The 142,323-nt window shown below is 39.2% G+C and overlaps 10 protein-coding genes across 20 annotated transcripts in view; 5 read left to right on the top strand and 5 right to left on the bottom strand.

Annotated features, from left to right (window-relative positions):
• Positions 1–4,682, bottom strand: part of LOC115682444 (uncharacterized) — an 8,134-nt gene extending 3,452 nt beyond the window's left edge. Inside the window, exons 1-5 of the mRNA XM_056303199.1 lie at positions 4,499–4,682; positions 1,462–3,087; positions 757–874; positions 596–681; positions 162–394 (exon numbers count right to left, since the gene is read on the bottom strand). Coding sequence (XP_056159174.1) covers positions 162–394; positions 596–681; positions 757–874; positions 1,462–3,087; positions 4,499–4,537 — 2,102 coding nt within the window. The 5' untranslated portion in view covers positions 4,538–4,682. The remainder of the gene's footprint in view (positions 1–161; positions 395–595; positions 682–756; positions 875–1,461; positions 3,088–4,498) is intronic.
• An 18,197-nt stretch (positions 4,683–22,879) lies between these two features.
• Positions 22,880–38,898, top strand: LOC115682455 (DNA polymerase delta catalytic subunit). The gene is made up of 30 exons (XM_030606685.2): positions 22,880–23,235; positions 23,343–23,453; positions 23,687–23,793; positions 23,886–24,045; positions 24,254–24,449; positions 24,560–24,695; positions 24,804–24,941; positions 25,531–25,608; positions 26,435–26,526; positions 27,146–27,212; positions 27,299–27,370; positions 28,431–28,517; positions 29,115–29,234; positions 29,324–29,422; positions 29,619–29,726; positions 29,878–29,973; positions 30,089–30,154; positions 30,418–30,474; positions 30,571–30,658; positions 30,743–30,822; positions 31,926–32,039; positions 33,455–33,569; positions 33,647–33,819; positions 33,958–34,029; positions 36,636–36,710; positions 36,789–36,878; positions 36,953–37,113; positions 37,970–38,043; positions 38,139–38,226; positions 38,305–38,898. Exons 1-30 carry the CDS (start codon positions 22,920–22,922, stop codon positions 38,390–38,392), a joined length of 3,324 nt encoding a protein of 1,107 aa, XP_030462545.2. The 5' UTR covers positions 22,880–22,919; the 3' UTR covers positions 38,393–38,898.
• Positions 38,899–39,779: 881 nt separating this feature from the next.
• On the bottom strand, positions 39,780–45,498 carry LOC115682439 (E3 ubiquitin-protein ligase RGLG3). Of its 3 annotated transcripts, none has more exons than XM_056303167.1 (13): positions 45,339–45,492; positions 45,051–45,221; positions 44,463–44,539; positions 43,855–43,939; positions 43,629–43,769; positions 43,431–43,544; positions 42,619–42,716; positions 42,434–42,513; positions 42,211–42,316; positions 41,315–41,442; positions 41,109–41,235; positions 40,964–41,020; positions 39,780–40,317 (listed from the first exon to the last, which is right to left on the bottom strand). In XM_056303167.1, the coding sequence occupies exons 3-13, from the start codon at positions 44,529–44,531 to the stop codon at positions 40,234–40,236; spliced, it is 1,089 nt and encodes a 362-aa protein (XP_056159142.1). In that variant the 5' UTR covers positions 44,532–44,539; positions 45,051–45,221; positions 45,339–45,492; the 3' UTR covers positions 39,780–40,233. The 3 variants fall into 3 exon arrangements, with proteins under 3 accessions (XP_056159142.1, XP_056159143.1, XP_030462524.1); XM_056303168.1 differs by having other exon boundaries at positions 45,051–45,231; positions 45,339–45,488; XM_030606664.2 differs by lacking the exon at positions 45,051–45,221 and having other exon boundaries at positions 45,339–45,498.
• Positions 45,499–48,493: 2,995 nt separating this feature from the next.
• Positions 48,494–49,421, bottom strand: LOC115682435 (nuclear transcription factor Y subunit B-7). Its single transcript, XM_030606658.2, has one exon. The coding sequence runs from the start codon at positions 49,286–49,288 to the stop codon at positions 48,584–48,586; it is 705 nt and encodes a 234-aa protein (XP_030462518.1). The 5' UTR covers positions 49,289–49,421; the 3' UTR covers positions 48,494–48,583.
• Positions 49,422–51,691: 2,270 nt separating this feature from the next.
• On the bottom strand, positions 51,692–56,932 carry LOC115682433 (probable methyltransferase PMT26). Of its 2 annotated transcripts, none has more exons than XM_030606656.2 (9): positions 56,525–56,932; positions 54,560–55,664; positions 54,328–54,477; positions 53,837–54,107; positions 53,522–53,632; positions 53,251–53,425; positions 52,657–52,929; positions 52,355–52,549; positions 51,692–52,206 (listed from the first exon to the last, which is right to left on the bottom strand). In XM_030606656.2, exons 2-9 carry the CDS (start codon positions 55,628–55,630, stop codon positions 51,978–51,980), a joined length of 2,475 nt encoding a protein of 824 aa, XP_030462516.1. In that variant the 5' UTR covers positions 55,631–55,664; positions 56,525–56,932; the 3' UTR covers positions 51,692–51,977. The 2 variants fall into 2 exon arrangements, with proteins under 2 accessions (XP_030462516.1, XP_030462515.1); XM_030606655.2 differs by having other exon boundaries at positions 56,504–56,931.
• An 18,846-nt stretch (positions 56,933–75,778) lies between these two features.
• Positions 75,779–81,823, top strand: LOC115665365 (protein trichome birefringence-like 14). 2 transcript variants are annotated; one of them, XM_056303241.1, is made up of 5 exons: positions 75,779–75,963; positions 76,726–76,806; positions 78,977–79,180; positions 80,097–80,292; positions 80,692–81,823. In XM_056303241.1, exons 1-5 carry the CDS (start codon positions 75,864–75,866, stop codon positions 81,518–81,520), a joined length of 1,410 nt encoding a protein of 469 aa, XP_056159216.1. In that variant the 5' UTR covers positions 75,779–75,863; the 3' UTR covers positions 81,521–81,823. The 2 variants fall into 2 exon arrangements, with proteins under 2 accessions (XP_056159216.1, XP_030443102.1); XM_030587242.2 differs by having other exon boundaries at positions 75,823–75,963; positions 76,506–76,806.
• A 1,818-nt stretch (positions 81,824–83,641) lies between these two features.
• LOC115682454 (telomerase reverse transcriptase) lies at positions 83,642–102,405 on the top strand. 6 transcript variants are annotated; one of them, XM_056303236.1, is made up of 13 exons: positions 83,642–84,041; positions 84,745–84,822; positions 85,372–85,437; positions 85,571–85,718; positions 87,713–88,051; positions 88,094–88,134; positions 89,200–89,329; positions 90,870–91,014; positions 94,370–94,517; positions 96,189–97,415; positions 100,186–100,766; positions 101,303–101,575; positions 101,851–102,405. In XM_056303236.1, exons 1-13 carry the CDS (start codon positions 83,709–83,711, stop codon positions 102,122–102,124), a joined length of 3,783 nt encoding a protein of 1,260 aa, XP_056159211.1. In that variant the 5' UTR covers positions 83,642–83,708; the 3' UTR covers positions 102,125–102,405. The 6 variants fall into 6 exon arrangements, with proteins under 6 accessions (XP_056159211.1, XP_030462544.2, XP_056159210.1 ...); XM_030606684.2 differs by having other exon boundaries at positions 87,713–88,134; XM_056303235.1 differs by having other exon boundaries at positions 87,713–88,134; positions 94,379–94,517.
• A 2,355-nt stretch (positions 102,406–104,760) lies between these two features.
• On the top strand, positions 104,761–109,542 carry LOC115682438 (uncharacterized). 2 transcript variants are annotated; one of them, XM_056303216.1, is made up of 8 exons: positions 104,761–104,917; positions 105,068–105,279; positions 106,580–106,691; positions 108,028–108,189; positions 108,262–108,308; positions 108,487–108,586; positions 108,994–109,060; positions 109,141–109,542. In XM_056303216.1, the coding sequence occupies exons 2-8, from the start codon at positions 105,088–105,090 to the stop codon at positions 109,184–109,186; spliced, it is 726 nt and encodes a 241-aa protein (XP_056159191.1). In that variant the 5' UTR covers positions 104,761–104,917; positions 105,068–105,087; the 3' UTR covers positions 109,187–109,542. The 2 variants fall into 2 exon arrangements, with proteins under 2 accessions (XP_056159191.1, XP_056159192.1); XM_056303217.1 differs by having other exon boundaries at positions 104,768–105,279; positions 106,580–106,688.
• Positions 109,543–110,910: 1,368 nt separating this feature from the next.
• LOC115682437 (ABC transporter G family member 5) lies at positions 110,911–113,218 on the bottom strand. The gene has a single exon (XM_030606662.2). The coding sequence runs from the start codon at positions 112,972–112,974 to the stop codon at positions 111,064–111,066; it is 1,911 nt and encodes a 636-aa protein (XP_030462522.1). The 5' UTR covers positions 112,975–113,218; the 3' UTR covers positions 110,911–111,063.
• Positions 113,219–131,222: 18,004 nt separating this feature from the next.
• On the top strand, positions 131,223–133,181 carry LOC115682414 (NAC domain-containing protein 104-like). The gene is made up of 3 exons (XM_030606621.2): positions 131,223–131,609; positions 131,940–132,187; positions 132,837–133,181. The coding sequence occupies exons 1-3, from the start codon at positions 131,408–131,410 to the stop codon at positions 132,999–133,001; spliced, it is 615 nt and encodes a 204-aa protein (XP_030462481.1). The 5' UTR covers positions 131,223–131,407; the 3' UTR covers positions 133,002–133,181.
• The last annotated feature ends 9,142 nt before the right edge of the window (positions 133,182–142,323 follow it).

Genomic DNA, 142,323 nt, shown 5'->3' on the forward strand with positions numbered 1-142,323 from the left:
GAATCAAGGATGTCGCATCTTTCACACTTTTGTTGTCACGGAGCTCAAAAATAATGCAGCTGCTTCAGTTTTCTCTACCACTTGGCACTGAATAGCTATTATGCAAGTAGAAATTACTTCATCCATGTATGTGCTGTACACAATAGAAAAGGTAGTCTTACGCAGAGTTGAAAACGATATCTTTGATCAGATCCCTATTGGTGTGAAGCTCAGTGATGGGCTGGAAACTCTCTTTGATGACCTTAAGAGCATGGGATATCTTCAAAGAGCTGTAATTCCTTGTGATGTTGCATGCTTTGCAATCATTTCTCATGGATCTGATCAGGGTCCAGGTCAAGCCATCCACAGTAGTGGAATTTGATATTCCCAGAAGCAAATGAAGTTGCACATATAACTGGTAGTGAAAAAAGACAGGTACATAAATGATAGACACTCGGTTCACAGTATTATTGTGGGGACAGAAAGAACGTAAAGCATCCTCATAATAGATGGTGCATACAGTCCGTGATTATCATCCTTCTAGTGTTGAGTCAGTTATCTGAAACAACTCATCTCATTTGCTACCAGGACAATGCACATACTAAAATCATGGTACCTTATAACAAGCATTACTGCAGAATCTCTCTGATGGATAGCTTGAAGCATATAATGACCCCACTTTGTCCAAGCAATTCACATGATCTATAGAAAAGAACAACAAGGGTTACCATGAAGCACTAACAATACTGCAATATATATTCTAGAGACATAACTTACATTGGCGGGTGCACTGGAAACAAGCATTACTCATTTGCTGATTGCCATTAATGGAATCCCTCACGCCACACAAACCACAACAGCAAGATGGACAAATCCATTTATCATTTGGAACAACCTAAACAATCCAACGAATCAAAGTTATGAAAGGAAACTTGTATCAACATTTTAGGGGAATTCCATCACATTTATGTAGGAAAAAGAAACTACCAAGAGGATTAAAGGATTAATCAATGCCCCACAACAAATGCACCAAGCATTACGAACTTGGGAATTCAAGAAGGTATTTTCTGATATTCTCAAAGGAGCACATCTGGAAGAACCTCAGAGACGTCTTCGGTCCAGTACACTTGCTGATCTCGTAGGAAAGGCTCAAAATGGAACATACTGGGTGGCATTTTTTGTAAATCTGGGTATTTGATTAAGTTTGACGGAGTTACAAAAGAAGTTTGCCAATGGATCTTCCTCTATCTTGTGTTTGGAAAATAGCTTTCCCTTTGTGAAATTCTTATTAATACTCAATACTTTTACCTTAAGGTTTACTTAACTTATGCGAAAAGAAATACATTTAGCACAAGAAAAAAAGCAATCATTATTAAGGACCTACCAATAACAGGGAGGCAAATAGGCTTTAAAGCACACAATCTACAGCATAATCTATTCATAAAAATTAAAAAAAAAAAGCCCAAGAAGCAAGTTAAAAACCTTGAGTTGGAGGCAACCCAAATGAAATGAGGAAGAGCAGCGCTGGCAATGGATTAGATCTCCAGCATAATGACAAACAAAGCATATGGTGTCACTTTGAGGACGTGCAAGATGTGCCCTCTTCCTTCTGCGTTTTCGGGGACTAGAGACCATATCTTTGAGCCTGAATTGTTTTCCAAAGCTTTGAAATACTTCAGTCTTCCGACGGCGATTAGCAAACAACTCACTGTCTGCTTTGAAGGCATCAGTACCCTCTTGGTTTGATGAAGGCTTAGAGCAAACATCAGCATGCTGGGCCTCCTCGAAGTTCTTATTTCTCCTAACCGATCTCTTCTTTTTATTACCAACAAGTAGAAAAGCCTGCCAGCTCAACTTCTTTTGTTCACATTCAGGAAAGAAGATACCAACTTTCTGCTTACCTTGCTTCAACTTCTTTAAATTTCTGCTCGGCGAGTGGTTATTTTCCATATGAGATCTTGAATGGACTGCAACAGTATGTTGCCTTGATTCATTGAATGACAGCCCATGACTGTCATCATCGGCATCCGGTTCTAACATATGATTTTCTTTGATGCTTACCTTCCCAAGCAGTTTTTCACCAAAAGCGTTTTCTCTTTTCCTATTTAAACCAGAATTAATGCGGGAGATTCTGGCACAATCCACTTCCATTATGACATTAGTCCGATCGAGATTTGCAGTGTGGTTTCCACTGTATAAACTTTCAGGAGAAGCAGCATTACAGTCAGCAACAGCATCATCAGCGTAGTCAGGATTTCCGGATTTTGATCTCAACTTCATAGTATACATTTGCTTTTGGAGTTTGCTGGGGAGGCATTCTTCTCCATTTGGAGCCGATGTAACAACATTCGTTTCCTTTTGATATTTTAATTCAGCAGAAGAATCAATTAAATCAAGGTCACTTCTAGCTTTTCGTCTTTCCTTTCTAACTTTGCACACCACGACCTTTTTCCGAGGAAGACTCTTCATACTTAATCCCCTTCCAAGCTCATAGGCAGCATCCTGTAGATACTTTTTCCACATACTCCGAACCCCACAAGTCCACTCCGAAATCATCTTCAGGAAACCATAATTAGCCTGCAGCTGGAGCCACAGCTTTTTGATATGATTGGAGGGGGGCATATTGACTTCAAGCTCTCTTACCACCTCCAGCAATACCCAGACACCACGATCTGTCCAGACGCCTGAGAATTCATCCCAAATGCGACTCACGCGCAAGTTTCTCAAACTAAATTTGCGTTCATCACCTTCATCGGGGAAATACACAGACCTCTCTGAGGCATCTTCATTACAGTCAAAAATGACACCTTCCCACCATGCATCCTTAAAAAAGGCATCAACACACACCCCAAAACCTAACTTTGTTTCACGTGAATTTGCATGAGATGTCAAAGGAAGGGGTCTGATATGCCCACGGTAGGTTGTAGAAACATGCCGGCGGCGGTGAAGGCCTTCAATTGTCTCTGTTACAGGAATGCGCTCAATAAGCTTGCCATTGCCTGTCTCGCTCAAAAGTTCATCGTACTCAACTGTTCTGCACAGATTTGAGATGCCAACCACCTTTCCCTGGTGCCATGACCCTTGTAGTCCTTCCTCAAACTGGCGAACCTGAAAAATTCCATGGTTTTTTCTTACATAAGCATCTACAAGAACAACACATATAAGTTAAGAGCTAATTAAATTAGCAAAAGAAACAAATTAAATCGATAAATTCTCGTATATGCTTAGATTGAAAACATGCTCGTCTAAAATACAAATATTGCTCGCCAAATTTGATATAGCAGTCCCGTTATTGGTACGAGATACAATTAGCTTGAGCTCTATAAATCTTTTAGAACCAAAGAGTCTCAAAACATGTGATACATGGACAAGGTCCATCGTACTGATGCCAATGGAAGACCTTGCCTTAGTATTTTGCTAGTGCAAATACTCATATATATCTAGACTTGGTAGTTTTTTAAGCAATTCATTATTGGTTTCTACTCAGAATACATGAATCAAACTACATAAAAAGGAGAGAAGAGTGTGTTGGGGTAACTTTGGCAAGATAAATTTCAAGGCTATCAAACAGATGAAGCGCTTTTCGAATCTGTTATAGCAATAACAGAATGTATTTGTGCTCCACCATTGCTTCAACTTTTCACAAGACGAGAAATCAAACAAAATTACTCTTTTCTCTATGCAATGAACTTAAGACATAGGTAACACTCTGTAAACCAAGTCAGAATGAACTTTGAAATACGAAGAAAGGACGAGCGGAGATCGACAGCTGGAATGACATAAAAAGTTTGACATCCTAGCTAAAATTTAGAATCTACTACGTTTAAAACAAAAAGGAATTACCTAAATGTAAGACCAATAAATCCTCAAAATTCAAACTTTCCTAGACTTATTTCTTGTAAACATTATTCACATCGATCGTCGCCACATGTTTCAGGAATGCGCCACTTTGGCGAAGTTGTTATGCTCGAACCAAGTTTCACGGTGAACAATAGCATTTGCAGGGGATTGACATGAACAACAGCTACATATATGACCAGAAGGGGAGCGACCTCCGTCTCTCCTCTTCCGCCTCAGTTCCTCCACAACAAAAATTCGCACGTTCTACACATTCAAGTAACACGAACAGCGCGCGCGAGAGTCAGCTAATCGGTAATTCCTAAGAACGCCATCCCCCAATCTCGTGACCAAATCAATGACCACACTCGCATTGCGATTCCGAGATGAAGCAAAGAAGGCAATCCCAATCAATCGCCAGGCAGAACTTTCCTACGGACGGAAAAGGGGGAACGCGAAACGCGCAGCACAGTCTTCCCCCCCGGATCAATGCGAACAAAAACGCAAATCGCAGGGGGAAAAAAAGCTAAGGAGGATTTGCCGCATTCCAACACAATGCCTGCAGTCCCGTCGATCGATCGAGACACGACCTAACGACCTAATCGCTCGACCGGAAGAAGCCGCAGCCGCCGCCGCTCGATTCGCCGCTCCGGCGGCGGGCGGCGGGCGGCGGGGGACTAACCTCGACTCGGTCGTTGAGGAGCAGCTTCCTCTGATCCATCGGCCGGCGAGAATCGAGAGCGATCCGAGCCCGCGACGCGAGGACGAAGGGGGGCCTCCTCCTCCTCCTCCTCCTCCTGGCTGGAGTCAAAGCAGCCCACTGGAGCTCCTCCTCTCTCTCTCTCTCTCTCTCTCTTCTTTCTCTCTCTTCGGGAGCCTCCCTCGATTTTGAAATTCTAGAGAGAGAGAGAAGGGACGGGCAAGACAGGGACAGGGACAGGGACAGGGGACTGCTGCGCCTGCGGGGAGAATAGGGCCTGTTTCGTTTTCCCCTCCCCGGGGTGGCGATCCCCTGCGCCCGGACCCACCGTGCGCCCGCCCCCCCGGTTCGAGGCCCCCCACCCCCCGGAGCGGCATCGGACGGCTGCTGGGAGGAGAGGACCGGCGGTTGGCTCCGTGCGGCTGCGATGGGCGGCTCCGCGTTGACCCGGGGAGCGGGCGTAGGTCGTTCCCATGGGACCGACCGCAGCTTATACTTTTGCGCGAAATAGGTGAGGACCGAAATTCGATTTTCCGCCTCTTTTTTTTTTAACTCTTTTTCTGGGAGGGGACGACAAGGGCTCGTCGCGAGACCAAAAAAAAAAAAAGGGGTCGTCAACGGGATTTTTGTCGCAATAAATTGGCATGATGACGTAGGCATGTGTTTCCGGGCGGTGCTAGGAAAATAAGAAATTGAATCTAGCGTCAAAAATTGAATCGTTAGATTTGGTGGGACCCGCATTCGGGTGCACTAACTTTTTTTGATGATCGACGTTCGGTTCATGTTTAGGGCACGTTTAAGGATTATCCGAAAGAGGAAACGACACGAGTGGTCCCTAAACTTTGGTTGAATTCGCAATATCATCCTTGAACTTTTAATTCGTTTGATATGGTCCTTTTAATTATTCCTAAATATTCAATCTAATTCCTAAACTTTCAATTTGTTCAATCTAATCCCTCAGTCGTTCGATTTTATTTATAAATTTTTATAATTACACTATTACTGAGATTGTAGAATTTCCTTTCATTTCAATCCGTTTCCTAATTCAACAAAAAAAAGTATTTTCTCTTTGTTATTACTTTTTTACCTCTTTAGTTGTTATAAATATCATTATAGTTCCATTTAATTATATGTAACATCATTTAGAGTTATATCAAATTCATATTCTTTTTATTTTAAAAATAAATGTTTTCATAAGAATATTTGATAGTGACATCAATTTATCTATAAATTTCCCGTGCTTATATTAATATGAATCTTGTTCTTAATTTTTTAACTCGATCCAATTTTCAAGTTTCTATGTTTTGTGCTTTCTTAATTAAATTTAGTTAAATCTGCAAATTAGGAAAGTAAAATGGCAAGAATATCAACCCACTACAATTCTAAATGAGGTTTTTATTTCTAATACTATAGAGATCGTAAGCTAAAATGTACTTAAATCTGTAAATAGAACTATTGTGGTACTTTTTTTTCTTGTTGAAAAACTATCATAGTATTTAAAAGGCCAAAAAGATAGCCATAGTTATTGTCTATTTAGGAAACGGACTGAAATGAAGAGATATTATAAAATAAGGCAGTTCTGTAATTATGAAAAACTTTTGACCTTTTTTATGGAAAGTTAAGGGACTAGATTTAACAAATTAAAAATTTAGGTACTAGATTAAACATTTAGAAATAGTTCGAGAACCACATTGAATAAATTATAATTTCAAGAATGACATTGCACATTGGGTAAAAAATTTTAGACTATTTATGTTATTTTTCCCTTACTGAAACTTAAGTGCTAATCTTAAGTGTTGAAGTCCTTGAGTACTAGATATGAAAGTAGAAAATTGTTGTATAACGAACGAAAATTCAATAATACTTGTTAATAGATTCTTACTAAACATGAAACAGTAAATATTGTTGGAAAGTTTGGAGTTTTGACCACATAAATAGTAGGTATTGAACATTTTACCACTTACCCAATCAAGTAAGGCTCTGACCAAATAAAAAATTAAGTACGACATACATGCTTAACACATTGAGGCTGCGTTTAGTTGTCCGAATTTCTAAACAGGATAGGACTGGATAGGATAGGATAAGAAATCCTGGGATTTCTTCATATCCTATCCACTGTTTGGTGGACTATGGATTTAAAGTCGGATAGGATAATTTTTTTTTTTTTGCTATTCACGGGTCCGGAGGAGTCGGTGAAGGAAAAAAAGCCGAGAAACTTTTTTAGTGAAAGTGCACAAGGTGTGGGGACGAAGATGACGGCGAGTGGAGCGTAGGGTTTCTGGAAAAATAGGCATTAGAAATCCTATCTAAGTCTATCCCACCCCCCCTCGGATTTTTTTATCCGGGCTATATCCGGTCTATATCCGACCTTATCCTAACCTGGACCATCACCAAACACAGGATAGGATAAAACATATCCTATCCTGGCTTTTATCCGGTCGACCAAACGCAGCCTGAGTGATTTTACATTATATGTAGTTAGAGGATATCAAACTTATGTAGTTAGAGGATATCAAACGGATTGAGGACTTTAAATCTTTTAAACTTTAATTTTCAGCAATTAATGTGGTTATCAAACACCTCCTGAGTTTAAGAAACAATTTCTCGAGAACTAGCCAAAACCTACAATTAAATACCGCTCAAAACTGAGGCCAGCAACATGAAGCACAATCGATTTACGCGACATTTGAGAGTTCTCCAACCGGTATTCTGATTAGTGGGATATATACTCGGACATCATCCACGTGTTTATAATTCACCAATCAGAAGTGTGATCGAGAGAATTTTGATCTCATAGCTCGAGTTATAATTTTATATGGATGCTAGAGAAAGAATTGAATTGAAAAGGATGCCATTCAACTCAAGTTTTTCTTAAAGGTTTTTGAAATACAGAAATAAAGTAGAGGTAGGGTTATCTATATACATAAAATTAGCAACATCGATCCCTCGTAATCATTCCTTTCTTTACCCACCCTCTTCTACCCCCTTGATCACTCCCACCAAAACCCATTACCAGTGTTCATAGGTAGGTGTATCTATCTAACTTCATCCAGCACAAGTGAGCGAAAGCTTACTGATTTCTGTGGTCTCCTGCGTCCCTACCGCTGCTGCGACATGCCGAGCCGTGTCCCACGCAGCTAAAAAGCAACTAGCCCATGCTCAAGATTGGAAACTTCATGCACTGTTGCAGCGTTGAGAGCTAGGGTTTTCAAGTGAGTTGTAGAAGGTTGGGGAGGGAGATGGTAGAGAGCCAGCCGTCGCTAGACTCTCTGAACTAGGAGAGTGTTTATAGAAAGGTGTGCAAGCGAGCCCGTCGTGGGCGGCGTTCGGATGGAGTCTATGAGCTTCAGTAGTAGTAGCTTCTCTGCGCTATGTTTGGGAGGGCAGGGGAGGGCAGGGGGAAGCTGAGAGCCTTCTTCTTATGGATATTTCAATAGTGTGTAACGTTGTAATGTCTTGATTTGTAATCCCTTTGTTCTGTAACGGCTTTATAACGTCTTGATTTGATTTGTTTCTTTATTAACCCTCTCTTTCATTTGTTAGTAAAAGTGTCAGAAAAGTGATAAACCTATTGGATTTGTGCCAATTCAGTCATAAACATTTTTTTGTACCAATTTAGTCCTAAACCTTTTGAACTGGTGCCAATTTAGTCATAACCCTTTTGAACTGGTGCCAATTTAGTCCTTCTGGTTAATTTTGACCGGATTTTGCTAACGTGGATGCCAATCGGCTCGCGTGGCACACCGGCACTAATGTTGATAATTTTTAATAATATTTTAATATTTTTTCAAATTTTTAATATTTTTAATATTTTTTCCTTTCTTCTTCCCTTCCTCCCTTTGCCGGTAACTGGCCATCGGCCACAGGCAATGGCCGGGCAGGCTGCCCTCACCTGGGTGAGGGTCGCCATCGCCCGACTAGGTTGGGCGAGCCCCAACGAGGCCTCCCCTCACTAGATCTGGCCAGGCTGGCCCTCGCTAAGGCCAGCCTGTCGAGGTCATGCCTTGCCCAGCCAGATCTGGCGAGGTCATGCCTTGCCTAGCCACTAGCGAGGCTCGCCCTCGCCCTTGCCAGCGGCCAGTGGGACTTGCCAAAGGCCCCCTGCCCTCCAGCCGGTTGCCGGTTTGACGACCAACTAGAGGAAGAAGAAAGGAAAAAAATGAAAGAAATGAAAAAAAATCGAAAATTATTAAAATATTATTAAAAGTTGTTCACATCATCGCCGGCGGTGACACGTAGGCCGGCCGGCATCAACGTCAGCAATATTCGGCCAAAATTAGCCGAAATGACTAAATTAGCACAAAGACAAAAGGTTTAGAAATAAATTAGCACAAAAAAAAGTTTATGACTAAATTGGCACCAATGCAAAAGGTTTAGGACTTTTCCCACACTTTTCCCTTCATTTGCCTATAAAAAAATCTACATATCATGATCAAAACATACTAAAAATAAAAAATTATCTCTTTTCTTTCCATTTATTTGTTGGGTTTTACATAAAACGTTGTCATGCTCCTTTATTTATCATGTGTAGAGGAAAGAGAAAGATTTGTTCGTATTCCAATGGGTAGAATTATCTTTAATACAGTGTATACACGTCTTAGATATTTTCTTCATATTTTTCATCTTTTTATAATTCCGCCTCTCAAAATATGAAACTCAAATGCGACGGTTTCTAGTGACTATCCTATTATGTGTCCATGCTGGATGTTAAAAAATAATAATAAGAATTTCCATCAATTTGGCATTACGTGGTTCATGTTTACCATTGATTGGGCATCCAAGAATATTATGAGTTTTAATATTTATCGCTATGTGAGTGTACATTAGCTTTGGAAGGTTTTGAAAAGATTCACTGCCACATTTAACTATATGTCATTTAACTATATGTAATGAAATTTGAGTTCAATTAGATCCAATCTTGTTACGAGGTGATTTTAGTATATGTGTGCTCGATTGAGCCTACATGTGCGATGTTGGACCTTTTTATGAATTTGCATATTGTTGAGTCACTTTACATCGTGATACCACGTTTATTGATTATGCTGAAGATAATGATGCAAATAGATTTCCTTCTATTAAAAAACCGATGTGTTTGATAATAATACAATGGATGAGACAAATAATGCATCACAGAGCAGAAATAGAATAATAATATTTTATATAGTGGATTTCCCGCCGTATCAGAAACATACGATGATGCTAACTATCTCAGATTCGCATTAGACAAAACCCACTAGTGGATGTGTGCTTAACTTAGTGAAAGTGCTATAACTTGGAAATCAGCCAAACAAAAATTGTGGGGAAATGACAATCCTACTAAATAAAAAAACAACTTGGTTGAAACAGGTGAGTCTGATTACATAATTGTTGCGGCCATTTCCCAAGCCAATATATAATGGCCAATGTGAAACAGGTGTAGCCTCAGGTGCTCCCAGGCATGTATATATAAACAAAATGCTTTATCTTCCTACGCTCTGACGGGAGAAGAACAAGAAACTATTTATCTTGGTAATTCGAGAATTGCCCAAGTTCTTAGGAAAGGGAAATTTTTTCTCAAACTCACATTTGAAAATGAAGTTGAGTTGTCGAAAAACTTCTTAGTAGATGTTCCTTTGGGAGTGAAATTGACACCTTCTGTGTTTAGGATTTGTGGTCATTGCAAAGAATGAAACTTTCAATGGTAAAAATAGATCAATCTAGTTAAGAAATGACTGCATTTGGGAAGAGCTTTGCAAAGCCCTTTGGACCTCTAAGGCCCCGTTTGGTTCAGCTTTCCGAGTCCGGAAAGCCGAAAGCCGGCATTTGGAATGCCATTGGAATGCCGAAAGCCTAAAGCTGGTCCGAACCAGCTTTGGGCTTTCGGCATTCCACAAATGCTGAAGCTTATTTTTCCCTTCCCAAATTGCCCTCACTCAAATTTCTTTATTCCGGTTTTGCCCCTATTACTGTTCAACTTCTTCACCGCGAGGGTGGCCGGCGAGGGCGGATCTGGCCGGCGAAGGGCTGGCGAGGTTGCCCGACCCAGGCGACAGCCGCCTGGGGTCGGGCGACCGCCCAGGCGCCGTCGCCTGGGTTGCGCGACCTCGGGCGACGTTGGCACTGGGTCGCGACCTCGGGCGGACGTTGGCTGGGTCGCGACCCGGGCGATGGCCGCGCGACCCGGGCGATGGCCACGCGACCCAGGCGACGGCCGCTGGGTCGCGCGACCCGGCGGCAGTCGGCATGGGTCGCGACCTCGAGCGATGGCGCTGGGCGATCGCCCGACCCTAGGCGGCCGTCGCCTGGGTCGGGCGACCTCGCCGGCGCTTCGCCGGCCACCCTCGCCGGCCAGATCTGCCCTCACCGGCCACCCTCGCCGGTGAAGAAGATGAACAGTAATAGGGGCAAAACCAGAATATTAAAACTAAAAATTGCCAAAGGTCTTTGTAAAATTTTTTTTTACCAAACACTACTTAGGCCAAAGTAGCTTCATAAATTTTTTTTTTTACTAAACATCACTTACATTTCCCCAAGTGGCTTTCACCTAAAGGTATTTGCATTCCCCCAAGTTGCATTTGAAAAGCCAAACCAAACGGGCCCTAAAGGCCCTTGGGTGAATGCTACTGTGTTCGGCATTTATTTTTGGGAGCCCATTTTCCAAATGCTAGCATTTCTAAGGCCTTGTAAACGCCTTTAGCTCAAGGCTCTCTCTCACCTGATTTTGGCTTTCTGGGCTTGCGATAGACCTCAATAAATAAATTTTTTGAATTTCCAATCTTACCCTCACTCGCTAATCATAATTCCACATTTACCCCTTTTTAGCATAAAACCCCTCAGATCAGTTGTGTCTCTCCTCCCTTGCCTCTCTCTTCACTCGCGCTCGCCTGAAGAAACGCGACTCGCTCGCCTCACGAAAAGCAACCGAGCTGGCGACATCGGTCACCTGGTCAACGGTCACACCGTCGCTCCAAATCTGTTGTCGCGAGGCTCGCCAAGGTCACGCAACCCCGGCGTCACCACGCCTATTAATCTTCTTCATCCCAAATCCAACGACCATGGAAGCTCCAAAGAAATGGAATGTCACCTTCACGAAGCACCTGAAGCAGAAGCTTGACGCAGAGAGAAGCGTAAATTTGGAACAACTCCAAAGAACTCGAAATTTTTATTCTATAATACTGTGTTCTTGATTACAAGACGGACATCTTATATATAGAGATAGGACTCCTAATACTAATGGAAACCGAATAATTAAAGATAACATCTAATAAACTAATATAGGAAACTGCCTGAATGGTAATATAGGAAACTGCCTGACTGGTAATATAGGAAACTGCCTAAATGATAATATAGGAAATTGCATGAATGGTTGTTTTCCCCAAAATCAGAAAAACTGCCGAGATTTCCGGTGATTACGGCGATCACATTGTTCAAGATAATCACAGGCTAACTGTTCTACATCATTCCCTCCCTCTTCGGAAAAACTCGCCCTCGAGTTATGATTAGGATAGAGGAGTGTATCGGGAGCATGATACTCAAATAAGTCTGCCACATTAAATGTAGGGGAAATGTTGAGATCACCAGGAAGGTCAACTACATAGGCATTGTCGCTGATATTCTTCAGGATGTGGCAAGGACCAATCTTCTTGTGCTTCAGTTTATTATAGGTACCTACAGGAAAATGCTCCTTTCGCAGGAAAACCATTACCTCATCGCCTACCGCAAAAATTTTCAAACGTTGCCTTTTGTCAGCATCCTCCTTATACTTTGAATTAGAAGCAGCCAATTGACTAGCCACAGCAGCTTGGACTTCATTAATTCTGGTCGCCAAATTCTCTGCCGCGATACTATAGCCTGGAATCTTGGGCAAGGGAACCAAATCCAGAGTATGCTGTGGTGTACGCCCATAAACGACCTGAAAGGGAGAGGTACCGGTAGAGCGGTTAACCGAGTTGTTTAAGGCGAACTCAGCAGGAGCAAGATATCGGTCCCATTGCTTAGGCATATCACTACAGAGGCAGCGAATGATATCCGCCATAGTACGATTCACAACTTCTGTCTGACCATTCGTTTGGGGATGAAAAGAACTACTATACTGTAAATCAGTCCCAAACAAACGCCATAAAGTACGCCAAAAATGGCTCAGAAATTTCGTGTCACGATCGAAAGTGATTGTCTTTGGCACACCATGGAGACGGACTACTTCACGAAAGAATAAACTCGCCACATGCGAAGCATCCGAAGTTTTCTTACAAGGGATGAAATGCGCCATCTTCTCGGTCATGAAGCTGCACTTCTTCAAATTAATAAATAATTGATTTTTCTGCAAGGTTAGCAGGACATCTCTCAAGTGCTCCATGTGCTGTCGATCGTCCGGACTATAGATGAGAATATCATCAAAGAAAACTACCACAAACTTGCCAATAAAAGGTTTGAGAACCTGAGTCATCAAACGCATGAAAGTACTAGGCGCGTTAGTGAGTCCAAACGGCATGACAAGCCATTCGTACAAACCCGCACTTGTCTTGAAGGTCGTTTTCCATTCGTTGCCAGGACAGATGCGAACTTGGTGGTATCCGCTTCGAAGGTCGATCTTCGTAAAAATCTGTGATCCAGCAAGTCTGCCTAGCATATCATCAAGTCGTGGAATCGGAAACCTATACTTGACAGTAATCCGGTTAATGGCACGACTGTCTACACACATACGCATGGTGCCGTCTTTCTTTGGCGTGAGAAGCGCAGGAACTGTACATGGACTTTTGCTTTCACGCAAGAAGCCCTTTCGAATGAGCTCTCCCACCTGCTCCTGTAAAATCTGATTCTCCTTCAGATTCATCCGATAATGCGGCAAATTAGGAAGACTAGCACCTGGAAGAAAATCAATCTCATGCTGGATATTCCTCAAAGGAGGTAATCCGTCAGGTAAATCCTCAGGCATAACATCACTGAATACCTTTAATAAGGGTTTAAGAATGTCGGGAACACGAACCACAACTTGCTGGTCGCTCTTGTCCACAATCATATACATCCCTTCACGCTTTCGGATATTCATCATAACCCCTACATTATGCTTCTTCACAATCTTAGGGGAATTACTCTTCGGTCTCAAAGTAATTTTAGTCCTTTTCCACACAAAAGAATACGTATTCTTCCTAGCTCGGTATGTAGCATCAACATCATATTGCCATGGTCGACCCAGTAAAACATGACACGCATCCATCTCCACAACATCACAGACAATAGTATCTTGATATGATTTTCCGATTGAAATAGGCAAACGGCATAATTGGTTTACCTTAAGTTCTGCTCCCTTGCGTATCCACCCGATCGTGTAGGGCGCGGGATGCGGCTCCGTCTTTAGTTGCAAGTGATCTACCAAGGCCTTTGACACTATGTTCTCGCAACTTCCACTGTCAATAATGATATCGCATACTTTGTCGTTGACAGTACAGCGAGCGCGGAAAAGCTGATTCCGCTGGGTATCTTCTGTTCGCGGAGTAAGCAATAGACGACGCACTACACAATTAACTTGCTCGCCCACTTCATCTTCCACTCCCACTTCTTCTTCATTTTCCCAATCTTCCTCATACACATCTTCGTCATGTTCAACGATATTGGCCATTCTACGACGAGGACAATCGCTGGAATGATGGCCCAACTCGTTACACTTGTAACACCTGATCGGTTGGGGCTTGGCATATGGATTCTGGATATTCTGATTGGGAGTGCGATTGCTTGCTGCGACTGCTTCCTTAGGCGTCCCACTAGTACCCCCTGGAACTCGGCTCGAATCAGGTATTTGTTGACTAGAAGAACTTGCAACATCAGGCTGTCTTCCTTTCCCGAATGACCCACGACCCGAATAATTGCTACCACGAGTACTAGGGCTAGTCCTCTCCAATTGCACCTCAATTTTTCGCGCCATATCCTGGGCGTCTTCGACAGAGAATAGTCGATGTAAAGAAACTCGATCCTGGATATTAAGTCGCAAACCATTAATGTACCTAGCAGTTTGTTGTGCCTCGGACTCATCCAGGTTATTGCGAGCGGAGAGTCGAAGGAACTCTTCCGTATAAGCTTGGACCGATCTATTCGATTGTCAGCAATTCTGGAATTGCTGAAATAACAGTTGCTCATAGTCCGTTGGGAGGAACCTCTTCTTCAACTTCTGTTTTATCTGACCCCATAATCGAATAGGAGCCTTGCCTTGTCAACGTCGCGTCAATTGAGTCTGTTCCCACCAAGCTGAAGCGCCACCCTTCAACTTGTACGCCACAAGTTTCACTTGGCGATCCTCGTCAATATCCATAGCGTCGAAGAATTTCTCGACCTCCCAAAGCCAGTCAAGGAAATCTTCAATATCCAAATTTCCATTGAAAGTAGGGAGATCTACCTTTAGTTGATACTGCTCAGGATCTCGTCGATATCCTCCCTGACGTCAATTCCCACGAACATGCTCCTCCTGGAATCCCCTGTATCGGCGACCACCACGAATCTACATCTCCTGGAAATCATCGTCTTCGTCTTCCGTATCCTCGACATAGTCTTGACGCCTATGTCGGGGAATTCCTCCACGCCCCATAACATCTTCGGGATCACGAACGACAGGAATTCGCTCGACTGGAAGAACGCCAGGCGCATGGTTTGTGGACAAACGCTGGATGGCATCAAGGATCTCTTGAAACCTCCGATCGGTTTGATCCACGAACTGATTGAACTCAGCCCGCATAATAGGCTCGTTCTCACGGCCCTCAGCAGCGGGGAGATTGACATTCACGTTATTCACCATCGTCACAGGAGAAACCTGCTTTGATACCAAATGACGCAGAGAGAAGCGTAAATTTAGAACAACTCCAAAGAACTCGAAATTTTTATTCTATAATACTGTGTTCTTGATTACAAAACGGATATCTTATATATAGAGATAGGACTCCTAATACTAATGGAAACCGAATAATTAAAGATAACATCTAATAAACTAATATAGGAAACTGCCTGAATGGTAATATAGGAAACTGCCTGACTGGTAATATAGGAAACTGCCTAAATGATAATATAGGAAATTGCCTGAATGGTTGTTTTCCCCAAAATCAGAAAAACTGCCGAGATTTCCGGTGATTATGGCGATCACATTGTTCAAGATAATCACAGGCTAACTGTTCTACATCAAAGCTGAAGCGCGAGGTCTATCGCAACGGCTTCCTTTCTCTCGCCGCAACGCCATCGGCCAGGTACCTTCGTTTTCCCTACTAGACTCTGCCACTGATGTCCAACTCAACCCGATCGGCAATTTAGTTACCTTCGGTTGGGCTCGGACATGGTTCGGTTTGATTGGCTAATCTATGTCAAAACTGCCGTGGCAATCGATTCGTTGCTTGTTTTCCCCGAATTTAGCTTGCTCGATCAAACCGAATGGCAACAGCTAGATGCTACTTAGGACTTTTTTTTGTCTATCATCGTTGATTGTTCTATTATGTGCTTTTGGTTGTAATACTCTCTGGGATTGATCTTATTTTGAGTAGATTAGTCATGAAGGAGGGCAAAAGCCTCTAGATGACACTCATATTCACAGCCGAGGAAAGAAAATCACTAAGCGTACAACTTCACTTCACAGAAATAAGTTCCTTAGGCTGCGCATGACAACTTGCCAAACAGTGTTTGATTCTGTTCTTTTGTTTCCAGAATCAGTTTGGGAACAGAAATGCGTTTGTTTAATTTTTTGATTCTGGGCACAATTTTATCAAAAATTGTTCCCAGAATCAGTTTTGGAGCAGAATCAAGAATAAAAAAAAAGTAGCTTCTTGATTCTGGGAACAATTTTGAGAATCAATTTTTTTTTCTTCTTCCTTTTCTTGGTTTTTAATTTAGCTTCTAATGTTCGGCCCGAGAACCGCCCTCGCCGGATCCGACGAGAATAAAATATTTTAATAAAAAATATTATTAATAAAAAATATTTTACCGGCCATGGCCGGCGACCAGGCCATGGCCATAAAAAAGAAAAAAATATATTTTTAATAAAAATATTTTAATAAAAAATATTATTAATAAAAAAAAAAATTTACCTGCCATGGCCGGTGACCAAGCCATGGCAAAAAAAGAAAAAATATATATTTTTAATAAAAATATTTTAATAAAAAATATTATTAATAAAAAAAATATTTTACCGGCCATGGCCAGCGACCAGGCCATGGCCAAAAAAATAAAAATGTATATTTTTAATAAAAATATTTTAATAAAAAAAATTATTAATAAAAAAAATATTTTACAGGCCATGGCCGGCGATCAGGCCATGGCCAAAAAAAAGAAAAAAAATATATTTTTAATAAAAATATTTTAATAAAAAAAATATTTTACCAGCCATGGCCGGCGATAGGCCATGGCAAAAAAAAATATATATATTTTTAATAAAAAATATTATTAATAAAAAAAATATTTTACCGGCCATGGTCGGCGACTAGGCCATGGCCTAAAAAAATAAAAATGTATATTTTTAATAAAAATATTTTAATAAAAAATATTATTAATAAAAAAAATATTTTACCGGCCATGGCCGGCAATCAGGCCATGGCCAAAAAAATAAAAATATATATTTTTAATAAAAATAATATTTTACCGGTCATGGTCGCGACTGTGCCATGGCCAAAAAAAGAAAAATACTTTTAATAAAAATATTATTAATAAAAAATATTTTACCGGTCATGGCGGCGAGCGAGGCTATGGCCAAGAAGGAGGAAAAGAAAAAAAGAAAAGAAAAAAAAGAAAGAAATATTAAAATATTTAAAAATATTATTAATAAAAAGAAATTTTGTGGCGTTACCAAACGCATTTCTGTTCTTTTTCTATTCCAGGGATGAAATTTTGGGCCGTTAACAAACGCCTTAAAATGCTCAGAATCAATTCCGGGCACAGAATAAAAAAGAATCATTTCTGAGCAGAATCTATTCCCGGGCACAGAATCGTTGTCATGCGCAGCCTTAACATATTTGTTTTTCTTCATGCTGTTCTCTCCAATGGTTTGAAATTTGACAACTCATACTTGAACTTACGCAATGTTGCGATTGTCTACCTGATTATTGCATAATCCACTCGGCCACTCGGCTTACGTTATAAAAAGATAGACGAGCAAAGTGGAGAAGGATAAACGAAAGACGAATGGAGTTCCCTCTGCCTGATTATTATTGGGCAATGGGATTTAGGAGTTCCCTTGCCTGGGGTATTGCTTACTTGTCTTCTTCTTCATAGTTGTTTTGTTGGGTCAAATCATCAGTAGGTGCAATGTGATGAATGTGAAGTTCTTGGGTTTCATTCGTTAAAAGTCCGAATGGGTATGTTTTACTTGTTGTTTGTCTTGGAAAAGTGTTGCTTGCATACATATACACATAGACACGCCTTATGTTTTACTTGTTTTGTCTTGGAAAAAAGAGTGTTGCTTGCATACATATACGCATAGACCCACCTTTGTGATGCTTTGCTTGTTGTTCGTCTGGGAAATTAAATATTTGTTCTTTTGCTTGCTTAGAACAGCTACTTGGTTACGGTTTAAAATATTTTTTGATTGATTTAGAACCTGGATGTAAACATTTGCAATTGATCTATTGTTGCTTTTGTTCAATGTGTAACTGATCTTTCGAAACTCCATATATTTTTAAGTTTTTCCTTTTGGTAACCTGACTTTCAATTTATGCGAGGTTTTGAACATAGGCACTCTTTTGTTGAGTTTCTGGTCTAGGGTTCACTATAATTCCCTCTATGAAATACAAGGTGTGTTTTCCTTCTGACTACTTAAATCCTTTGGCATGGAATCTTGATTACATAACTTTCTCATTTTCTGCAGATACTCCAATTCCTCAAAAACCGAAAAAGAAACATTGGTTTTTTTAGAAGAAGCAGGTCGCTCATGATGTTGCAACCAGCAGGAAAATGGGAACCAAATTTATACAGTCCATGTACCTTACATGTTTTTCTTGTTTTATATATTTTACCATTTGTCTTGTACAATATTCATCATTTTTGTTGGGCACGTGTGATAGCAGGTTAATTATAGATGAAGTGCGATGATCCACAGTATAAATTTATGATATATTTTAGATTATTTTTACGAAGTAGACGTTCCGTTGTAGCCTTCACTGGATACTTTTTAGTATCTATGTACAGCATTTGATGTCATCAGATTAGCGACAAAAACAAGAAGAAGATATCATCAGATTTTCTCAAAAAAATTTCCTCTGAGAACAAAGATCGATTCTTTTGCTCGATCGCAATACATTCATTTTGTACTTCTTACCGTGTTAATTCCCATGTGTCAAAAAGATGGACAGAATGTGAGGGAAGTGTTGAAGTTTACCAATTCTTTTCAATTAAGACGCAACAACTTCAATTAAGGGCGAGTTCGATCAAAAAGAAAATTGAGGGTGCGGGTGCTTTAAATAATAATGCATCTTCTGATATGGCACGTGATCGAATAGTCGTGATTTTAAGAAATAGTTAAGGATGTTTGTAATTTTTAAAGATAATGAAATTACGCTCTTTTTAATTAAAAAAGATCCACTTTGATGAAATTTTTTTAGGCAAAAAAGAAATGTGATTATACTCACTTTTAAATAAATTACGTCATTTGATTATACTCAATTTAAAAACTTAAAATGGTCACAGAACTTAAATGAACTTATTGTAACAAATACTGCTGTCGCACGGGGACAGAGCCAAAGGACGTGTACAAGAAAATTGATTAATCTCAGTCAACCAATTGCATTACCTGCTTTAGTCATGCCAATGCCACTGTCAATGATCGAGAGGGTCTTGTTGGCCTTGTCCGGCAGCAGCCTAATGAACAGCTCAGGCTGCCCATCGAGCTTGCTCTTGTCCGTGAGGCTTTTGTATCTAATCTTGTCCAAGGCCGAAAGGGCACAATCCGAACAGAGAGCAGAATGAGTATATCGTCTTCAGCATCACAATATTCCATTTGATCACAACCATTTTTTTTCGGCAATGTTCAGGCAGAGCCATTCAATTACTATAGACGACACTCTTAGCCTTTACCAGCTAATTCAAGCAAATACAAATCCAAAATCACAGCTGCTACGTCTAAGGGTCCGTTTATTTCGCGGAAAATGAACGATTTGAAAAAGATTTTCCTAATCGATTACTATATAGATGACGCTCTTAGCCTTTACCAGACATCGAATGTCTAATTCAAGCAAATACAAATCCAAAATCACAACTGCTATGTTTAAGAGTCCGTTTGTTTCGCGAAAAATAAACGATTTGAAAAAGATTTTCCTAATCGATTACTATAGGTGACGCTCTTAGCCTTTACCAGACATCGAATGTCTGATTCAAGCAAATACAAATCCAAAATCACAACTGCTATGTCTAAGAGTCCGTCTGTTTCGCGAAAAATGAACGATTTGAAAAAGATTTTCCTAAAAATAAATGATTATTTCACTTACAAAAAGGAACGAACGAAAAATATTTTTATCGTCCAAGAAAATGTTTAGGCATAAATTACAATCGATGACGAATTTTTTTTTATTGGCTAATTATTTCAAGCGATAAAACCAATCATTTTTAGGAAAATATTTTTCGAAACCCGTGTTTTCCGCGAAACAAACGGACCTAAATCTGCGAGCAATTACTTTGCGCCGAGACAAAAATCACACTGCATGACTTCACCCAACAGCCAAGACATTGAATTATGCACGTTGCTGCATGCGCTGATGCCTTCGATCGCAAAAGTCGCACTGCCAAGTTCCGGCGAAACGCGAGTTTCGATTCCTCTCCGCACGACCGAACAGACACAACTCTAATTCCCTCAAAGCTCGTGATGCGGACGCTACAGCCAGGAACGTCAAAAATAGGCAGGAACGCGCAAGCAAAACAACAGTTCAACGAGGGAGAGAGAGAGAGAGACAGACAGACAGAGAGAGGGGAGAGGTGACGTACATCGGAGGAGTTGCTGATGAGCTCGCGAAGGAAGCATCTCCTTGTTGCCGTAGAAGGTGTCGACGATCAAGCTCGGGAGCTGGTTTTATCTCCGCCTGCAACGCGAACGTCTCCGCATCCGCCATTCCCGCCGCCACACATTCATTTTATCTATTGTAATATCTTTACATGTGTAATATCTATTGATAGTCACAGAACTTAAATGAACTTATTGTAACAAATAAGTTGATCGATTCTTTTGCTTGATCGCAATACATCCGTTTTATACTTCTTACCGTGTTAATTCCCCGTGCGTCGAAAAAATGGACAGAATGTGAGGGAAGTGTTGAAGTTTACCAATTCTTTTCAATTAAGACGCAACAACTTCAATTAAGGGGGCGAGTTCGATCAAAAAGAAAATTGAGGGTGCGGGTGCGGGTGCTTTAAATGATAATGCATCTTCTGATATGACACGTGATCAAATAGTCATGATTTTAAGAAATAGTTAAGGATGTTTGTTATTTTTAAAGATAATGAAATTACGCTCTTTTTAATTGAGAAAGATCCACTTTGATGAAATTTTTTTAGCCAAAAAAGAAATGCGATTATACTCACTTTTAAATAAATTACATCATTTGATTATACTCAATTTTAAACAAATTAATAATTTAGCTCTTTTTAGTTTTTTTTTAAAAAGTACTATAAACTGAAGGACTTGATTGGACAAGTTTGACAAGTTTTAGGATTTGATTGCATTTTTTTTGAAAGTTTTAGGACTTTATTGCAATTTCGTGACACGTTTTAGCATTTATAATGCACTTATTCCAAATTTTTTTATAGATATCAAGTAGAATATGGTTAATACCACGAAAAACCCCAAACTGATATACCTGTGACAAATTTACCTTCCGTTAGTTTCTGTTAAATTTTACCGTTAAATTTAATGAGTTTGATGACATGTGACAATTGACGGGTGTACCGGTTTAGGGTTTTACTTATCTTTTTGTCACATGTTCATCAATTTATGGTTTTTCGTGGTATTAATCCAATTTAACGGATGGTAAATTTGTTGCAAGTACACCGGCTTGAATTTTTTGGTGGTCAAAAAATTAATTCGAGGTAAATTTATCATAATTATACTAGTGTAGGGTTTTTCGTGGTACTAAGACGGTAGAATATTAATGGAAGAAGAAAGAGATCATTAAAAGGAGGGAAATTATCAAATAAGGACCCAAAGTGGGTGCTTTTTTTTCAAAAGAGGACCTCAAGTGGACAAGGTATCAATTAAGGACCCAAAGTGCCAAACTAGTATCAAATAAGGACCTGAGCTCGCTGGCCGGCCAAATGTTCTCCGGACGGCGACCGGCCGACATTTACGGCACCGGAATAGGGCCAGAGCTGAGGCCGGCGAGAGCTCGAGCTCGCCGGCCATCTGGGCGAGCTCGAGGAGGCCGGCCTTGCCCGGATCGCGTAGTCGAGGGCCTTGGCGGGGCCGTCGCCGGAGGCGATGGGTGTGCGCGCGAGCTTGAGGAGGAAGGGCCCGAGATCCGGGTTGTCGAGGGTTGATCGGGCGGGCTGGGGGGGCGGCCCGGGGACTCCGGCGGCGGCTTCGTGGGGAGAACTTGGAGCGGGAAGGGGAGGGGAGGGTGCCATGGCCGGCGAGCTCGAGCTTGCCGAGACCGGCGGGAGCCCGAGGTCGCTGAGACCGGCGGGAGCTCGAGCTCGCCGGCCATCTGGGCGAGCTTCGCCCTCGCCGGCCCGCACAGCCATGGCGAGGGCCGGCATGAGCTCGAGCTCACCCAGATCTGGGCGAAGCTCGCCATGGCCGGCGAGCTCGAGCTCGCCCAAATCTGGGCAGAGCTTGCCGGCTGAGCTCGCCTAGATGGCCGGCGAGCTCGAGCCCTCGCCCACCGCCGGCGAGGGTCGCCCTCGCCCACCCAGCCTAGTCGAGGGCGACCCTCGCCGGCGTCGGGCGAGGGCAGCCTCCTCTTGAGGTCAGCGACTTCCACCGGCCGCGGCTATGGCCGGCGGAGGGAAGAGAAAAAAAAAAGAAAAAGAAAAAAAAATAGAGATGAAAATATACTGTTCCGGTTGTCGAAACAGTAACTGTGCTTGCCGGGTGACGAGATTTGACCGGCCGGCGAACTCAGGCCCTTACCTGAGACAAATTGAGTACTTCGAGCCCCTATTTGAGACTGATTGGGTACTTCAGATCCTTATTTAATACCATATTAACTTTAGGTCCTCTTTTAAGAAAAGAATCCCTAAGTTGGGTCCTTAATTGGAATTTTCCCTTAAAAGGAGGAAAGAAAATTTACAGCAACATGGCATGACTAAAGTCCTCTCCCTTTCCCTCCCTCCCCTGCACACAATCCGCCACAAAACTGGCGGGAATCTCATTTTTCCCTCCTCCTCACTCTGTCTCTGTCTCTCCGTCTCTCTCTCTCCGTGAACTCGAACTCGCGCCCTCGACTCGCCCCGAGAGAGCTTACGCTGAGTCGCGGCCATGAGCGCTTCCGCCAGGAAACGGCCCCCGACGAGCCAGCACCCTTCCTCGGCGGCGCACCCGCCGAAGCACCAGGCCACCGCCCCGCCGCCGCCGCCGCCGCGGGCCCCGAGGCCGCCCCTCGAGGAGGAGTTCCTCGACGAGGACGTCTACCTCGACGAAACCCTAATCCCCTGCGACGGCGGCGACGACGACGACGAGGAGGAGTCCCTCATCCTCCGCGACATCGAGGAGCGCCAGGGACTCGCCTCGCGCCTCGCCAGGTGGGCCCGCCCGCCCCTCTCCGGCGCCTACGTGTCGCAGTCGAAGAACATCGGTGAGCGTGTCTTCGTGCCGGGCTTTTTTTGAATTCGGTCGTGTATGGTTTTGGGTTCGGGGTTTTGTTCGGTTTTAAGCGATCTCTGTCTTGTTCGTTGGGTTCAGTGTATCAGCAATTGGAGATCGATTACGTGATCGGGGAGAGCCACAGGGAACTCTTGCCTGATCGTTCCGGGCCTGCTGCAATTATTCGTATTTTCGGGGTCACGAGGGAAGGTTAGCTACTTTGCTTTCGTTCTTTTAACTTTTGTTCATCAAGTTAATTTCTTTAGTTGAAAAAAGTCTTCATCAGGGCATGAGCCAGTTCTCAGCTGTGTTTCCTCAGTTAAGCACGGCATGTAGATCCCGGTAGCCTCAACAAGTGACAGTTTCTTTAAGGCTTATACCTTTTTTTTTTAGCTTCCATTGAATGTTACGGTGGGTTAATTATTTCTAACCTTGTTTGGTAGGGCATAGTGTTTGCTGCAATGTTCATGGGTTTGAGCCGTACTTCTACATTAGTTGTCCTCCAGGAATGGGCCCGGATGATATTTCCCGTTTTCATCAAGTTCTCGAGGTATCTTCTGTCGTTAGACAACGAAGAGTTGCTTCATTGATTATATAGCCTTATCTTCTTGGTTTTAAAACTCACATGCGACTGTTTCTCAGGGAAGGATGAGAGATGCAAACAGGAATAGCAAAGTGCCTAAGTACGTTAGACGCATAGAACGGGTGCAGAAAAGAAGTATTATGCATTATCAGCAGCAAACTTCTCATCCTTTTCTCAAGATCGTGGTTGCATTGCCAACGATGGTGACCACATGCCGTGGTAACATCTCAGGCTTGTTTTGTTTGAGAACCACTCTGAGGAATATGTTTGACTGGATGCACGGTTCTTCTCCTCATATGTCCTTTTGAATCATCTTTGTGCAGATTGCGGAAAATTATCACTCTCTATTAAAACTTTATTTGGGGTAGAAATTTGGATGTTTATTCAAAGTAGTACTTCCTGTTGATTCGAGATTTCATAATGGCAGGCATTCTTGACAGAGGCATTCAGATTGATGGGTTGGGTATGAAGAGCTTCATGACATATGAAAGCAACATCCTTTTTGCACTTCGTTTCATGATTGACTGCAATGTTGTTGGTGGCAATTGGATTGAAGTACCTGCTGGGAAGTACCGAAGGACAGCCAAAAACTTGTCTTATTGCCAGTTGGAGTTTGATTGCTTGTATCCTTGGACATATATGGCGACTTATTCAAGGAAGAGGGGAGTTTCCTTTTCATTTTTAAGTCTAAGGGTATACTTGTGTCATGGTTTCACTTAACATACCTGCTCAGGTACTCTGAACTCATCAGCCATTCCCCAGAAGGTGAATTCTCTAAGATGGCTCCTTTTCGCATTTTGAGTTTTGACATTGAGTGTGCCGGTCGAAAAGGTCATTTTCCAGAGCCTAACCATGATCCCGTTATCCAGGTCTGAAATTTTCTATCCCTCTAGTCGGCTAAACTTTTGAAAGTACAATGGCTTGGTCATTGCAATCATCTTATTCATCTATTTCTGGAAACCGTTGGTGTCTTTTAGGTGGCCAATCTAGTCACCTTGCAGGGAGAGAGCCAGCCGCATGTGCGAAATGTGATGACCCTGAAGTCATGCTCTCCGATAGTTGGTGTCGATGTCATGTCATTTGACACAGAAAGAGAACTCCTGCTAGCTTGGAGGGTATTAGGCTTGTCCCTAGAGTTCTTTTCTCTACTGTTGTAAAAGGATTTAGTCGCCTTGCTTTAGGTGTATATACTAGATCTGTGCATGGTTTGAACTGCTTTAGCAATTTAGTCACTAATGGCATTGTATATATTAATTATTTTCGAAAAGTGTCTGAAACAGTTATTTTCTTCCTGTATGCTACGTTTATATCTCCATGGATTCTTTGCCTTCTCACTTGAAATTTCTGTTGGTCGTTTGGTTGGCTGGATGCAGTTAGACTACACGGTAGTAATGTTGTATTAACAATTTTGCTTGCAGTCAATTGTCAAATGTCAGAGGGTGTTGTTTGTTTTTGGTCAAATAGAGGGTGTTGTTTAGTTGCCCCCCCCCCCCCTCCTCTCAAAAACAAAAAAACAGCATCCCATGTACTATACTTGGTAAGGCAAGTTATGTTCTCTTTGTAATCATTTTTTTAAAACACCTCCCACGTCCTATACTTGGTAAGGCAAGTTCTGTTATCTTTAAATTCATTTTTTCCGTTGGGAGATAATATGATTTTCTTAAGCAAGTATAGCCATTATAATAAGTGTCGGTTTGGTTGCAGGATTTTATCAGGGAAGTCGACCCCGATATTGTAATAGGGTATAACATCTGCAAGTTTGATTTGCCATATCTTATTGAGGTTAGTAAAATCAAGAATTTCCAATGTCCATATTTGTGCATCTCACTTGGGTTTCTCCGTCACTGCTAAAGTTTACTACTTGTATGGATCAGTTAGGATTGTTCAAATCTTTGGACATGCATCTTGAAGACGGTTAATCTTTGGAATTATTGATGGCCATAATTGGCTAAGAGTTTTTCAATTACTTATAATTCCATTGCCCTCCTGTGACAGCTAAATATGAGTCTAGTGGTTCATCTTAGCAGAGATGATGGTTTGTTTGTTGTGGATATTTATGCTTTAAACCTTATTTTTATGGATTATGAGTTCTGGATATGGATATCTATCTTAGCCGGGATACTGGGTCTTAGGGTTCTGATATTGTATGCTAGTATTGTTCTATTAAAATGGAACAGGCACTATAGCAAGCATAAGCCCAGCAGCTTCTAAAGTCAAAATGCATCTTTTGGTTCCCTCTCCTCTGTCATTGACCTCTTCCTGCTACTTTTGGCTACAACATGCTAATGCACCGACCTGCTTTATGGTTGTTTATAACTGCGGTGCAATTGCAATACATGCGATCTCTTGGCTGGTGACCAACCTCTTATTTTCTGTGCCTGCTATTGGAGAAAATAAATGAGGTTTCAATTTTCTATCATTGTCATTCGGATGCTGGACCAAATTGATGGAGTGGTCAGCTTGATGGCTAGTGGGAGTTATGTTTTAGGGGTTTTTTTTTTTTTCAATTCTTTATATATTACTTGCAGCTGAGTAGATTTATGCTAGTTCTTGGATCAAATATTGCTATGGTGCCTATTGTCAATAATTTGGTTTCTATATTGTGCAGAGGGCTGAAGCTTTGGGCATTCCTGAATTTCCTTTATTGGGCCGTGTGAGGAATAGCAGGGTTCGTGTCAGAGATACAACTTTTTCCTCAAGGTAATTAAGGCTTGACATTAAGTTAGCCACTACATTCATCTGATTCTCTATAAAATTGAGTCGAAAGATCTAATTTTAGAGTACTAGAAAAAAAAAATAGTTGGTTTAGTATTAAGTGACAATGATAGTTTGAATGGCCTCATTTTCACAATATAGTTGCCAATGTTCTAACTGACTAAAGCAACAAATGATTAGCTACTACTTGACTTGATAGTTACATATTGGAAATGGCAAATGCACCGACAAATGGTACCTAGTTCAAGGGTCAAAGCAAGTTCGAGAATATGACCCTCAAGCTGAAAACACCATATATCCAACTTGACAAGTACAAGATCTTAGTGAACAAACAAACTAGCACTCCTAAGTTGAAAAGTAGAACGAAAAAGTCAATGACAGTTGAAACAACTGTTATTACTTCTTAACACTGGGAATTGACTTGGATCTGCTCCAAAACAAATGTGCTGGCACAATTAAGTTGAGGTAGTGCATGTAAACGCATTCTAATGTGCTTTTAGTTACCTTGTTCGGCTTATCAATATAAATTTGCAGAACTTGTGACGTTCTGCATGAGTTGATGTCACTAGCCAGTGTGGCTCATCAATGCTTCTTTGTATCACAGGCAGTATGGAATAAGGGAAAGTAAAGAAGTTACCATTGAAGGGAGGGTTCAATTTGACTTGCTCCAGGTACGGTTTCCAGAGCTTTTACCTGAGTACCTAGCTCTTTTCCATGAAGCTATATGGATAACCCGAAGTTTTCTCTGTTGTGATAGGTTATGCAACGAGATTATAAACTGAGTTCTTATTCGTTGAACTCTGTTTCAGCACACTTCCTTTCTGAACAGGTGAGCTTCAATCTCTTGCTAAAGTTTAGGTCATCATGTGCTTACTTGGTGTCTGTCTTGGACATGTGCATGATCGAGATGCAAGGTAGTTTATGTGGTTAGCAGGAAAAGGTTCTGTACTTTGTGTTTAGTTGGAAGTAACCGGTGATTGAAATGTCTTCATCAGTTGAGGGGCTTCTTTTTGGTTTGGGGATCACAAAATGGTGTACATACTGGAAAGATGTTATAGGGACGACGTATTCTAAAGACAGTGGTATAAGGTGAATTGTAGTATCAGCCTTGCAAGTTCACATCTGAGTTCCCTTATGCTCTAGCTTAAGGTTCACCAAGCATCTTCATGACGAGGGAAGACTTGTATCATTATTCTCATAGTTTGATGAGCTGAAACCAATATGTGATTGCTATAAGTTGGTCAATGCTTGCCTTAAGTAAATGCATTATTAGTCTAAGGAGCTGGATTAATTTCTTCCACGACTGATCTCTTCTTTAACAGTTTTAATTTTGAGACTGCTTTTTCTTGAGGACCTCAGCATTACCAATCTCACATCTTTGAAGATGATTATTGAGGGCTACACATATTTAGAAGATAATTTAATGTGTATTTTGATGATTGGAAAGTTCTTTCGTTGGGTTTGACTGAACTCTTCACTCTTATAAGGAGTAATCATAAGATTTAGTTGATCTGGTTGTTTGAATTATCAGCTCCTTATAGTGAGCTAGGAAGCACTATTTATTAGCTTATCATAGCTCATGTCCCAATGACAATGCTTTTCATCCGCGTGCTTTGGGGGCATGCATGGTTGAAGAAAATATTTGCCAGTGCACTGTGCGTCAGTCTGTATGAGATTATATCTGATGCATCAAAGATTGTATTATCTCATTCGTAATATGATGCTTCCACTAGTAGGAGTTTGAAGAATTGTTCTTCTAGGGATCTGGTTTCATAAGTTAATTAAGAGAATAAATATCAACTGTTATTTTTGTAATTGAACATTTTGTCCCTTCATAACTAAGTAGTCGTACTATCTTATACGAGTTCATGCCACTTCTTTTCATGCAGAAAGAGGATGTTCACCATTCAATTATATCGGATCTTCAAAATGGCAATGCGGAAACAAGGAGGCGGCTTGCCGTATATTGTTTGAAGGTACAGACATTCTTTGGAAGTTTTCTTCTACTTCCAGTATATAGTACCCTTGCTCCATACACGATCCTATATGTTGGCTGGGTAGTATGTACGGTGTTGATATAATTCCAGAATTAGTTAGTAATCTGCAGGGTGTGGAGCTTGAGGCTTCTCAGCCGCAGGCAAATCAAATGCTGTTGCCATTTTTCCCTATCTAGTGTGATGTAGTGCATTTCTCTACTTGGATGTATATTTTGATATATTGTTTTTTGTTTATATTCCAGCAGAATGCTTTCATGATGCACATCAAGTGTCCTGTAGATGCATGGTCTTTTTAAAAAATTGCTTGACCGGATTACGTAACATTTGAATCAGTTAAATGGCTTTAGAGCATTGATATATTGTCCTGACGTGAGTGTATTGCTTTGTCTAACTTGTTTTTTTCCTCGAGTGTTGCCTTCAGTCCTCTAGAATTAGATGAGTTGTGATTGCTGTCGGGATGTAGATACTGTCGAAAACATCCATCTATCTTCATTTACTTTTTGACTATATCTTTGCTTTTAGGAGACATTGCTTGCAACTAATGCATCAACTGGTCGACAATTCTTTTGATCGCAGGATGCTTATCTCCCACAGCGGTTGCTGGACAAACTGATGTTCATTTACAATTATGTGGAGATGGCCAGGGTCACTGGTGTTCCTATATCTTTTCTTCTTTCACGGGGGCAGAGCATTAAGGTCATGTATTCTTGGGTTTTAATTTGATGATTATTTTATTTCAAAGATTGTTGCTGATGTCAGAAAATCCTAACATTTCATTGTTGCAGGTGCTTTCCCAACTTCTTAGGAAGGCAAAGCAGAAGAACCTTGTTATCCCAAATATGAAACAGGCAGGATCTGAGCAAGGAACATTTGAGGGTGCTACAGTGAGTTGATCTTATAAACTTCTCTATCTGAAAATTGCCATATAGTTTTAGTATATTGCCAATTAGTCCCTTTTCTCACTAGCTAATAGTTATGTTGCTCTCACTGAGCATTTTTAGGAAAATCAACTTTACGTGGCTTGCAGCCTGTGAAAATTCAAAAATAATTCGTAATTTTTTATGGTCCATGATTTTTTAGGTTCTGGAGGCCAGGGCAGGTTACTATGAAAAGCCAATTGCAACATTGGATTTTGCTTCTCTGTATCCATCAATAATGATGGCCTATAATTTGTGCTATTGCACACTGGTAATTCTTCTTTCCGTGGCTTGTTACAATGCCTTTAAGTTATGTCAAGACAAATTTATTTAAGGAAAATTAGATTTCATTTTCATCTAAGGTAGAAGCATTTTGTGGTGACTGTTATTTATTATAAAACTATTCTTTGTTATGCATGAAGGTTACTCCTGAGGATGTTCGCAAGCTCAACCTCCCACTAGAGTGTGTTAATAGAACTCCGTCTGGTGAAACATTTGTCAAATCGAGTCTGCAAAAGGTTATACCTATTGGTGTTGATAATCTCTATTCCTATTGAATTTACTATTGTAATATTTTAGAAGACTGAATTGCATAATTATTATGGCGATGTATGAAAAAAAATTTCCTTGCAGGGAATTTTGCCAGAGATCCTTGAAGAACTACTAGCTGCTCGTAAAAGAGCAAAGGCGGACCTGAAGGTAATTACATATGTTTTTGAATGATTACGGTGACTGCAGCAGTCTCTCTTCTGCACTGTCATTGCAGCTTGTTTAGTCAATCTCCATGCTTTTAAGCATGAATGTATAAATGTCAACTCTCCACACCATGGCATGTTTGTAGTGATTACATTGCATGAACATAATTTCTATCTAGCATCTCGTATACAAGATACTGAAAGCACTAAAATGCATCTTCGTTGCCAGACCTTTGGTAAACAACTCTTTTTTGTGGATTATTTCAGGAGGCAAAGGATCCACTTGAAAGGGCCGTGCTAGATGGTCGGCAGCTGGCATTGAAGGTTCACTGAATTTGTTTTTTATCTACAATGTACCATAATGTAAACCATCATAACAACTGCCAGCAGAATGACTCCTGTGATTTGCATTACTTTCAGATTAGTGCAAATTCTGTATATGGGTTTACTGGAGCTACTATTGGCCAGTTGCCCTGCCTTGAGATATCTTCAAGTGTCACAAGCTATGGTGAGGTTCCTATAACATAGTTCATTGAGGTTTCAAATAAATAACTTGCGACTAATATAAACTACGAAAATCTTTTAACTGTAGGTCGGCAGATGATTGAGCACACAAAAAAGCTTGTTGAAGATAAATTTACCATGCTTGGAGGGTATGAACACAATGCGGAGGTAGTTATCTACCCTATTTTCTGTTTTATTCATTATCTAGTGGATCATAAAGCTGGCCAGAGCTGTATATAGAGTATTTTTTTTTTTTGTGTGTTTTAGCATTCTAGCTGGAATACTTCCACCAGATATTTACACTGGAGATTCCAATTTCCTCATAATGAAAATTTGTCATTTGCACTTAAGTTGGCGCTTTCTTTTGTTTCTCGAAATATTTCGATAATAGAAGATCTGTGATATTTGAAGGATTTGAATCTGCAGATTCTGTTTCTCCCATTCAAGTCTCTGAAAAGAAAATGAAAGATGATCTGTCATCTTCATCATTTTAGAGAATTGTTTGTTACCCTGCAATCTTCATCTTACCATGAATTCTCTGTGGCATCTCGATTTATTATTTGGCTGCCTTTTCTACTAATCTTTTAGACTTATTTTCACATGTGTTGAGTGGTTTGAAAGAGTCTAAAATTTTGAAAATGTGGCTGCTCTCTGATTTTTGGGCTTTATGAAGCTCTCTTTCCTTTTCGCGATGGTGATAGAGCTCGATTGGTACTTCTGTTGACTCATGAATTATTAGTTCTTTGGACAAACCTTCTTCGATCTTCGCATTTAGAGCAATTGGCTACTCTCATCACGAACTACAAAAAAAAAAGAAGCTGCAGTGCTGGACTTAGTCTACTGTATTTGTCTTGGTGATATAACTGGTGATCAACAATGCAATCTGGAAGTATCTAAGGAAAACCACAATCTAACGAAACAACTCATTTTATAGCAATCCTTTTGATTTTATAAAAGCAAACTTGGCACTTTATGAACTTGATCGTGCATATTGCATGTTACGTCTTATAAATTCTTATTTGCAATCTTTACTATGAAGCAGACAGAGATCCTAAAGAGCATTAGAAAAAATGAAGTTTTGACTTGTTAGAGGCCTTGAATGTCTCAACCACACACAACACAAACACACACGGGCGTGTACACATATGCGGCGTAGCTCAATCGAAGGCTTAAATAGTTGATATTTCACACCACCATTCATGTAATTTCTGCAATTTTTTACTTGCAGTTTAGATGCTTCATGTCCTAATGGAATTGCATTCTGTGATCAGGTTGTTTATGGTGACACAGATTCAGTTATGGTGCAATTTGGTGTACCTACAGTGGAAGAAGCAATGAAATTGGGAAGAGAAGCTGCTGATTATATTAGTGGAACTTTCACCAAGGTAATATATTCACGTGATTGACCTTACAGCTTCACAGTGATATGTATACGTTTAGTAGCTTGCTTTGGTGTATGCCTTTTTCCAGCAGAATATTAGTTGATTTTTGCTGTCGATTCCTCTTAAAAAGCTCCATCTTGTCACAAATAAGAGACTTTACTTTTTCTAAGAACTACAATCAATCCTGCCTGAGGGCGATTCACCCTCATTTCTCTGAGCTAATGACTCCCATCTGTCCAAAATTTCTATGTTTTGATTTATCCTCTGGCGAAAGAAAGTGGCCCACTAAGTTATAGTGTCCAGTGGAACCAATAATTTCTCACACGAAGAAAGAAACTGCCCCATCTTAAGCAACTGTGAACAACTGAGGAAATTCTCCATTCTGCCGTTCTTTTGAGATGAATCTTTGCCTGAATGGCGGTTCAACTTAACTTCAAGCTTAACAAATATAACTCTTGAAGGAGCAAAAGATGAAGAAGTTGATAAATGTACCTGAGAACATGAATCTTTTCCGTATAAAATACTGATAACAATTTGAGTGGTTCATTTGATTTCTTTTCGCTTTGACAGACATTTTACATCTATTCAAAAAGTATAAACCAAGGTGCTTAGTTTTATTTTATACGATTTTGGTAATTTTAGTGGTGTGAAAATATATTTGTGCTGCTAGCATTCAATTTTGACTTAATCAACCAAAATCCACTTTTCTCATAGGATCGTAAAGGAGAAAACGACGTCCATACTTGGATCCTTATTTATAGTCAAATATTAGAGATTGTGAATCAAGTGAATTGAGGAGTCAATCAGGATTTACATGTGAGTCACTTTTGCGCCTTACCAATCAGATAGATCCTAGTGAATTGGTGTTGATGTACTAAAGAAAGGCTAAATTATATAAGGTTATGGGACCACCTTTAAAAACTTTCGTTGTACTAACATCCTGGGTGGCCTATATTGATATTCTGACAATATGCTTTCGTAGAATATACTTGCTATGATCTTTATTTAAGGAACTGCTCCTGGAAGGGAGTCAGACATAGGAAGGGCATTTTTTATGGGAAGATGGTGATTAGAAAGTTAATAGAAGATTTAGTAGCTGTTGCTTTGTCATTGGCTCCCAACTGCAATTATCCACAATAAAGAATGTCTATACCAACAGATAGTTTAATGTTAAGAAGTCTGGCATTGTGTGCCAATTTTACAGACTTCTGCTGTTATTTGGCTGTCCAACTTGTGAGAAACGTTGACAGTGCACACCTTGGACTTATTTGCCATGACCATTGGTTTCACTTTGGAAGGACTTCACTGTTGATTATTGGCTTTCAGCTAATGATGATTGGCTTAGCTAGAGTCACTATATGAAGAGTATTTCTCAGTGTTTTATGTTAACATACTCTCTTGTTTTTCCACTTCTTAAGCCCATCAAACTGGAGTTTGAGAAGGTCTACTATCCATATTTGTTGATCAGCAAGAAGAGGTATGCTGGACTTTATTGGACAAGTCCAGAGAAATTCGACAAAATGGATACAAAAGGTAAAATTATGAATCCTAACTTTATTACGTTCTTCCATTTATTAAAATTTATACTAGTCATTGTGTGCAATGGGCAGGCATTGAAACTGTCAGAAGGGACAATTGCTTACTGGTGAAAAACCTGGTAACTGAGTGTCTTCATAAACTACTTATCGACAGAGACATTCCTGGGGCAGTGCAGTATGTCAAGAACACTATTTCAGACCTTCTCATGAATCGAGTGGATTTGTCACTTTTAGTTATTACAAAGGTGAAAACGAATTAGGGTACCCAAATGTCATTTAACTCCAGTGATTTTACAATTTACAGACCATTAGATACCATTTCTTTGTCTTTCATTGTGAACTTTGTCAGATGTTTAGTTTCCTACTTACATAGAGTTTTGCAGGGTTTGACAAAGTCAGGGGATGATTATGATGTAAAGGCTGCTCATGTTGAGCTGGCTGAACGCATGCGCAAGGTTAGCGCTGTTTGATTCTTTCCTCTTGTTACTTTGTGATCCCTTATTCATCAGTTGGACTTTGCTAATAAGCTGTAAAATTTCTAGATATGAACAGATCCATCTATGTTTCAATTCCTTTTAAGATTTCTCTTCCTCCTTGCTCTCTCTCAAAGAATCCAAAATTTGGGAAGAGGGATTGTGTCAGTTGCTTTTTCCTTAGGCCTATTTTCTTTTCACGACCATGGCTATCCCTCAACTGTCTTTTCTATCACTTGGTCAATCTCAAAGCGCGAATAGGAAGTTGCTGACACTTGCTTCGGTGCAGATGATTTACTATCACTTTCACACTTTACAAAGAAAACATCAGTTAGTCCGCATGCTGCCTCCCTTTCTATGATTGCCAATATCTTGTATTGCCAATGATAATTCTTTCATAATTTATTTATGATGTAAAATTCAGTTCCTTTATAAAAACTAGGGGCTTCCCTGGAACATCTAGCGCATCATACTTCTTATGACCTTTTAATGTTCGCGAGTTGATACCATCCCTCTCTTGTAAACAATCATGCTCAGGGCCCATGGTGCTTTAGTATTGAAATTTTCTCAACCGATTGAAAAAACTATCAACAGCCTGTAAGTACAATATCTTTATCCATGCATAGTTGAGGACTTACAGCATGAACTCCTACCCTATGATTACCTGCCAATGTCATTTCTATGGCTTTTTAAATACTCTACTTTATTCAAGAACTCCTACCCTATGTTCTTTTTCATGTTCCCATTAGGTAAGCTCCTAGATTGTTTCGGGATCCACTCTCTTATCTGTCATACCAAACTTTGCTAGTGTCAGTTGTCTGCGGAGTTGGTCTTCTTCTTGAAATGCAGATCCAGTTGCCTTAGGTACTTGAGTTAAAAAGCAAAAATTGTCTAAGTGCATACCTGCTATCCAGTAGGGCAATACAGGCTCCCACTTAAAGGAATTCTTTTGGTCTTAGGATAGCGAAAATGGACAAGGAACACAGATAAGTTTGTTAAAGCACTTTTAATCAAGGTAGTTGTTAGTTAAACTCTCTTCCCACTGTCCAGCTTTTTTTCATATTGTCAAATGATTAGCTTAGTTGCCATTTACTCTTCTCCTTGAATGAAGCTCCTAAAGGAAGTGCATAATACAAAATGGAAGAAGTGTGACTTTAGTATAGCCTAAGTAGCACCGACACGCTTCGGGAGCCGCCATGTCGGTGTTGGACACATGTCGGCATCTGACACGCGTCCTTCACGCAGTCAACAGGTGTCGGACATCCGACATGTGGTCAATGCATCGGACAAGCCGGCAACTCGCGAGTCCATTCGTCACTGTGAGAGAGAGAGAGAGAGAGAGAGAGAGAGAGAGAGATGAGCGTGGCAATGAAGAAGAAGGTGCAAATCTCTAACGCCAAGGACGACGCCCTCCACGCTGTCATCTCCTTCACCTCCCGCTTCGCCGGCAACGGAGGAGAAGGAAGAGGCGGGAGGAGGCTGAGGATTGTCATGCGGAGGAGGGAAGCTGGAGAGAGTAGGGGGGATAGCGAGGGAGGATATTATTAGGGTTTTGACGAAGTGAAAGTGGCTTGGGCTTCCAACGACGGACGCTGCTTTTTTTATTTTTGATCTTGTACTTTCTTTTTTTGCAAATTTGATTATGTACTTTCAGTTTCTTAACTAATATATTTATTTATACATAATTATTTTTTGAAAATTTATTCTTACTAAGATCACGTGTATAATGTTTTTAGTTTAAATTCATTCTAGGCTTTTTTTATTATTTATTTACTTATGGATTTGAATCAATTTAAAAAAGGGCTAATATCACGAAAAATCTCAAACTGGTACACCTGTGACATTTTACTCCAAACTAATTTTTTTACCACAAAAAATCCCAAACTAGTGCACTTGTGATAAATTTACCCTCAATTTATTTCCGTTAAATTTTATTGTTAAGTTGCTTTGTTAAATGACATACGGCAGTTGACTTATCTACCAGTTTTATGTTTTACCCTCGGTTTGTCACAGGTGTATCAGTTTGTAATTTTTTGTGATATTAATTCAATTTAACGGAAATTAACGGAGGGTAAATTTGTCACAAATGTACCAGTTTGAGGTTTTTTGTGGTCAAAAAATTAGTTTGGGATAAATTTGTCACAGGTGTACCAGTTTGGGGTTTTTGTGGTATTAACCCATTTAAAAATGATAATTTATCATGTATATACAAAAATATATATTTAAATACAACGTGTCGGAATTCTCTATTTTTTGAGAAATGACGTGTCGGCGTGTCGTGTCGCGTGTTGCATGTCGGTGTCAATTCTACTTATAGTATAGCACTTTGGTGTTCCTCTTTTTAGAAATTAGATTCCCCTTTGCCTTGATTTATGTCAAGTTCTGAGATTGCCTAGATCTTTAGAACACCTCTTAAATTGACAACATGGTTAATGTCTTTGGATAAAATCAGCTCGTCTTTGTAGCTACTAATGACATTTTGCCTCTATCCATATTCATCTTTGGCTAGTTAAGATGCTACTTTCCATGAAGTATATCCATTTCCTGCTCTTTTGAATTTCTGGAGTTTAATTGTTCTTTGTTGACAGCGAGATGCTGCCACTGCCCCAACTGTTGGTGATAGAGTACCTTATGTCATCATTAAAGCTGCAAAAGGTGCCAAGGTAATCAGTGGTTAGATTCTTCCTTTCAGTGTCTTTGTTCATGGTACCATTCTTCTCAAAATAACTTGGTGACAACAGGCTTATGAAAGATCAGAGGATCCCATCTATGTGCTAGAAAACAACATCCCAATTGACCCTCAATACTATCTAGAAAATCAAATTAGCAAGGTAATTTTATCAGTAATTCTGCATTTTGTAATGAAAATCTCTCATTCACTGGTCAAGGGGTTTCAATTTTGCAGCCGCTTCTCAGAATCTTCGAACCAATCTTGAAGAATGCTAGCAAGGAACTTCTTCAGGGAAGTCATACAAGATCTATTTCCATCTCTACTCCTTCAAACAGCGGGATCATGAAATTTGCCAAGAAGCAACTAACTTGCATTGGTTGCAAAGCTTTGATAAGGTATTGATTGCATTTAAGTTCTTATGCTGCAATTTCTTGTGTTTCAATTTCTTGTGTGCTTGTATTTTTCTTTTCAGATCACATTGATCTTTAGGTTTATTTGCCTTTTGGTTTCAAAATCTGATGGTTTAGTTGAACATGGTAAGCTTCTGTTCTTAAGGATTTTTTTCTTGTTCAAACAGTCCTCTGGTTCATCTGCAATATAATGTGTCAAAGATAGTATCACATTCTGGGGCTATTCTGTGAATGATGGACTAGAGTTTACATTAGGAAAAGGAATGACTGGAAAAGTGAAAATCAGCATTTCTCCTGCTAGACTGCCAGTAACATCTGTGAGATCTTGAATTTAGTTTGAGTAATCAATTAATTGATTAATGAAATGTCAGATTTCTGTCAAAATTTTATATATTTGGACTAGTATTCCGCAATAAACAAGAGGAAAGAAGAATGATCTTGCTATTGGCTTCTCCTTCAAGCTTTAACATCACCATGTGATGCTGAGAGAGCCATAACCACTGAAGATCGACATATAGTTTGTTGTTATGCACAGAGCAATCTGTCTCATCTTTCTTGAATTGCCCATTGAATGAGGAAGTGGTAATATTTTTTCCAATTTTGCAGCACACGCATGCAAGTTATAGATGCATTCACTTCATATGGCATACTTTATCTTTCTTGTCCAACCAATGAGTTGCTTTGTAACGAAATAATTTTTTGAGCTCCCTTTTCATATTTTGGGACCTGAAACTGGCAAAGTCTTTTTGTTGGGCTTTTGTACGGATAGAAAGTTAATTTGCAATGTGTCTTAAACTTGTGTGCCAACCCTGAGTTATATTGCTTCTGTCCACTGTACCAGCAATACAAATGGAACTCTTTGTTCACACTGCAAGGGAAGGGAAGCTGAATTGTATTGTAAAACGGTATCTCAAGGTAAGCATCTCTGCTGATGTTATATTTTCTTCCTGCACCTTAGTCGGATATATAGCACACAGGTAAATTTGGCTACTTGCATAAAATGGTTGCAGTCTCCGAGCTTGAGGAGCTTTTTGGAAGGCTCTGGACACAGTGTCAAGAATGCCAGGGTTCGCTTCATCAGGATGTACTTTGCACAAGGTTATTTTTTGTTTCCTCACAATACTTTTTAAGATAGCTTGTATATTATTTGCATAATTGATATCATAACCTTTGCAGTCGGGATTGTCCCATATTTTACCGGAGAAAGAAGGCACAGAAAGACATGGCTGAAGCCAAGGGGCAATTAGATAGATGGAACTTCTAAAATGTCAACAGACTTTGTAGTCTTCTTTCCGCAGACAAATTTTGATTACCTAATTAAATGTACTAAGAGCTCTCTGTGTTGATGCCGGTGGACAAGCCGGATCCCCGTGGTCAAGATGAGGGAAAATTCAAAGTTGCTCCTGGCCTCTGGACTGAAGTAATAAGGAAGAAGTTTCTCCCTCAGGAGAGATGGTAGATGGAAAGTCGCCACTGAGGTCTTGTTACTGACGCCTCTGACAAAAATATAGAAAAGCGATTTGGCTTCATCCATTACGGGTTATTGATGAAGAAAGATATGCCTCATCTTATTCAAAAGGCCAAGAAAATGACCTGTCGGGGGTTTTTGACAGAGAAGAGTTCTGCTCACCTGTAGCCTCCTCGACTTCACGTGTGAGCACGACGTACTGTGTACCTATTCTGATTGCCTGTTGCAGGCCATGGGATTGTCATGTATATGGTATTATTCTTATCCTCCCAGCTTTTCTATAATCTAATTTTGCATGTATCTTCATGGCGGGGTGTTTAGTTGAGCATCTCCGTTAGTGTACATAACAAGAAAAAGATTGGCTGCTGGAGTTTTGTACGAGACAATGAGAGATTTCCACTGGAAATGTCAGTGTGAGCTTGTCATAGGCACTTGTAAAGTGAACGCTGCTACGGATGCCAAAGCTAAGTCTGCTGTCGAGATTTTGAAATTGATCTGATCGCAGTGATCTGTGCTGGTCGACAAGAGGAGATGCTTCTATCTTCACTTCTGTTTGCTGGTATGGCTATTTTTCCCCAATCTTATTTTATTTCAATATGATGGTGAATTTGACGGCAGAGGTAACATTGACCTTAAAGATGGTTAGTAAATGTCCTAAAGATTACTAAGAAAATGTCATGCAAAAATTTGTCCGCCCAAATCCTGTTTGTTTTCCTTACTAACTTTATCGCCTTTCAATTGAGCATTTGAGCTCCGATATTTTTCATTTTAGTTACAGACGTATTAACTTCCGGGTCTTTTAGGGTAAAGAGATGGCTTAGTCCGTCTAGTTTTGGTTTGTCAAAACCAAAGCCTCGTTAAAATTAAAACCTAAGGGATCTGTACTCAAAAGGGGGCAAAAAGCATTTGAAGGAATGGATCTTGGAGGGATGATAGGACTTCCCCACTTTGCAAATGGCTTTGCATATACTCTCCTCTTCAGATGTGTATGGTCAGAAAGGAAACTATTGGAACTGATATGATAGGGTAGGATCAAATACGAAATCTCCCAGATTGATCATGTACTATCTATGTTTGAGAAAATGCAGGGTGTTAGAGCGAATGTACACATCTAATCTATACTTGTCTGATTGGATCCCAAAACCAAAAGATCTGCATAGAGAAGTAAAAAGACATCATGATATGCTTACAATTATCGCTCTCGAACACTGTTTGAGTAGATCAATCCTCAATTCATGGGTTGTTTTTGCCGTGAGAACACAATTAGTATAATTACAAGATTTTTTTTCTTTCAATTGCAGTCTGGAAAAATGGCCCGCTATCTGGAACAACCCCTACTCACTACGAGCATCTAGTAATGCAGGTCACACAGGAGATCAGGAAAGGAAAAATATTATAAAATTTGCACATAATTTAAGTAGGAGACGCAATCACCCAGCAAACAATTTTCACATTCACGACTAGGGTTATCTGTTTTTTAATTTGAAATCATCCGCTCATCTTCGCTTCTGCTATTACTTGAAATCTACCGTTACTGCAAGTAATGGCACAAGTCGATGATTGGACACTCCGATGCCAAGGCCAGACTTTCACTACTGCTCTTGCGAGCTTTGAAGCCAACTATTCAAGGTGACAACTTAAGTAAACAGTCTCAAACGGGTTGTTATGGGCTGTCGGCACAAAGGACAGGTTGAGATTGATGCGCCGCAGTCCTTGCATGTCTGGAAAGGGATAAGAAAATAACATATGTAAGCTTACAATATCCACAGCACTACAGATACACTCTCTCTCTCTCTCTCTCTCTCTCTCTCTGTGTGTCTAACATGTTAAGGAATCATTACTTCCACAGTCCATCATAGTTTGAACATCTTTTCTAGTCTAGTTAGCCTTCAATGAGAATAACATCTCGTGCCCCGTATATGCTACTACTGTAGTATTCTTTTCCGTTAAGAATGAGACTAGTCCAACCGTTAGTTGGAGATTATTTCGTGGGTAAACTAGTGATTAGTTAAGTACGTCAGATTTCTGGGGCATGATAAACAGCAATACTGTAAAATAAGTTCATTTGTTGGCTGAGCCATAGCCAACTCTGACAAAACCAGTTGAATGAGAGCCAGAACTTTCTTTGGAAAATATATATTTCTTTCAGAAGTACCTAATTTGGCACTGTTATACTGGGGACAGCCAGTTTTATGCTTTTAACTTCCTCATCTGAATAAGGAAGAATTCTATTCTATTAGATTCTAGCCTGAAAGTGAGAAAGCAAGTTCAGGTGGGAAATGGCTATAACAGGTGCTAACGTGTATACTCCACAAATTGGAGGTCACATAAAGAATGATACTAATTGCTGAATGGAGAATTACTCACCAGATGGCCACATCCAAAGGCCATGTTCTTTGGATTTGTAAGGCAAATGGGGCAAACCTTGAAGAACACAGGCAGCTTAGTTCAAACTTAGATTTAACCAAGAACCTGAAGTTCACAAAAAAAAAAAATGGTGATTAAATGATACCGGTTCTGCCGGAGCTGCTTCCTGAGTTTTTGGAGAACTTTCTGGGATTGACTTATCCAAGCTGTCACGACCACTGACTTCAGGTGGGGGTGGAAGTGGCCTCGTACGAGGACCAGTCACTGTGTTACTGCAGTATAGGCATGATTTATCGTTATAGCAGGCCTCAATGTGGTGTAGAAACAAACAGCTGCAGCTCCCAATCTTACTTGACATGCGAAATGCTTTGAGTGGCTCTATACTGAAAGGGAATTTCCATGAGAGCAGCAAGAGCAAAAGCGGTCTCTTTCTTTGAAGTATCTGTGTTCTCAGACATGATTTTTGTGAAGTTGACAAACTGCGTCGTGGAACAATAAATAAACAAGAAGGTTAAAAGCACCAAAAAAAAACTGTGATGGATTTTATTGATTCTGAACTTAAAATGTGTACTTCGTGCACCAATTACTACAGTCAGAGACCAATATATCACACCATATTACAAAAAAGTACAGAGAAGGGGAACTTCACAAACCAAAAGACATAATTCACTGCGTAAACATTATTCAACAGCACAGTCATCGGCAGTAAGTACGCCACACGTCTGGCTAGAATTGGTACTCAATAAACATCCCTCAATACAAACTAGTGAATATACATTTAGCATACTTGAATTACTTCTTCTGAAACTTATTTTGAATTACGCAGTTCCATTGCTAGTCTTATTATGTGAACAACCCTTGGCATTATTGATGCAACTATACTTATAAAAAGAACTTGGATAATTGCAAAAGGCATCATCAATTGTGCTCTCCATATCAAATACCCTCCTCAAATTTCGAGACCTACATTTTGCATCTCCCCAACCTAAAGAAACTTACTTGCGCTCATGCACATCACGAAATCCACACCCAAAAATTAAAACAAAGGTCTAGGATGGGGTAATTTGGGAAAGAAAATGAGGTAATTTGCAACTTAGCAAATTATGTGTGAAGGGAGATGCAACTTAAAACCAATGGAAAAAAGTCAGGATGGTAATTGTAGGTTTTAAAATGTGAGGAGAGTAATTGACAGAAGAGCAAAGTTCAGGATGGTATAGGTAATTTTCCCCAAAGAGATCTTTCAGTACCTGAAAGTTATCGAATGCACGTTGAGGGATATCATCATCAAATTGCTTCATTGCATCCCATGGTCCATCTCCCACACCAACTAAAATAATGGAGAGAGGGTAATGGCTACTCTACCAAAAAGACACAAACAGGATGTCGAGGAATGTGTTATTTGCAAAGTTGGAATATGTGGCCTTTCTTCACCCAGCAGGATGGCAACAAAAACACGCAATTCCAAATTACCTGGCAGCCACTATGGAGTTTACAGTTGCCTGTTCTTGTGGGCTGAATCTCCCACGAGGTAAATCAGGACTTCTAGTAACCTATGAACCATGGTGATGGACCAATAAGCTCGAGGAAAGAACTTGGTGATAGAGCAATAATGGAAAAGGATGTACATAGTAAAGGATACGCAGAGTATTAAGAACCTGTCCATCTGCAATAATGACAAGGACGTGATATTGCCCGTTGCTTCTAGCAACAATGTCAATGGCCGCATCGATTATTGGCGCAAATGATGTGGGCCCTATAAACAACGGTGACAGAAAGCGTTAAATACTACAGCATGGAAGTTTCTATTATATGGACTTTCGCCTGCACGAGACAGTCTTAAAGGATCCATCATAAACTCTTAAGCATAGGACAAATTTCCTGTACGAGACCAACAAAAGAAACGTGAGACAATGTGAGGGCAATGAACCGTCCAAAATGGGGAAAAGAGAAAGACGAAGGACAAGTGAATTCATGGGAAAATATCAGTTAAAATGGAAGACTATCACAGCTAAACTATGGCTTCGGAATGAACTAGCAGTATGTTGAGTGAGATAGCTATTTTCCGACCCAAGCCTAAAAACTATTCAAACTAATAACTTGGTTTACAAGTTGGGAAAGTTTGGTATGGACATTTCAATTTTATTTCTTAACCACGTAGAACCACCAAAACCTCTTGTTCTCCTCTTGGATTATAATGCTATTATTTGGGTCTCATTGACAAGAATACATGCTATAATCTGATTTCCATCTGTCCTGCCACATCAAGTCTAATGCAAATGAAAAATGAAAATACTACTGATTCAGACAAGCTGTTTCATTATTCTTTGCAATGATTAACAACACTGCACTTTGCTTGAACTTGCAGATTTGACTATTTCACGTTTAATAGAAGATGAATAAAGTGCAAAATATTTTGGCCTAAAATGGGAACTATCATATAAGAACGATCAGCAAAGTAGGAGAAAACCTGACAACTTTAGGTGTAGGACGATCTCTCTATAACGTGCAAGCGCTTCCTCAAAACCACGACAATAACGATGATCAGAATAAAAGCTGAAGACGGATTGATCATGTGTTGATGCTGCAAAAGCAATGTGATGAGAAGAAAGCTTCAAGGCGATGATAAGAATTCCTACCAAAGCTACAAATTACTGACAGCACTGACCATCGCCAAATCCAAAACACGGTATGAGTTCATCTTCGTCAAAAGGGGACAATGTTCTGCCAATTATAGAAATGGCTTGCTCATATGGATTAGGCGTGTTACCAATGGCATGAAGATTTCTTCTCCCGAAGGAACGTCTGCCTACAGTATGAAATTCACATTATTTTTCCAATATATAGTTTCATAAAACCTTAACGCTTTGTTTGTCTATTGGAAATAGAATCACCTGACCACTCATTGCTCTTTGTGAAATCAATACCAAGAATTAAATTTGATGATTCAAGGCCAGCATCCCTCAATGCAGTTGTGACCTAAAATATGAGCATCACAAATCCCATTACTGTTTTATTTTACATCTTTACAATCAAAACAGCCAAAGTATAATCACCACAGTTCACACACCCATCTAATTTTACGGCTCCACAATCAAAATTGCCAATTAACAAACAGCGAATATGATAGACAAGAACCGCAGATAAAAAAGGATATCAACTAGGGAATTTCGAACTAAGACTGGCTCAAATTCTGTGGTAGAATTTTCAACCCAAAAATTTAAGTAATTACACGGAGGGAGACTACATGCACATACGAACAAACTTGTAAACAAGTGATGTAAATTACTTTGACAACTCACGTTAGTCACCTCAACTCAAGTACATAAACCACATTAAACTTAAATTTAACCAAAGTGGTACCAGGAAACTACATTGGCGGGCCCAATCACAACCAAGCCAAATCTCCTCAGCACATAAAAGGCAATGATGAAGAGAGACAGCATGTTCATGATCCTCCTAAACCTTAACGATTAATGGAAACAAACAAAACAATAAAAACCTGATCCAAGGAGCTGAAATTATCTCCAAAGTGCGTCGATCGATGCTCATGTCCATAGTTTGAGTCCATTGAGCTTTCTGCAAAAGAAGGTGGTTGATGCCAAAAATCATCATGAGGATCATATAAGTTGATCCGTCATCGCCCATTTCTAGAACGACAGATTTCCCTATGAAAAGGTATCTATATTTATGTTTTGATCAGACTATCTTATGATGTAGATGGTGGCACTATCACAGGAATAAACAAAGACCAATGAACTATTTTAAAAATCAAGCATAGTAAAGCATAATTCTTGTATAATCTGCTACATGTCAAGGAAACAAATTACAGCATGGTCATTCAAATTCATTATCTGATATCTTGGACCATCAATTATTTCTTTCCCACAGAAAGAATGCAAGACAAAGATGGCTTGCTTCCTTCAATCATCTATTCCCTCAAAATTTCCCGATAAATTATCAACATTCCATTTAACTTGAAACTGAAAAACCCGGCCCAGAAAAATTCCAACCCTGCAACATTTACAGAATCCACATCTGTTGCACTCAATGAGTTTCTAATCGAAGCAAACCAAACAAGTCAACTGACCAAGCACAATCACAACAGTTCGACCCCCATGATTTCAAAGATCCACGCCCACGGCCAACAACATTATGGAAACAGGACCAACTCCAAGTCGTCCCTCTGAAAAAGCTGAAAACTTTTCCATGCGTAGCGGCTCAGTTCAGTCTATCTTAAAATGGGTCTTGAAGAAAGATCCTGAAAAGCACTGTGATCAAGAATTCGCAACAGTACCCTCGAAAGATCAAGAGACCCCCGTAGCCGAAAGCAGCAACAACAGTCATGGCGAATTGATATAGGAAGAGGGAGATGTACCTGGTCATGTGTTGGAGATGAGCCAGAAGATGTGCAGCAACTCAAAGGAGCTTCTTCTCTCGATCGAAGAAAGTCTTCGGCAGATGCAGAGAAAGTGGCCTTCTTGGGCGCTTGACCAATCTGTCTTTATGGCTTTTTGGTTCTCGTCTGATGAGAGTCTTATTTTACTCTTCTTTCTTTCTTTCTTTCTTTCTTTTCGGTTTATTGTTTTCTAAAATAACTTAGCCTGTTCTTCCCCCACGTGGTGTACCTTTGCAACAGAGGCCTTTTTTTGGGGTCAGTTTGGCAATTATTCCGTTTTTAGAAACTAATTCTGCTCAGAAATAATTTTTTTTTATTCTGTGTCCAAAAATAATTTCTAAGCATTTAAAAATATTTGATAATTGCCCAAAATTTCAATTTTTAAAATAGAAAAAGAATATAAATACGTTTGATAACTACACAAAATTTCTTTTTATTAATAATATTTTAATAATATTTTGAATTTTTTACCTTTTTTCTTTTTTTTTCTTTTCCCTTCCCTTTCTTTGGCCATGGCCAGGTCGTCGGTGCCGGCGATCGGCCATAGGCCAGGGCGGCTAGCGACTTGGGCAAGGGCTGCCCTCGGCGGACTGGGCGAGGGTCGCCCTCGCCGGATCTAGCGAGGGCGGCGGCAAGGGTCGTCCACGCCAGATCCAGTAAGGGCCGTGACACCCTCGCCGGCCACAGGCCAGAAAGAAGAAGAAAACCAAGGGGAAGAAGAAGAATTTTTTTTTTCCATTTCTAATTCTTATTCCCAGAATCAAGAAGCTTCTTTTTTTTTTGCTTTTTGATTATGTTCCAAAACTGATTCTATAAATAAATTTTTGCAAATATGTGCCCGGGAACAAAAAATTTACCAAATGGATTTCTGTTCCAAAACTGATTCTGGGAACAAAAGAATAGAAATAGTTACTATTTGGTAACTTGTCAGACGCGCCCTTAATAACCTAATTATTGAAATTTACAACAAAAAAACCCTAATTAAGTGCCAAGAGTTGCAAATCCATCCTTGATGAGACTAAAAAATTTATTTACAGAGGACTCAATTGTTAACTTAAAATATCCGATTAAAAGCTCCTTTGACAAAAACCATAACACAGAGACTGAAAGTTTAAGTATTGAATTTTAAGTATCGATAGTCTTTAAGTCTTAAATAATGGAATTAAAGGTTATTTAGGATCTGTTTATTTCGTGGAAAGTGAATGATTTGAAAAGGATTTTTATGGAAATAATCATTTATACCGCTTGAAATAATTAGTTGATGGAAAATATTTTCATTGTCGACAATAACTTATATCTAAATGTTTTCGTCGATGATTAAGATATTTTTAGTTTATTCATTTTTTGTAAGCAATATAAATAATTATTTTTAAGAAAATATTTTTAGATTATTTATTTTTCGTGAAATAAAGAGGAATATAATTGACAAGATCTTCATTCCTGTTTGGATCAAAGATTCTTCTCTATTGAGTCCGATGAAGGTCTTGTGTAGATAGAAAGGGGTCCAATTTGTCTTTTAAAATATTCTCTTCTTCCTCTTTTTCTTTTTTCATTTTTTTGTGTTACTTTTTCAGCTAACTGGATGCACTTCCCTCAACTTGTACCCTCACGCATAAAGACCTATTTAATAACTCAATTAAGAGTTCAAAATAAAAGAAAATTTGATGAATGAGCTTGTTATTGACTTAAAAGATTCAATTAAGGGCCTGCTTGATAAGATTGAAATAATTTAAGAGCTTAATTATAAAATAATATTATTTTCACCAGCTAGAACCGTCGGATCATTAAGGCCAACTTCTGTTTTCTCGACGAGTGGGTCTTGCAGTCAAGCATCCTTGTGGAAGGATCGTCACTCAATGAATGAAAATTACTCTAGAGATAATAGGCTGATCTTCCCCGAGAGTTCACATTAACATAGAAGTTTGCGACCTCGATGTCAGCTCTTTGCCACCCAAGGCAGCAAAGTGAATTATTAATAGGTTTTAAACTTGTGGCAATGTAATTGCAAGATTTTGATTCCCATTGGGCTGCCTATCTTATTGGATGAATTATCTATTCGCTTCCTCAGTTTGCAAATCCTGACTTAACTAAGTCAAAGCTAGTTATATTTATCACAAGTGGTTAATTTTATTAAGTACTAAATAAGATTAATCCTCCGCACTTATCTAAGCCTCAGTCAAAATTTCATTTAGTATGGTCACCAAACCCCGGCAAGTTTGTCGTTTGTAAGGCCATGTCACAAAAGAAAAGCCCCTTTGATTTGTTTAAACTTTGTTTATAGAAGTTTAGGAACCGCATTATATTTTTCCTTGGCTACCCAGATATTAAGCCTACTTGAAAAAGAATTATCTTTTACGATGTTCGTAGAATACAAGAGTCTCTTGCAGTCTGGCAATGGAGAACACCATGCGAGTATAAATCATGCCGATATACAATCAAGGACCGGACTTGGTTTCGACAAGTTGAATTTTCGCTTCATGGGCCTTTCGAGGCCAAAACACGATTGAGTAGTTTGCTTGCCAACCATCCGTGGCTGCGAACATGAAATCCGATTTGGAACATCAGCCGTTCCCAATGAAGAAGCGAGTGTCCATTTCCAAACTATTGGGTTTGATTGCAATTTAAGTGAAACGCAAATGGGGTCATTGCAGTTTACACAAGAAAAAAACAACTAACAAATGATTCACGACTATGATAAGAGTAGTTGATATGAACTTACTCCAAGATACCGTTGTGGCTTCACAATCAATGCTCAAATGCGCTCTAGCGACATGAAAGATTCATGCTACTGATTCTCTCTTCTTTATACAAGCAAGAACTCGCGCGTTGGGGAACCAAAGCACCCCTCGACCCTCTAGTATCACGTCTACCTTCAAATCCCGGTGTCACTCATGCCTATAAACTCGTCTAACATTGTAAGATTGTAAGCTGATACGTTGAAAAAAAGGTGTCGTAATGCGGGTACGGGTTGTGAAAAAAATGAGTAATCCTGGTCTCGGATCTTATCATCCCTAAGGAGGTAAGTTTTGTCCTCAATAAATAGATGAAGGCGCGAGGTTTGAGCAAGAAACTATGATGAATGATGTGAGGGGCTGGTAAAGGATCTATCTCAGAAATCATACATGTATACTATAAAAACTGTAACGTATTGTTTGAATGGTATATATCAGCATTGTATAATATAACACAAAAAGGTGACAAAAGGTGAGATTTGAGTATGATATCTACCACTGCCCCAACGAATCAACTTGGTCTTGGTGCTGTAATTGTTTTTGAATGGAATTGGGAGAGAAAGGCAAGGAGATCAATGGCTGATGATCAGTGCCCCCGAAAGAGCGAGGCTGAGACAAAATGCTTGCTGAAGAACAAAAAACATTACTACTGTTATTATCGTTATTGGTAAACCCCATGTTGGTGCTGTGATCTTGAATCTGATGATCGAATGGTTGTTGATGCATCCTATGTTGCTGTTGTGGTTGCTGTTGATCCGCTGATGAGCATGATCTCTGTTGTTGTTTGGGGACATTCAGCTTCTCACCCTCAATCTCTCTGTACTTGTTGAGGTATGTCTTGAGGGGCACAACATAATCCTCAAACCCTAGGGTGGTGACCGCCCAGATGATGTCATCCCCATTGATGGTCTTCCTCTTCTCCCTCTGGCACTTGTCTGATGCCTCCCCAGTGACAAAGCTGATGAACTCCGACACGCATTCCTGGACCGTCTCTTTTGCGTCCTTGGAGATCTTGCCATTCCCAGGAAGCACCTTCTTCATGATCCTCCCAACGTTGGCAATCGGCAAGAACCTGTCCTGTTCTTTGTTGCTGTGGTGATGGTTGGTCTTCAAGCAAGGGCTCTCTGGGCTTGAGCTTCTTCTTCTGCGCACAACATTTGGCAAATCTCCATGATGGCTCTCAATCTCTTCTTCCATCTCTCTCTCTCTCTCTCTCTCCGAGTATGTGTCTGAAAAAGACAGGTCCTAAAATTTTTTGGGAGTGATTTTGTTTTATTTAAATGAGGATGAGTAAAAATAAAAATGGCATGGGAAGCTTGAAAATAGGCAAACAAAGAGGGTGAGCCCCAAGGGACTCGCTCCCCTCCCGGATGGGGGAATTAACTGTCCTGACCCCATCTCTTAACTATATTTTGCTTGCCCTTGTTGCTATCTCACCCTTGCTCAACTGTGTTTTCTGTTTTATACCATTTTTTCTACATGAACAGTTGGAAAGGACCCTTCTTTTCTGTATTCTGATGTGATTCTTGATCAATTTGATCTGGTCTGGGAATGTTCCCTTGATCATGATTTACTTGAGGGTAGTGATATGACCACCACCAGGTTTGTTCTCGTGACATTGATAACTTTACCAGCTTAATAATGTCTAGAACCAAGTTCAGCTAGAGCAATTCAACTAAATCCTCTAAGAAACTGGTTTTTATTAATTTGAACATCTAACACTGATTTGGAAGGGACAAGAAAAACTACTTATCACTGCACTATGGGGTTTCCTTCAAAATTTGAAAATGAAAGAAAGAAAATTTAAGTTTTGAGGACTTATGAAGTGTTTTGATTTTACATGTCAATACTTGCATATTTGGCGAGGTTTCATTTTATTCGAATTCGGTTAAAGCCTGAGCGCTTGACGTTGACACCTCAAATTTTGTTCCCATTTTCAAAAATCATTAAGCTTGGTCTAGTGTTGACCAAGAGTTTATCAAGGTTAGACTGATGATATGCAAGGCACAAAGTGCGTTTTAAAATTCAACCAAAAAATAAAGTGCGTTTTAAACGTAAAAAATGAGTATTGCTCATCATAACGAGTCTTTTGATATTGCCAACTGCATCTGACAACCAATTTTACACAAACTAGTCGCCCGTTCTTCACAGTGTTGGGAAGTTTACAATTATCATATTTCAATTATACGTCATAAAACTAGGGATCACAAGTAGTCCAATGCAACAAAAATAGGGTCAATTGGAAGTCGAATAAGGAAGTTATCACCTGTCAAATTTTACTCGGCCCATATTTTGAATTTCGAATATTACCATGTTTTTTAGCTATTATGTTTCAAATTTTGGATTTGTTATGTTGTGTTATGTCATCTTATTTCCTCAGTTCGTCCTGGATTTCAAATTTACCTTCTCATATGATTTTCTATCGTGTTCAATTATGAACTTGTCATGTTGTTTTCACATCGTGTTATTTTCTTATTATGTTTGAATTTTCAACTTACCCTGGTTATAGTATGTCATTTTCTTATTGTCCCTAAATTTTGAGTTTATCATGGGGTTGCCATGTCACGTCATTTTTTCATCATGTCCTAAATCGTGAATTTGTGATGCCATGTCATTTCCTCCTTATGTCTGAATTTCGAAATTGATGTATCTTTGTCATGTCATCTTCCCAATTCATGATTGAATTTTGCGTTTGAACTTTGAAGTAACATTTGTATAGGCACCTCCACATACTAACGGAGCCTCTACACACACGAGAAAACGGTCTTGTAATCAATGACGATGGCCAGTAAGTGTACTCGCGACATTTTAAAATTTGCAAACAAAACATCATGTGTGCTAAGGAAATTGATTGAAGAATGATTTAAAACTTAATCAAAACAAGAGCTGTGTGTTAATCCGTCCCACGCATTACCAAACACCCTTACCTACGATCTAGACCGGTTTCTTTTACCCATGCACTTAGGCAGATGAACTTTCTTGGTGGCGACTCTAGTTTGGTTACTACCATTTTTGCACCACATATATTTACCCGAATCTAAAATTTGAGAAGATCTTACGAACCAAGTCGATATTTGCAGGCAGGCGGGGGATTCCGGGTTTACAACATTTGAGGTGCTACACCAGAGTTGCAAGATTTGAGTAAATTGTTCAAAGCAAAAGTCTTCCAAACAGATCCGTGGAGAAGTTCGATTCTTGCTCTCTCAGATTAAAGTTCAGTCATAGAATTCTGATAAGCAGTGAGCTCACTTATCAAGCCAAGGATCAAAGAGTGAGCTCCACCACTGTCCTGATGAGTTTGAGTTATTAGCCCTGCCTTCATGTGAGGTCAACTGAGATAGTTCATTAAGGACACGTAAGAGCTACATAGTATCTTTTCGCCCATGACTAATCAGCACCAACTCCAAAGAACAGCACATGGGAGACAGCTTCCATTAAGTTCAAGATTTACTGAGCATAAGCGGAGATCGGATCTCGATTAGACGCGAATTCATTAAAAATCTTGACTGATCCATAAATATGTGTTCCCTCCTCTTCATCCAATCAATTAGAGAAGAAAGAATAGACAAAATAGGAACTCAGAATCAATGAGCTTCACACTTGCATGAAAGCATTGATGATTTCTTTGACGAATAACGAATAATGTTACAATAATATACCAGCCGACTTTCATCTAAAGAAACCGCAAAAAAAGAAACCAAAAAGGGCATGCAAAGGATAGGACACTGATGGGGCCTAACCGACAAGCTACACGGCCTAAGGCAGAGATACAGTTTCCGTGACTTGCAGAATCGCGACGGAGATAAAGAATAACCTAAATCTTAATTGGCATCACCGACAACACGGCCTCAAGAATGTGAGAAGCAGGGTGTAAATGGAGTTTACTCTAAGCAATGGCGTAGCTGATCATCTCCGATTCGCTGGGGCGCCACATGGACTTCTGGACGCAAAGCAATCCCTCGTTGTCCTTGGAGTACGTCAGCCGGACTTCCCATTGCATCGCCCGCGCCATGCTCTCCACCGCATTGATCGTCTCAACATGGTCCCTAACGATCAACTTGCCCCCAGGTCTCAAGATACGATCCACCTCTGCTACTAGAGCTACTAAGTTACACCTGTTGAGACCAATAATATGCCCCAGTGAGATTAGATTATCATACCAGAAAGGGTCGCAGAAGTTATTGTGTATATTCCTTCTAGGAAAGATTGAGCTATATAAATTCAAGTAGACGAAAAGATTGCATATATGACATCATCATGCACCTCTTTTTGATATTGGAGAAGAGATGGTCCGCATGGAGGAGATCATAAGATCTGGGGTAGGTGCTAAAAGATTCACACCAGTCATGATAAATGCCAAATAGACCACGTTCATAGATTATGGGTAAGGTATCCGGGGCATCTATGGATACCACATTCATGACCCACACATTCAAATCTTTTAGAGCAGCAGCGAACCTGCAAAAACAACCGTGTAGAAAAGTAAAGAAGAGGATACAGCAAAAATAGGTAAGAGCAAATCGTAAAACAGGACGTTATCACTTGCTTTACAAAAGATTGCTTACCCTCCATAAATTGCTCGCATGTCCATGACATTCCTCACAGTAGACCAGTCAATCCCAATTCCATTTAAATATGACTTGGTCACAACCCGTTTCCAGTGCTCATTGTCTGAAGCGAAATCCTCGGGGGCAGATTTACCATAGACTCCAACCTTGGAACTCAACAGCCAATAAGGTGTTTTCACCAACCTCGCTGGCCATTCCTCTGGCCATTGAGACCCACGTTCGGTGGAGTCTATAGGTATTTTATGCATGCATGCTTGCAGATTCACATACCTATTCAGAAAGGAGGACATGGTTGTTAGAAGTATTCTTACAACACCAGGGAACCATTAATGATTATAGATGTAGATGAAAGTTAAAACCTCAATAAGATGCAATAACAAGTAAAGAGTTATAAAAAAAGATAAACAAGAAAGAGTAGAGAAGTTCCGCATTAATCGGGTTGGTTGGTAAAAAGCCAGACTGCAGATGCTTTGAAAGACTTGAATCACATATTTATGTTCTAAAAGAAGCAATTATCCACCAATAAAAAGTATGATATTTTCCTCTTTGCGTAAAAAGTATGTTGGTTATCTCAGAAAAGGGATTACTTACCAGGCGGCATTTGAATCATCAGAGTCTGCACACATTGGGGGATTGTTTTGGGATCTTTTCTCGTAGCAATCATTAGACATAGGCTTCCTATAGGTCGCTACACCAACTCCATTCACGGTATCCTTATTTATAGATATCAGCTCCCAGCACATTGATTTTATTAGTTCAGACATGGCTGCAAAACAATTATCATGAGAAGAGAGCTATTAGAATCCATCAAATAAGCTTCATTTTAACAAAGAAATCCAGATATTAAGCTAAAATATTCTACCTTTCCAAATTGCAACATCATCTGGAATCTTCTGATAAACTGGAGTAGCTGACCACACAAAGAAACCACCAGGTCGCAAGAGGCGGTTCAGCTCCAAAAGGAGTTTACCACCTGCAAAAGAATTATACTAGCACTGAGTATCATATGCAGACTAGCTAAGGCTAAACAGAAAGTAAATGCATTTACTTTTCTGAACAAAAAATCGGTAACTGCATTGTATAAGGAGGTATTATGATTCTAAGTAACATAACTGTAGAAAGAAATAGACTTCTTGACCGGCTTACAGCAGTTTTGGTTATCAAGTAAGTAGTGTACCTTCTATATGCCATGGGACTCTACAGCGTGCACAATGCACAATATCAAAGACTCTGCTAGGGAAGGGAAGTCTTGTGGTGCCCATGACGGCAGATATAGCGGGGATTCCCCTCTCAAGTGCGAACTGAACCTGTGCTTCATGTTCATCTTTCGGGGCAAGTGACATTGCAAGAACATCTCTATCAAAGAGATAGCCTCCAAAACTAGCAACACCACATCCCACATCCAATATCACGCGAGAGCGTTTTCCCCAGGCAACATCAGGAACAGACTGCATGATACCGGCAAAAAACAACCATCAGAAAAAGGAAAGATGATGCAAGAAGAGCAATATAATCGTGTGTAACAGACTCGCAGTCCAAATGGTGAGGTTATAAGAAAGATGCAAGGATATGAAGAAAGCTCACACATGGAAGAGATAAAGAGCATAAGCAAAAGCAGTTTGAAGTATGGGATCGATTTTAAGAAGGATAGCACCAGAAGCAACTCACCCCCTGTATGAAATCGATGTAATGCAGAGCACCAAATTTAAATTGGGTTCCGCCACCAGGGAAGGTAAGGTATTCACCAGTAACTTTCACCCAGTTCTGGTGGCCCTTAACTTCAGCGAGCTTGGTGTGTGGAACATTATAGTACCATATCTGCAACAAGACAATTAAAGGTTAGCAACGACACGGGGTGAGAATAAGCAGATACAAACTTGTAGCTTAATATGGAGCTTGCCTTTTCTCTACTTGTAGGCCATTCAATTGGCTTTTTGTATCCTTTAGGAACAGCAACAAGGCAAGTAGGTGGATTCTGGGGACAGTGCCTCTCTCGGTGTTCGTAATGCTTGGTAGAGCTAAGGCTCTTGATAGCTTGCAAATTGTCAAGGCAGGGAATATAATCAGGACCAGCAGTAACATTGCACAGTTTCCAGCTGTAGCCGGTTTGCTGCTTGGATGAACCTTGAGATTCCTTCTCATTCTTCGATTCAGCAGCTTGTGTAGAAAATGCCCCATTCTGAGTAGTAGTTTCATTCAAAAGATCTGATTGTGCACCAGAAGGGAACACTTCAGTAGGAGTCTGATCTTTTGTCTGACTCTCGTCTTTCTTGTCATCTGAGTTATCCCCGGATCCATCCTTATCATTTTGGCTCACCTTCTCCTCAATCTCACCATCCACTTTCTCTTCACTCTTAGTGTCAGCTGAACTTTCTTCTGAATCTGTTTTCTTCTCGCTCTCATCTGTGTCAGATTTCTGTTCACCAGAACCCTCTTCAGAGTCTCCCTGCCCACCAGAATCATTATCTCCACCTTCAGTTTTTGATCCGTCTGTTTCTTGATTTGATTCATTATCTTCGGACTTGGTCTCCTCCGCTGAACTTTCCTTCTCTCCGGTTTTCAGTTCCACGTTCTCATCTTGCTTCTGTTCTTGGTTCTCTTGCGAATTCGAGTCACTTTCGCTCTGAGAAGGCGTATCATTGGTGTCTCCTTTGGTGGCATCCTCTGGTAAGTCACCTGGATTATCCTCAAATTGGCTGGTGTCGCTATCTTTTTTCTCTTGTTCCTTCACCTCATCCACATTCTCATTTGCTTGTTCCTTCACCTCATTATTGTTCTCAATCACCTGCTCGTTCACCTCACTCTTGTTCTCCTGGGATACATCTACATTTTGCATGGGAACGACTGACGAGGACGTCATCATCCAAACCCCAACCAAGCAGAGGGCAACAAAAACTACGATTGTCACCGTAGAGCAGTAACTCGATGAGGACCTTCTATTATCGACTCTAGTATATTTTCCTAAAGCCATGTTTACTGTGTTACTGAATCCTATAAGTTAACACCTGGAAGAACAAGGAGTAGAAGATACAATTAGTAATATAACAAAACGTTAGTTAACAATCAAGGATCAAAACCACTTCAATCACCACTAGCTTAATAAATCCATTGCTTTCATTCAAGATAAGAAAAGATCCAACAGATCCAATTACTTCCTTAAAAACAATGATGAAATGCTTAACAGGTTGCAACAGCCACCAGTAAAAGATGATCATCATGTAGAAGACGAATCGAGAACTACGCGATTCTTTCCAGATGCTTCAGCACACAAATAAATTCACAATTCTCCAGACTATAAATATCACTGAGTAAAGATATTGGCATTAAAAAAAAGATGGCAATGTCAAAACAAGTTCTTCAAAGCAAAAACATCAGGCAAAGACCAAATCATATCAAAAGGAGCTTCAAGACCAATAAAGGCAATCGAACCGAGCAAGTTATCCCCAAAAACCGACAGATGAAGAAGGCGAAACGCAAGAATCACATCCCTTCAATGCCAAAAAAAAAACCAGCTTGTTTGTGCTCAAAAAACTCAAACTGAACCGAGAAAATAAACGAAACAATCCAGACCCGCCCAGATCTACGCTAAATCACAATCCAGTCGCAAGAAAACAAATCAAAAATCCAATAAAACATCGAGCTCATCACGAAATGCTGATCAAGATACAGATTTTCCAGAGACCCACGATTCCTGAACCCCCAGAAAGATCAAAGACCAAACACACAAAACCAAGAGACCCGTCTAGATCCGCAGCAAGACTCGCGTACCCACATGCACAGGAGCGCAAGATCAAGAAAACAAGAACGAATCCCAAGCAAGCTTAGACATCAGAACAGTACTCACAATCGGAGAAACCAGAAACACCCGAGATCGGATCTGAGTCTGAGGAGCGAAAGAAGGAGAGCGGCTATCTGCCCATCACTGTTTCCCTTGGTGGGTCACTGAGGGGAGAGAGAGGACGGAGCGATGACGGCTTATTACTTATAGAAAGCGAGAACGGATCTTTCCCCTTTTCTTTCCTGTGCTTTTTTCCTTTTCTTTCTTTCGTGTTTTCTGAGCTGCCGTCAGCTGGAGTTAAAATCCAGCATTAACTTTCAAGAAATCACGAGAGAGAGAGGAAGGGAGGGAAACCGCGTCGTGGGATTGACGACATTAGACACAGGCTCTCCTAGATTTGGTGCACCGATGGTGGGGCTGGGAGAGATGAAGGGGCGGCCTACGACAGGATGGTCAAGAAAAGCTCTCTCTCTCTCTCTCTCTCTCTCTCTCTCAAGAAGCACAGGAAGAGAGAGAATTTGGACAAGAGACGAAGCACAGAAGAGAGAGAGAGAGAGAGAGAGACAGCCACGGGTAAAAATCGGTGGATAAGGAGGGGGGGTGACGACAAGGAAGAAAAAACCTCCAACTGCTCAAAACCGAGCGAGGTTGATTTAGGAAATTTCATAAATACTCGGAAATTACTATTTTTTGGTAAGGAGGAAATTACTATTTTTGGCAAGGCTAATTCATAAAAAAAAAAAGAGCACGAACTTTATTTTGAGTGACAATTCTTACTAGAACTTCTTTTCGTCTCGATAAAAGGCACCGAAAAATATGACCCCCGTGATGTGAGATTTTCAAGTTGTTCGAGTCAGATTTGGAATTGAAGTGAAATTTGACGATTTTTTTTTATTAGACAAAGAAAATTTGGACAAGAGTTTTCACTGGAAGTAAAGTTGGTGTTTGTTTTTTGGAATTATGCCTTTTGGCAAGTGCAGTTATTATTATCTATTTATTTATTTTGGAGATTTTAGTTGATGAAATATTTGAGGTCTATTTTATGCGTTTGAATTGAGATTCACCTTCTTGATTTAGATTAAGATCGAGTTTGTGTCGAAACTAGAAATTTCCCCTAAATTCCAAAAAACTCGAATATCTGTCTTTGTCACAAAAGGAATTTGTGAAGAAACGTGCATGATTATATATGGATCTTTAGTTTTAAGTTTAGTTGTTTCGTATGATAAAAGCGAAATCATAAGGGCCATAAAAGATTTTTTAAAAGATTATTTCCTCTTTTTCGTTCCTTCAATAATTATATCCTCTTTTTTGTTGTATTTCCTTTTTCCAAATTATATGTAGTGGAAATTCGAAGAACGGAGGGTAGCAAATGCCAAATAAATCAGGAACGAACCTTGGGGTTTTGATATCACGTTAGAATGTCCAACATAAAAACTTAAATTCATAGGTGGATGAAAACCATGTGTAAGAACATATAAATTTCGTAGACAAACGATATGCATATGTATGATCAAGATTCAAGTCTTCATAGAGGGAGACAAGGAAGAGTTTGAAAAGAAAGTTCATATATTGATTTTACCTCTAATTTCACTTAATTTTTCTTTTCTTTTAAATAATATAAATTATGGGTGTGAATATACCCTATTTATGAAAATCGACTATAAATTTTTTTTGTACTTGGGTCACTACAAATTTTGAAAAAATAAAATCCAACGTGTGTAGCTACTTATATCACATCATGTGCACTAGCACGGTCACCTTCCCTCCAGCAAATTTACTTAATTCATATCACGAGAAAACACTTAGCTTAGTCAATTCAATCGGACCCCATTACTCTCTCTTTCCCTCCAAAAGAGAGGCATGATTTTAGCATGTGCAATTAAGTGGAATTAAGGCTATTTTGTCGGGTTGGAATCAAAAGGGCAAAGCCAATGGCCCAGTTGGATCCGACTCATGGTACATTAGGGCATGATTCATTAAAACGAGGGCTCGATGGAAGCTTCATCCTCAAGCAAAGCTGCAATTAATTGTCACATTTATCGACCATGAGTCACATTTCATCATTAAAGTCGGATCTCAATGTCCACCCCTATTAGGGAACAAAATCGCAGTGATCTAGACAGTTAGGTGCTCTTATTTTTTTATAAAATAAGAAGAAGAAAATTCATTACACTAAAATGCTATTGTTGATTTAGAATAATAGAGATTTTTCTTGCCTTTAAAAGGTATTGATGTGGCGTCATGCTTCCTATTTTGGTAAGAGTTAGATAGCTCATGCCAGCCACATAGTGATTATTTTTCCATAAGTCCAGCCTTAGCATGTTTTACTAATTCAAAGTATTAATCGTTTTATTTTGGAGCGCGATGTTAATATTGTAGCAGCCAATCAAGGATCAGATAAGGGACACGAGTTATCCAACTTTTGATTAGGTTTGGCAAAAAAAATTTCGTGAGCAGATATGCTGAGGAATGGTTAGAAAAGAGTGTGGTAATGTAATGACAGCCAATCGCGATTCATGTCGAGAACACGAGTTGTCTAACTTTTGATCAAGTTGGGTCAATCTTCTTAGGCAAATATTCTGAACAGTGGTTAAATAACGAGTGTCAATGCGACACCTCGAGTTCGATATCGAATGGGGTTACAATCTCCTATGATCACGTGACTACTTTTCTTTTGAGGATTTGACTTACGTGAAGTCATTTGAATACCCTAAATGGTCACCATCTCGTGGGGTCGTTGCAAATAGTATTAGAGAGGGACCACTTTTAGGTAGATGAGAATTTGAGAACGGACTAGGCTCAAGCCGATTTGACAACTACAAGGAGTGATCATTGAGACGAGAGGTTCAGACAAGGTGGCGAAAGGCGTGACGACGAAAGGGCGAGAATGTATAATTACAGATTCACCCTTAAAATGCTCACCGCCATGCGCGGCCAATCAGATGGAAATTTTTCTAGCAAATTAGGTCAAATTGCAACGAGATTTCTGGTCTTTTAACCGAAAATTTAGGAGAAATTGCAATGGAGGAAAGCGACGTGAGCGATCTCGGTTGGAAAAAAGGGTGAAAGAGAAGGATGGAAGACCAAAATAGTCCAAAACGAGAGGAAGCTGGTATTATCGTTTGAAAGGCACTAGGAACCGATTTTTGCGATTGATCCGACAAGGCATTGGATCTCTATACTTAAACTATCTGGAAAATTGTGCTAGGGCTCTACTTTTTGGGAAAAAAGTGTGATTAGTTATTTTATATGATAATACCTACTTATAATGGTGCATTTGCTTCATTAGAAATAAATGCTTTCGAAAATATTTTTCTAAAAATGATCGCTTATAATAATGAACGAGCAGAAAATATTATCATTAACCATGAAAATATTTAGACATAAATTGTTGTGAATGGTGAAAATATTTTTCAATGACAGATAATTTCAAGCGATATAAACGATTATTTTTAGGAAAATGCTTTTCAGATCATTTACTTTTCGCAAAACAAACAGAGTTTACGAGTAGTAAAAGTGAATTGGTATAAACGACAACTAGAAAAATGTGCACGCGCGTTTGTGGGTGTCCAAGAAATTGGCATCCGAAACATTAAGCAAAATCACTTTGGTATGGAATATTTGAGTCGATGAATAGTTGAAAGAAATAAGGGACAAATTAAAGCAATAATACAGAGAAATTGTACAAATATACGTGAAAGGAGAAAAATATTTCACGGTTCGAAAGCTTTTTAGGAAAGGTACCATGGAATATAAAGAATCCAAATTTTAATACCGAAACATGTGAGGGATCAGATGAAGTTGCGTATTTAAATACGTATTTGTCTATGTACTCGATGTTTATAAAATAACTAATCAAGCGATCGAGATCATGTAAAAGTACTATACTATAAAATAAAGAGAACCTTCTAATTTTGTGGGATCTCAATCTTTTCTTTCTTCAAAAAATGTCATTAATTACTTGTTCCACAAATAGTAAATTCATGGGCAACCGCGTTAGTGAATAATTCTATGTAATCTCTCACGTATTCTAATAATAAAATCCGAATTTTCTTTTTCAATCCGACAACAACATTGCCACAAAAATATTTCACTTCTTGAAATATCTGTATATTTCACGTATTATTATACATTTGATTTGAAAATTGTGTACTTTTACTGATAAAAATCTTTCCATTATCTAAATAATTCAAATAGGTACTAATAACATGATATTACTCAATCTTTTAAAATGTCGATTTTGCGCATAAACGCAAGGAAGGCGCACGACCGTCACTTGCCAATGCCAGTGTAGAAATTAGCCAGTTGTGCACTATAAGGAAGATGGCTCGTTACTCTGACAACATACCGCTTCTCATCCATACTTTCCAGTATAGTTCGATCGGTCCTGCTCTGTCATGATTCATTGCGCTAGACGTCGAGAAGATTACCGGGTGGGAGAATCTTGCTGAGGAATTCCTTCGACAATATAAGTTTAACCCAAAGATTATCCATACGAGGGAAGACATGGTTCGGGTGGAGAAAAGAAGGAATGAACCTTTCAAAGCCTTCGTTCAAAGATGGAGAACGATAGCGTCACATGTGAAGATGGTGTTACTATAGTTGTGATTATACTCTTGATCTGATAAAATTAAGTTATAGTTTGACTAGTAGTTGTTAGAACTTGGCTTTAATTTATATTATAAGGAAACTTGGATTTGCATTGGGAGGAGAATCTAGACAGGGTGGACCGAAAGTAAGATCTATACCTATGTCGAATAAAATAAGTTAGTGCATTTTTCAATCGATAGCTGGCAGCTGCGGTCCAAGCACGGTCTTGTATGATATTCCAGAATAATGGAGACAAAAATGCACGACGTCCTTTTTCCTTTGATTTTTGCATGCTGGACCAACCATTCTCCATGGGAAAAAAATTGATAATTAGTCCATATCAATGATGGCCTTTGTTTATTCTTTATTTTCGAGATTTGAAGTTTTAATTTGATTTAAAATGAAGTGTTTCGAATTTTTAAAATCACGCAGTACCTTTTTTTTTTAAGAAATTCGAGGGCGCGGACATGGAATTCCGACGGCCTGGAGGCCCGTGGAAACATGCACCCATGGACCGGTTATGTACACGCCTTTGACTTGTGCATGTGGCCCTCGTCTGGAACAGTTTACACGTAATTGGTGAGATTCAAACGGATGACGCTCGGTTCCTAAATTGGAAATCCATGATTACTCAACACCGACCTCGAGGAGTTAACCAGTAAACATGAACTCTTACTCGACGAGAATGAATATCGAAATATAGTGTAGTAATTTTATTTCATCGGTGTGTAATACTATGCGGTCGGTGAATTCGTAAATTACGTGAAAATTTATGTAGTTATATTCTGTCATTTGGGTGTACGAACGAATCAAGGAACCAGGGTACATTGTTGGAGAAAATATTTCATGCACGGCATGCACCACCACCGCCACATTTACATAGCAATCGCATGTAGAGAAGCAAGTCAAGTCAAGAAGGTTTTTTTGTTTAGGATCTATGCTCAGAGAGAGAGAGAGAGAGAGAGAGAGAGAGAGAGAGAGAGAGAGAGAGAGGCGACCTCAAAGAGGAAAGAGAGAGATGGAGGTATTCTCTGTTCGGGTTTTACACATAAGCGATAAATATAAGGAAATCAATACACACGTCACCTATCGAGCAGTAGCATAACCTTTTCCTCTAAAACTTAATTTAAGTTTCTGTTCAGAGCGATTTCTATTTTTGAAATTTATGCTTCTCGAAGTCTTTCTGCCTTTTGTAATCTGACTTTTTTTTGTCATTTTCAACACATGCAATTATAATTTCTCAGCAATTCTCAAAAACCTCAAAATGCTTTTTCTTTTTTCATCTTTAGAATACGAGATAAAGTTGTAAAACCAAACAAATTTTGGACACGAAATATTGCAGAATGACATCGCGTGTCGGTGGCGTCGGTGCAGATCCGAGAGGGCGCGCGTTCCCATGTGGCCTTGCATCGTTGCACGAGCACCACCCCCGAAGTCCAATTAAAGCACCAAATTCTTATTAAATATATTTTTTAATTTTTGGCAAATAAATTATTATTTATAAATAATAATCTATGGCTTCGACCAAAAAAAAATAAAAATAATAATAATAATATTTGGGTGCTGCGAAGTTTGTGGAGAGAGTGTCCCCACGTTAGGAGAAGCATATCGAGAGCCGGGACTCCAATGGCCGACGTGATGCCCATCAAGTTACGTTGAGAGATCTTTGGATTTTTGTGTAACATGCACTGCATGCATGGATTTGCTCTGTTTTCTTGTTTTGAGATTTGTAATATTTCGGGCATTTTAAAACTAAACTTAAATAGGAAACCATTTCATTTCGAATGCACGAAATTTCACAATACACGATAAAGACGGTGTACTAGAAGTGATGGGATTTGCTCCATCGACGTGTTTAACGTGTGCTTCCGAAGTTCCACATGTATTGCCCTCCACTTGAGCGACACCGGAACACGTTGCTCTAGAAAAGTGTAGGAGGGTGATAATTTGGGAGTGATTCAAGGATCAATGGACAGTTTGGTTAGTAAGGACCGTTTGGTAACGTGCCAAACAGTGAAAATTTCTGTTCTTTTGTTCCCAGAAATAGTTTGAGAACATAAATGCGTTTGGTAAACATTTTGTTCCTGGGCACATTTTTGCAAAAATTTATGCCCAGAAACAGTTTTGGAAGAGAAACAAGAAGTAAAAAAAAGTTGCTTCTTGTTTCTCGGCACAATTTTGAGAATGAGTTCTTTTTCTTCTTTTTCTTTTTTTTCTTTTCTTCTTTGTGTTGTTCTTCCCTGGGCTGTGGTCGGTCGCCGGCGACCGGCCATAGCCCAGGGCCGACGAGGGCGTCACGGCCCTCGCCGGCGAGGGTGAGGGCTGGACCCTCGCCGCCTGGGCGAGGCGGCTCGCCGTCGATCATGGCGAGGTCGGCCTCGCCGTTGCGACCCACGGCGAAGCCGATCTCGCCGTCGCGACCGACGCCGAGGCTCGGCCTTGCCTGATCTGGGCGAGGCCGGCGGTGAGTCAGGTGGCCAGGGCGGCGGTGAGGGCCGTGACGCCCTGGCCTGTGGCCGGTCGCCGGCGCCGGCGACCGGCCATGGCCAAAGAAGGGAAGGGTAGAAAGAAAAAAAAAAGAAAAATATATTAACCAATTTAAAATATTATTAAAATATTATTAATAAAAAGAAATTTTGTGTAGTTACCAAACGTATTTCTGTTCTTTTCTATCCCAGGAATAGAAATTTTGGACAGTTACCAAACGCCTTCAAATGCTCAGAAATTGTTTCCGGCCACAGAATAAAAAAGAATCATTTCTGAGTAAAAATAGTTCCCGGGCACAGAATGATTATCATGCGCACCCTAAGAGGATTTCATTCAATTTTGTGCAAATTCATGAAATGCATGACTTTGCAAGTACTGGGCCTCGTGACTAAAAACAAAAGTACTGGGCCTTATTTACACACACAAGTCAGATTGCCTTTGGCTACTACCTAGCCACATCGCAACAGCATACTCTATTATTTGAGTTCAATCCCTCAGGTTGTGCAGACAAGCCCATTAAACAATTAAAAAAGGAAGATATTTTAAGAAATTGCCTTCGAATTTAACAAATGATTGTTCACAATTTCATTGTCAGAGAGGAGTGGTGATGCAGCACAATCTCTTTTTCTTCCCAATCTAAACCAATTTTCAAATATTATTGGTGAGTCGGCACTAATGCTGAGTAAGCATATCACCAATTCAGGAAGTAATCTACCGTCTCCATGGGGATCAAACATGCTATTTTGCTTATAGTGGGCACACAAATGACACATGGTATCTACTTGTCAGCGAAGCCCGTGTGGTCCTAAGGCTCTATACGCAAATTAGATTGGCCCATTAAATAGAGGGTCCAGTAGAATAACTGATTGGGTCGCTAAAACCCAGAGTAAGAGTAGATTATCACAAAATTGGATTGTAAGGTATCGCATGATAATCATTCTGGTTCTGTCTAGAACTGGTTTTTTGTTCCCAGAATCAGTTTTGGACCAGAAACCCGTTTGTTAACGCAATTTCAGTTTTCTATTTCTGGGACAAGTTTTTGTTCCAGAACAGATTCTGAACCAGAAATCAGAACAAAAAAAAAGTTGGTTTTCTATTTCTAGACAAAAAATGAGAACATTTTTGAGAGAACTCTTTCTTCAAAACACATGTTCCCCCGGTCTTGGGGGAACGTTCTTGTTTCAAAAGCGGTTAAACCGTTTCCGTGGACTTTTCTTTAACAATGAAATTCAATGTTTTCTCACCAAAAACAAAAGGACACATGGTATGTCACTATACTACATGGCAATCCACCACCATACATAGGGTGCGTTTGGTTCAGCATTTGAAAGCCCCTTGGAGAAATGCTAAGGCATTTGGCGAGCATTTCCAATGGGCTTTCGGCCAAAAGCTAATATTGGGAATACTTAAACCAATTTTTTTTCTTCCCAAACTACAATCACTAATTCTTTAATATTTTAATTTTGCCCCTCGTGACTGTTTATCTTTTTTGGGCTAAGGGTGGCTAGCCAGAGTCGCCCGAGGCTAAATCGGGACGGCGAAGCGCCGGCTAGGTCGCCCGACCCCGGCGACAGCCACCTCAAGTCGCCTGGGTCCCGCGACCCCGACGAGGGCCACTTGGGGTCGCAAGACCCTCGCTGGGGGTCACCCAACCTCGGGCGACGACTGTCGATGCCAGATCTGGCTCGCCGGCGGTCGTAACCCATCGCCCATTGCCGACTCCGGTGAAGGGTAAGCTTTTTTTTTTAAATAAAAAAAATCCCAAAGCCCTTTGCAAAATAAAATTTGCCAAATACTACTTGGCCCAAAATAGCTTCACAAATGATTTTTTACCAAACGCAATTTGCATTTCCCCAACGGGCTTTAAGTTAAAGGTATTTGCATTTCCCTAAAATCTCTTATTGGGATTGCCGAATCAAGTGCACCCATAATAATGGATCACACCCTTTTTGTTGTCATACTGACCTACAACTCATCCTACCGTGTTAGATAATATCTGAATCCCGAGAATACTGCACCTAGCTATGTCGTTCGGTGACGAACTTTGTCTAGGACCTCATCTCAACCGCATCATACTCACAATAAAACCATCATCCCACTTAACGAGAAACATCTCAGACCCGAGACTAAGGCGGCAACCAAGGCTTCCTCAAACACATGATCTCAACCACTTCCTTATAATCTAAGGAGTAAGAGTGTAGAAAATCACTCACACGGAGGCTCATGAAAATCACCCTTGGCTTGTGCTAATGGCTTTAATCTGGAGTAATTTGCACATAATTGATGAGTCTTGATCATGAATTCCCTTCTCCTTCTCCTTAACATTTCTTACCCGCAGTTTTTCGATGAGTAAGGAAGTAGAGCTCGAAACCAAGTTTAAAGCCTTGGAGAATTCGATCAATAGCCAATGGCAACGAATCTAGCAAGTCTCTCGAGTCTATATTTTGAGGAGCCCGGACTTGTGTAGGGGGCTTGCTTCTCTATCCAAGTTGCACTACATAGGCACTCCGATGGCGATCGAGCTCTTTTATGCTAGTTGCAACTCTCCACTTCATCAGTTTCGTCAACTCGTGTTGTGACTTGTGGAGATCTATGCAGAGCTGGATGGCCAGTAGTGTATGAATTAAAAGACACAAATAAGTTGTTGACACAGTTGGCGGCTCCCCCTCAAAGACAGGGGAGAAGGAAAAGAAGCACAAGGAGAAGGGTGTCGGGAGGGGAGCCCATTCGAAACGTTGCGAGTTAGCCATTCTCACCATAATGCATTTTCTCATCTTTACACGTCTTATCATTGCGATTACTGTGATATTGGCTTGCCCCCCAGCTCAAGTACTCTCCTAGATACCCTAGTTGTCCAAATCGAAAAGCCAGGTCTTAAAAATATCACATTTTTAATCATAGCCGTTCGATCGCGAGGTGTTGATAATTTTATGACTTGGTCCGATCGAATAATTTCACCGCAGAGATCAAGTCATAAGCTTTCCATTGATCGGATTTTTAAAGAAGAAAATATCACATCTTTCCACCATGTCGGTCCATTCGGCTCGATTCTCAGAAACGTGTAATGCCAATGCTTTTTCAAAGATTGAATCTCATTTTTAAAAATTCGAGCGAGGAGTTTTCCATTGACATAAAAATCGAGTCGACTGCATATTGTATGGAAGAGTTATCCCGGTCAAATTTTGGTCAAATCGGATGAATTCAAGTTTGTAAGTTGAATTTGAGAGAATGTAATAACGAGAGCTTGGGAATAAGTTGCCTTGTTGAATAAGCAAAATGAAGGCCTATTTTTTTGGGAAATTTGGAAGTTAGGCGGAACCCTTGAAAGTGTATAAAATCCCTTCGAAGGGTTTGCACAAGGTTGGGTTGGCCTTGCGCAGCGTTGGACAAGCACTCCACCATGCTCGCGTAGAAATCATGGGTTAGTTGACCACCATTTTTATGGAAAATACGATATTTTGCATTTATTATTTATTTTTACCTAAATTTAAATAAAATTTGACCGGGTATAACTTTTCCATTTGATGTTCGGTTGACTTGATTTTTATGTCAATAGGAAGTTCGTGATCGAATTTCTAAAAATGCAGTTCAATATTCGAAAAAGTGTAGTGATTGCTAGGCATGAGCATGGGTCTGGGGTAAAACCAGGAATTGGACCAAATCAATCATAGGAATTGGTCCGGCTCCACGTTCTCTCAGTTGCTGATTCGGTTCCCTGTTCCAAATAAATTAGAACCGGTACTGTGCGATTCGATTCCCGTTCTTGGGTAAGAACGAGGGAACCAAACCTAACAAAATACATCCCAGGAAATTTTCAGGTGTCTCGCGTTGTTGCTAGAACAGGCAATCTACGCACTCCTCCACTTTTAGATCCAGAGACAATACAAAGGTAATACAACACAAACATCACATAATGCATGCTCCATGAAGCAATCATCTATTGTTGTCCACCGTATATGCATTAACCCTTTCATATATTTGTGAAGTGCGAAAACATCCGGTCAAGATAGCACATCAATTTCTTCTAAAGCTCTACCAGAGAGAGTTTGAAACAAACTTACCTGTGGTTAGACTCATCAAACGAGTAGGTCGGGTCGAATATGGTCCTACCCATATTTGAACCATTTAACCCGTTCTGATCCATTTTCATGCAATGCAAATATAGTGACTCATACTCGACCTAACCCACTTCCGACTCATACCCGATCCAACTTATATTAGCAGAACACATTAATATTTTAGGAAAACTCATACCCACTCATTGAATCCACTTTAAGCTCTTCACACGTATATGTTATTTGAATAAAAACTTCACATCAAATTAAAAAAGAAAATTAAATAATAATAAAATTAGTAAATAAAGTAAAAAATGTAAAAAACCTATAAATTGAAATACTTATAAATTTGACCCAAAAAATAACTTATAAAGAACTATCGGCCAAACCCATTTTGTAACTCAGATTTAATGAGCCCAATTTTGTATGGGTAACTCAAGCTAAGCTAACAACCAATCAATCCAAAGAAAGAACAAATTACTTGAACTATTTCACATCCTAAAATGACCACCAACGGCACCAAAGACGGTTTGAAATAGAAAAACTACGGACCATTCACTATATTAAATTCCTGAAACAGAATAGGTGATGTACAAATCGCATCCTTCATTTATATCTTTCTACAAATCGTTATGTAGTTGAATATTCTTCTTGTTCCTTGCTAGATCTCGACATGTCAACTAATTGGTTATAGAAAACGTAAATTAGAACAAATACTGAAAGAAAAGATAACATGTTAAATTTCTATTAAACATTAAATCAAACACTTGCCAAAACTCAGTAATCAAACACTTATATCTTTCTACTCGTATGCTAAAATTTTCCAGCCGAATTATTCGAACCAATAAAAGATAATGCATACAAATACGGTATTTAAAGTAGCACATCATCATCATACAACTCTATAGAGTCAAGTTTAGCTAGACAAGTAGACATGCTATGCTGATAAGCAAGAAGTTTACTATGGCAACTTGGTTGGCAGTTTCGTGCACAGATATTAACTACATACATATTTCTAATAAGAAAAATTCTAGCTAAAGGTTCTCTTCAAAGCTAGTTCTAAGTAAATGACGGGACGGTGGACCCTGGGTTGAATACAGACAGATCAATCAATGAAGCTACAGATAATTGCATAAAACAACGAAGGATTAGTGTGTTTCTTTCTTTCCTAAAACAGGTATCTTCCTATGTTGGTTCGTGTGGAAGTGTGAAAAAATGCATAAACATAGCAAATGTTTAGTTTCGACTCCCAGTGTCACTGGCGCCAAGACTAATTGCCAAATCCCCTCCCTTGTCTCTTGACCACTAAAAAATACCAAGCAATTTTTGTGGAACTTCAATGTTGAACCTGGGAACAAAGCTGCTTGATATCAGGAAATAATCACTTAAAATTACAAACTCAACAGGCACACATGAACACAAAAACCCCCCAAGAAAAACCACGAAAATCCGAATGAACATTTTACCTTCGTGAACATTCTGAAACCCTAGTGCCAGCTCCGGTGAAGTGAAGTAAGTTCTTCCTCTCTGTGGTGAAGAGGAGGGAAACGGAGATGAAGCGAAGTGCCGCGAGCGGTAAGCGATGAGCAGTGAAGGGCGACGAGCAGCAAGCGACGAGTGGCCAGCAGCGAAGCGTGCGATGGCGTGGTGGAGTGGAATGGGTCGTTCATGGGTGGGTGGGTAACGTGGGTTTAGAAATTATGGGTTAAAATATGGGTCAGTTGCTGACCCACATTTTAACCTGTTTTTGGGCTTTATCTATTCTCTAATCCATTTGTGCCCATTCTAGAAAAAAGTGAGTTACCGAAATAGGTACGGGCTTCCTAAAACCGAGTTATAAAATGCGTACATGATCCATTTTGCCGGCCCGACCTATGGTAACACTAGTTCTCCATAAACTGGCCAATTCTCTAGCATCTGACTCTATTCCTCTACTGCCAGAAACAAGGCCTTCGTCCTGTTTGATTAGCATGATCAAATTCATGAAAAATAATTTCCACCCGCAAATTTTGATAACACATATATTACCACAAATGTCTAAATGGTAGATACCACTTAAAGGATGAAGTTATTTCACAAAGGACTAATGGAGATTTTTGTTGTTGCAGTCACTTTCATTTTGCTTAACTAAAAGTCAAACAAAATAAGAAGAAATGGAACAGAAAAGAAGAAGAAATTGGCCAGTTCCCTGTAGATCATGGAACCGATTAATATGGTAGGTTTTAGGTTTCAAGGTATGCAGGTAGGTTCTAGATTTCAAAAACTGAGGAACCAATTCTAACATGGTAGGTTCCAAATTAAACTTGGACTAAACCGGAAACTACTCACCCTAGGAATTGCAGATTCCCTAGAATTGGGCCAAATGAACTGCCGTGGTTGAAAGTTATGGCTTGAGGGAGAGTCACCAATTGTGTGAGTTGCTTCAAGCGATTTTTCATGGCATTAAGTTAAATTGTTGAACGATTTTTTTTGGAAAGATGATTTTTGTCTTTATTATTTATTTATTTTCCAAATTTGACCAAACTTTGACCATATATGACCTTTCCTTCGATTTACTAGACTTTTAAGTCAATAGAGAGCTCGTGACTCGAACTTTTGAAACTATGATTCAATATTCAAAAGAAGTGTTGGCATTGCGGATTTCCAGGAATTGGGCTGAGTGAACTGCCGTGGTGGAGAGTAATGATATTTTATTAGTTAAGAATCTAGTCACTATATATGAGTTGATCTTTGAGGTGGAATTAATTCTCGACACCTCATAATTGAACCATCATGATTTAAAAAATGTGATATCTTAAGATCCAGCTTCCTGATTTGGAGAACTTGGGTAGCATTGGCAAGCGTTTAATAAGTATGACTCAATCGTTGGAAAGAGGCCGGGACAAGCCATCACCACAGAAATCTTAATGATAACACCTTTGAACAAGAGAAAAATGCATTAATGTGAGCGTGTCATACCTGCGGCGTTTCTAGCGGGCTCCCCTCACAGTTCCTTTCCTTCTCCCTGTCTTCGAGGCAGAGCCACCAATTGTGTGAGCTATTTCGAGCGATCCTTTAGGGCGTTTAGTTAAGATTGCTGGTTGTCCAGCTCTGCATAGACCTCCATAAGTCTTGGCACAAGTTTGACGAAATTGGTGAAGTTATGAGCTGCAACCAGTATGATGAGCGTGACCACCATCCAAGCAATTGTGCAGTGTAATTTGGATGGATAAACAAGCCTAGCACAAGTCTGAGTTCCACAAAATACAGGCCTGAGACTTGCCCGATTTGTTGCCATAGGCTATCGATTGAAGTCTCCAAGCCTTTAAACTTGGTTTCGAGCTCTGCTTGCTTACTCAACTGCAGGTAACAAATGTTGAAGAAGAAGAAGAAGAAGAAGAAGAAGAGACTCTGCTAAAACTAGTGATGGTAAATGTCAAGAGCTATTGGTAAAATAAATTGATGGTGACTCTTTTTTTCTAGGTAACTAGTTGGCAATTCACCCGACGCTTTTATGAATTTCTAATTTTTTTTTGGAATTTGGAAATTAACAATTCTTGTACTAATTTACCAATATTTATTTGCTTAACTTAAGGGTGCTTCGAATTTACAAGCTCTTATATGAAATTGTCAACCTAAATTAAAGTGATTTACCAACTTTTTGATAGGAAACTTATTTTGGGTTGCCAACTCGTAGTTGAGTTATTTACTTGTGCTTAAATGTTGTTTCCCTCACATGTATTAGTTATTACCAACCTAAATTAGTGTAACCCACAAATAACTCTCCCTTTAAATATCGACATAGTATTGGGTCATCACCTCTCCCTTAAGCTTCCTATCAACATTTATTTGGTTTTGTCTAATTTGCTACTTTTCTTATCATTTAGAAACTTTCATTTGCATTTCTTAGCAATGCTTTCAATTGATCAACATAATAAGTAACTTACCAAGTTTTCTAATTGATTTACCAACTAGTTTTGGGTTACCAATTTTCCTATAAGTTATTTATCAAGTATAGTTTTCTTTATATTACCAACTTTTCTAATCTCTACCAACTTTTTATATACCTTTCTTAATTTTGCCTTATAAATTACCAACTTTTATATGAAAATATTAGCTTTTAGTTTAAGAGATTTATCAACTTTTTTCCGATTAAATTATCAAATAGTTTTGGGTTACAACTCTCTTTTGAGTTAATTACCAATTTTTTGTTTGTTATTTTTTTCTTAATTTACCATATTTTCTATTGTGTTACTTAGTCGGGAATAAAATTGGTAAGTCATCAAATAAAGCTTGGTAGTTTCATATAGTAGTTGCATTTGAAGTGTTGATAAGAAAGCTATGTAAAAGTTGGTATACAATAAGAGAAGTTTTTTTTGTCAGAGATAAGAATAATTTGGTAATTATAAAGAATCAAATGAACGTCGGGTAACTAATTCAAATAAGAGTAAGTAACATAAAATTACTTGATAATTTAATCGTATATCTCCTAGCACGAATTACACGAGCAACACTTACTAACATATTTACTCCAGTTCATGCATAACAGGAGACGTATTATAAGTTTATGCAATCTCTCTCTTATAGTTAGTGTTCGCTCGTTTTACGATGAGAAATATCCTTCACCGAAACTTCAATTTTCGATTTTTATTAAGGTAGGTTCTGTGGCTTGATTACTATGAGAGTTGTGGTGAAAAATAAAGTGTAACACAAGATTGTATGGAATGGATAGACACCGAATGGACTGGAAATGGATCTGAGATCAACAAAGTTTCGAGCTACGTTACAATACTCCTATGAAAGCTGTAAAGGACTTGAAAGTTAACTAAAGCTACAGGAAGTTGTAAATACAGGAAGTAAAGGTGCATAGGAAACTAAAGTGCAGATAAGCTTGAGTGTTTTTACATTGTTGTTGGTCGTGTCCTCTCCTCTTTGCTTCCTCTGAGTATTTGTATCTCCTCCTATCCTGCAATTGCTCGTCGGTTACCTCCATGTTTTCAAACTTTGAATATTTTGGCGCTTCCAATAACTGCCTTTTCTAACCACGTTTTTCCAGTTTTATTGTCCGCCAAAACTTGATCTCAACCGCTAAGATGATTTCAAATTTGGACAAGTAACTTCCCATAATATGCTCGTGCTCACTATCCCCACTTCTGTTCGTAATTTCTTGCTGTCGTGATTTACATGGCTGGGCTGTGATTCTTCAGTGTATTCCCGAAATGTGAACCTCCCGAATTTCGGGAAAGGATCGCTGTCCTGAGGCATATATATTCCAACATCCCGAACTATAACTCTCCATATTTCGGTAAATATACATATTTTCATCAATTACCGAATTCGGGACACGATACCATTCACACTTGCTTCTAAGCATGTTTCTGAATTTGGTCCAGACGTGTTTCGGAAGATGGCTGATTTCCATTATACGCCGGATTCGGCATTAAAGCCGATTCGACACTTATGCCGATTCTTATTGTGGTGTCAATAGTTAGACATCAATCTAACTAAATTAGTCGAATTCCACATGTAATATAATAGCACAAAATACAGCAAAAGGACACTACAAGTGCCATAAGTTGTGTACGGAGATCACTTTGGTGCCATAACTTTTTTTCGGATCACTTTGGTGCCAAGTCGGAGGAAAAAAGATCACTTAAGTGCCAACTCTGATAAGTTTGGCCGAAAATCCGACGTGGCAATTTTTATTAATTTCTGACGCCGACGTGGCTCGCCGGAGGACGAGTCAGCGTGGATAATCAGCATTTTTTTTATTTTAAATAATTTTTTTCATTTTTTTTCCTCTTCTTTTCTCCCCTCGCCGGCCAGTTGTCGGCCGGGCCGGCCACCGGCGAAGCCCAAGAAGGGCTGGGCGAGGGGCGACCTCGCCTGTTGCCGTCGAGGGTCGCCTCGCCCATGGCCGGCGAGGGGTGGCCTCGCCAGTCGCCGGCGAGGGTCGCCTCGCCCAAATCTGGCGAGGCCGCCCCTCGCCGGCGATGGGCGACCTTGCCTGTCGGCTGTGAGGGTCGCCTCGCCCGGATCCGGCGAGGGCGGCCTCGCCCATGGCCGGCGAGGGCGGCCTCGCCGATCGCCGGCGAGGGTCGCTCGCCCGGATCTGGCGAGGCCGCCCCTCGCCGGCCATGGGCGAGGGGCGGCCTCGCCTATCGCCGGCGAGGGTTGCCTCTCTCAAATTTGGCGAGGGGCGGCCTCGCCCATGGCCGGCGAGGGTCGCCTCGCCTAGATCTGGCGAGGCCGCCCCTCGCCCATGGTCGGCGAGGGGCGGCCTCGCCTGTCGCCGGCGAGGGTCGCCTCGCCCAGATCTGGCGAGGCCACCCCTCGCCGGCCATGGGAAAGGTCGCCCTCGCCCAGCCCTTCCCAGGCTTCGCCGGTGGTCGGGCCCGGCCACCAGCAACCGGCCGGCGAGGGGAGAAAAGAAAAAAAAAGAAAAGAAAGGAAAAAGGAAAGAAGAGGAAAAAAAAAAGAAAAAAAAAGGAAAAAAAATTATTTAAAATAAAAAATGCTGACTGTACACGCTGACTCATCCTCCGGCGAGCCACATCGGCGTCAGAAATTAATAAAAAATGCCACGTCGGATTTCCGGTCAAACTTACCAAAGTTGGCACTTAAGTGATCTCTTTTCCTCCGACTTAGCACCAAAGTGATCCGAAAAAAAATTATGGCACCAAAGTGATCTTCGTACATAATTTATGGCATTTGTAGTGTCCTTTTGCCCACAAAATACTTTTGTTAATGTACATTATCGAGCATTTCGCATGATTGTATATCAAATCATAAAAAATAGAATGAAAAAAAAAGCTTGACACGAGTTATAATATCCAACATTACAAAGGTAGGGTTGTTGTTAGGATATTAGAGTTAGAGAACTAACGTTACGGGTAAGTAGTGTCGACTCTTATGTCGCGTAGAAATATCGTGTAGAATCGGGCGGGCAATTTTTATTGTCATATCACGATCACATCGTGTCATAATCGTTTTATGTCACCCTTCAAGCCGAACAACATGGGGCCAGACTAATCTGGCCATGAATTTTGCAATTTGACCAAATTATAGATTATTAAGCAGGTTAGAAGATACGACATGCTCGATAAATCTTGAAAAATTATAAGCTCTAATGCATAGACATGTAAAATGTGTTTAGATGTATCTAAACGGGCCTAGATACATTTTACATGCGCGGTGTTAATAGAACTAACACGAAAAAATATTGACAAAGTTAATCCGCATGAAGCACATATATTATTCGTGTATAAAAACGGATCGATTAAGTTTGCCTCAAACGCTTTCGATACATGTTAGGAAATTGTCGGTCCAATCCTGTTGGGATCACATGGAACGCTATAAAGACTAAACGTCATTTGAAAGCGTATTGATGTTTGACTTTTGGGGTATGGCAGACGAAATAAATTATTATGCAACATTAGGGTCTTGCAAGCATCCAATTGAAATTCTATTGTGGAATAATCAGATCACCATTGCACGCTAGGCGAGAGCTCAATAATTTATGTGTGTTATCTTTCTCGGGCGAACTGAACCAAATGAATACCGGTGCTAATGGCAAAATTAAGCCGTGCGTTACGCATAAAGAATTATATCTTGGGCAAATCTAGCATAGACGAGTTGCAAAAGTTGAAATTATTGTAACGATGGAATGATGCTGAAACGGGGGCAGTTGTCGGTCCTACTTGAAGCGCTAGCTCTAGATCCGACTGGTTCGAGTTTCGAAATTAAATTCCTCCTTTCCAAAGAGAGAGGAGTGCGATTCTTGAGCAGAATCGGGGATCCAACTTGAAGCGCTCGCTCTAGATCCGACTGGTTCGGGAACTGATCGTTTTGACAATCTGGATCATCGGTCTTGAGTTTCTACTTTAAACCAATCCAGCCAAACCATGCTCGCCCCCAAAAACAAAAAAATGGAAATCTTGAGCATATGTATTCCCCTTAGAGGCATGAAACCGTTATAAAATCAAATATATTTCCAAAAATAAGACGTGACAAAATCGCTATAACTGAGATACTATATTTAAACCCGGCTTAGGACCATGTCCCTCTCCCAACCAAATCGCCCCCGTCACCCTCCAGGATCGCGCCACGTGTCTCGTCAAGCACTCTCGAGTCAACGTTTGACTCTAGAGTGGCGGCGGATGTACGAAACTGGCCCTGGATTTTACCCGGAATGGCGACTTCGCCCCTGCGCTGTTGTGGATGTCAGATCTCCGATGCATTCATGGAGCGGATGAAAATAGAGCTTCGTTCGTACTCTCTCTCTCTCTCTCTCTCTCTCTCTCTCTCCTGCGCGCATGAAATTCCATGTTCTGTTCCTCATTCCCGCAAGAGAGGGTGTCCAGCAGATCCATCGGAACACGGGCATTCGATCGAGAGCAAGCGCGGGTTTGTTTGGTAAAGTTTCTCTTTTTATCTTCTTGGTCTTGGGTTTTCAGTGTTTTTTCGAAAGACTTCGAATTGCATTGCGTGAGATCTGTTCAGGTTTTCGGTCGATCGCCTGATCCCTACATTGGGTCGATCGAAGACGGTGTTTTCATGTGTTGCGAGTTCGAAAGAATCCTCTTGGGCGATGTTCTATGGTATAAGTTGGATTGTTGTGACTGCATTGTCTTCGTCACGGCGATTGTTTGTTATGGGTTGTTTTTGTTAGCGCTGCAATAGGGTGGCTTTGCAAACTTTTACAAAAAGGGTAAGGTGTTTCTTAAATTGTTTATGCGTTTGAATGAGGCATGTTTCTTTTTTTGGCTTCATGATGGGCAAAAGTGAGGATGCCGTTTTCTTTGACTCGGCCAAATATCAGTCATTGGCAACATGTGTATATATGCCTACCCAACCAAGAATTTGTGTATATATGCCCTGTACTGTGTTTATAGCACACGTGATTGCTTCATGAATTCATGTTTTGACACTCATCTTTTCTTGGCTTATAATTACAGATCGTATTTCTGGAAGGACAGAAATGGCTTCTCGCGACATTTGCTGAGTTTTTGCTGAACAACTTCTTGGCTTCTCTGGTTAAGATGTTGATGCCAAGGTTGTCCAAGGAATTGAGATGTGTCTTTGTTAGTGCATAAGCAGAAATGAAAGGTGGAAACTCGAACAGACCAAGAGGAAGAAAATTTTCTTTCGGTCTTATAGCACTTCTTTTTGCGACAGTATTACTGTGGATTTGGGAGAAGAATCCTTTCTTAAGCACCCTCCGGTCCGCTCAAGATCAGTTTTTGTTGTCTTCATCAGGTCAGTTGTTGAATCTTTTCATTTGACGGTAGTTACTGATTCTCATGTGCTAACTTTCACCAGAAGTCTTGTGTTGAGATGCTACTAGGGTTGGGTTTCATTTTTTCTTCGAGATCCAGCTATTCTGTTCCTCCTCTTTTCAATTCTGTCTATTTTCTGGGTGCCATCTAGTTTTAGGAGAGAGGATTGTGGGCTTGGCATGGATTACATGCTTGTGTGGAGAAACGGATGTACATGTCAATGCATTGTAATTTCTTTCATCTCGCATTGTAATTTCTTTTCTCATGGAAATAGAGTTAACTCTTTTATCGATTTGAAAATTGAAAGATGAGAGCTTTTGAGGGCAAGGGAAGTTCTATAATGTCTCTTGGAGCACATTGCTTTGCATTTTGTTCGATTAAAATTTGAAAAGATGAGAAAATGGAGTATACTTTCTTTATTTGCTTCTAACAATTATTACATGTCAAAGGATTGGCTCCTTGTTGGCAGCCTAATATTCAGAAGAATTTTGTTCTAAATGCACCCCACTGTTTTCTGAATCTTCACCTTATGCTGTTTTTTTTTTCTGACTATAGCCATTTATGAACATCATGCTCTTATCTCAATATGAATTACTATTGTGTTGTCAGTTGCTTTCGTGTTCTCTATACTCCTAATGTACTTGGACAGATTTTGTTATAAAAGATATTTAGAGGGAATTTACAACAGTAGAATTGGTTAAAAAACTTTAGAAAATTGTTCAAAGGGAGATTTATTCATTTCCTAAGTGTACCATGGGTATAAGTTTCAAATACAATTCCGGGGACTTAGATAATTAAGTGTAGCTGTGCATCGCATTGGGCAGAATATCTGAAGCAGCATTTCTATTGGCAGTTTTAAAGGCTGATGTTAATCGATGGTAAATAACAAAGACAGTATTCAATAGAAGAAACAAATTGCAGTTGAAGATTGTAGGTGTAAGCCAAATTTAGTGATGTTCAAGAAACCTGTTTTTTAGAAGAGTAAAGAGGCATGTGAAGAAGATATACATGACTAACCTAGGATACAGACTGAGTGATTTATGTTGCCAAAAGAGCTCAGCAAACACGTATCTGTATATTGCTGCAATATAGTGCATATGCATGTGTGTACATGCACGCATGTATTTGGATGTCTAGTGTTTTGAAATTAGAGTATCTATATGAGGAAAAATCACGGTAGATAGAGATTGGCAATAAAAATGTCATGATTGTTTGCAATATTCTGCACTTTTCCGAATATACTAGACTGGACACTATATCATGGCTATTTGAAGTAGATTGGGATATCATTCTGGTGATAGCAGACTTTGAACTTAATAAAATTGTTTTCTAGTATTTCACTTATGGTTTGTGCCACAGCTCAACAGACGAGTAACAATTGAGTTGCATCCTGTCTCTATTTGGGTGGGATTTGATCTGATCAATAATAGAAAGTCGAATTACAGTTGAAACTTTTGGCCCAAAAAAAAAAAGTTATAGTTGAAACTGAAGCAGACGATCTTAGGCTTCTCAAAATCTCTTAATCATGTAAAGCTTATCTGTGGAATTGTTTCATAAAACATGGTGAAAATTCTTCTGTCAGTGAGATTCCGGTATAGGTACGCATGTTTGCCCCATTTCGACACAGTTATTTAGGAGGCAATTGCAACAGGAAAGATTATCGGTTATAGCTGAATTAAGGTCCCTCCTCTTGCCAAACGATTAGAAGAGATGTGAATGGACATTTATTTGTGCAAATATCTCTCGGCAGGAAACTGAAACAATTTGAAGAATTCTCCTAGAAATATAAATATCCATGAGTCTCCTCAAGCTTCAATTAGGTGGTTTCGGAGTCACTCCTTCAAAACTCGTCATTGCTGTTAAATTCTCCCAACATAGAAATATAGGATAGGCATTGCTCTGCACTTACACTTTTCAACTTCATCTTAGATGAGACATTGCTGGTGATTTTCTAGATAGGTATAGCATGTGAAGTATCTCAATAGGCTGGATATGACTTTATCGTGAATTTTGATTTATATGTCCTATCTTTCAGTCATTCGAACATTGGTAATTCGGGTTTTGTTATTTTTTGTTTCTGTCAACTTGCTCACGATGCTTTTCTTTCTTGCTTCTCCCTTTCTTTTGGTGGTGGTGTTGGGATTATCCAGATTTCATCTTTGATATACCAAATGACTCCACGGTATCTGCACATCATAAAGAGCATATTGAGGAAGAAGATGCACATGTTACACCAAAACTTTCAAGAAAAGCCGGACAAGGTAGTGATAATTCAGTAATAGAGAAGTCTATTTCTGCACTCTCTCCTAAAGGAAAAGGCACTCGACATAGGAACTCCTCTTCCAAAAGGAAAGGTAGTTTTTCTTCCTGATGATATAATTTTGGATCAAATTTGTGATGATTGAGTCGTCATAATGAAAAAGTATGTGGGATCTACATATTCTTTTGGTCATAAACTTTTATCCGCATTCCTCTTTTTGATGTTCATGGGTCATGCCTAAAATTCATCCAAAGAAACATTCATACAAATGCATATTAGCTTTTCAATGAATTTGTATTTACTTGTACCTTATCTGGAAGCCATGAACTGAGCGCGACCATGTGTCAATAAAATAGATCTCGGAGTCAGTACTTTTTGTTGTCCTTTATATTTGACCACATTTGACCATAGAGTAAGTTTTCGCGAGGAGTTTGTGCAGTGCGCGATCTTCCCCTCTTTCAAGAAACTCCTGTAACTTCCTTCCAGTTAATAGACGAAATGTGAGTAAGAAAGAACATGCCGTCTTGATGGTATATTTTGTTATTATCGACTCATCTATATCTTCTGTAGAGTTGTCATACCATACAATTTATTTTTTGCAGCTGAGAGTACTGAAGTTTTGTGCCTTATGAAATACAAACAGAGGGAGAATTGCCTAATCGTGTTGGGATACGTGCAACTGATTTTAACATGTCTACTCGGCTGAAATTTAGTACATTTAAGGCATAGCTTGTTGAATAATCAAAATGAGAGTCCTTGAGAAACATGTCTTCAGATTTTGGCCTATAAGTTGATATTGCTTTTTCTCCTAGCCAATTTAATTATGATGAGCACTGGGAGATCTAAATGAGAAATGTCGATCTATTCTACTTTCTGCAGGAATTCGGTTTTACTTTTTATCTCTGTCATTAGTAATTGGCATATCAGCAAGTATGATACGTAGGTTTGAGAAAAACATACTACATTCCTGTGTTTTATCTTAGTCAAAGTGCTTTTCTTCATGGATGCAGTCTGCAATTATGCTAAGGGTAGATGGGTTGCAGACAAGAGCAGACCATTGTATTCGGGATTTGGATGCAAGCAGTGGTTGTCTGAGATGTGGGCCTGTAGACTGACGCAAAGAACCGATTTTTTGTATGAAGGATATCGGTGGCAGCCGCAAAATTGTGAAATGCCTGAATTCGAGAGATCTTCATTCTTGAAAAGGTTTTCTTTTCTTGCATACCTTCCTTTTAGCTTGCAATGCTACATATAAAACATTCCTCTTGTGCATAATCACTTCCTCTTGGCACTATCGACATTCCTGGAACATAGATAGATATGTTTTGTCCTATATAATCGGAGATATTTTGCCTACTAGAATTGAGATGTTCAAAATTCATAATTTCTGTTCTCAGATATCATTGGATGCTTTCCCTACATGTAGAAGTTTCTTTCGTTTGTCCAAAAGGTCTCTGGTTCCTTCTTTCTGCTATCCCTTCCTTCTGCTTAAAAAGAAAAGAAAAGCAGAAAAAAAGTGTCTTACAGAGATCGATAGGAAGTTTGGCATTGCTCTCATTCTGCTTGTTTTTGCCTATGATGTCTTGAAAACATCTTTACTTTCAGAATGCAGGACAAAACTATTGCATTTATAGGAGATTCACTCGGGAGGCAGCAGTTCCAATCTTTAATGTGTATGGTGACTGGTGGAGAAGATAGCCCTGACGTTGAAGATGTCGGAGTCAATTATGGGCTTGTTATTCCTCCTGGAGCCATTCGTCCTGATGGTTGGGCGTTTCGATTGCCAAGTACGAATACAACTATATTATACTACTGGTCTGCCAGCCTCTGTGATCTCGAGCCCTTAAACATCACTGATCCATCAACAGATGTCGCTATGCATTTGGACCGTCCTCCAGCTTTCATGAGAAAATTTCTGGATACCTTTGATGTTCTAGTTCTGAACACAGGACATCATTGGAACAGAGGTAAGCTTAATGCAAACAAGTGGGTCATGTATGTCAATGGAAGGCCAAATAAAGACCGAAATCTGGCAGCAATTGGAAATGCCAAAAATTTCACAGTCCATAGTGTTGCAAGGTGGGTAGACTTGCAGCTTCCTTCACATCCACGTCTCAAAGCTTTCTTCAGAACCATTTCACCTAGGCACTTCCTGAATGGGGAGTGGAATACTGGGGGTAGCTGCGATAACATGAGCCCCTTATCTAAAGGAAGCGTAGTTTCGCAAGACGAATCAAATGATTTGGTAGTGCAGAGCGCTCTCAGGGGTACAAAGGTGAAAATTCTGGATATAACTGCTCTTTCTGAATTGAGAGACGAGGGACACATATCTCGTTTCAGTGCTAAAGCCAGTGATGGTGTCCGGGATTGCTTACACTGGTGCCTACCTGGCATACCGGACACATGGAATGAAATCCTTTGTGCACAAGTATAGTTCCAAAGGATGGTGCCGAGGATGGATGAATATTAGCTGTTAAAATATTAGTATTTTCTTGGGCACTTTGGCTGTGGAACGTCTGTCCCTACCGCAGATACTTAGTCTCCGGTAGTAACTTGGGAAGCAGAAGCTTGGTCGCTGCTAATTTTATATAGGGTTTTGGACGAGGCCGCTGGGTCCCTGAAAGTCGACTTGCAGATAGAAAAGTTTTTTTATAGATCTAGGGAAATGGATGTATTCTGGATGCTGTAACATATTCTTTTCAGTCATAATATAGTTATTAATGTTTTGTTGCTTCAAGTCCAGAACTGCAGATCACATCATACTAAATTGATGTACTCCTATTTTGCGGCTAATTGTTTAGAAGCGCCGCAGAACTCGGTATCTGCAATTCTGCTAAATACCTACTATTGTCTTCACTGGCAAAGGAGAGCAACTTATGCAGCACAAGTTCCCTGACCTGATAAAAGACAAAAGGAAGGAAAATCCAGCACAGAGACTTTCTGGTTTTTATGAGACACCTCCCTCTCCATCCTATAGATTACTTTCTTTGTTCTTGTTGCTCTGAATCATCAAATAAAATTGACTACCGATGATTAATTCAGAAATTTTTTCGTGGTTTGAATACATCAAATACACAAATAAAATTGTAGGTAGAGCTTTCATTTACCGAGCTTATGTGCATCTCAGAAATATTCTACAAACAAGTCGAGTTTGAAGTTTATGGACATTTAGATTGGCGCTTCTGCAAATTTCTTTAAGCTCCGAACAAAGTGCACAACAAAAGTACATTGGATATTCAGTACTTTGATTATTTATAGTAATAAAAAAATTGTGTACTACATTTGAAGTTAAATTACTTATTCATTCAGAGGCTGGAACAGTATGGAAAATTCAGGTTCTGACATGATCGCAGATCTGAGGTCTAGCTCCCACCATGATAGAACTCAAGCCAGATTGGGGGTCGAGCATGACGTGTGGCAGTGCTCGATCTGCCAATTAGGGTCGACCTTGAAGCTGCAAGCGGAGCTTGGCCCAGATGGAGTCGACCTCGAGTGTCGCGGCGGAGCTTGCTTGCATACTACTAGTGGTTTGGTGCACTAGTATATGGAAATATCAATGGACTGTCCACATGTGGCGAGAAGCAATCATATTGCTACTCAAGCAGCAGCCAATTCTTGCCTGTAATTTATTAGCAACTAGAACGCAAAAATAATTTCGAAAGTTCACCATATTAAAAAACCCCAATTCGATTTAATGTGTTCCTGATATAGCTGCGATCCAGGGACTCGCTAAGTAATAAACTTGAACCGCTTGTAAGCTAGCGATAACCCTTCAGGAAAAAGAACAGGTCCTCAAAAGGCTTCGTTTGGGCCTCAACATCCCTGAACATTAAGCACATAGAGGGTAGAGGCAACTCCCATGCCTCGAAAAAGATAGTGGTCGGAGTTTCTCCTGTGTAAGACAGGGACCTAAGCAGGTCTATAAAAGGTGTTGTCCGGGCCTTGTGCGGACCTCGACATAGCTGGACCTTAAGTACATAGAAGGTAGAGGCAATTTGAGCCTCGTGTGGACCTCGGCATTCTTGGACATTAAGCACATAGAGGGTAGAGGCAACTTCCACGCCTAGAAAAAAAGATAGTGGCCAGTGGTTCTCCTTTGTAAGACTTGGACCCGAGCATGTCCTAAGAGGCTCCATCTCGGTTACCGTTCGGACCTCGGATTACCGAGATGCAAAACTTCTACTAAAGGGTATTCTTTTTTCACAGGAAAGAAAAATATTTGGAAAAAATCAGGGTGCGAAACGTGAGAGTACCTACATGTTAAACTAAGAAACACATTCGTGAAGCTCATCATTTCTATATATTAAAGGAACAGGTTGCGGAGGCCTTTATAGAAGTTTTGGCTTTCTTCCTTAAACGAGGTTACTTCTTAACCAACACCTTGACACGAGACAAAGATTCGCATGAAAATGTACCTTAATCAATTTGTCATGGACCAAATTGAAGGTCAAACTCAAAATCCAGGCGCCAATTGAAATTGAAAAAGAAAAATGGCGCTTAAAAAAAATTCGGAAATTTTTATATTTTTTGGTTCGATACAAAAAATCAGAAAGTATTAAAAAACTTAGTTTTTTTTTTTCAAGCAGAGCCGGAGAGCGATCGCCGGACCGCCGCCTCCAAAAATGCCGAAGAGGCGGCGAGTGCCGCACGTCCTGTGGAGGCTGTTCCGCGACCGCGCGCGACCGCTCGCCGACGCCATCGTCAGGCTGCTCCCCCCACCACCGCCGGCGGCGGCGGAGGCGGCGGCGGGGGCGGAGCGTTGCCGGTGGTGCGGGGGGAGGCGTTGCCTCGGCTGCGTCCGCGGCGGAGGAGGGGCGGCGGTCGCGTCGTTCCTCCTCAGGCCCGACGATCCGTCCGAGTACCGCAGGCTCCTCACCCGGTGCTTCGTCGTCGTCGGCGACGATGCGCCTCCGCTCTCCGACTCGAGTCCTCTCGCTCGCTGGTCTCAACGCCAGGTACGGCCGTGCATTCCATTCCACCGGAGATAGATTCTCAGGTCAATCTAGTGTTGGCTTTGTCCAAAAAGGCGCGGACTTGCACGAACTTTTTGGGACTTTTGTTTGGTTTTTTTCTCTGTTTGGAACTTGAGATGAACATGGTGTTTTGAAGTTGTCCCATTTGAATAATATATCTAGGAGTTTCGGTTACGTAGATACGAGAAGTATTGACAACAATTTCTTTGTAGCAGCGACTTTGTCAGTTTTTGAAGGTTTGATTTTTAATATTGTCATCAGTCAAATTGTCTTTTTGTGCTGACTTTCAGCTTTCAGCTATCAATCGCCCAGGAAGCACGGATACTCTCCGGGGGCCTCCATGTCGGTGTTGGACATGTGTTGGAAACCGACACTTGTCCGGCACTCTTTTTTTATTATTTATTTATTTGTGGATTTGAATCAAATTAATTTGATTGAATTAATCATAAAAACGATAATTTATTATGTATATATGAATATATGCATTTAATATATAATTTGTCCTAACGTGTCAAAATTCTCTATTTTTTGAGAAATGACGTGTCGGCGTGGCGTGTCGTGTCGTGTCGTGTCGGTGCTACTTAGTCAATCGCTTCTAGTTGCACTGGCTTTTGTTTTCTGGTATATGCGTTTGGCGCAGGATGTATCTCTCCCTTACTATAACTAGTCCTTAATCGTCCTGTAGATTGTATTGAGGACCATCGAGATGGTGTGCTCTGAGAGTTCAGCACCCGGCAATGTAATAGCCAATGGCTTTAGTAAGGTAATTAGCCGTTCTTCATTGCAAAGGCAATCATGTTTTTTTTTTTTTGGTTAAAAGGCAATCATGTTTTTCTTGCTCCTACCTGCAACATTCAGCTTTGCTCAAGTTTCATGCTCCGTTTTTTTAAGAACTTGTTGTTTTATGTCTGTATTACTTGTGACACTGCATTGTTTTCTGAAGTCGTATTAGCATATTGCGGTAAGTCGTTTTTTTTCTTCGGGCAGATTTAATAGTCAGTTTTATATTTCATCTCTCTCTCTCTCTCTCTACCACATAGTTTTGGAAATAATTAAGTCAAAATATGTTTTCTTCGGAGATTAACAAATTGTTGGTATGAATTTATACCTGTCCTTCTCCCTGTGTGGCAAGCTGGGATCTAAGGATGCGAGCTTTTATAATCATCAATTTTAAATACTGTGATAGTATTTCTCGTTATGGTTGTCGTTTGTTTCTTTTAAAATAAAGCTTAATAAGTTTAAGACTTTCTCTAGTCGAGTTAGATTGTGAATGAAGAATCTATACCAAGTGAATTTTAATTTCTGTCAACAGGATAACCATTCTAGTGTTGCTGTCGAGCTTCTAACTTCTTCAGCCTGGTGCCTTCTCTTAGAAAGGGTATGTCATGGCAAGATTCTGATCAGTGGATTTTTCAACTTCTTCTGCCTTCCCGTTGTTGGATCTGGTGTTTAAACATATCAGATAATCGTAGTTGGGACCTTGGATGAACTGAAAAAATTCTTATCTGCAGGTTGGTGACAGTGTAATGATGTACTTGCTCAAGTGTGCATCAATCTTTTTGCCATATCCTTGTAAGAAACACTTTCAGGTGGCTGGACTTCCAATCACAAAACTGGACAATATGCTGTCGAAGCATTCACTAGAATCCCACTCTCAACGTACTTATTTGTTCCAATAGGGTAGTATATGAGTTCAATGAAAGTTTTATAATTGATTGTTTATCCAACTGCTTCCTTGATGGCAGTGGCGGACCAAAATTTCGAGGTTAGGGGGGTGAGACACAAATTTTACATTAGAATATAATACATAATTGTTTCTGAAAATTTTTCCTTATGTAACATGAATTTTTTGGACCTAAAGGGGTATTGGGGGGGGGGGGGGGGGTGTGGAGGGGGACCAGCTTCCTCTAGGTCCGTCAATGCATCCTTTCTATTGTATTTGTCACACATATGTTAACTTGGTTCTCTTAGAATAACATCATAATATGAAACACAATGGGTTGAGGAAAACCCAATTAAGGGGTGAAATTTGCTAATCATGACATAAAGTTAGGACAATTGCTGTATAAGGATGATGACAATGAAGAAATTGAGAGTTCAATGCATTATTTTCGAAGTCTTTAATGTAAAAAGATTAGAGAGGTCATCAGGAATGGTTTCACAGTTTCTATTCACATTTTTGTTTTCATAATTACCAAATCAATGGATATTGATAGTCAACCGAGGAAAGATGAGTTTACGTGATTTGAGATGACTGAAGTGGCCAATTGAGATGATTTTACTGAATTTTTCTAGGTAAAATATAGGTGATTTAGAGATCTTATAAAATAAGCATTAAGGATTCATGTCTTTCTATATCAAAATCTTTCCTGGTAGTTATATTGTTGTTTCTCGACCAAAATAGAGGATAAGTTTTATTTGTAACATGGCTTCCAATGTTCTTAAAGCATGCTGGTGCTTTATGTAATTGAATTGCAGGTGCTCCTATTATACATTTGTTTCTTGAAGCAAATGCCCACTGTCTAGCTTCTATTTGGGAATATTTTTCTGTATGTTCTGTTAATGAGTGCCCTGGGAGCTTGTTAAGCATACTCGATAAAGAATATTTCAACTCTCAAAAGCATTGATTACACATGCATGTCAATAAAGTTAGTGCATTGGAAACCATAAAGTTTACTTAATTGATCATTTAACGGTTGTCCCTGAGGCACTTGTTAATAAAATCCTCTCTTATATGGTCCTACACTGCAAAATGTGCTGGTTTGTGAATGAAGTCTATGTTTGGTACTGCTGATTTTAATAGAAAGGTTGAGAGAAGAACCGACTATTGTTGCTTGGCAGTTGATGAGAAGAACTCTTAAAAATGTCTATTATCTCACTTTTGATTGGTCAGAGTTTGATGCATTGAAATCAAAACTTTCAAAGAGATAAGCTAATGAAAACCATCGACACATGCATGTTATTTAGATCATGTCTGAAGTTTACCTACTTTTATTACCCATATCTACCCATGTATCAGAAAGTTAGTACAGTCATTGTGGAATTAACCAACTACTTGTCTCACTGCATGGAAATTCGAGCTGCTAACATCGCTGTGCTTTACATAACTGAGTTGTACCCGTTTTCTTTATCATACATTTTTTATCATTTATGTTCATCGCCAATTTGAAGCTCTTCATACGAGGTAAAATACCGAAAAAGGCATTTACATAATTTTCTTAAGGAATGTCAAGCTTCATTTTGATGAGTTTGGTTATTTAATTGCGTGGAGTCTATTGGATACATGTATGCAGAAAATTTCGTTTTTCCATTTTTTTCATTAGAAGTTGTAAGTTGTCCAAGATAGTTCTCTACTCTGAAAATTGAAACCAGATCTTTCACTATGGAAATTACTATATTGAACAGTTGCATGGTTGGCATTTGGGCAAGAATCCGATGGTTTAATTTATTTGTGAACTTGCCTGATTCTCAGTCAATCTGTAGTTGATGTTAATTCCGTCCCTCTTATTTCCTCCTTGTTTATTGTTTGCTGATCTTGTGGATCCTACTACAACCATGTTTTTAGTTGTTCCTTCCAAAGGATCTTTAATTTTTTTATCACAAAAGTGTGATAGCCCATTCTGAATTGCCATTACATCTTGATCTGTTTTCAGGAGCTCAAAAGAAGAGAAAAAGAGCTGGTTATTTTAAATTGTTCTCACAGATGGAGAAATCCACTAATTTACTCCATCATGAAACATCCTTAATTTCTTCTAGCCATGGCGCAGACTATGGAAAGAAAAACGAGGAATTACAGATGATCGTCCCTGAAGCAGCTACATCAACAAGTATAATTCGTGCTGCTTCTAGCGATGAATCTTTCTGTGAGGTTCTGCAAGGAAGCTCTAATCTGATTGTATCAAAGGTCAGAAAGCACAGAAGACCATTTAGCTGGCAGCGTCGGGGAAAGAAAAGGAGAATTGATTCCCATGGAAGTGGCGTGGTCTGTTCTGAAGTATTATGTGCTGATCAAGATAATCTCGCTGGGAGTTCGCAAGGAGAATCATCTTCTGCTTTTAATCACCCATACATAAAGGTGCTTATTAATTATCATGAAATGTTGATAAGTTAAGTCATGGATGTCAATCGAAATGTTAAATGATAATTCTCAAAGAAGCCATTTTCCGCCTTATTCTATAATCCAAGCTAATGGGCATTGCATCTTTGTATGTTCTATAAATGTTCTGGCTTGGATTACCGGAATAGTACCCTAGTAGAAATATCTGTCTTGCTTAGTTTTGTTTGAAATCATAGCATTTTCATGCAATGGTTCTGAAGCTATTATCCATTGCTGGATTGATCCTCCAGGGAGGTTTCCTACTCTATTTACCGTAATATAATAGATGTTGGGCATTATGACTGACATGAGTTTGCAAATGATAAGGTGTTTTCTGCATGTACGAACCATTTAGTTGGTAAAGGAGAGGAATGGCAATGACCCGCACCAAGGTTTTGGGGGAGGGAGGGAGGGGGGGGAGTGCTTATTGTTGATAAGAAAGTGAAAATTAGTTAAAGTTCTGTGGCTGGAATGAAGAATGTCGTGGATCTATTATCATCGTTCTAAGAAGGTTAAATGCATAGATAGGTTGTGTTGGTTAGGGAAGGAAACACACTTGACAGCAGTTCTACTCGCTTTATGTACACGATGACATGGATGAGGATTATATTTCTTATCGATATAACGAGCAATCATTAATGAGCTCCAGGTTTTCCATGGAAATGCAATCATAATAGCTGCTGCTATGGGCTGGCTGAGGGGCATGAAAATTTTGTCATAGCATATCTTTTGATGCCTTTTGTATTGTGCTTTTTGGTGACTCATTCAGGACCTTCAATTAATCATAATGTCATTTAGACATAATTTGTTGACTCTATAGAGCCTGAGTAGTTTTTAGTTGATTTGTTCTTGTGCTCTGTCTTTTCACTTAATGCCTTTGTCTGCTGTCTTCTATTTGATGGGGTTTGAGTTTTGAATCTCTACAAATAGGCAATTTATATCCTGTTATGCTTTGCTTGTATATTTATAATCATTTTCTCATTGCTCGTGTGTAAGCATGTTGAGTATATATCAGTGCGTATTATTCTGTATTTTTGTCTACAGATGCCAGTGTTGTGCTCCTGCTGTCAGTTGTTGGTAGCAGTTAAAAAACTCGCCAAAGGCACTCAAATTTCAAGAAAAGATATATTTTATGATCTGGAATCAACACTTTCAGCAGGCTTTCCAAGAAAACGTATCCTTCTTGTGCCTTTTTTCTCTGGAAATGTCTTTATATTTGTCAGAGCAACTCCTGATGATGAATATAGTTGCCGCTGCTTTTTATATAATTGGACACAAATTTGAATAAGTCTGTTCTTGTCATGGACATTTTGTTGTGTGTGAACAGCACTGATAACAATCAGTTTACCTCAATAATTGATCAAGGCTGTCATTTTCATTGCCTATGCTTTTTCTGCACAAACTCTGAATATCATCTGGCAATGAACCATTTGGCATTTCATGAATACCCTTTCTACGATCCTAGCTTTTCTATTCCTCATATTCCCACCCAAATTTAGCTGAAAATTGGAGACCAGTCTTCTTTACCATCTTAATTGAATGCTACTGTGCTCTTTGGGTACTCGATAGAACAGTTTGACAAAGAATGGTCAATTGCCAATGACAATGGGCAGATAGTAGAAGTTTTTGTCAAAATACAGAGTGATATTATGTCCCAGATACAGTTGTTTGCCAATAGAGAGCACAAAAATTTTATCAATGGAAAGTTGGCTGTCAATAGGGTAAAGTTAGTTTTAAGAGGATCGACACAAACTAGTGTATGAGGATCGTAAGGCATTGGGAAATTGACAGAATTATTTGTGGAAATCCTCTTTGTAACTTTGTTGCGCAAAGGTGATAAACCAACCCATACTATATGACCTACTTCTCTTGTTATTATCATTATCATCTTGTATTTGTGAGTGAAATGATTGTTTGGTTAGACAAGGTTGCTTGACAATATTGTGTTGCATCCAGTTGAACTAGAGGAGACTGTGTGATATCGCTAGTAATGAATTTCTAGTCTTTTGATGAGCTTCTTTTTTTTTCTGGTTTGGTTTTGCACTTGATTGTCTTAATTCTTGTGTCTCCTATTTGCCAATTGGTCGATATGTTATAGCCACAGCCCTTTTGATGCTCATTTAATCATGAATAGGAAGTAAAGAGAGCATTTCTAGGTAGTGTCTTGCTTTTTATACTGTGCCTGTCCTTCATGCATTGCCTAGTATTTCCGATAATGTCCGTCTAAACTGAAGGTCCTGAGGATGCTAGTGAAAACTAGCTTGTAGTTTAGCATTCTCTTGGATTTCCCTGGAATACACGAGCATGGGCTCATATATGTCAATATATCACTAATTTCAAAGTGCGTCCTCACTTTTCTTCCTCAGAATTTATTTCAAGGACAATCTTTAATTTCTTTCACTCCAATATTATTTCTGTAATTGCTAATAGGAGGTTGAATGCCTTTTCATTTTGTTTTTCTGTTTACTTCCATTCCATTCCATTGCCCCATCCCACTCATTATATCCATCGTTCCAAATGTAACCTAGAGTGTTTTGTCACTATATTGAGCCTGTTTTACGGAATGCTTGATCAGCTACAAGTTGGTGTTCAGATGATACATGTATGCAATACAAATACAAGTTGAAAACTTCAAAATTTATTGATTCTTAGAAAGGTGCAACGTTCCATGTCTTTTAGTGTAAAGGACTTATGCTATCCTTAATGCTCTGCAGATATTCTAAATACTTTGAAGCCTAGTGTTGCTGGTTCACTGATTCTCCTCCAAAAATTATTTGGACTGTCTAATATAGATCTCGATACCAAGTCAAACACATGCTTACATGACAGTTCTTTCTGTCCTGGTGGATCCACATGCCTGTAAGTAAACAACTAGGCCTTATTGCGTTGATTTAATCCATACCTTGCAGTGCCAGTGAACAATAATTTTTTTTTTTGCATATCACAGTGAGGTTGTGCATTGTTTTTTTTTTTTTTGCAGGATATATATAAGGCATAATTGAATTGCCTTCATCTATGATTTATCAGAACCTAGTCAGCAAGATTTCTTCCGAAACTTAATAGATTACTTTTAGCATCCCATCAGCGCATACTCTCAGGCTCTCTTTGTCCTTTTCTTTCTCTCTAATTGTATAAAAAGTACAATATATTGGAGGCGCCTAGGTTTTCTTCTATCTTTGCAAGTCTCGATTTTCTATCCTGATGTATGTGATATTTTTTATGCATATGAATTCTCGACAACTTTTTTTATTTATATGATAGGCGAAATAGAATCCAGGGCGACATTCATATGGAAAAGCCTTCTATTAATGCAGTTATCAAATAAAAAAAATCAATCTTTAGAAGTCATTGCATCATCTTCTATGTCAAATAGTTAGTCCACTGAACTCGAGCAATATCTTCTTAAAGCTCAGAAAGATATATTGAAGCTTTTTTATTTAGAACTTGATTCATGATCACATTGTTCAATTTGTAAGGAATCCATTGATCAATGCGATAAATTCGATCAAAGCAAGGTCCTTTCCGATATCCTTTTTCTGATATCCTTTTTATTTGCCTTGTTATGTCGAACGTTAAATCTGGCATAGATGCATCTATAGTTAAGGATAAAAACTGCTTTATTTATTTATTGGAGCACGTCTCAACCAACTAGAATATTCGTATAAGCTTGTTATAATTTGATGGATCAATCTCAACATGGGTTAATAGCCTTCAACAAAAGATCCTCTAATTGCAAAGAATTGTTTTCAATCTAAGACTCTAGTTGATGCTGCCCAGTGGCTCACATTTCGAGCATGTTTTCTTGGAGGAATGGAAAAGAGTCATAATTCATTGAATCATGATAACTCTATTGAATTATAAAGATTTAACTTATACCAATGAAAAGTTGTCAATGTTGTGCTTGATTATGATCCTGATAAGGCTTAGTATATCCTAGCATTCAAAAGGAGATTTTATAAATTTTTTTTTAGAAGATGCAAAAGTTGCGAAGGGATTGGTGGTGAAAAGTATTGAATAATAATTGATGAAGATGGTGATGAGTCTGGGAGGGAACATATGACCATTGTTTCGTATTTGTGGATAGAGAGTGTTGTGTACCAAGACATATTTTTAGATCTTGTCCATTTTATAGATTTTACTGAGATGACTTTGAAGAATGAACTAATTCTGTTTTCTCGTCATAACCTTAAGGTAAAGAGGATAAGAGGTCAAGGATATGATGAAGCAAGTTAAATGCACGGTGAATGGAAATGCATACCATGTTTGATTGTCTTGATCTTTGTCTTTGAATTGGCAATAGCTGTGTTGGTGCTATTAATTTTTCTTGAAGTTGGGTGCTAGAAAATCTCAGTTGTTATAACTACCAAGATTGACAATATACTTTGCTAAGAAAGCTAACTCCTTTGGCTGCTGCAACTACTGCCAATTAAATATGATGAGCAAGAGAATGAATATAGTATGCATGATGATACTCTTTAGAAGTAACTCTTCATTCAGTGTGCACGTTACTTGCTCCATCATTTCCTTGACATCTTATTTACGTTATGAACGAAAAGAAACATACATTATTTCGTTCTTCAAAGTCATAGCATTAGTATCTAAAATATAAAGAAGACAAAAAATAGTCAATCTTGTTCACCACTTTCTCTATCCACAAATTTTAAATCAATTTCCATTCTGGCGCTTCTTGATCCATTTTCAACTTTTATTAAATATTTTTCATCATCGATCTCTCAATGAATATTTTTACTTAATTTTGCCAATATATATGAGATTTGCTTTTGAATATGGTACTGGCTGCAATTATTAAGCATTATCAAGTACAAGATTGACAACTTATTCATCATAAGATGCCAAAATCTTCATAAATTTAATAAAATCAGTACGATTCAATGAATTATTACTCTCATCATTATCTCTAAAAGCACGTGCTTGAAATGTCAACCACCTAACATTATCAATAGAAGTCTCAAGCTCTAAATCATTCTTTCAATACTTTAAGATGGTTTGTTGAGGCCTCTTCGCTGAGATTGAGCTGTCAAGTCATCTCACAAAACGGTGCTCCAGTGTCAAATTTGGGTTTTGAATTCTTGTTTGATTGGTGTCATTAGAGGATACTCTAAATTTCTACTGAACATGCCAAAACATCAATTTATTTTAAGTCTGTGTGAGTTTTGAGTTTATCAATATTTACTTCTATAAATATGTCAAATTATGTCACATCCTGTCAAATTTGCACCCCTTATGACAAGATTTCGAAAATATGTTGAGTGCCAACTAGGACAGATCCAATATGTCATAAAAAAGCATTTTTTTTTCCACCATCGACTTTCTTCTGGACATGAAATCCCTTTTTAGTGAGTTTGTTTTAGTTAAATTTAATTCAAAATTGATTGATTGTTGAAGAAGTAACAAGGCAATATTTTAGTTAGGAATTTCTGACCACTCGGAAATTTTGTGAAGTAAGAAGCTTGAAAAGACCAAGAAGGCTTTTGCATACGAAAACCTTATATTGGGAAAGGACAGATTGATATGGAACTATATTGTGTTAATGAATATGATGCTTACAAATTGAAAGATGCAATCCCATATCTTCTTTTGAACAAGAGACATTAATATCCTTTTCCTATCTCAATGCTTCAGAAAGATGTTGCTCGAGTTCAATTGATTTACTATGCTAAAGTTTGATCACTTTCCCTTTTGAAAAATGTATTGATAGTAGAAGGCTTTCCATATCAATCTCACTCTTGAATGTTTCGCATATCATTTAAGATCAAAGAAGTTTGAACAGAGCATTTACTGTATGTATTGCTTTAACACCCCTTCTCACGGGATGCTTTTACTGTTTAAGATATCTGTATTGTTCTTAATATTGTTTCAATTTTAGATGACCTTTGGACTTGTTTGGCACTTAGAATGGTAGAATTTGGAAACTGAATGGTGTCATGTAGACATGGATAAAGCGAAGTGGGTAGTTAGCTGAATAAACTGGAATTATAAACTATGTCTTGGGCATTATGTTGGAGTTTCGATAAAGTTACAGAGCTATACAATTGGAGAGAATATAGGAAGATGATGCCTTTATGATGGGACATGTGTTTCAACAAGCTATATCTTTGGACTTTGGAGGGAAACTAGGAAATATTGCATTTATAATGATACATTAATCTGGTCTATGAGTGTTATCACATTTTAATTTTCTTTTCTTCCTGAGGTTCCCTAGGTACCACTCCATGAGTAACTTGCTTAAGACCCTAATTCGCAAGACGCAATGTTGCCAGTATTCAAGATTACTGGATAAGCACTGTCCTCCGCTTACATCAGTTCGAGATGCTTCAGGGAATGCTCACTCCATATCAGAGGTTCAGTACCCATAAAAAATTTACTGTTGTTTATGTGGTTGGTTTTTAGTCATTATTGGAGAATAGGCAACATATTCTGCATATTGCCTCATCTCCGTCACAATGAAGTATTTGGATACAATCTTTATGTTTTCTTCAAGTCATTCTATCTAGGCTGTCTACTGGATCTTCAGGCAATATGTTTTTAGTTATCATTAGCTTTAGAATTAGATTTGACAATCTTTTCAGGTATGAGAAAAAAAATATTCTCACAGAGCATTTCTAGACCGACCCAACTTGGGAATGGGAGTTTAGCTGGTCTAAAATCCTTGTATTATTAGTTGTGATGTTGAGAAGGATGGGCCAAACTCAGAAATGGTTTTCTTCGCAATTACAAGGATGCATCGCTTTGACTTTGCTAGTTAGGTATCCTAATGTTCAAAGAGGTGGGCTTTCTGAAAGCATAATGTTGTAACCGACTTTCATAGTAATATATGGGGAAAAATTAATAGGGCTCGAGATATTGGTGGGACAATGAGTCTACTTTAAGTAGTTATTAATTGAGAAAATTTGAATTTTCGCTAATGTAAATCAATTAAATAATAAAAATTGTGGACATCTGGAAATTAAAATTTTGTTACTCTTTTTCATCTATCCAATGAGAAATCAAAATTATTTGAATGTATTATGTTTATTTGGGTGAATTTGATGTGATACGAACAAATGTCTTGCAAATGGTTTAGTGTTAACGAGTGCACTGGAAACTGTATTAAGTTCCTCAATCGGTTGTTGGACGAGTGCCCTTGGGCCACTAAACAAAATGATTTGTATATACATGAAATTTGCGATGTTACGTGATTTTCTGACTGAAAAATAGATATGCTAAGTTAGAAATCAAAGTGCTTCAGTATAGTACAATATCCATTCAACCCATAAATTGCTTACTAGAAAGAACAAGCATTCTTCTGTATGTTTAGAATTGTGCGGGAAAAGAAGTTTTGTTGAAAATCATGTACTTTTTCCTATTATATGCAAAAATGAGTATTTTGCTAATAGAGGTAGCAAAGGAAAACCCAAATGTTTAAGATATCTGGCGGAGGAACACTACAATTTGTAAGCATCATATCATTAAGATCAAAGAAGTTTGAACAGAGCATTTACTGTATGAGCCTTTACTGTTTAAGATATCTGGCGGAGGAACCCCATCTTCTAGCGATATCGGGATGTTTTAACAGCCCTTCTCATGTGCAAACTAGATTGAAAAGGACATGTAAAATTGATAGAATGGGGAGCCTCATGTGTTTAGTAATGGGGCGAGACTTGGCCGTGGTACCTTGTTAAAAAGTTCAACAAAAAACTTAAGCTACTAAATGGAAGAGTAGACGTATGTAGGGCCCATTGAGAGCCTGCATTTGAGCTATGTGGGATACCTTAACAAGGTAAGTGTTGGAAACTCCCTTTTGTATGGTCCATGAATGTTTTTCCATCTCCTTTTTCAAGAATATATTACTTAATTGGTCGTTCATCTCAATTAACCGTTTGTTTTCGATGATCGCTTGCAAGCTTCTTTACTACATCCCTTAGACATATTTCTTTATTGTAATAAATTGAATGTATCATAAGCCATAGTTTTGACATTCTTTGTGGTTTCTAATAGATACATGGTTTCTTTTAAATGTTTGTCATTTTCAGGGGTTTGAATTTGTTGATAAGTTACCCAGATATAACTTGAAGCATCATGAAAATAAGTTGGAAACAAATGTTACTGAGTTTGAGGAACTGAAGTCATATTGTTCGAAGAGTCAGGTTGTGGCATTCATATGGGCTGTTTGTAGGAGTATAGTTCCTCTAGAACTACTAGGTGCTCCTATTAATTGGAGAAAATTGAGGAGAAACATTTACAAGTTCATTGAACTACGGAGATTTGAGCAATTTTCTCTGAAGCAATGTATGCATAAGTTACAAGCAGTAAGGTTTATGTTTCTATTCAAGGATCTTTCAATTCGATCCAATGGTCAGGTGCCTCAGTATGCAGTAGGGGAGAATATAGACATATATAGAAATGGAAACAATGAACTGAATGAAATGATGTCAATACTGAGGCATACACTTCTCGAAAGATGGATTTACTGGTTCTTTTCATTTCTAGTTGTGCCATTGGTGCGGGCCAACTTTTATGTCACTGAAAGTGAACATGGAAAGCAGGAGATATTTTATTTTCGGAAGTCAATATGGGAGAGTTTGTCAAACAGAGTTATGAGCCGCTTGAAAGATAAGAGCTACACTTGCTTGAGTGATGCATCTGTTAGAAGTATTTTAGGCAGAAGATCTTTTGGTTTCTCGAAGCTTAGATTTCGTCCAAAAGAAAATGGGCTGAGGATGCTTGCAAACCTTAAAGCTTCATCTTGTATTCCATCAAGGAAGTCACATTACAATGATCAGTGTTGCCAAACTTTGAAGACAAGGCAGTTTCAGGAAAAAGCAGTTAAATGTAAACATTTCAGATCTGCGAATAGTGTTCTCCGTGATATGCACGCTGTTTTGAAAAGTTTGAAGGTTGAAGAATCAGAGAAGTTAGGGTCATCAGTATTTGACTACAACGATGTTTACAGAAAGCTTTGCCCTTTTTTGGTTGGTATGAAGAATGGTGCGACAGAGTTACCTGATATGTTCATCGTAGTGTCTGATGTATCCAAAGCATTTGACTCTATCAACCATGATAAGCTATTAAGCATATTGCAAGATGTAATAACACAACCTGGTTATCTTTTGGAGGAGTCTTCTGAAATTGTCTGCAGAAAGAAAGCATTGTGGGTTCATCATAATCTAAATTTGGTTGGAGAACATATTCGATCCGAACCAAGAAGACTGGCTCCCTGTTTCTTCTCCAGCTCGTTACATGGTGTTCTTACAAACCAGGTATATCAGATGGAGGAAAGTCACACCTGCAGTTTCTTTTAACCCCTTGAAAAAATTTGAGCTGATAAGTCAGATAAGTCACTGCTTTATCTAATGCCATATCGGCTGTTAAGGATTTGCACATCTTCTTATATATCCTGCTCACTAGTTTGCTTTTCAGTGTTAGTCCATGCAATTGTTTTGCTGGTTTGTTGGTTGGCGCGCTGTTTTTTTGTGCCAAGAAATTTATACTCTATATAGGCGCTGACATAGGACAGAGGATTTGCTTTTGTGGCCATGCATAGATATGGAAGTTGAAATCCACGTTTACAAAGTATTCTTAGTCAATGTACATAGGCCATGATTAATTCAGCATGAGCGGTAATTTCCATTACTAACATGAACTTGCACTCGTACGTAGTTCATTTTCCTTGAAGTTGCATGAAACATTCATTTGTTGGAGATGGAATTTTGTATAACACTGCATAATAATTGAAACTTCTGACTATAGCTTAAGTTCATGAGAGTAGCTTGAATGTAGTTTTCTTTTACTTTTCTGCATCTCTTTTGTGGAATTTGAGTGTGGAAAGCCCAATTTTATTCTGTGAGAAGGCTTATAGTTGTTCATCCATATTTATTGATGATACATCCAATTACACATACTTTGATTTCCAGTAGAAAGATGTCATTCATCTTTTCGGATGAAGGTGTACGTAAGATACTGTGGGTTCTTTATCGATATTTAACTTTCTTAACTGTTTCAAGAGTAGTCCACCCCTATCAAAAGTTGGACAGGCTGTGCAAAAGAAAGGAATTTACACTGGTATTTTTATAACCGGTCCAAGTGGGCTGGTTCGATTGGGTGGACAAGAAGTGGTTAATTGGACCGGTTCAAACTATTAAAGTAACATTGGTCCGAAACCAAATTCAGTTGGTATTGACCTGATGAAATGGTCAAATCGGGGCGGATAAACTGAGTCATTCAACTTTGTTTTCCTTTAAAAAGGTATCAGATGCACTCCTGATGTAAGAAGCAGGGACCTCATATTTAATGCCATAGCCTTTGCCACTATGCACTGCGGACACCTACCTTTTAGTTGAACAAATATGTTGTGTGCCTATCGACAAAACCTGGAGCAACGGGCAATAACTAATATCTGGTGTACTGAGTGTTGATAGAACTGGGTTCGTCCAGCTTCTTCTGCCCACCTTTTAACCATTCAGCTGAGCTCTGTGTTCAGATGGTGAGTCTTGGACTGAATTCTAGCCTCCGATTTGTCAAATCACTGTTCAGTTCCAACTCGATCACAGATCCCCGAACTTGACCACAGACACCCTGTAAATTGTTTTGGTTTGTTATAAAGTATGGGTCTTCTTCAAGCTGTCATCCTTGTGGATTTTACATCTCTTTCTGCTGCCTTTTATTTTGTTTTATTTTCTTCTTTTTACAATAAAATTATCTCCGGAGGTGCTAGTTTTGGTATTATATTAAGTTAGAGGTTGGTCAATTTCCCCTGATGAGTTTGTGAGTCCCTTCAATTCTTAAACCATGAGGGAACATTTGATATATCCCATTATAGGTCAATTACTTGTTGGTGATGCTCTGCATTGTCATGGCTTGGGAATATTTTCTTGATTATGCAGCAACTCTTTTTCGGGAAATATGTTGTTTGTGGATAATTTGTCTGATCGAGTGATAAACTATTTTCATTGTTAAAGTAGCCCACGTCGCTTGTCAAAGAGGTTTCCGTAGGTCTTCTATTTATGTAGTCTCCTTTCACCTGTCGTTTTAAATATTTAAATCAGACTTTCTAACATGATATTAGGGCCAGGTTCTGCCCCTGATTTATTTTGCCCACGAGGCCTCCCATATTTGTCAATTCCACTTGCTGTTCTCAGTTCAGTTTGAATATTAGAAGGGAGTGTTAAAGTATCTCACTTCGCTTGTTTAAGGGGTTCCAATCGACCTTATATTCATGTAGTCTCCCCCACCTATCAGTTTAAGTTTTTGGATTGAACTTTCTAACATTCACGATAAGAACAAAAATAGTATGAGAGGAAGGAAGGAGCAGAGGGAAGGAACACTGTTTGGAAAATTTGACTGCCCTTATTTAACTGATTATCATGTGCCGGTCCGGTCCAGTTCAATTTGCCATCATAGACTTGATAACTGGTCTAAATTGGATGAACTGGCTAAAACAATAAACCGTTATTGTGTGGAAGTGGAACCTTTTTCTATGTTGCATTTTCTTTAGAAGATTTCAGAAAAGGAGGGAAAAACTGGGAGAAAAGCAATAAGAACGAATAAAAGACTACATGCTGATCATTTTATGGACGTTATAATTGATAGCTAAAATTAGTTTATGGTAGTGATTACCCAGACAATAGGTTGACTAAGTCCATGTCTTTATGACCGTATTCCGAGTAATGATGCATGGCATTTTCCTCAGCTGGTAGACTTGGCACTTGCCCTAGAGCACTAGGAAGTCAATTCAGCCTCATTTCTGATGCTTGATCTTTTTCTGAACCATTAGTTTGCTATACAACAGGTGACCTGCTTTTAATAAATTTTGGAGATTGGGAAAGGAAAGAATATCGTAGTAGAATTGGAAGTATTCCAACTATCTTTTTTATTTAATGTATTTTATGAAACTGTTTCCTATGTGTCCTGTAATCTGGTTCTCCTGAGGTCAGATCCTTGATTGAGCATAACTATTCCGCTTTGTGTCTGCTTCTCTTTCTGTTCCTGGAGGAAGTTATACGACTCTTGTTCTTCCTTTTGATGCATTAGGAAAGAAGCAGGTTTGTAAAACGAGAAGAGCTCTTTTTTAATCTAATTGAGCATGTCAAGCGCAATGTCCTACAATTTGACAAAAACTTCTATCTACAAGGTGTTGGTATCCCTCAAGGAAGTATTATATCCTCTCTTCTTTGCTCATTGTACTATGGGCATCTTGAGCAAAGTGTGGTTTTTCCTTTCCTGGAAAAGGCTCATGAATTTGCCACTGATGGTTTTTCTACCAGACAAAGTTGTCAGGGGGTTTCTGGTTCTAATGCAGTAACTATGTTGGAGATGGATGATTTACCCAATCCTAGTTTTCTGCTTCTCAGATTTATTGATGACATTCTTTTTATATCGACCTCAAAAAGACAGGCTGCTAGTTTTTTCTTGAGGCTCAAAAGAGGATTTCGGGATTATAATTGCTTTATGAATGAGGAGAAGTTCTCTTTGAATTTTGATGTTGGTCCCCGCTCCGAGTCAAGGATTCGATCTCACAGGGTTTACATTGATGAAAGTGGTAATTCATTTCTGCGATGGAGTGGCCTGCTCATAAACTGTACCAGTTTAGAGGTTCAGGCAGATTACACAAGGTTATATTTTCATTGATTCCTTTGGCTCGTTATTATTCTGGAATATAGCTTCTATGTGAAGAGGTTTTGGTGCATAGATGTATCTTATGGCTGTATGATATTCTTATGCTTTTGGGATGATTATTATGCGTGAATAAACTAAGGAGACTTAAAGTCACTGATAGTGAAACTTATAATTCTAGCAAACTTGTAAATCACGAAGGAAGCATCCGCTGGTTGTGATTATTCATCGCAGCTGCGTCATGTCCACATGTATGTCTAATGCTTCTTATTTCATATATATTGTGCAAGTGCAATATCTTGCTTAGTTGCATGAGATTTTGCATGAATGAGATTGTTCTGTTTTTTCATCACATAATGATATCAGGCTATTACGATTTTATTGCATCGGTATACTACAATTATTTCGCTGATACTACATGTTAAAATAAGTTGCTCATGTGAAAGGAAAAACATATCAGGAATTTTTATGGAGCATTAGCTTTTCTTTGTAACTCCTCATTATCTAGCGGAGTAACTCCGTTCACTGTTAGCAGGTATCGAAAAACCCATCTGCGTTCTGCTCTTACTGTCCGTTGGCAAGGAAAACCTGGTTCTCATTTGCAGACGAAGTTATGCGATTTTCTGAGGCCTAAATGCCATCCTATATTTTTCGATTTGAATATTAACTCAGCAGCTGTTGTCAGATTAAATGTCTATCAGGTTTTTCTGCTCTGTGCTATGAAGTTCCATTGCTATGTTTGTGATTTATCATACATTTGCAAGATTAAGGCGAGTTCTTATGTGAAGATGATCGAGACGTCTTTCAGGTAATGGCATCCATTTCTTCCTAATAAGCTAGTTGTTTTACTTCCGTCGATTCTCTAAGTAAGTTCTAGTGTTTCATTGGAATCGATATTTATTATCTTCATCTTGTAATCGAGAATCAAATTTGCCAAGAAGTTTTTTCCTTATTTGGCATTTTCGTTTTGAGTTGCTCACATGTAAATTCTCAAAAAAGCAAGATGACACGTAAATTCGATTTATCATACTTCAAATGTTTGAATGGTATTTCTGTTCTGCTCTTGATTTATTGTATTATCAGGCACATGTTCTCTCTGATAAAGAAGAGGATGCGCACGGTGCGTCTCGGTCCTTCTCTTCGCCCGGTTCTTCAGCTGGAGGAGGGAGAAGTCGAGTGGCTTGGCTTAGTTGCTTACATCCGAACGCTGGAGAGAAAGCAGTCGAGGCATAAGGACTTGCTATCGTATCTGAAGTCCAAGTTTTCCAGACACGGGATTAATCGGAACGTATCACCTCAACTGATGTATGCAGTTGATGGATCACATTCATCCTCATTGTGGAAAATTGAGTATTAGGTTCTTCTAGGGTGAAAATAACCCCAAGTCCACTGTTGCACAATCCATTTTCAAGTTGGTTTTCATGTGACTGTTCTCTCCCAAATGCCATTCTTTTTCTCCACTGTGATGATAGAACCGTACCAGATGCTTTTCACTCCACTTTGGTGAACCAAAAGTGGATGGGCAGTGAGCAATTGTAACACCTTTTCAAATTTCAGGTGGCACCGAGTGATTGGCTTGTGAGTATCACATCAACTTTGATTGCTGAGTGAATGAAACAGGAGAAAATATTAGAAGCATATCTTGCCTTCTACTCATTGATCGCTTACATATTTCTATTTGCACGTTTACATTAATTGTCCTTTGTCCATCGGATTCGACGACTTGGACAGTAGGGACGATGGTGATTGTGTTGGAGAGCAGTGCGGTTGAGGTGGGCGGGGGCGGCATTTGAGGTAGTGGGGTAAGAGAGAGGCGGACGGGGGTGGCGATTGAGGTGGTGGGGTAAGAGAGATACAGGGGAAAGAGAGGAGGAGAGTGGTGATTGTCGGTCGCTGACCGGTGAGCGTAGCTGAGTAAATAAGTGACAATTTGGTACATAAGTAAACAATTATCATAGATGAAAAGAAGTTACGGATACAATGTTCAATATTGTAAAAGATTTATGTTCAAATCTCTCATTTTATCTCTATATAATAGAGAAAATACGATTTCAACCTCAAATTTTGGCTTAAAAATTCATGAAACACACAGTGAATTATAATGTTCATGAAAAGTAAAATCATGATTTGAAAGCAAATTAACACTCATGTAATGATTCCTTAAAATCTCTAACACTTTCTAATCTTATATTTTAATTTTTCTTATATATGGTAAATTAACATCTTTCTTGTTTCATGAAGATAAGACTGAATCTTTGAAAACGTTTCTTATAGTTTGCATTATATTTTTTCTTCCACACACAGAGGGTGTGCTCTTATTCAAGTACATACATACATATAGAGACGGATTAGGACAAATAATTAGTCTACTAAATCGCTTTATAGAGTTGACACTAAAAGTGATGTGATACGTTTTAAATTAAAGCTAGACAAAGAGCAAGAAAAATAGTGAAAAATATTTAATTGAATTCCTTTTCTAAATATGATTTCAATTGTCTTTTTTTTTCGGTCTGTTCTACTTTAATTCTCAACTTACTCTTAGACTTTTGCCCTACTTCTTTGCGGAGCATGAGAATGGAAACCCACATCTGAAACTAAAATTCAAAGAAAAGCAACTTATGAAATACTTGATAATTATTTTGAGTTGGGATAATGACACAAATAGTTTCTGAATTTTAGTTTAATGTTCAATGTGGTTCTTAAACTTTTAATTTGTTCAATGTAGTCCTTGAACTTTATCCTAATATTCACTGGCCCAATTCCAAAAAAAACCCTCAACTTTACACTTTGTCCCAATTATATCCTGAACTTTTGTTTTTGTCTCAAGAAAAACCACAAACTTTTATCCAAGTCCCAAATCTGCCATCCCGTTATAAATCCATCCAATTAACGTCAGAAAAAAAAAAAAAAAACAGAGAACTGGCAGCTGCGGCGGTGGCCAAGCCTTCGCCGATGGCCGCCGCCACAGCCACCGGGAAGGAGCGGTGGCCCTCGCCTGGGCCTTCCCGAAGGCCGGCGACCTCGTTGGCCTGGGCGGCGTGCGGCCCCGATCCTGGGGCGAGGGTTGCGCCCTCCCCGGATCGGGGCCGCACGCCCTCGCGGCGACTCGCCGGGGCGGTGACCTCGCGCCCTTGCCTGGGCCTTCTCGAAGGCGCGACCCTCGCCGGCCCGGCGAGTCGCCGCGAGGGCGTGCGGCCCCGATCTCGGGGCGAGGGTCGCGCCCTCCCCGGATCGGGGGCCGCATGCCCTCGCCGGCCGACTGCCCGGGCGCGCCCTCGCCGGGCGGCGAGGTCGCCGGCCTTCCGGAAGGCCTAGGCGAGGGCCGCCACTCCTTCCCGGCGGGCGTGGCGGCGGCCACCGGCGAAGGCTTGGCCACTGCCGCAGCTGCCGGTTCTCTATTTTTTTTTTCTGACGTTAATTGGACTGATTTATAACGGGAGAGTAGATTTGGGACTTAGATAAAAGTTTGTGGTTTTTCTTGAGACAAAAAAAAGTTCAGGATATAATTGGGACAAAATGTAAAGTTGAGGGTTTTTTTTAGAATTGGGCTAATATTCACTATGGTTCCTGAGCTTTTAATTTGTTCAATGTGATTCCTAGATTTTTAGTACATGTTCAATGTAGTCTCTAAACTATATGAAAATATTCAATGTAGTCCCTGAATTTGAGTTAATGCAAGGATTACATTAAAAAATTTTATATAGTTTAATGACTAAATTAAACTTGTATAAAAAATTCATGGATGACATTAAACTAATTAAAATTTTAAGGACTACATTACACACTAAGTCAAAGTTTAGGGACCACATTGAACAAATTAAAAGTTTAAGGACTATATTGCACATTGAGTCAAAGTTCATGGACCGTTTGTGTTATTTTTCCTTTTGGGTTCAAAGTTCAGAAGACGAGGGATTAATCGATTATTGTCAATTATTTGAATTATCACAAATTATGATTTTATTCAGCGACTCATGAAATATAGAGTAGAAGTGGTCATTCTTAGCATTGGTCTAAAGATTGTTTTGCGCTCTTCAAAACTACAGTGGATTCTTTTCAAGAACGCTTGTTTTCTCCGGTTCAAGACACAAAGAAGCGCGCAATCTTCCTCTGCAAGAACAAGAATTCCAGCTCAGCAGCCGTCATCCCCCCGGTTCGTTCGTACCTCCATTTGTCCCCCCTGAATTCTGTCGTTGTCAACCGAGTTGCGGCGTTTCTTGCTCTCAGGGTTCGGTTCTTGGTCGACCCGGGATCGATCACTGAGACAAGCTTCCCTTTTCCTTTTCTGGGTTGCCCTTTTTAGGATCGGTTTTTCACTTGGGAATGTTGTTTGAAGAATTTGAAGCGATATTTGGGGAGCCCAGGGTGGAATGGTCGAGCGGAGGAGCTCATCCGCTGCGGCGGTTGTTGTATTATGTCCACGCTCCGGACCCTTCTCACCTCAGGATCCACGTCACGGATTTCCACTCCAACACTTGGGAGGCCATTCGCTCTGTTCATCAGCTCGAGGACATGGTCTGTCTTCTTGCCTTTTGATTCCCCTTTTTGTTTCATTTTATTTGGTTCTGTTCTTATTGGTACAGATTTTATATTGAGGACTTTAGCTGTGGTGGGTGTTTTGTGAACGGGAAGGAGGGAAAGAGTCGATTTCGAAATTTTCTCGTTTGTTTGGTTGTGCTTAGTTTGATTGATCAATGAATGTAGTATGCTTTTATTATAAAATTAGTGAGACCAACATATAAATCTATGGGGGCACAAATCTTCTTCCTTTTTTATATAAACCCTCTTTGGGAATCAGATAGTTATTTTGAGTGAGTAAATTGTTGGGCATGCATTCGTCTTATGGCTAGTTCCAATCTCCAGATCTCTGAGTTAAGTGGGGATGTAAAAGAAGCCAAAAAAAAAAAAACAAGCAGTGATGAATAAAGGAGAAAATAAAATACAACTAGATCTAGTATGAGTAGGCAATTAGAGCAATAGAGATAGGATTTGTAGTTGGGTCTTTGAAAAGGTAAGCAACTTACGTTCACTAGAATTTATATGAGCTTGGAACTTCCGGTTATCTCAGTATGAATTAGACATCTTTAGCTCCGTGTCAACAATTCCTGTTTTTCTCCACAAGGGATTGTGAGTACGTGATGTCCTTCAATGGTATCGCAGGTCTCTTTACTAGTTTGTATTTGTGGTGCACAATTTTGTGGAATTTAGGTAGTGGCTATGATTGATTTGATAGAAAAGAAGGTATAGTTTGTGTTCTTGCTGGAAATTTCCTGGAAAAAATGGTTGCATTCTCCCTATGATTTCCTTTCTCTTGTCCTGGCATTGGATGTAAAATTCTTAGGTCCTTAAATCTCCTTGTTTGAAGATTTAATATCTGGATCCACAGTCATTTCTAATTTGTTTAGGGTTCTTTCTTGTCCCTGAGCCTGATGTTTCTCAACTAGTCATTGGTGGATATATTGAGGTCACAATAACAACTTGAGCTGATGAAAAATGTCAATATCTACTAACATTCAGAGCCTAACTAGTGATAATTGTTTTTTACAAAACCGAACTAGCCGGCCCACTTACTCCAGGAACAGTGGTGTTACTGTTTGATCAAGGTCATTGTCAGTGTCATTCTCATCAAAAGTCTCTATGAGCTCTACGAAGAGAAAAATGAGTGTATTGTTGTATTTTGAGACAACTGGTGAGAAACTATTTATAACCTTAATGATTCTCATAACTACTATCCGACAGTTCGATTAGTTAAATACTTCCATCTTTCATATAGCTGTGAGGTAGTCATACTATACCTTTTGAACTGCAAGTGCAGAGGGACAACATTGGGATTGGTGGCTCTTGGTCTGAGTTCATTGACTATTTCGTGGCTTCAATAAAGTCTGAAGATGTAAAAGTTGTTCTGCATGGACAATCGGACTCAGGTGGTGAGTCTCGTTTGTTCTTTGCTCTTTTGTTGCCTTTTCTAATTTATGCTCCTTATGTTATTACCTCTACCTAGTTATGTTCATCTGAGATTGCCGCTTTGATCTGTTTATTCATGATATTTGGCAACTTGTAGAGGTGAAGTTTCTTCATGTGGCTTGAATTTGGATGTCATGTCATTTTCTGGAAAATATATATTTTTAGCTTCAAGGAATGTCCTAATGTGAAAAAGATCCTTTTCTCCTAGCAAGAGACTTGCAATTCTTAAAGTTTTAGAGTCCCATCCTTCACTGCAAAAGATCCTTTTCTCCGAGCAAGAGACTTGCCATTGTTGAAGTCTTAGATTCCCGGCCTTCACTGCAGTTATATCACGATGACGTTGCAGAAAAAGTGGCCACTAAAAGGTTGCAGTTGGGTGAGGGAAATCAAATACTTCTCGAGTCACTCTGAGTTTCTTTTTCATGTAACTGCCTCAGGAATATTGCACAAGACATCTTTGACTATTCTTAATGAAATTGTAGATGGAGACTAATTTGCCGTCAATATCTTTTCAGTTGACTATGGGACTTTTTCTGTGTATTTGATTAAGACAAGCTTTACTGGACCTCTAAATGAAAGGTTTCTCAACTGTGATGAAATTGGTGCCTGATTGATGAGAAAGGTAACTTATTCTTGGATATCCACAGTTGAAATACCTTGTTGGTCAGAGTCACTAATGGTGATTCTGAAGATTTGAACCTGGTCTAATAACATATTCTCATCTTGTTGATGTATCTCTACAAAGAATAAATGTGTAGTTTGATCAGTAAAAGTAGTACATTTGCTTCTTCCTTCATTATATTATTATGGTGTCTTTATGTGTTAAAATTTTGGAACTTGCTTGAAAGTGTAGATGATATGCCAGTAGATAAACTTGAATCTTCTGATATGCGGCTGCTCGAAGCTAGTTGTAAAAATGTTAGACTTGTAGTCAGGAGACTGGGAATTGTCATTATGTACCACGAAATAATGTAGCATTTAGGGTGTATCCTGCCCTATTCGACCGAACAACTTACTCTGGCTGTTTCACCCTATTTGCTGGTAAACTCAACTGCATTACCGTTGGAGTTGTCATCAAGATCTTTAGACACCCTAACAGATAACAACAGAAATTGAGAGACAACCAGTATCTTTCAGTTATTTTGTTTAGTAATTGGTGAGTCTATACTTATAGTCGCTCTGATCTGCTACTTCCTTGAGTATCATTTGACAGAGAAGCTGCAAAATAAGTTGACGTAGATGGGAGGCATCTTTTGAAAATTTTATGAGATTTCAGATCATCTGCTTTTGTTCTTGCAGGGGCTACATCTGCAAAGTTAGTTGCTCAGAAAGCCAAAGGAATGCCATTGATATTTGTTACTCTTGTAAAACTTGTGGATTTTGCTGCAAGGGAGGTGATGGGCAACCTGTCAATGCAGCTATTCATGGCATTCAAGAACACTCAGACTTCACTTGCAGAAGGTAGTGCTTCATGTGTTAATTTTTGTGAAGCTTTTGTTGGATAGATGCTCATTCTCTTGCTTGTCACTTCAGAACAAGAACACAATCACCAGTTGACAAAGCCTGTAACTGCTGAAAAGGTAGGATATAGTTCTATGTATTGTTGATATTCAATAGTTGTGTACTTTTTCTCTCACTGACGATGCAAATTTCTCTTTTATGAGTAATGTCCCTGCTCCAATCATTTAAGTATCACTCAGTGTTTTTATGCATGTTCTTGATCTGAATCCTGTGGTATGTTCCTATTGTCGGGAGAAGAATGAAAGCATCCAGAACAAACTTGAGTCATTTTCGAAGAAGCAGAAGTTGCCCATAACAAGCGCGTTGGCCATGTCAGATGCTTCAGACCCTTCTACAGGTAATGGCTCTATTCTCTGTTATCTTGCATTCTTAAAATATAACAATGCACAAACTGCTGCTATTGATTATGGTTTTTCTGTGATCTTGTATTTGTCTCTATTAACTTGTGGTTTGAAGTGAAGGATCAGCTTTTGATATTATTCTTGTAAAAAGCAGTGATTGCACCACTAGAAGCTATTGCATTTGGGCAGTGACATTGGAAAAATGAGTTTACCAGGAAGTAAGGGAGGATATTATGACTCATTTACGAGATGATGTATAAGGAGACATATAACTGATTCACGTTGACTGAGTTTGGGCATTTTTAACGACAAATACAGCTTCGTTTTACATTTTCAGTGCCTTTTCATGATCTATTGTTCAGTCTAACCACCTTACATTTTTTTTTTACTTATCAAACTTCAGAGAAAGTAGTAGCACAAGATGCAAGCTCAAAAAGAGTTACTAATCGTGTTGTCCCTGCTCATAGGAGGTAATACTCAGCTGTTTATTCTTATTGATTTTACTGATTGAGCTACTTCAGTATGGCTAGTAACGTCAATTTTCTATCAGGTCAAAAGTAAGGGGTGTGCTCCTGCAAAATCCTGAAGATGTATAGCTAGACGTGGGAAGTTATCCTTCAAGATGGTTTACTTTGTTCTGTAAGTACAACATAAGGTGTCGGAATCAGGAACAAGATGTTACACCCAACCCTTAGGATAAACACTTAGTTTTTTATTTTTATTTTTGAAGTTATAATTTCAAGTCTGTACATGTTTGTGAAATCTAATTGAGCTGGTACATAGTCTTGCCTAGAAGGTCTTGCAATTTATGGCGTATGAGTTTCTGCTAACTGGAAGAGGGAAGTCATCATTTACTTAAGTTTTTTATTTGCAATATGTAACGTATTGATGAATTACATTGGGAGAGTCTCTGCATCTTATTTAGTAAATGCTTGCTAAATTTCCATGTTGTTGGTCATGCTTGCTGATCACACATGTTAATGCAATAGTACCCAGCACTTGTGAATGATGGCAAGCAAATAGATATTACGTGATAAACTATTCAAGCGATTATGACCACCCGAACTGAAAATGGACAATGAGGACTCTGTCAAATGGCAGCATGACTAAAAACATGATGTTTCATTCCATTTCAGAGATTTTATGGAGCACTCAGGTAATACATTGAAATAGAGTCATCTTTAGATGTACTTCTTTATGCCTTGTGGATTTCCTTCAGGTGCAATTTATACAGTGCTGTAATCTTACGCCGTCTTACTACTACATGCCTTCTTCTAAAGTCTATTGTAGTTTGTCGTTCCTCTCTTTCTTTAGGCCTTCTGAATTTCAACCAAGTTGTTGCTTGAACAATGCTTGTGCTACTCTTTTTCCTTGGGGCCTGGTTGAGTTTTGGTATTAGAAAATTATGCTGTGGACGAGTTTTTTCCTGCCAAAATGATTAATGGAATAGTTGGTCTGTTGAATATCGATTGGATAACCTACCATCAGCTGGAGCAATTGGAGAAAGTGAGCGTGCCTGAACTAGCTGCGTGGATATGGTGTGGTGACTACTGCTTCTCTTGGCTAATATGTTAGATTCTCATGCTTAACTTTTCCTTTTTATTCGCTGCCGCCACTTTATGATTCTGCTTCGGTTAGTTTAGATCTAGAATTTGTGAGAGTTTGCCAATCACGAGATTCCTATTGAGAACCTATTAGCTTTTACGGACTGGGATTTCCTATATTGATTCATAGCTGGAGCTGCCATGTTTCCATAGTGTGCTGTGTTGCAATCACAATCACATGTGGTGGGCATGAACAACCAAATTGGCTTACTTGGCTACTTTCTGCAACCAGATGGAATTTTTTATCTTGTAGACTATCTGCATATGAGAATAACGCGGGACAGATTGTTCTTGCGGTGGACAACTGCGAGGTGTCACTATTGGTGCTTTTCATTTGACAGGCTGGTGATACCCTTACAGTAGCCCTTTGAATCTGTTTGACCTCTGTCTAGAATCACGATCAGAACAGAATCTGATACATCAGTTTGTATTCTGTTAACATGATGTGAAATATCTTCACTAGAGAGGAATCGACCATCAAAATGGAGGAACAGAAAAATCACTTCAGACTCCAAAATGTGCACTTGAGTTTATAAGTGCTTTTTCATGGACAGGAGATTTGGATCGTATGGACAGCACTTATGTAGCTACTAAATTGTACAGAATCTGATATCCGGGTCGGACCCATTTCTTTCGATGTGATCGGCGTCGTCTATAGGCGCTTGAGCACGCGGAAGATGAGTTTCTAATACAAAAATTTTAAACTGCAGACGGTGTACTTTAAAAAGACTATTTAAACATTGATGTATATTTGTTTTAAAGAAAATATTACAGCCACAAGAAGCATCTTCTTCAAGGAGAGAGAGACAGAGAGGGACAAGGAGGGGTCACCCACCAACCATCACTCGACCAACAAAACCTCATAGTCTTCAAGCTAGAGCCCCTCGGAGGCCTCTCTGGGAGCATCTACATCTAAGGATGACATAGGAAATGCATCTGTAAACTAAGATGTAACAAACCATGACGAGCACATTCCTCCACCTGCTTTCCTCTCCATAACCTACCTCTCTGAGCACGTCCTCTCCGGTCACCACGCATGTCCCTAACATAAACTCCAAGCACTTACCCGAATTCGAGAACTCATTGATCAGGAAGCCCTCAAATGGGTACTTGAACAGCGAAACGTAATGCATGAAAATCCAGTAATTCGGTATCTCCTGCTTCGAGATGAAGTAGCCCGAGAACAGAAAGAAGGAACCCATCACGCCTGAGATCACCGAGTTCCCAACAATGAAGTTTGGCACCAGGGCACTGAAACACACGACGACTGAGTTCGCCGTGTACAGAATCAACCAAATTATCAGCAAGAAATGTAGGAATGCTGTAAAATTGCAGTTTAACCCAACAAGCCAGTACAATGGCATTGTGAATAACACTGCAAGGATGAGCAAAAATGGCAAGTAAACAAGCCCATTTGCAATTGCATAGGATGAGACTCTGTAGCTTCCACATGATGTCTCTTTCATCAGAATCTCCCTCTCCTGCAGAAAGATCGGCAGAGCCTCCGTAGTGCATGACAACAAGAACGTCAAGATGAATGCAAACAAGCCCACCCTTTCTTGAGCACCATCCAGATCATCCTTCAAGTGGTAGAAGATGGAGCCAAGGACAAGCCCCGAGACCAGCATTTGGATCGTCCGCCACGCGAAGAGCTCCTTGGTCCGGAAAATGTTCTTCGAGAACCGGTGTGTTAGCACGAGAATCTCTCCCAGCCGGGAATTAGCGAAGCAGTGAGGGAGGTCAATGCCGACATCGATGGTGTCTTCATCAACGACCTTGGATTGTTGGAAGAGCTGTTGGAGAGTGAACTTGCCACTCCGGCTCTCGCCTCCCAGTCCTTCCTCTCTCTTCTGTGGTGGTAACTGAGGAGGCATTTCGACTTGTTGCACTTGGTTTTGCAAGTAGTGGTGGCTATCGATGGCCTCGATGGACTCGATGGCAAATTCAATGACATTCACATGAGGTGGATTCGGCAAGCCCATGAGCCTCAACTGGACAGCAAGCTGATCAGTAGTTCCCTGATGAAGCACTGAGCCATTGGCCATCAATAGGATTGAGTTGAACAGCTTCACAATCCGAAACCCCGGTTGGTGTATGCTCAGAATCACAGTCCGGCCTCGGGTCTCAGCCATCGTCTTGAGCAGATCGATGATCTGAAGGGCCGAGTTACTATCCAGCCCTGAAGTGGGCTCATCGAGAATCAGGACCCGAGGGTCATGTATAACGTCGACCCCAATCGAGACGCGCCGCCTCTCTCCTCCAGAGACCCCGCGGACACGGTCGTCACCTACCCTGGTGCCTGCCACGTGTTCTAGCCCGAGCTCCTGGATCAGAGACTTGACCCTTGATGCCAACTGTGATCCAGGAAGCCTCAGCCTCAGCTTGGCACTGAACATCAAGGTCTCCTCAACAGTCAGGAGTGGGAAGAGAGTGTCCTTCTGAGTAACATATCCAGTTATCTTCCTGAAATGAGCCTTGTCAATGGGCTTCTGGTTCACAAAGATCGAACCGTTTTGCGGGGCGATTTTTCCCGCCAGGATTTCGAGCAATGAAGACTTTCCGGCGCCGCTGGGGCCAACGATCGCGAGGATTTCCCACGATTTCGCCCGGCAATTCACATCCTTCAGGACTTGCTTAACTCCCCGATCTTGACTACCTTGCTTTGGTTTCTTTTCTCCTTCTAATTTCCCATTGATCTTTGGGAAACGAAACTCTGCCTTTCTTGTACTGATTCTGTAGTTGATACCAATGGCTTCAATCTCACACCCTTGTTGCTTCATTGAAAGAGAAGATCGCAACAATGTGTTTTGAGTTTAGTCAGCTTCTCAAGCCAGGCTCAAGTTCTGTGCCAAGTTTATGAAAAACTACTGAACTATATTCTCTCTCTCTCTCTCTCTCTCTCTGCTTTCTTGTCTTATCCCCCCCTCCCTTTTGTGGGTCAAGATTGAAGTAATGTTTGAGCCTCAACTCAATGCAAGGTACAGTAAACTCGGCCAAAATAAGACACAAAGCAGTTAAACAAGTAGGCTTTCTTTTTTTCTTTAACAGAGACTAAAATGGAGGAACCATTTTGCATATGTTACATGGGGGGGTTCACGTGAACTCGTTCTTGCTGTTTCTTGAAGTCATAATGCCATTGAAGTTTGTAGCTGTGCATATACACTTCACGTGCCAGTGTGGTACGTGCAATCTCTCTCCCTCTCTCGGTCCCTCTAGTTGTGCCTTGTGAACCGTGATCATGTCTCTGTGAATTTTTTATCCTTTGAACCAAAAATCTGAAGTGGAAAAAGAACAAGATTACAGTGAAGAGACGCGGTTAGGTTGCAGTTCTCTTGCTGGGGTGGTTTGATGGGAGAATTGATTGAGCAAGCTTTGCATTGCATTTCCCGTGAGAGCTTAACAAGTCAATTGTACAGCCTGGTTCTGTGATTTTTCTATTATTTCTCAAGATTCCTGATATATTTCTGTGATATGTCTATGATTTTAAAACAAGATATCGTAGTCCTGTGAGGCAGTGTAAATAACAGTGGGCCGATCAGTTTTCTGAAACCCACATGTTGGAAAATTAGCAAAAATCAATCTTGGCAGACCAAGAAATGAGTGAGTTGCCTGTGGCACTCTATTTTATCCAAAAAGAGCAATGCTAGGACAGAAGATACTAAGAAAATTCTCATATCAAAGGATATGACATGTATTCTTAAACAAGTTGGTCATGTTCAAATGCGCAACAAGAGCCGGTGATATCAACTTGCAAATGAATCATATATTATCCGGGAAAATTATCAAAAAAATCCTAAATTTATTGCACTTGTGCTAATTTAGCCCTAAATCTTTCAATTGTGACAATTGTGCCAATTTATGTTTTGCCAATTGAGTCTATTTGGCCAATTTTGACAGGCATTGACGTGAATAATTTTTGTAACTTTTTTAAAAAAACAAATTTCTTTTTTATTTTTTTATTTCTTTCTTTTGCCGGTCGCCAGAGATAAGGGTTGTCTTCGCTGAATTTGGCATGGGCCGACCTCGAGCCTTGCCTCTCCAGGCAAGGCTCGAGGTTGGCCTACGACAAATCTGGCAAGGGCGATCCTCATCGGTCCTCGATTAGACCACATGTAATTTGAAGGAGTTATGAGTCGAGGTAACAAGTTAATTGAAATTTCACGCCCCGAAAAAAATGTTTTGAGATCCTTTAGATTTAGTGGGCGAAAATGCAGCTTGAATTTGTCTCCTTCAGAGGCCGTCACATCAACACGAGATGACTGTGCAATTATGCTTAATTTTAGAGGATCTCTATTCTAAAAAAAGGATGGGGGTATGATGAACGCACGTCTTTTGTTCTCTTATATCATGAAGCCAGTCTCTGCATTAAATTCAATTCTACCCTTCGACGCGAATGATCTGCATTTGATTGGACTATCGACCATAAAGTTAGGTTTAGTTAATTAACATGCATACAAGCTTGCTCAAACTACTACCAACCAACACTAGAAGTCGAACATGGATTCTGAGCAATGTTGTTTTAGCTTAGTTCAATTGATTGTTATACATCACAAGATAAGTCGACACGACTTGCGCCAGCAATATTAAAGTGTCACTTGAGCAATTATAAAACATTTGTTTTTCCTTCTCACTTAAAATGTGGGATTCAATAGATACGTTGATGTAGGAAAAAAAAATTCATGTCATATTTGATAGATTTTTCATATCACGTCACATGACAACATGGCATGTGGCAAATTGATCAAAATATTCTGGACATCAAACATTGTATATTCATATTAACTAAAAGAAACGATACTAACTGAAATAAAGAATTAGTAGATCTATTCCACCCAAAATGGGAATGCATTCGGATTATGAACTTATAATCTCTAATTTGATGATTGAGTCGATTCCATGATCATAAGTTTATTCCATAATTTACGTACACACGGTATTGCGTATTTTAGCCACTAATGGATGTCCGGATTTCTTTTTAAACCTAATGGAATTGGAGTGCTCATTCTCAGTAAGGATATGTATCCTTCTTTTAGAAAATTCTTAGTATTTTTAAATGTCAATTATATGCCACTTGGGTGGTCTGGCTCCTTCCATCACCGTAAAATCTAGGTGCATTATTTCATGAAAATTTCGAAAAGATGCCTCGTATATATTTCAAGAAAATTGCCATGCCTCTCAAATAATTGCCACTTTGTAAGTCTAGACGTGACATTATTAAGTGATGATGAAACTATACCTTCTTTTTGCTGAGAAATGTATTGTTGGCAAAAATGTACTAAATCTAATTATCATCTTAAATGCAGGCCATGCAATTTATGTTCTATAGCTAATCTTGAAGTGATTATGCTTGTTGGAAGTGCGCAGCAGTAATTCGAACATTTTTTCGGAAAGATTGTCAAGAGAGAGTTCTAGTCTGATCTCGTCAATATATTCAATTGGACTCACATTTTCTTAAAAGTTTAAGTCAATGAGTCGTGATCTAATTATGATATATTAATTATTCTATATCACACCAAATAATCAACACGAGATTTTTTTTAACATAAATTACACATGCATCTTAACAGTGCTTTGTGCCATTACGGATAAGTCGTCTTATCATGTCGTGAGCCGAATCAATTTAAACCTAAGAAATTTCTTCCAAAAATATCTAAAAAAATGCAATGCCTAGAAATGTAATAATACCTCTGTTTTCTGTAACTTACATGTAGGACCTGGCAGTGGCATCTTTAGATTCTGACCACAAACAAAGCAGGTGTGGTCCCTGTGGGGCCTCTAACTTGTGGCTGAAATTGCATGATACTTAGTGGGACTAAACAAGAATTGAAATTCGACCAAAAAAACAAAAACAAGAAATTGAAAGGTCAAGAAATTCATATTAATATAGAGAACATCAATAGCAATGATTTGACTGGTCACCTCAATTCGTCTGATGCCCAGATTAAATGAACGATCTGGACCATCTCTTCCAAATGTAGCCATAAAATTCAACCCAGGCCAATCCACGTGTCCACCACAAGAAGCAAGAGTTTATGAAAATGATGGAAAAATGACTCTAAGATTAATGGACCTGATCTGATGATTTGAGTAAAGTGAAATCATGTGGGGGATGGTGAATCTTTTGTGTGGTCGAGAGTTAAAGATGGAGATTTTCTTGTTTGAGGGTCTTCCAATCACCATTTGTCATTATACCTCTGTTTTTGAAGCTTCAATTTGTCTGGACATGGAGGCCAATTCGCACCCGTGAACTTCTTTATAGTTCTGTGGTCTTTCACACCAACATAGGCGTGGAGCCACCCAAAAAAAAGAAAAGGGGGAAAATTTGAAGATAAAAAATGGATCTGGTCCCAGGTTCGATTCCCCAGCTGAGTATTTGTGATTTAAGTGGGGGGTCATGGTGGTGGGTTGCTGTGCTAGTCTCCTCCGAGGAATAGTCGAGGTGCGCGCAAGCTGGCCCGGACACCTCGGTTATCAAAAAAAAAAAAAAATGGATCTAAAAAACCCTAAACGACCAAACACTGCTCTTCAACTTTATCAACATATATATTTTTTTATGTGTTAGGCCACCTTCCTCAACAGGGAGCTCTGCCCGTGAACCCTATGTCCCTGTCCTTCACCTTCTTCAATGTGCGACCTTTCTGTAGAAAAGATATCGCTCGTCAACTTTCAACCTTCTTTACTATTATATATATGAAGTGCCAAAATATTGTACGGTGAGACTCGCAAAACTACATACATATCCAAAAGGTAGAGGATGGAGATATGTGCTGGTTTGGAACCAAGTGTTATGCAGTTGTGTGATCTCAGGGAGGGATACGAGAGGGCTTGGTGTGGATACTGCAGATGACCTAGCAAGAATGTGGATGAGTCCTCCGAAAGTATTGATTGGCATCACCACTGTTCTCTCTAACTGTCCAAACCCTTCATGACAGATGCTTAGGTACTTAAGTTTAACGTATAGAGTAGTGTTATGCATGCAATGGATGCATGCTTTGTATGCAGAATGTAGAGACGTGTAGATCTCCATGTAAAGATAATCATTTAACGTTTATGTTACGTTAGTTTTACTCATCGTGGTATGGGATATGTTATCTTTTTCTGGCATTATTGTTCAAGTTCTTGGTCCACAGTTTTGGTTCTCAGTTAGTATTCATTTCTTTAGTAAATCAAAAGATGTTATGACGTGCCATGGGCCTTATTTTCTTTTCGTTTGTTTCTGTCTGTTGAGTTTCTGGTGGTAGTGACCCCTGAATCTTGTTCGACTTTACATGCAGACTCAATTTAAAAGCTCAAATTCTGGAGTAAACAGTTGCAGATTTTTGATATCAAAAGTCAAAGGTTTTCGAGTTCAAATCCTCACACCCCTTCGCTCATTCATAAGTTCCCTTCTTTATGTATGTATTTCAACAAATCTTCGCTCGCGGGTCATGCATATCCGGTTTGCATGCTTTCTTTTATACATAAACCTTTGTGTCAAGGCAAATCTTAAGTTATACAATATAATAAGCACCCTAATCCAAAAGTTTAAGTTTTTGGAACAATTCATTAATCACTCAACTGAGAGTGCACTTATGAAACCGACGATAGTGATTACATATACTAAGATTAGGTGGTTAAATTAGATTCTGTCATCATTAATAAGCTACATGATTAGGTACCATTTTGACCAAAAAAAAAAAGGGAACCATGCATGATTGAAGGAGGAGTTTATTATGTATCAAACAATAAAAATTATGGCCAACATATCTCAACTGTTTATAAACACAATGATGAGCTTAATTAGAAATCTGGAAATTACACTCTCAATTATGCTAAAAGACTGCTCTAACCCATATTGAAAGTAAACTTCTCCATGGACTCAATACTCAAGACTCGAAACTTTAGTCAAATAGCCAAAATTAACTTCACTATAGATTGGTTTTAGTCTTTCTTTTGTTCTATCATATTGGGACAGAGGTTGCACCAGACCAACGTTGCAGATAAATGGTGATAATATCTGAATATATTTTCCTCCTCGTTTTTTTCCCTGTTATTCTTTTGGATTCTTCTCACTTCATCTTTCGAGCTCAAGTGGATCATCTTCAACCGATCTCACTGCCTAATCGGGTTACCATTGGGCCACCATTTATATAAGAAGTGCCAGATCTTGGTCGAGTAAAAAAATCACAACTCTCTTCGCTGTCTTCCTTTGTCTTGATCATCATAGAAGGAGCTATAATGCTTTCCCCAAGAAAATGACAAACTTACATTATATGCCCTAAAGAAAATGAATAAGAGATCCACGTTTACTCTTTCACTTGAAAACAAGAAGACAACCACTTTTCAGTCTGTCCATTTGCGCACAAAACAAGAAAACCTCAACTGATGAACATCGGGCTTTAGAGAGAGAGAGAGAGAGAGAGAGAGAGAGAGAGAGAGAGAGAGAGACGTAGAATAATGTACTCTCTTCCGTCTGTGTCGTTTCTGCTGTTGCGTTCACGAGACTCTCTTGAAAAGGCTGGACTGGTTCTGCAGTGAGTTGTGAGAGAAAACAAATGAAGCCCATAAGACACCCCTGTGGTTGGATCCCTGAAAAATATCCTGTGATTTTTTCTGGTTATCTTATTGATAATAATTGTCTTAACATGCATAAAATGACGATGGGTTTAGCATTATTTGTCCATAAAAAAATGGGTTGTATCGCTCCACAAAACGAGGGCCCTTATCCCAAAACAAAGGTGTGTTTGGTTCTTTTCTCAGGAGAACAAAATTGTCGCATCATCTTTGAGTTTAGCAAATCCATGCAAACAAAATTATTTGCAGATTCCCAAGAAGGTGGTCGACAGCGGTTGGTCTACATATGATCTGTTAGCAGAATTTCGATAAATTCTGTCGTTGACACAGAATTTCGACAAATTCCAGTAAGTTTTGAAAATTATTGGTGTCGCGACCGACCTCTAAATTAAAAATAGGTGTCAATAGCTGGTAAAGAATTATCAGCAACTTTTTTTATATAACTTATTAGTAACTTATTAGTAACTTACAAACACTTTTACGAAATAACCAATATATTTTGATAGTTTGCAATTTATCGATTGTTGTACTAACTCTTATTTGCACCACTTACTAAATTTTCAAATTTAAAAACTCTTAAGAGAAATTACTTAGTTTTGGACTATCAGCTTTTATTTGAGTTATTTATAAAAGGTTAATGATCTTTTTGAATTTACAAACTTTTTCTATTGAGTTATTAGCTTTTATTTGTCTCGGTTAGAACCGCTTAAATTTATAACTCTTTTTAGAGATTACCAATCTAAATTAGTTTGACTCACCAACTTTTCTCCTATTAAATTACCATAATACCAACTTTCATTTGAGTTACGTACTGGCATTTATTTATACTTACTAAATAAGCATTGGCAAGTAAATCATATGAGAGTTGATAAACCAAAATTACCCGATAAAAGTTGGTAAGTCACTCATAAAAAGACTGGTAATTTCATATGTTTGTTGGTAAATATAAAGCATGGATTATAAAGGTGAATGAAAGCTAGTAAAAGGTGATAGAAGATATTTTTTTTTTGTCAAAGATAAGAGAAGTTGGTAATTTAACCAAAAAAAAAGTGTCGGCAACTTACAATAAGGTTTGGTAGCACAAAAGAAACTGGTAATTTAAGTGGAGAAAAATTGGTAGTTAGTAACATCAATAAGCAACTTGAATGAGAGTTGGTAAACAAATATTAATTGTAGTCTATTGGGGGAAACGACAGTAAGTCACTCAAGCAAAGGTCAGTACATTCATATAAGAGTTGATAAATTTAAGGCGTATGTCAAGAAAGACAAATAACAGTTGGTGAATGATAACAAAAATTTATAAATAAAAAACCCTATAAACATTGGTAATTAACTCAAATGAGAATTCATAATCCAAATTTTATTGATAATGTAATCGGAAAAGAAATTGATGAGTCACTCGAATAAAGATTAGTAAATTCAAATAAGAGATGGTAAATTTGAAGCATTGGCAAAAAAAAAAAAACAAGTTGGTAAAAGGTAAAATTTTTTTGATGATTTACAAACGGTTATAAAAGGTTGGTAATTTCATAAAAGTGTAGGTAAGTTACCAATAATTAATTTTTTTACCAACCGCTTTTTTTAGATTTATTAACTCTTTCGAAAATGTACCAAAAATTTGGAAATGGTACTGTGGAATCGTTTGAACTATGAAGTAGTCTAGTTCGGTATTCTTGATGAAGAAAATTACCTAAAAATATTACATTGCAGTGTCTTCATACCTACATGAGAGTTTCTTAATTTAATTTTTTTTTGGGTAAGGTTCTTAATTTAATTTTTATAAGGAGGAATATCCGAATTTAATATTGGAATATTTCTCGGTAGATTTTATCCATAATGAAGAAGTATAGGAATGATTAAAACCGGCAGTATAAAGACTAAGTATATAAAATGTTGTCTCGAGGGAAATTTCTATTCATTATTTATCTTTTGATTACACAAGTTTATTTTGGGAAGAACAAATTAATAGATGTATTGTTGGACTATCCCTTGCTCCAAGAGCCCAATGAGTTTGCACTTTCACTCTTCCAAGAAGATCAATCAAGGAAAATGCCCCAGCTTACACTAATTCATTTACACATTACTCGTAAAAAAAATCATTTCATTGATGAATTTTATAGTAATAGAAATACACGTCCTACCGAAACAAGACCGAGAACCCTGCAAAATAAGGGAAAAAAGGACTTAAAAGTTAAAATGCTAAGTTTCTGATTAAGCATTAAGTTTATGAGCTCCAACATTCACATGCTCCAATGTACCAGAACTCGAGTTAGAAATTCGACTCACCTCGACATAACTTAGTATTATAGTTACAAGATTATAAGGATACATGCTTCATATACCGGAACTCGAGTTACATCATTTTAAGTCAAATTAGACCTTTTTGATCAATTAAAATAGGAAGCTACACTAGCAAAATGGGCTGCATCTATACCAACATCAGAATGAGCCATGTGAAGAGCTTAGGCTATTACATTCTCTACAGCGGCCCATTCCATGTTCTTATTCAGCCCGTGATTGATTGGTGTAACTCACTGATGTGTTATCATACATGAGAAAAAAATCATGAGAGATCTACCAAAAAAGTCCTAAACCTATTGTCATTGTGCTAATTCAGTTCTGAATATTTTTTTTTTGCCAATTCAGTCCTAAACCTTTTGCATTTGTGCAAATTCAATCCATCATGCCAATTTTGGCCGGAAAATGCTTATATGGACACCGATTGCCCTAGGTAGTGCGGCCGGCAGTGATGTGAATATTTTTAAATAATATATAATAAATTTTCTATTTTTTATTTTCTTTCTCTTTTTTTTTTATTCCCTTGTTCCTCTAACTGGTTGCTAAGGTAGCGAATGATAACCATTCTGTTCCAGAATGAGTTTCTGAAACAGAAATAGATTTTTTTATTTCTGGTTCCAGGATGAGTTTCTAAAAAAAGAAACCCGTTTGATAACAACCAAAAATTTCTATTTCTGGAACAGAAACCCGTTTGATAACAGCACAAAATTTCTATTTCCTGAAACAAAAACCCGTTTGATAAACAACACAAAATTCTATTTCCAGGAACAAAAATCCATTTTTTTAGAAATGGAATAAAAATAATTAAAAAAATCCAAAAAATTCCTAAAAATATAAAAAAAATTCAAAAAATCCAAAAAATTTTGAAAAATTCTAGAAAAATTCATCACAATTTCCAAAAAATAAAAAAATTCAGATTTCGGGAAAATAGGAAATTTGTTGAATTTTTTCAAAAAAAATCAAAAATTTCAAAACTTCATAGAATGGCTTAAAATACCTGTGGCCACCCACTTTTAGTGAAATTTAAATTTTTTTAGGTGCCCAAAAAAAAATAAAAAATAAAAAATTTCAAAACTTCATAGAATAGTTTAAAATACATGTGGCCACCCACTTTGAGTGAAATTTAAATTTTTTAAGGTGCCCAAAAAAATTAAAAAACTAAAAATTTTCAAAATTTCACAGAATAGCTTAGAATACCTGTGGCCACCCACTTTGAGTGAAATTTTAATTTTTTGAGGTGAACAAAAAAGCAAAAATTCAAAAATTTCAAAACTTCACCGAATGACTTAGAATATCTATGGCTACCCACTTTGAGTGAAATTTAAATTTTTTTAGGTGCCGAAAAAAAAAATAAAAATAAAAAAATCAAAAATTTTAAAACTTCACAGAATGACTTAGAATGCCTCTAGCCACCCACTTTGAGTGAAATTTAATTTTTTTTAGGTGCCCAAATGGTATTTTTGATTTTTTTTTGATTTTTGATTTTTTTCGGCACCTAAAGAAAATTAAATTTCACTCAAAGTGATGGCCACATGTATTCTAAGCCATTTTGTGAAGTTTTCAAATTTTTGATTTTTTGCTTTTTTTTCTTTTTTTTCGGCACCTAAAAAAAATAAAATTTCATTCAAAGTTGGTGGCCACAGGTATTCTAAGCCATTCTGTGAAGTTTTGAAATTTTTGCTTTTTTACTTATTTTTATTTTTTTTCGGCACCAAAAAAAAATTAAATTTCGCTCAAAGTAGGTGGCCACATGTATTCTAAGCAATTCTGTGAAGTTTTGAAATTTTTTATTTTTTTATTTTTTTCGGCACCTAAAAAAATTTAAATTTCGCTCAAAGTGGATGGCCATAGGTATTCTAAGCCATTCTGTGAAGTTTTAAAATTTTTGCTTTTTTGCTTTTTTTAAATATTTTTAGGCACCTAAAAAAATAAATTTTCGCTCAAAGTGGGTGGCCACAGGTATTTTAAGCCATTCTGTGAAGTTTTGAAAATTTTTCTTTTTTGCTTATTTTTATTTTTTTTTGGCATCTAAAAAAAATTAAATTTCGCTCAAAGTGGGTGGCCACAGATATTCTAAGCCATTCTGTGAAATTTTTTATTTTTTATTTTTTTATTTTTTTCGGCACCTAAAAAAATTTAAATTTCGCTCAAAGTGGATGGCCACAGGTATTCTAAGCCATTCTGTGAAGTTTTGAAATTTTTTATATTTTGCTTTTTATAATTTTTTTCGACAACTAAAAAAAATTAAATTTCGCTCAAATTGGGTGGCCACAGGTATTCTAAGACATTCTGTGAAGTTTTTACATTTTAGATTTTTTTGATTATTTATTATTTTTTTTGGAATCTAAAAAAAATTAAATTTCGCTCAAAGTGGGTGGCCACAGGTATTCTAAGCAATTTTGTGAAATTTTGAAATTTTTGATTTTTTGATTTTTTGATTTTTTTCGGCACCTAAAAAAATTTAAATTTCGCTCAAAGTGGGTAGCCACAGATTCTAAACCATTATGTGAAAATTTTGAAATTTTTTATTTTTTGCTTTTTTTTCCCACCTCAAAGATCGTGACTTCCAGATGAACATGTGTTTTTAAGAAAGAGTTCTCTCAGAAATGATTCTCATTTTTGGTCTAGAAATAGAAAACCTACTTTTTTTTGGTTCTGATTTCTGGTTCAGAATCGGTTCTGGAACAAAAAGTTGTTCCAGAAATAGAAAAATGAAATTGCATTACCAAACGGGTTTATGGTCCAAAGCTATTTCTGGGAACAGAAAACCAGTTCTGGACAGAACCAGAATGGTTATCATGTGCTACCTAAATCTCGATGATCGGCCAGACGCGAGGGCTGATGAGCTCGACCTCATCAGTCAGCCTCACTCACCCCTAGCAAGGCTCGACCTTGCCAAGTGATGATGAGGTTGAGCCTCACCAACGATAGCGAAGGCAAAGCTCAAACTTGCTAGCTGAACATGGCAAGCCTCACCCAACGGCAAGGTGAGGTTGACCTCGCCCAGCTACGACGAGGTCGAACCTTGCTAGGGGTGGGCGAGGCTTGCCATTGCTAGTGGTCGGTGAGGTCGACCGATTAGAGGAAGAAGGGAAGACAAAGAAAAAAAGAAAAGGAAAAGAAACAAATAGATAAAAATAAAAAAAATTATTAAAAAATTATTTAAAAATGTTCATGTCATCACCAGCAGCGCCACGTAAGACGACCAGCGTCCATGTCAGTGTTTTTTGGCCAAAATTTGCAGAATGGACTGAATTGACACAAATGCAAAAGGTTTAGGACTCAATTGGTAACAAAAAATGTTTGGAACTGAATTGACATAATTACAATATGTTTATGACTTTTTTGGTAATTTTTCCACAAAATCATTCATTGCAATTAATTCATCAATAGTCACATGTTGCATCACTTAGTAAAAGAAATGTTAGCACATTTCTTCGTATATGTAGAATTTGTTTTTAAAATAATGACACAAATGCTTTTTAAACTTTGGTCCAATGTGTAATGTGGTCTCTAAACTTTTAATTTATTCAATGTGGTTCATAAAGTTTAGCCCAATTGCATTATGGTCCATGAACTTTTAATTTGTTCAATGTGGTCTCTAGACTTTTGGTACATGTTTATTTAGTCTCTAAACTATATGAAATTGTTTAATGTTATCCTTCTATTAATTTAAGGTCAAAGACAACCTTTAACATTTTCACATAGCTCATGAATTAAATTAAATATGTACCAAAAGTCTATGAACTACATTGAACAAATTAAATGTTCAGGGACACATTGCATATTGGGTCAAAGTTTAGGGACCATTTGTAAGTGCAATCGAAGTTTTAAAATGTGTTAGGAAAATGCAATCGAGTCCTAAAACTTTCAAAAAGTGCAATCAAGTCCTAAAACTTATCACGAAAGTGTAATCGAATCCTAAAACTTTCAAAAAAGTGCAATCAAGTCCTAAAAATTGTTAAGAAAGTATAATTAAATTCTAAAACTTTTAAAAAATGCAATTAACGGAGGGACTTGATTGGATCAATTTTACAAGTTTGAGGACTCATCTTTACTTTCATAACTCAATTGCACTTTCATGACAATTTTTAGGACTTCCATCGCACTTATCCCTTTTTTTATTATTATTAATATTACATGTATTTTCGTCTTTCACCTGGTGTACATGACACTTTATTCAAGATATAAGAATTGCACTTTTCTTGTATTGTAACTCGATACTAATCGGTTTTTTTTGTGTGTGTCAAAACTAGATACTGATAATTAAAAAAAAAATTGCGTAGTGCAGCCCCGGGACTTTTCCATTTCTGATTTTGAAGGGTTTTCTGAAATAAAAAAATTCATCAGTATTCTTCTCTGATTTCTTCCATTTTACGTTTTTTCTAGTTTCAAAGACGTCGTTATCCCATTCTCGACGACCAAGGTGAGTCATAGACTCATAGTGTTTTAGCTCGTTAAAGTAAGAATATTGTGGTCGATCAGATGATTATCATGCTTCGATCGATCTTACGTCGTTGCATAGGTGCAACTAAGTGACTATAACTTGTACGAAACCTACAATTGAGACAAGAAACTTCGAAGCTTGGAGCTTGTTGGCCCCAGACCAAGCATCAGGAAGGCCTACAAACAAAGAGTGGCCATTTTATATTTTGTGAACAAAACTAGAGATGTTCCTGACCTATTATGTGTATTCTAGAATAGCTCTTGGTTTTGTGTCGCACGAGTATTGATAGTACTTGTTACGGACGATTCTATCATTATGTTTAAGCAGATGGATTTTTTTTTTCATGCCGGTAAATTACAATATAGTAGATGAGTGTAAAATATTGATTTTAAAAAATTGTTACCAGCCACATTGATTTTTCGGTAGAAAAGAGTAGGTAAATGTAAGGGGATATTAATAGAAAGGTTGGTAAAATAGGGAAAAAAAATAAAACGTTGGTGATGGCCCAAATAAGAATAAGTAACCCAAAATTAGTTAGTAATCGACAAAAGTTGGTCAACCACCCTTATTTAAGTTGACAATTTCATTTTAAGAGTTACTAGATTCAAAGTTTTGGTGAGATATGCAAATAATAGTTGGGAAGTTAGTAGGACAATTACTAATATGTAAACTATACAAGAAAGTTGGTAAGTTCACAAAAATGCTAGAAGTTACTAACGAATCACTTGAAAAAGAAGTCACGGATTATTTTATTTCAGTAACATCTTTCTGATACTTATCAACACTTGCAAAAAAAAATCAGTACTTCTATGGTCAAATTATCTAGGTGCGAAGAGTGTTCAATCTTAATCCCCACGCTACATCCCCTATTGCGTGCGAATAAGTAGATAGCGAGCTTTGATAGACCAATAAGAAAATATTAGAGATTTAGGGGCCGTTAGTTTCACGGGGAATAAATGATTTGAATTTTTTTTTCTAAAAATAATTGCTCATATCACTTACAAAAATGAACGAACGAAAAATAAAATTTCGTCGCCACAAAAATAAGTGGACATATTGTCGATAATTTTTTTTCATCGACTAATTATTTCAAACAATACAATCGGTTATTTTTAAAAAAATATTTTCCATATGATCCATTTTTTGCGAAACATCCGTTTGTTTTGCGAAGAATCCGCATTTTGGAAAACAGTTTTCCTAAAAATGATCGCTCATATCACTTATAAAAATGAACGAACGAAAAATATTTTCATCATTCACGAAAATATTTAGATATATATTATTGTCGATAAGAAAATATTTTTCATTGAGTAATTATGTCAAGTGGTACAATCGATTATTTTTAGAAAAATAATTTTCAAACCATCCATTTTATCGCGAAACAAACGGAGAGAGCCTTAGTTTTGCTTAATTAAACATATAATGCAGATGATTCTCAGGTAGCTACTATTTGCATCATTCTATAGCTTCCATCGAGTCCTTGCGTGAAGTCGAATGCTGATGGACGTGGGATATCAACCATCCTGCCTGGCCAAGTGGCCTACCACTGATGGTACAGATGTTGTCGCTCAAATTTCGGGTCTCGAAAAGGACTTTTCTCTCTCGTGGAGTGTGGTTTTGAAAGAGTCTATCAGAAACAGGTGTGAGATTGGAAAATATAGCGTGAATGTCAAATTGAGCTTGCAGATTCCTTAAGATCTCGACTTTTAAAGAACGACGTTACAATTAGCTCTCATTCCTGTACTTGATGTGGAAATGGCAGTCTAAAACGTGCAGATTTTAACTGTAGAGATGAAATAATGCATGACCAAAAGAATTATGTGCCATCAACAAACAATATACAACGGCTCGGTTTTGGATGGTGACCATTTAGAGGTACGTGCTTACTTGTGATTTATTCGATAGGGCCTCTCTCATCTCATGTGGGACTTGAGACATCACAAACTTCCTCACTTAAAAAGTGAGGTTCCATGTTAGTATTGGCTCGTATCGCCTAACGATACCCTTCCTATTCTATGTGTTGCCTGATCCATTCATATCCCTTCTCCTATCCTATAAGAATGCCAGGAAGCATATCTTGTCTGAACTCTCTCATCTTTGTGGTCACTCTGTTTAGTCCGTCCATGAGTCGCACCCCTATTGGAAGGGTCATGCTTTGGTACGATTGGTAACGATTCGGCTCGGTCCACATGGGCCAAGCTTCCAAAAGGAGTACTCTCCCCCTATTTGATGTGTTGTTTGCTTCATTCATGTCCCATCTGCCATCCTAGAAGGATCCAAGAGGCATATCTTGTCCGAGCCCTCTTACCTCACTCTGTCTAGTCCGTTCACGAATCACATACCTACAAGAAGGGTACTGCTTTGGTACCATCAGTTACTATCGTGCTCAATTTACATGGGTCATGTCACAAATATTATACTTTTGTACATGAGATAAGTGTTTCCTTTTAAGTTCTTGTGGATAATAAAGTTTTTTTTAACTAGTATATAAATCAAGTTATAAACATGCATGCCTTCTCTATATGTCAATTTGAATAAAATTTGAGCGGATGATGGGCTTCATTGACCAATAAAGTGCATATAATCTTTTTTTGCAAGGATCCTTTTTTTCTTTTGTTGATGCAGAATTCTACTTAAATGGACAAATCTCAGATTCACCAATATCTCACTAACTCATCCACAATTTCTTTGTCTAAAATCATTGTAACATCAACCTGTCACGCCATTCAAATATTGAATCACTCATTTGTCTGGTAACTCGAGCATAGAATAGTGGATAATGAACTCAAGTAGGATTCAAATGAAAGAAACTCATGCATGAGCTGGTGTCTGGTTATTATTTTGAATCAAACCAGTGTTCTTTTCGAGCTCAGATAGTGTTAGTTTCTATGATTGCGCTCAGTTCTTGATCTGCATCGTCATGATTACGCAATCCAACTGTCTCTCGTCCACCAGAACGTCGAACATATCACTTTCAACTACAGAACTTTTGCGAAGGGCATCAAAACCCTTTCTTTTTAGGGGTCCTTCAAGCAGCTATTTGTCCCCATCGAACAATTTAAATCTCTCATCATATGCTGCGCTGTCCTTTTTCCAACACCCTCATCGCATCAATCCCTTCCACATGCTACCATTATTACAACATCGTTTGTTTTCCCCCTAAGAAAAAGTGGCATTATCATCGTCGAATTCAAACTAAAAGGACACATGGACAGTGATCGCAGCTAGAGGTCACTTCGACCCGGAACTGTTGCTTGCTTTAGTTGGTGAGACCTTTTGAAATGATGCGTCTGAAAAAAGAGAAGACACGGAGTTCGGGCAGGTCAAGGAAATATGATGCAGTTGTGTGCATCAGAGATGGACACGTAGGAAAAAGAGATGATTGAAGCAAGGTCAAACGTATAAATGGAGACATCACATCCACAACGAGAGCACACTCCACCTGGCACTCGCTAGGGTGTCCCGTCTCGTCCCGGTTCTGGAGTTTTACAGAAAGTTAAAGACTCGTAAGCATGCGTGCATGAAACTTGTCATGATGACTTTAAGCTATCACTAGAAGATGTCTTCATGGTTCCTCGGAAAAACCCTTGAAAGTGTTTCTGGGTTTCATGAGTAGAGCATCTGTAGTTCAATTACTACAAAATTGGACTCGTTACATATGTTTTATCTCTGTGTTGATGGCTTGATTGCCAAGAAAAAAACCCTAGTTGATTGTGTACTTTTGTTTGGCCGAGAGTTAAGTAATATTACTTGATTGGACTTTGATTTTATTTAACTTCTTGCAAAGAAGAAATTCTTGGATCACCCGAGAATATTGATGGCAAATAACTGACCTTGAGGTACACTGAGAATTAGAGACAAGCAATTGATATTAATGGCAGGTTACACAGATATTCGGTCATGAACAAGTGGAATTGGACAATTGTTGATGGCCTATAAGCTCAATTCTCTGAATGCCTCGCCAAGTACCAATAGTTTCATGTTCGTGCCACCTATTTGAGCCTTTAAATTTGTGTTATACCTGGTCCATAGAGCAGGTTTCATCAACCCTTTAAGGATTTCGATGCCAATTCTTAGCAAGACCTAATCAAAATATCTTTAGTGAAGTGCATCTACATTAACAAGGAATTTCGATGCCAATTTCATCAAGTATTTCCTATCAGCGGCTTGACTCCCTCCCTTGGGGGGACTTGCCTTTTGGGAGATAGTACATGAGCTTTATAATAGTAGCTATTTCAGGTGTATGTCAATCCGTGATGATGATGATGAAAGGATTCATTTGAATTTAAGGAATTTTTTCTCGTCCTGTATATGATCTAACTCGTCTCAAGGAGCAGTTCCACTTTGGAAAAATAAGAATAAGATAATGAACCAAAAAGATTAGTTCGAATGTCATGCAACCGCTCTCGGTCATCAAAAGTTGCTGATTACTTTCAGCTCCTTATCCTATTTCAATATCATCGCAAACTGCCAAACTAATCTTCAAACTAGAGACTTAGACGAAACCTGAAGTTTAGTTGCACATCATCATCATCAAGAGCTGCTGCTGCGCGTCTGTCTTTTAGCGCATTTTCTTTTGTTGGTGCGAATGTTTTTTCTCCATTGGTGCCAAAAACCTCGTCACAAACCTCAAACGTAACGAAACCAAACTCTCAAATTGGATTTTCCGTCGCACTCAAGTTGGGGGTCTGCCTCTGATTTGGTTCTACCTGATAATGATACATTAGACCCTGATCGGTCCAATCCAAGCTCCTGAATTACTCAGTTTGGTTCTTGATTGATTCCGGATTTTCCAAACTGAAAACTACATGTCCTTAGGTTTGGGTTCCAACCTTCAAACCAACCCATTTAATGACTCAAGTGAGAACTTGATTTCGATGAATTCGACAGCAGTAGATTCGCCATGTATCGTAGATCAGTAGATCCTGTAGATTGAGTCCAATCTCACCAAGTAGGCTTACCCAAAACTAAACTCCAGTTGTCAAATATGTTCTGCGGTCCCTTAGACGGGTCTTGAGCATAAGGGGCGTGAATAGGGAAAAGGTCTTTGCAACATATTCGATGAATCTATCACCTGACCAAACTTCTAGTGTAGATTAAATCCTAGTTTTGAATGAAAAACCCAATGAGTCAAGCTTATAATCTCTCAAATATCTTGTAACATGAACACACAACACTGTGTTTGATCATCTCGCGTCTATACTGCGGCCGTGGAAATCAAGAAAGTATCTTATCCATCATATTTAGAAGACAACAAAGTCACCATTTTTTCTGAGTCACCATTCACAATAAAAAGAATCGAAAGATAAAAATTGGATTTATTTTTTAATTCTTGTAGTTCTCAATCACTCTATTAAAGAGTGATGCACCACGTAAATAATACAGCCATTACATAAGATCCATTCTATACATTGAAGTGCCAAATTTAAAACCTTAGGCTGCAACTCAAATGCTTAAATTATTAGATACACAGTCAAATGAGTATCATTGGATGATTCACTTCAACTTTGTAGAATGACCATAAACAGAAAATAAAAAAGAATATTGCATTTAGGTTACTGGATTATAAGAGAAGGAAAAAGTTACTTGCAACAAAAGAGATCAGCCTAAATCATCCATCTCTCTCCTCTTGTTACCTTTAAAAGACCAGGCACTATTAGGACTTTCCACTTAACATATCATAGTCCTCCATATACCGCCGCCCTCTCTCTCTCTCTCTCTCTCTCTCTCTCTCTCTCTCTCTCTCTCTCTCTCTCTCTCTCTCTCTCTCTCTCTCTCTCTCTGTGTGTTTATATATAGACGTGTGTGGATATCAATCATAGAAATTGGTAAAGAAAGGAAAGAGCATCAAGAACGTGTGTTTATGCATAGGATAATCAGCAGTTGCTCAATTTTGCTGGTTTTGGCTTGTGATCATGAGAGATACGAAGGAGAAGGAAGAAGAAGATGATCGCAAGATGCTGAAGCTACCGCCTGGGTTTCGGTTCTCACCGACGGACGAAGAACTCGTCCTTCACTTTCTGCATCCTAAGAAGCAGCCGGCCTCTGTGTCTCCACTCTATGATCACTTAGTCCCTGATCTCAAGTCTCACCACCATGATCCTTGGGACCTCCATGGTAAGCGAAAGAGAGCAACTTTTGCTTTAGTACAATATATATAGTTGCTTAGTATGAAGCAGTGCCCTAGCTAGAAGAAATTTTGGATAAAAAGGTATAGAAAAATGAGTTCTGATTGCCCTAATATATCTTATGATGAGCTGCCAAGATCTTGAAGACGAGACTTGTTAGAGTAAATGATTTTCTTCAAGTCACATGACAATCAAAAGTAACTTAGCAAATTTTTGCGGTGTTAATAAAGTACCAGGTAAATCATCATATTTGATTTGCTGTAGAATTTTTTTTTATCAGTTCCACTTCCACAGCTGAAATTAGCTTTTGAATGCACAGGAAAGGCGCTGTGGAATGGAACCCAATACTTCTATTTCAGTAGAATGATGAACAATCGAATTACGGAAAATGGGTATTGGAAAGATCTGGACATGGAAGAGCCAGTGTTTAGTGAAGCTGGAGAAGTTATAGGAATCAAGAAATCTCTGACTTTCCACATTGGAGAGGCTCCAACAGGTCAAGAAACAAATTGGGTGATGCAGGAGTATCATCTCATGTCCTTCAATCAATTGACCAATCCAAGACAAGTGAGTGCAAATATTCCACAGAAATTTTAGAAGTTAGATTGTCAGTTAATCTATGTTCGAGCAACTTCACGAGACTTTGTGCGTCGTACACCATGTCTACAAGAGTTTCGTTAACAACACATTTTTCAATCACGTCGCCGAATTTTGATTTCGGTCATTTTCTGTGCTAAGCTTTCGGATTTTCCTTTTGAAATTAAGGCAATTTGACTGAAAACACGGACTTATTTCTCCAGCAAAGTGCTGATATGGAGGCGACAGGGCATGTTGTCCAAGTAGATACCACCTCAGCCCAAGATATAAGAAAATTTCAAAGGTGGCATCCACTTGGGCTATAGATGTCAGCTCTACACGGGTTGCCATGTTGACACTTTGCTAGAAATTTAGTCGGATTCCAGTCGAAATGCAACAATTATAAAAAGAAACGAAAACTTGTTGCATATCTTACAACCAAAATCAAAGTTCAATGACCTATTTGCAGAATCCATCAAATTGCAGTGATCACCAGTAAAATATATCTGGTTTATAGGCATGTTGATAGGCATGTTGACAGTGTTTCACACGTTCAAATGAGATTTGACATTGATTAAACTCTTGAATGCTTACTCGGGAAGTTTAGAATGTAATGTCATATGTGTTGTACACGTGACAGGAACATGGTTCGCCGGTTCTGTCTCGAGTTCACGAATGCAAGACAAGCCATGGACAAAGCTTTTGCTCGGGAGGAGATGATAAAAGCGAGACTGAACTCTCGTCCATGGACGAGATGTTTTTGTCTTTAGACGACGATCTTGATGATATAAGTTCGGGAGATTAAGTATACCTGTTCGTATTGTACATTCAAACGTATTCATACGCATGATATGCACATAAACTATATGAGGCTAATTGTGCGGACCGTTGTCAGCGTGCTAGCAAGTTAATTTAGTAGTTGTACACATATGGTCTTCTTTTCTAAATTCTTGCCCTACCCAAACTTACACTGTTGAGCTAACCATTTTTTAGTTTGTTGATCGAAATTATTGATTTGCTATTTCACTTTTTTTTCAACCGATAGTCTATGATAGGTTACTCAATTTGTTAGGTTACTCCTCTTGTTCTTTTTAGGATCAACGGGCGAATATTTACTCAATTTCTAGACCAATGCAACCTGAAATGTAGGCAAATATTTAGTGACGACTTTACCTCTAATATTTAAAAATAAAAGTACTATTTAAGTTTCATACAAATCAGGAAAAGGTTATATCTTTTCAATTATTTGAATAGCCTAGAAGATTTCAAATGTTTCAGGTTATTGAGAGTCAAACTGTTAGTTTTGAAAAATTTATTAAAAAAATAATATGAAAAATTGAAATTGAAAGTCACTCCATTTGGGATATACCTACTCTATTAGTTGGTTGAACCTTGAATCCCATTTACTAAGAATAGAGTCAAGATAGATTTTTCATTGTTTTAAACCTACTATTAGACTTGATTATCTAATGCGTGGCGAGAATTAGAGGATGCTAAACATGTATGACGGATAAGTGCATGGAAAATTGTTTGCTAGAAGTGTCTGATGGAATGTGTTTTGGACGAAGTAAGATTGGGATAGATAGAGTTCACCAACAAGGCATAAAAAGATAATTTGCCAGTCATAGATAAACAACTTAAGGTTCGTGACCAAAGTGAATTCGATAAAGAACCAAATATTATAGAAATTCTCTCATTTGAAGAGGAAATCTCGTGTACAATCAAACTCAAATCCGAATTCATACATTTGAGAACTCACCTCTGTTTGTGAAGGAGTTAGGATATAGGAACCAGCCAAACATTAAAGACATGGAAACTAGCCAAATATTATAAACATGGGAATATAAAACACACTAAGCTTACGTTTGGTAGTCAAGATAAAATTTATAAAATTCGGGATAGTATAAATTTTATCCTATCCCGTGTCTGGTGCTTGCTCGAGATAGGATAAAGTCGGATATATGAGGGATATAACTCGGATAAAATTATCCCAAGGGGGAGGTGGGATAAACGTGGATATGATTTCTAATATCCATAATATAAAAGTTATTATTCTCAAATAACAAACTTGTTAAATTAATAAAATTAAAATGATATTTGAATATAAATAATACTTGAATTTTAATATAAAAATTCAAAATAACAAAAAAATAACAAAAAAATCATTTTTATTTATTCTTATTTTTATTTATATATTCAAATTTCTTTCTATCTGATGATATAAATTTCATATATATATATACACATTTAGTATTTATATTTATTACATATTTTAGGCATATTTGTATAGTTCACTATTTAATAAAATTTATTAGAGAATGATGGAAGGGGAAGAAATAAAAAAGAAAATAATTAAAAAAGAGGGTAAATTAATAAATAATAAATAAAAATGAAATAGGTATGAATTTCGTGAGAAATTTTTATTATCTCCATTTGTGTAATTTTAGGTTCATTTACACTGATATAATGTTCATAGCAAATAATGGACATAAAAATATGTGAAAATATCTTACTTTATTGCTGCAATTCACCAAACAGTAAATAAGATATAGCAAATCCCTTAGATTTCATATCCTATCCTATCCAATCTTATCCTGATTAGAAATCTGGATAACCAAACGTAGCCTAAAGATATAAGAACTTGAAAATGCATTTAAAACACATGAGAACTCAAATTGACTTTTTAGCCTTGCAATTCAACCACCAACAGCACATTCAATCTACATTTATTCTTGACATTCAAGAATCTTCATCTTGGACATACCAATTAAATCATGTTATGGCTGAAATATGTCTTTCCTTGCACCATTAACAATTGGGCTTGATTAATTGATGGGATTTGAGTTGAGCTTGTGTTATGATCAACATAATTCCCAAGCTCTAATGCTCTTGCACCATCCACCTAGGTTGTTGGAGATTCAACCTCAAATATGATAGGACTTCATTTTCAAGATAACGAGAAAGATCTCCAACATTGAAAGTAATCGAAATGCCATATTCTCCCCGGGGGAAAATTCTCCAAGCAATTTTAAACTTATTGAACGAATGTCAATTCAGTCTCAAATTTTTTAATTTTACCAATTTAGTCTTAAACCTTTGCCCAAAATTTCAATGTAGTCCTCTTTTCCTTGGAAATCATTGATGTGACACACTGCTATGTCAATGATTTTAGTTGAAAATTGGTCAGAAGGACCGCATTATAATTTTGGAAAAGTTTTAGAACTAAATTGGCAAAACTGAAAAATTTATGATTGAATTGACATCCGTACAATAAGTTTAAGACTAATTTGACAATTTCCCCTTCTCCCGAGAGATCAACCTTGAAATTATTGTCTCCAATTCTTTCGAGTACTTAAAAGGGTCTTCAACTATAGACATGAGCTTGTTTTTCCTTCGAGAGAGTAACCTTTCCTTCCTTAAATGTATTTGTTAGGGCTAATGCTATCACCTAGAGGGGGTGAATAGGTGATTTTACCAAAATTGTATGATTTAAACGTGCGGAATGAATATAGTCTAGGTCAACAACTCATATGATTAATATCAGATGTATTCGTATAACAAACTTGTATATAAATTGTTGTCAGATGATTGCATCTGATGACTAAGACGATGTTCTGACGAACTTGTTTGACAGATATGCATACAGTATAATGTCAGCAATAATAAATAAAAGTTTAGGAATAGAGAATACTGCACACAGATCTTTATAGTGGTTCGGCTTTATTGAGCCTACGTCCACTCTCCACGCTGGTAGCCTATTGGCTGTATTTCACTATTGAATCACTAGAAGATTACAAGTGCTGTGCTTCTCAGATAATAGATAACACTATCACGTACACTCTTCACTCAAGTAATTTTCTTTCTAAAAAACACAACGTGAAAAACAGTAATCACAAGTGTGTAAGATCGAAACTCTATTCAAACTTTGGAATTCTCGATTCTAGTTCTCTTCTTTCTTGTACGACGTTTGCACTCCTTTTATACTCCTCTATTTCCAATCTATCCATTGGACAGTTTTCAGAGTATTGATCTCTAAAACAACCCGTTAGAGATTCTTCCCAAAATAGGATGCATAGCCGTTAGAATAAGACCATTATCTCCGAGTGATTTGATCGCCCATACAATCAAATCAAGGTTTCTATAAGTGTAGTTCTTCGTATTTGAGGAACGATCTTGTGATTACCAATTAGAATATCTTAAAATATCAATTTGATTATTCTGCATAAACATGCCAAAAATAACACTCATTGAATCTGACGAGTAATTTTGAGTCTGATGACAAGGTCCTTTTATCGACTAAGTCTTATGACTCAGCATTTACCTGTATCAAATAACTTAAGTGTAATTCTGGTCAGTAATAGATTGTTTTGTCATTCCTCAAAACTCATTGTCGTGACCGAACTCCCGAGCACTTTTTTATCGAACATGCAAAAAAGGGGGGCTCGCTTGGTACGTGCTAAGTCTAGGTTTAGGCTCGGGCTCTCCCAAGCCCATACCATATCGCAACTTAGGGTTTAAGTTTTTGGGAAAAAACCACCAAAAATCACAAACTTTGCCATCTGTGACACATTTACCCCGAACTTTTTTTTGTGACACCAAAAACCCCGAACTTTGCTTTTTGTGACACATTTACCCCAATGTATTTAGTCCATGGGCATTTTCGTCTTTTTTGCTTTTTCTTTTTTTTTTTCTTTTTTTTTCCTTTCCGGCGAGGCCCCCCCTCGCCGGCGTCGGGCGAGGTTCGCCCTCGCCTGGGCGAGCGAGGGCGGCCCTCGCCCGACTCGGGCGAGGTCGACCCTTGCCGGCGTCGGCGAGGTCGACCTCGCTGAGCCGGCGAGGCCGCCCTCGCTCGCCCGGGCGAGGGCGACCCTCTCCGGCGTCGGGCGAGGTCTTCCCTCGCCGGGCGAGCGAGGGCGGCCCTCGCCCGATTTGGCGAGGTCGACCTCGCCGAGCATCGGGCGAGGGTCGCCTCGCCGGCGTCGAGCGAGGGTCGCCCTCGCCGACCTCGGCGAGGGCCGCCTCGCCGGCGCCGGGCGAGGGCCGCCTCGCTCGGACGCGGCGAGGGTCGACCTCGCTCGAGTCGGGTGAGGGCCGCCCTTGCTCGCCCGGGCGAGGGCGGACGGACCTCGCCCGCCGCGGCGAGGGTCGCCTCGCTGGGACGAGCGAGGCGGCCTCGCCCGGCTCGAGCGAGGTCGACCCTCGCCCGACGCCGGCGAGGGTCGACTCTCGCTCGAGCTCGGGCGAGGGCCGCCTCGCTCGCTGTGCGAGGCGAACCTCGCTGACGCGGCGAGGGCCGCCTCGCCGGACTGGGCGAGGGCCGCCTCGCTGACGCCGGCGAGGGCCCCTCGCCGGATCCGGCGATGGGCAGCCCTCGCCGGAAAGGAAAAAAAAAAGAAAAAAAAAAAGAAAAAGCAAAAAAGACGAAAATGCCCATGGACTAAATACATTGGGGTAAATGTGTCACAGATGGCAAAGTTTGGGGTTTTTGGTGGTTTTTTCCCTAAGTTTTTTAACATGTAAGTGATTTATATCAAGGAGTCGCCACTAATCGATTTGGGGTGGGCCGATTAGAAACCCAAATAGGGTGATGGGAGAATCACCCTATTCCTGCGAACCAGAGATTAACCGAGTTCAGGGACTTGGTTACACTAGTTAGATAACTAATGACCTTTCGGTACCTTTTTTTCCTGTTCATTTTATGAAAACATTTGTCAGGCAATTTAGATTGATTTTAGAACCTTTCTCCTAACATATGAGGTGATCAAACGAGTGCATAATCAGAAACGATTAGCAGTAAAAAACACAACAATTCATGCAGCCTAAGGTTCTAACCTTAACTGAGTCAGATGACATTCAAAAACACAACAGCTCATGCAACTGTATTAAAAACATGCATAACAATACAACGGTAATAAAAATAACATGCAAAATACTACCGCGCAATCCCAGGCTTGTCTAATTTAAATATGGCAATTTATACAATTATAACAACATGCATAATAATACAACAATAAATTAAAACAACAAATATATCACATAATTTAGAAATGAAATTTTTTTTTTCGAAAATATATATATAATAATGAAAAAGAAGAAGAAAGAAGAAAGAAAGAAAAAAAAATTTAAATTTTTTTAATTTTTTTTAAATAAAATAAAATAAAATAATATAATAATATTAAAAACCGGGTCGGGTCGGCGGATCCGGGTTGGTCAGAACCGACCCGGGTCAACAGACCCGACCCATTGCGTTGACCGGGTCGGATTTCCGGATCCGACCCGGGTCAAAGGGTCAACCCGGGTCATTGACCCGGGTCTGGACCGGATCGGGCCCGGTTGGGTCCCGGTCCGGTGGAAAAAGATAAAATAGGGCCGGTTCGACCGGGTCGAACCGGCCCAGATGGCCTGACCCGGTCTGCAGACCGGTTCAAACCGGTTCTCACGTGCATAAGGCACGTGAGACCGTCGGCCGGCGAGATCCGGTGTCTTGCCGGCCGATCCAGACCAAATCCGGCGGGGCTTTCGCCTCCCGGGACACCCACGAAGCCCTTTTAGTCACCCAACTCACCGCCCGGCCACGCGCTTGCCGGCAGGCGACCAAAATCAAACCTGTTTCACTGGGGCCTTTCGTCGAGCATCTGGCGTGCACTGCTTAAAAAGGGAGTTTTTGACCTGCTCCGGCGACCCGAACGGCTCCGGCGGTCTGGCTTGCCTTTGGTGACGACACATGGGCTATGAGGAATGACGGTATGGGCCGGGATTCGCGCGAAACGGCCGGCGCGAGTCCCGGCCAAACCGGACACCAAAACAAGGCAAAACAGGGGCAGTTGGGGCCGGGAGAAGCTCACCGGTCGACGGCGCGTCTGGGGGGGTCTCCGGCTGACCTGGGGGTGACGGCGACGCTGCTGGATTCCTTCTCACGGTCGGCGGGCTCTCAGTATGTTCTCTCTCTCTCTCTTTCTGTTCTCTCTCTTCTCTCTTTGTTCTCTCTCTCTGTTTCTCTCAAAATTGGCCGACCCGGGGGGTGCTTCCGGGGGTTGCCGGTCGGCTTGCTGGAAACGAAAAGGCCGGCTGGGACCTTCAAGACACTCCGAGGCTCCTCTCTCTTCTCGGTTTCTCTCTCAATCTCTCTCTCTCTCTCTTTTTCTCTCTCTGGACCGAGAAAGACCCCCCTTTCTCTCTCTCCTCTTTTTGGCCTGTATAGCCGACGACGACGCTCGCTCTCTGCTTCGTTGCGTCTGCTGACGACAGCCTGCACCGACCTACGCTGTCCCGCGACTTTCGCGGCCACTTAGGCCGGTGCAGAGCAGGGGGGCCGATTCTGAGATGGACAGAGAAGAGAGGAAGGAGGAGAAGAGAAGCCGGGAAATCGGGGAGGAAGGGACTGGCCATTAATGCTAGTCCCATTGGCGTGTTTCCCCCGGCTCGGTTCTGACTAGACAGCGACGGTGAGAGGCCGCCGCTGTTCGTCACTCTGCAACCGCGAACAGGGGAGAACAGGGGAAGAGAAAGTGACCGGCGCAGGGGGAGAAGGAAGGAGAAGGGGAACTGGGCCGGGCTGGGCCCAGCCCGAGCGGGGAAAAGAAGAAAAGAAAAGGAAAGCGGGCCGGGCCCGCGCGAAGGGGAAAAAGAAAAGAAAAAAGAATGGGCTGGGCCCATGCGGGGAAAAAAAAGAAAAGAGAAAAAGGGCTGGGTTGGCCCCGCCCCAACTCGGCCCGACTTGTTTTTTTTTTTTTTGAAATTTTTTTTAAACATTCTAATAGACCCTATTAATATAAAATGTACCTAATTTCTATATGCAATGCATTTTAAATTGAAATATTTTTTTTGTTTTAGGAATTAAAGAAAATTAACTCCTAAATTTTGTGCAATTAATTTTGGGCAAATTAAAAATAGGTGTCAACAGCTGCCCCTATTTGAAGGTGAGCTTGTAGAGGTTGCACTCGTAGAGGTTACATTCAAAGATAAAATGATACCTAAATTTGGCCCATGCATGCTCAATGAATGCTATTTTTGGCGAGACTGGAGTTCCATTTTTATGATGCGATATAAGATGATGCATGCTAAAGCAAATAAAAACATACCTGGGGCTACTTACCTTGCCGAAGGGTAGAGTAATTCCAGATAGTTGATATTGTGTGTCGAGGACCCGAACCTTTCTTCGGTCGCCTTGACTGGGGAAATGGTTTGTCTAGGACCTGAACCTTTCTTCGGTCACCTTGACGGGGATTGCTTTTGTCTAGGACCCGAACCTTTCTTCGGTCGCTTTGACTGGATTTTGTTTGTCTAGGACCCGAACCTTTCTTCGATCGCCTTGACGGGGATTGATGGTTTGCCTAGTGAGTCCTCGCCAGCAGGTCTTGGAGAGACTCAAACGATGAGCACCTGGGGGTCATCGCCCGAGGATTTGTTGATTTGCCTGGTGGGTCATTGCCAGCAGGTCTTGAAAAGGCTCAAACGATGAGCACCTGGGGATCCTCGCCCGAGGATTTGATGTGAACATGGGAGTCAGTCCCATGCTCAGGAGAGTGAACAAAGGGGTCAATCCAATATTCAGAGGGTGAACAACGGGGTCAATCCGATGTTCAGAGGGTGAACAACGGGGTCAATCCGATGTTCAGAGGGTGAACAAAAGGGGTCAATCCGATGTTCAAAGGGTACCATAACAATCGTAGGTACATGGATTTTTGGAATCAGGCATGGGTAAAATATACTTACCTGGGCACGTTCCTGCCTCTTAAGGGCGTGTCTCCTGTTAGATAAGTTTTTTTGTGCAAAGACATACGTATTCATCGGAGAAATAGACAACTGAGGCTATTCTTGAATATCGTATGAAATATCCTGACCAGCAAGTCAAGATGCTTTTCTTTTTCAAAGGAACACCCTGTTTACCTTCTGGGTAGTTTGAAAAGAATTCTGATGAAATACCTGGGATTTCTTACCCGGAGGTTTGATGTATCATCTGCTGAATACCCGACCTTTTTCGGGGCACCTCTTTTGTGATGATAATGAGGGCTTCTCCAGTGCCCGAATTTTCATGTTCTATCACTGGGGATTAGAACTCTGAGTTGCAAAAGCATGCTGTGTCAATTCCACTTGGGGAACGGAAGAAATTTTTTTATGACATCTTTGGAGACGCTCCAAAGGTCATATGTTCTTTGAGTCTTTGAGGATATTTTACCTGTCAAAGAGGGTTAGCGCAAACATGCATGCATTCATCAAGGATAGACAAGCTGGGCTATTCCAGAATGTGTATTTGAAAGTTCATGCATAATGATTTTACCATGTTTGCATCACCAAAAATCCACCGAGGGTCAATCAAGACAATTTTTGTTCGCAAGGTGGACTTCTCGAGATGATGAACGAGGGACCTTCAGTCAGAAAGGACTTTCCACTCACTCTCATTGAAAAGGGTTATTTGTCCCGACCATTAATGTGGGAACATCGAAAATACTCAATCTGACCGTCATCACATCAACAAGGGTCTGAGTTTTCTAGCAAGCGGTACGACGCTGCCAATCTGAGAGGTCTTCTTCAGGGTCGTAATGTAGGCTTGGTCGCTGGCTTAACAAAGGTGACTGTCCAGGTCAAGGCCATGAAAGAAAATAGTCTATAACTATCTTCAGGTTCACAAGTCAAGAACCCTGCAAAAGAGATAGAAGTAGTCTTGCTCGCACTTCCTCGAGCGTTGTTTATCAACATTTGAAATTCCACGTTAAATCAAGTGCCCTAGTCAGAAGAGACTTCATGAGGGATGTAACGTAGGCTCAGTTCACAGGTTGAGAAACGAAAGGATCGTTAGGCTAAAAAATGTGTGTAAGGGTGAGAATTGGTGATCATCTTGGCATTGTCACCAGTCTTCTTCTCCACCGTTAGGATCTTTTTGGAAAACTTCATGGGTAATCCTGTGCTTTGACTTCTTTGACAACTTTTTCTTGAGGAGCTTCTGCGTCAAGCATTTTCCTGGATACCATTCTATCTCTGTTCCAATTGCTTTCTCAAGAATAGGTTCGTCTTCATCTATCATGTGACAGATCTTTGTCAAGACAGAGTTCCTAAAGTAGGAATTTGTATCGAAAAAGAACTCAAGTTTAACCCTTTGGGGTCGTCTTTTTCATCGTTTTTCTTCT

The sequence above is a fragment of the Syzygium oleosum genome, unplaced genomic scaffold, assembly GCF_021117445.2.
Source record: "Syzygium oleosum isolate NSW1041296 unplaced genomic scaffold, Sole_v2.1 Sole_v2.26, whole genome shotgun sequence".
Classification (NCBI taxonomy): Eukaryota; Viridiplantae; Streptophyta; class Magnoliopsida; order Myrtales; family Myrtaceae; genus Syzygium; species Syzygium oleosum.

Bases quoted from the DNA above. Each gene is read 5' to 3' on its own strand.
- LOC115682439 (XM_030606664.2), bottom strand. From the start codon at position 44,531: ATGGACTCAAACTATGGACATGAGCATCGATCGACGCACTTTGGAGAT. The intron at 43,940-44,462 runs GTTTTTATTGTT...CTCATATTTTAG, and splicing joins ATTTCAGCTCCTTGGATCAG to GTCACAACTGCATTGAGGGA. The intron at 41,443-42,210 runs GTACTGAAAGAT...TCCACGACGCAG, and splicing joins GTGCATTCGATAACTTTCAG to TTTGTCAACTTCACAAAAAT.
- LOC115665365 (XM_056303241.1), top strand. From the start codon at position 75,864: ATGAAATTCCATGTTCTGTTCCTCATTCCCGCAAGAGAGGGTGTCCAG. The intron at 75,964-76,725 runs GTAAAGTTTCTC...TTTTTGCGACAG, and splicing joins AGCAAGCGCGGGTTTGTTTG to TATTACTGTGGATTTGGGAG. The intron at 79,181-80,096 runs GTAGTTTTTCTT...TCATGGATGCAG, and splicing joins CTCCTCTTCCAAAAGGAAAG to TCTGCAATTATGCTAAGGGT.
- LOC115682433 (XM_030606656.2), bottom strand. From the start codon at position 55,630: ATGGCTTTAGGAAAATATACTAGAGTCGATAATAGAAGGTCCTCATCG. The intron at 53,426-53,521 runs GTAGAATATTTT...ATTGTTTTGCAG, and splicing joins TGATGTTGCAATTTGGAAAG to CCATGTCTGAACTAATAAAA. The intron at 52,207-52,354 runs GTGCATGATGAT...TGGTCTCAACAG, and splicing joins TTCTCCAATATCAAAAAGAG to GTGTAACTTAGTAGCTCTAG.
- LOC115682435 (XM_030606658.2), bottom strand. From the start codon at position 49,288: ATGGAAGAAGAGATTGAGAGCCATCATGGAGATTTGCCAAATGTTGTG.
- LOC115682414 (XM_030606621.2), top strand. From the start codon at position 131,408: ATGAGAGATACGAAGGAGAAGGAAGAAGAAGATGATCGCAAGATGCTG. The intron at 131,610-131,939 runs GTAAGCGAAAGA...TTGAATGCACAG, and splicing joins TGATCCTTGGGACCTCCATG to GAAAGGCGCTGTGGAATGGA. The intron at 132,188-132,836 runs GTGAGTGCAAAT...TACACGTGACAG, and splicing joins AATTGACCAATCCAAGACAA to GAACATGGTTCGCCGGTTCT.
- LOC115682437 (XM_030606662.2), bottom strand. From the start codon at position 112,974: ATGAAGCAACAAGGGTGTGAGATTGAAGCCATTGGTATCAACTACAGA.
- LOC115682455 (XM_030606685.2), top strand. From the start codon at position 22,920: ATGAGCGCTTCCGCCAGGAAACGGCCCCCGACGAGCCAGCACCCTTCC. The intron at 26,527-27,145 runs GTAATTAAGGCT...TTTGTATCACAG, and splicing joins GATACAACTTTTTCCTCAAG to GCAGTATGGAATAAGGGAAA. The intron at 36,711-36,788 runs GTAATCAGTGGT...TGGTGACAACAG, and splicing joins AAGCTGCAAAAGGTGCCAAG to GCTTATGAAAGATCAGAGGA.
- LOC115682454 (XM_030606684.2), top strand. From the start codon at position 83,709: ATGCCGAAGAGGCGGCGAGTGCCGCACGTCCTGTGGAGGCTGTTCCGC. The intron at 91,015-94,369 runs GTAAGTAAACAA...TTTCTTCCTGAG, and splicing joins CCTGGTGGATCCACATGCCT to GTTCCCTAGGTACCACTCCA. The intron at 101,576-101,850 runs GTAATGGCATCC...TTGTATTATCAG, and splicing joins ATGATCGAGACGTCTTTCAG to GCACATGTTCTCTCTGATAA.
- LOC115682438 (XM_056303216.1), top strand. From the start codon at position 105,088: ATGTTGTTTGAAGAATTTGAAGCGATATTTGGGGAGCCCAGGGTGGAA. The intron at 108,587-108,993 runs GTAATGGCTCTA...ATCAAACTTCAG, and splicing joins TGCTTCAGACCCTTCTACAG to AGAAAGTAGTAGCACAAGAT. The intron at 109,061-109,140 runs GTAATACTCAGC...ATTTTCTATCAG, and splicing joins GTTGTCCCTGCTCATAGGAG to GTCAAAAGTAAGGGGTGTGC.